The 106,528-nt window shown below is 46.4% G+C and overlaps 2 protein-coding genes and 1 pseudogene across 3 annotated transcripts in view; all 3 read left to right on the top strand.

The window, feature by feature from the left end:
- Positions 1-2,001: 2,001 nt before the first annotated feature.
- On the top strand, positions 2,002-93,431 carry DNAI1 (dynein axonemal intermediate chain 1; the record flags this gene model as incomplete). The annotated part of the gene is made up of 20 exons (XM_081940455.1): positions 2,002-2,031; positions 5,333-5,377; positions 16,319-16,417; positions 18,196-18,276; positions 21,991-22,114; positions 31,758-31,885; positions 34,276-34,392; positions 36,410-36,469; positions 40,354-40,488; positions 52,784-52,868; positions 55,294-55,411; positions 60,314-60,357; positions 67,936-68,186; positions 70,202-70,291; positions 73,050-73,137; positions 75,102-75,181; positions 88,736-88,884; positions 91,149-91,295; positions 92,211-92,335; positions 93,337-93,431. The coding sequence occupies 20 exons, from the start codon at positions 2,002-2,004 to the stop codon at positions 93,429-93,431; spliced, it is 2,091 nt and encodes a 696-aa protein (XP_081796581.1).
- Positions 56,556-59,237, top strand: LOC309385715 (annotated as a pseudogene). The gene is made up of 2 exons: positions 56,556-56,581; positions 58,250-59,237. The product of its transcript is annotated as an uncharacterized misc_RNA (transcript).
- Positions 93,432-103,743: 10,312 nt separating the features above from the next.
- Positions 103,744-106,528, top strand: part of ARID3C (AT-rich interaction domain 3C) — a gene marked incomplete at its 5' end in the record, with an annotated part of 86,927 nt that continues 84,142 nt past the window's right edge. Inside the window, 2 exons of the mRNA XM_081940454.1 lie at positions 103,744-103,749; positions 105,162-105,318. Of these exons, the coding sequence (XP_081796580.1) occupies positions 103,744-103,749; positions 105,162-105,318 (163 nt within the window). The remainder of the gene's footprint in view (positions 103,750-105,161; positions 105,319-106,528) is intronic.

Below are 106,528 nucleotides of genomic sequence, written 5' to 3'. Positions count from 1 at the left end.
TATGTATCTATCATCCATATGTCTGTCTGTCTATTATCTCTATCTATTACCTATCTATCATTATCTACACTACATTGCCAAAAGTATTCGCTCACCCATCCAAATAATCAGAATCAGGTGTTCCAATCACTTCCATGGCCACAGGTGTATAAAATCAAGTCCCTAGGCATGCAGGCTGTTTTTACAAACACTTGTGAAAGAATGGGTGGAACTGTGATAGGATGCCACCTGTGCAACAAATCCAGTCCTAAATATTCCACAGTCCACTGTCAGCTGTATTATAAGATCGTGGAAGTGTTTGGGAACGACAGCAACTCAGCCAAGAAGTGGTAGGCCACGTAAACTGGTCCAACATCAGTGTGTGACCTCACAAATGCGCTTCTGGAAGAATGGTTAAAGATTCTCATCAACACACTCCCGAATCTTGTGAACAGCCTTCCCAGAAGAGTTGAAGCTGTTATAGCTGCCAAGGGTGGACCAACGTCATATTGAACCCTATGGATTAGGAATGGATCTCACTTATAGTAAGTTCATATGCGAGGAAAGGCAGGTGAGCGAATACTTTTGGCAATATAGTGTCTGTCTGTCTATCTATCTATCTATCTATCTATCTATCTATCTATCTATCTATCTATCTATCTATCTATCTATCATATCTATCATTATATCTATCTATCATTATCTATATCTATTGATCTATCTATCATCTATATATCTATCTTCTATCATCTATATCTATCTATTATGTCTATCATTATTTATATCTATATCTATCATTATATCTATCATCTATCTATCTATCTATCTATCTATATCTAATTATATCTATCATATCTATCTATCATATCTGTCTATCTATCTATCATTATATCTATCTATCTATCTATCATCTATCTATCTATCTATCTATCTATCTATCTATCTATCTATCATTATATCTATCTGTCTATCTATCATTATCTATATCTGGCTATCATTATATCTATCATCTATCTATCAATATCTATATCTATCTATATCATAATCATTATCTGGCTATCTATCTTTCTATCTATCTATCCATCCATCCATCCATCCATCCATCTATATCATCATCATTATTATTATTTCTCTATCTCTCTCTTTAGCTATCAATATCTATATCTATCTATATCATAATCATTATCTGGCTATCTATTTTTCTATCTATCCTTATTATCTATCACTACCTACCTCTATCTATCTATCTATCTATCTATCTATCTATCTATCTATCTATCATCTATCTATCTATCTATCTATCTATCTATCTATCTATCTATCTACATATTTAGATAGATGATAGATTAGATAGATAGATAGATAGATAGATAGATAGATAGATAGATAGATAGATAGATAGATGATAGATAGATGATAGATAGATAGATAGATAGATAGATGATAGATAGATAGATAGATAGATAGATAGATAGATAGATGATAGATGATAGATAGATAGATAGATAGATAGATAGATAGATGATAGATAGATAGATAGATAGATAGATAGATAGATGATAGATAGATAGATGATAGATAGATAGATAGATAGATAGATGATAGATAGATAGATAGATAGATAGATAGATGATAGATAGATAGATAGATAGATAGATAGATAGATAGATAGATGATAGATAGATAGATAGATAGATAGATGATGGGCAGGCAGGCAGACAGACAAACAGACAGAACTTAGCAATAGAACTTATGACCCTCTTCACGGTGGTTTACAGCTTTCTCAGCTATTTACAGAGTCAGCATATGACCCCTAAAATCTGGGTCCTCGTTTCACCAACCTCAGAAGGACGGAAGGCTGAGTCGACCTCCAGCTGGTCAGGATCGAGCTCCTGGCAGTCTTAGCCTGCAATATTGCATTCTAACCACTACGCCACCTTGGCTCATTATCACCATTCATTTAGTAACCATTTGAAGTTACAGCTGCATTGAAAAAGTGACGTACGACCATTTTTCGCACTTATGACCATTGCACTGCTCCCCCATGGCCAGGTGATCAAAATTGTGGCCCTTGACTGGTACTTGTGATGGTTGCAGCGTCCTGGGGGGTTTTGTGATTCCATTTTGCGACCTTTTGAGAAGCAAAGTCAACGGGGAAGCCAGATTCACTTAACAACCGGGTTGCTGACTTTTAACTGCAGTGATTCACTTAACAACGATGACAAAAAAGGTTGTAAAACAGGCCCCACACTCACTTAACAACTGTCCCGCTTAGCAATGGAAATTTTGGGCTGAATTTGTGGTCGTAAGTCAAGGACTTCCTGTACTCAAAGACTCCCATCACAATGGACATTTATGAGGTTCGGGAGCAAATGTGAGCATTGCCCATTGTGCTACTTGGGAGAAGAAAACCTTAAGGTTATTTTTGTTATTTTTGTTTGAACATTCATTTAGCTTTTCCTTCTGTAATGTCAAGACTTTTTTTATCTGCTTTGTCCCACCAGAATCTTCTTCTTTTGGCATAAAAAACATCTCTTGTTTTGCCTTTTTTTTTTTCTTGATACGAGGGCAACCCTCCCCAGCCATTCCCGGGGGCCTCGTCACCGCCAAATCCCTCCTTAATGCATTTCCGTCGCAAGAATTATGCGAATGTATTATTAATTCAGAGCCTGTAATTAGCTAACAAGTGGGCAGTATATTTCAGAAACAGGTTTTTATAGATAGATTTTTTCATCTCCCAGGCCCATAAGTAATACTTTTATGTTACAATTCTATGCATATTTTATGGGTAGCTCTGCTCCGTGCCTTAAATGCCGTTAGCGCTTTGGAATAAAAACAGGGTATAAATAGAAATAGATGAAGTTGACAGAGCCAGTCCTATCGCTGACTTGCAGATATTCCAAGAAATACTCCGCAACCTACGTCCAGGAAGTGCTTTAATTCATGCATATAAAAAGTTTGCAACTCTGGAATTGCTCCAATCTGAAATGGTGTAGGCTAGGGTCTCCGCCTTGAGCAGGGGGTTGGACTAGAACAGGGGTGTCAAACTCAAGGCCCAGGGGCCGGATGCGGCCTGCAAGGTGCTTCCATTTAGTCCGCGGGGTCGCCCTGGAAACAGCGAAGGTCCAGCCCGCAGTGCCTCTGCCAGTGAAAACGGAGCACGGGAGGGCCACACGAGCTCTGTTTTCGCTGGCAGAGGATTGCAGCAGGCCGTTGCAAGTGGAAACGGAGCTCGGGAGCCTGTTTTCTCTGGCAGAGCACTCAGGCCACCACAGATGCCCCCGACACAAGAGACGTCGAGCTGGCCACGCCCACCCTGGCCATGTCCTCCACCCCCACCCCAGGGTCAAACACAACCCTGATGCAGCCCTCAATGAAATCCAGTTTGACACCCCTGGACTAGAAGGTCCCTTCCAACTCTATTGTCCTGTCCTGTCCTGTCCTGTCCAATCCTGTCTTTCTGTTCTACTTTCTGTTCTATATTCTACTCTATTCTATTCTGCTCTGCTCTGTATTCTATTTCTCCTCTTCCCCTCCCCTTGTTCTGTTCTACCCTACCCTACTCTACTCTGTTATTCTATCCTTCCTTCTCTTCTCTTCCCGTACCCCGGTTCTATTCTATTCTACTCTACTCTACCCTACCCTACTCTACTCTGTTATTCTATTCTTCCTTCTCTTCTCTTCCCCTACCCTGGTTCTATTCTATTCTATTCTACTCTACTCTACTCTACCCTACCCTACCCTACCCTATTCTACTCTGTTATTCTATTCTTCCTTCTCTTCTCTTCCCCTACCCCGGTTCTGTTCTACTGTACCCTACCCTACTCTACTCTGCTATTCTATTCTTCCTTCTTTTCTCATCCCCTACCCCTACCCTGGTTCTATTCTATTTTACTCTACTCTACTTTACCCTACCCTACCCTACTCTGTTATTCTATTCTTCCTTCTCTTCTCTTCTCTTCCTTCCCCTCCCCTCCCTTCTTACAGTGTTGTCCGATTTGTGCAAAACAGCCAAATACTTCCTCTTTGATAGTTCCTTCCTGCATTTTATGTGGGATGTCTCTTTTGGCCGTACAGATTGGCACTAATGCCAACTAGGCAAGGGACAAAGCTGTAAGATTCTGGGATAACCTCTATGGACGGTCCCTTGGCTGAGCTGGCTGGGGAATTCTGGGAATTGAACTCCACAGGACTTAAAGTGGCCAAGGCCGGGCACCCCAGTAACAGACCCTGGCCATAAGGTTTTGCATTTAAGAGCGCGTTCTGGGTACAGAACTACATCCATGGCCAAGAGGGAATTCCCTACACCGGGGCTAAATACCGAGTGTATCCTTCTATAGCAACTGCTGGGGATTCCGGCCTTCATATTCTAGCAGTTTTACAAACCTTCTGTAACTCTTCTTTGTGAGTTTGTGAGATTTCCCTGGATTAAAATTGGAGGAGGTTCTCTCCTTGATAAAAACGTTAAGAAGGGAATTATGCCGAGTTTGCTTTTTAAATCTCATATTCTGAATTTCTTTCTTCATGTCCTTCTGCCTTTGCGGGTGAAAAGCCAGCTGGGAAGATCACAAATGGGGATCACATGACCCCAGGACACTGCAACCGTCATTAAACCGGTGAGGACCGGTCATAAGTCACTGTTTTTTCCAGCGCCATTGTAACTTTGAGTGGTCCCTAAACCAATGGTTATAAGTGGAGGACTACCTAATTTATTTCTTACTGTGAGCAACGGAAAAGGTGCCTTTTTTTTTAAAGCTGGGAAAATTAGACACACTGCAGATAGTCCTTGACTTAGAACAGTTCTTTTAGTTACCGTTGGATGCAGCACAACGGCACTGAAAAAAGCGACTCATGTCCATTTTTCACACTTACGACAGTTGTAGCATCGCCATGGTGACGTGATCAAAATTCAGATGCTTGCTGATTGACTCACGTTTATGACGGTTGCAGTGTCCCAACCTTCTGACAAGCCAGATTCACTTAACAACCGTGTGACTAACATAAGAATTAAAGTGATTCACTTAAGAACTTTGCCAAGAAAGGTGGTAAAATGGGGCAAAACTCACTTTAAAAATGTGTCGCTTAGCAACGGAAATTTCGGGCTCAGTTGTGGTCATAAATTGAAGACTAGCTGTACCACTTTCCACATATCAGCCCTGCTTATTGCTACCAAAAAAATATTGGAAGGGGTTCAGCTGGTAGTAGATATTACACCACGAAATACCTTAGGAATATTTCTCTAGAATGAATTGTGAGTTTTGGTTGACCTCGCCAGTTTGAGAAGAATGAATTCAATGACGATCATTGATCTCGCGCAAAAAATAATTACCATTTTATTTTGTCTTCTCTCTAGAGTCAACTCGGAATTCGACCTTCGAAAACAAATATAAGGAGAAGGGTAAACGATTTAATTTTTAAGTGCATTTTTCTTTCAAGTCACCGCAACAATTGCAATGGATTTTTTTTTCTCCAAGTGTGTTTGAGGTTTAAATCTCTGAATTAGACCACAAAGAAGAGGGGGAAAAATGGAATTAGTTTGTTTGTGCACTGATCTTTCTCTGTCCTAAGTAAATAAACTCGGGAATAATGCTTGCAGCTTCCAATTGAACAAAAATAATTGGTTAAGCTATAAATATGCATATTCAAAGCTGCCCTTTAAGTACAATCCATTGGACGCATTTCGGAGATTAAGCCTAGACAATATTATTAGTTGTATATTGTTATGTCGGATGAAATCTATTTAATCAGTAATCCAGAAGAGTCCCAAAACTCAAAATGACAATGGCAGTAATAGAGGGATCAAAACACCACTCTGCTCCCTTTGTGTGAACGCGACTACCCTTATCTATTTTCTCCATGCCCCTTAATCATTTTCTAAAACTATCATTTTAATCTAATATGTCAAAAATGTTTCATTACATTACTAAATAAACAGAGCCTTCCAAATGAAGGTGAATATATGTATCCCAGATTGCAAGATCCAATCTGGGTGGGACACCAGGACCAAAGGTTTATTCTTCCAAGCTTTCGGACTCGGGTACGAGGACAAATCATGCATTGCAAAGAGCTTGGAGGTGGGAGATACTTCTTATGTAATCTACTGGATCCCCTGCGTGTTCTGACTTCAGCTTCCTGAGAAAGCATAAATCACAATCTTAGTCCCCCAAACCCTCTTTTATTTAGACGGTTGTGAATTATGGTCATTCACAGCCCGTAGCAATTCACAGTCTGTGAAGATTGCGACAGATGTCTGCTTGAGTTGCCACAGTCTTTCAGGATAAGGCTGATAAGCACCCGCCTTTCTCTCCCTTGAAACGCTGCCAGAGACCTAATCGCTAATTAGTTTTGCAAGACCAAACAGAGCACAGAGTCAAACGGAGCTTCTCAGAGCTTGAACCGACCACATGAACTAATTGCCTCCTGCAAAGGCTTACGTCCGTTTGCTCTCTTTTAATGTCTTATGGGAAGGGCCAATCATCCCCAAGCCTTCCTCCCGAGTCACCCTTTTAAAAAAATTGTTCTTGCCTTCTGGCACCTCTGCGCGTGCGCACACTGGGAACAGGCTGCCCCTGTTTTTCTGCCTCACTGATGTCAGACACCGGAGGCTCCGGAGGCAGCAGGTAGCTACCAGAAGGCCCTGGCCCCCTCTCTGCCTCCGACACAGAGTCCAAGCCTTCCCCAGATTCCAAGCCTGGCCCATGTTCCTCCCCAACCTCCTCACTGTCCGACTCTGCTACCAGCTCTGCAGGCCACTGATGGGCCACAACAATGCATGGATTGCCCCTGTGACTATATCGTGCCAACAGGGAGAAAGCTAACCACCAGATTGCAAGAACACAAGCGAGCAGTTAGATGAGGAGACCTTGCAATGAACAAGGTCACATATTTAATTCCGCAGCAATTAAGATTGTTGGCTGAGCAGGGACAAAAATAGCCAGGGAAATGATTGAAGCCTGGGAAACGGGCTCCTCGTTGGCCAACAGGATTGCTAATTTGCCACCAGTTTGTCAGGTATTTAGGAGTCAAGGGCTTGGCAGCACAAGGAAACAACAGCCAATGACTTAATAGCCAGCCATCAAGACCCCAACTAACAACTAAAAGCCAAACACAACCAGGCACCACACACAAAATAGCCCAATATAATAATAAAATAATAATAATATATTTATTTCTTAGCCGCACCCTCTCCCGAAGGACTCGGGGCGGCGTACAACGAAACATACGAAATAAATATGTAAACAAAACAAACATATAACAAAGACATACACTGAAACATACACAAGGAGGAGGTCGATTGATAAAACAATTAAAATACAGTATTTAAAACCCCTAGAAATTAAATATAATTAAAATACCCAGTTAAAAACCTGTCAGGAGCGATATGGTTAGATCAGAGTTGAGCCAGGCCAGCTGCTTGAAATAGGTGGGTCTTCAGCTTAATACGGAAGGAGCGGAGGTCAGAGGTATTCCTAATATCCGGAGGGAGGTCATTCCACAGGGCTGGGCCCGCCACAGAGAAGGCTCTACTCCTAGGTGCCGCCCCACGACATTGTCTAGCGGACGGCACCTGGAGGAGCCCCTCTCTGTGCGAGCGAATTGGTCGCAGGGATGTATGGGGCAGAATACGATCCCGCAAGTAACTAGGTCCTAAGCCATGGAGCGCTTTAAAGATAGTTATCAAAACCTTGAAACGCACCCGATAGACCACAGGAAGCCAGTGCAGCTCGCGCAGGAACGGTGTCACATGGGAGTACCTAATACTCCCCATAATCACCCGCGCGGCTGCGTTCTGGACCAACTGCAGCCTCCGGGTGCATTTCAAGGGAAGCCCCATGTAGAGAGCGTTACAGTAGTCCAAGCGAGACGTCACCAGCGCATGAGTGACTGTGCGCAAGGCATCCCGGTCCAGTAGGGGGCGCAATTGGCGCACCAGGCGAACCTGGTGGAACGCCCCCCTTGCCACGGCTGTCACATGGTCATCCATGGACAGCCGGGCATCCAGGAGGACGCCCAAATTGCGCGCCCGCTCCACGGGGGCAAGATGAATGCCCCCAATGGCCAATGATGGGATTAATTGGCTGAACCGAGGGGCTGGTACCCACAGCCACTCCGTCTTGGAAGGGTTGAGCTTGAGTCGGTTGTCATCCATCCAGATCCGTACAGCTTCCACACACCGGGACATCACTTCGATGGCCTCGTTGGGGTGGTTCGGGGTGGAAAAGTACAGCTGAGTATCATCAGCGTACAGATGGTATCCCACCCCGAAACCACGAAAGCACACACTTGCTGAGGAAGGGCTCCAGTACGAATCCGAAAGCTGAGAAGACTAAACCTCTGGTCCCGGTGACTAAGCCAGATTGGAAAGGGAGTCTTTGTTCAATTATCCTCCTGTGGCAGAAGGACAAAATATAAACTCTTCCATTGTCACCTCTGGATTTCAGTTTATATAAGCAAAACATATAGAACCATTTTTCTCCCCCCAAATATTTTCCTTTGGTATAACTGCTGGACAGATTGTTGCCCACTTACGACAATTCACTATGATTTGCAGTTACCCAAAATTAACAAATTAATCTCAGAGTGGTAATGGGGGACTTTACACTGAAATCAATTGGGAGACAAACTCTGGACCAACTGGGACTTAGAAGACTTAGATTTATGGTGACTTTGAACTTACATTTATGGTGACTTTGAACGTAAACTAATTGGCATACATTAACATTTCATTGCTTGCAGCTCTCAAAGGGTCACCATCTCCAATATTCACTACATAAATATGACTAAATAAATAAATGAACACAAAATTATGCATATACCCACATACATTCTATGACACAGAGAAACAACACAGTCTACTGAGGATGTATGCCTGTACAGGGCGAGGCTACTGAATGGATGGCTAGTGCAGTGATGGCTAATCTTTTTGTTGTTGCATGCATGCCCACACCCATAATGCAATGCATGCGGGACACCCCCCCATGTGCCCACCCCCCTGGGCATGTTCGTGTGAACCCCCCTGGTGCGCCATTTTGGGCCTAGCAGGCCTCCTTGAAGCCTCCTGAAACCAAAAACAGGGCACAGGGGACATGCTGCCCCGCCCCATGCTCCCCTCACCCCCCCATGCATGTGCACGTATCTCTCACATGCGCTCCGCCCCCTGTGCATGCACGGTAGAGACCCGAAAATCAGCAGGTCGGCAGGAGGCACATGCGCAGTGGAGCTGGGGCAACGGCTCGTGTGCCCACAGAGCGGGCTACTGTGTGCCAACTGTGACACGCGTGCCATAGGTTAGCCATCACGGGTCTAGGGAACAAAGCTGTTCCAGAATCTGGTAGTCCTGCTAGAAATGCTTCGAAACCCCCTCCCAGAAGGCAGCAAAAGAAACAGACCATAAAGTGGGTGTGTGGGGTCTCTAAGAATGCTTTGAATGCTAAGCATGTAGTGCTTATAGGCAGCATCCTGAATAACGGGAAGTGAGCTTTCTATAATCTTCTCCACTGTCCTCACCACTCTCTGTAGGGACTTTCTACCTGAGGGAGATGGAACAGGTTCCTGACAAGCCTAGCTGTTAACTTTGTCGTCCAATGAAATAAATGCCTGGTTCAAGAGCAACAACTGCGAGAGGGATTTAGGAGTCCTATTGGACAACCACTTAAGTATGAGCCAACCGTGTGCTGCAGCTGGCAAAAAGGCCGTCCTGGGCAGCATCAACAAAGAGATAGTATCCAAGATTATGTGAAGTGATAGCACCGCTTTATGATGCCTTGGTAAGACCATATATTGCATCCAGTTTTGGTTGCCATGATATAAAAATGATTTTCTCTGCACTCTGGAAAGAGTGCACATGCCTGTGCCTGCCAGCTGATCTTCCAGCTTCCAGTACGCACATGCCCACTGGCCAGCTGGTCTTTGGATTTCCAGCACTCCAGCATGTGGAGTGCTGGAAGGACCAGCTGGCCGGAAGAGCAGCTGGCCACGGCCCGTATGCCCACAGAAAAGGCTCTGTGTGCCACCTCTGGCACATGTGCCATAGTTTTGCCATCATGGCATTTCAGAGAAATGGTTGTCCAATCTCTCCTTGAGAACTATTTTTCCATCTACCTAGACCATGATCAACTGAAGCGATACGTTCCGTGCACTCTTTACGCTGTCGAATACATTTCTGAGCTTTGTCGCACCAACTTGAACATACGGTTACAAGTCTTCGCCTGGCATCCCCGTAGATTCGTGGTTCGATTTGTGCGGAGCTGGGAGAATGAGTGGGGCAGTCCTTTGATTAATATTCCATCCCTCCCCGTGGAGGGCAGGCGTGGAGACAGCGATCTAATTACTGGAGTGGCTATCCCCCTATGACGGACAGTTTTAAGCAAGGCTCCTGTGAGGAGCAGACTGAAGAGGAAAAAGAGATGTAGTTGAAATTCTGCTCAGGGTAGAACAAAAGGGAACAATCACCTCCCCCCTCCCCCCGCAAGCTCATTTTAATCAATGCCTCCTATCTCTCGGAATAGGGATTTAGATGCATCTGTTGCTCTTCTTATCAGAATGCAGAATATCAGAGTCGGAAGAGACCTCAGAGGTCTTCTAGTCTCATCCCCTGCTCAAACAGGAGACCCTATACCATTTTAGATAAGTGGTTGTCCAATCTCTTCTTAAAAAACTCCAGTGATGGAACACCCATAACTTCTGGTGGCAAGTTGTTCCACTGGTTAATTGTCCTCACTGTCAGGAAATCCCTCCCTAGTTCTGTTGCTTCTCTCCTTGATTAGTTTCCACCCGTTGTTTCGTGTCCTGCCTTCAGGTGCCTTGGAGAATAGCTTGACTCCCTCTTCTTTGTGGCAACCCCTGAGATATTGGAAGACTGCTATAACATCAATCCAAGTCCTTCTTTTCATTAAACGAGACATACCCAGTTCCTGCAACCGTTCTTCATATGAGCAGAAGAAAGGGACCTTGGAGGTCTTCTAGTCCAACCCCCTGCTCAAGCAGGAGACTCTATACCATTTCAGACCAGTGACTGCTCAGTCTTTTCTTAAAAACCTCCAGTGATGGAGCACCCACAATATCTGGTGGCAAGCTGTTCCACTGGTTAATTGTCCTCACTGTCAGGAAATCCCTCCTTAGTTCTATGTTGCTTCTCTCCTTGTTTAGTTTCCACCCGTTGCCTCTTGTCCTGCCTTCAGGTGCTTTGGAGAATAGGTCCACCCCCTCATCGTAGTGGCAGCCTCTCAAATATTGCAACACCGCTATCATTTCCCCCTTAGTCCTTCTTTTCACTAGACCAGCCATGCCCAGTTCCTGCAACCGTTCATCATATGTTTTAGCCTTCAGCCTTCTAATCCTCCTGGTTGCTCTTCTCTGAACTCTTTCTAGAGTCTCCACATCTTTTTTGTATCATGGTGACCAGAACTGGATGCCATATTCTAAATATGGTGTTCAATATAATAGAGGGATGCCAAGAATGGTATTTTCCACGAAGAAGGTCTGTGTTAGGCCCCTGATGGCGAACCTATGGCACGAGTGCCAGAGGTGGCACCCAGAGCCCAGCTGCTCTCCTAATTTCCAGCATGCACATGCGCACTGGCCAGCTAGTTTTCAGAGGCAAGGGAGTGCTAGAAAATGGCCTGAAGAACAGCCCCAAAACAGGTTTTTGGCCCAAGAAACAGCCTGAAAAACAGTCATGCGGACGCCAGTCAGCTGTTCTTCGGGTTTCTGATGCGCGCATATGCACATGCATGCACGCGCATTCTGGTTTGGGCACTCGGTGCCAAAAGGTTCCCCATCGCTGTGTTAGGCTAAGTCCGGGATTAAAATGATTCAGCATTCAGCAGCTCGAGTGATGACAAATATCCAGGAGCTGAAAATGTAATGTAGGCCAGTACTTTTCTTGCAGTTGTGATTGTGCTCAAATCTAGATCTGCGTTGAATGGGCTGTTTGTGATGGCTCGGTTCCTGGGGAAAGAAGCCTTCCCTTTTATAGCTTGAATTTTATCTGCTTTTTCCTTCTTGGCGAGTGTCCCCAGGCGTGAACAAAACATCTTTGAAATGTGGACAAAAATATCTGAATTGATGCAGAGAAGAAGCAAGAAAAACGCAGGACAGGGATGGTATAGCCTGAAGTTTTTCTCAAATGGTACAGATTAGAGTCTCCTTGAGCAGGGGGTTGGACTAGAAGACCTCTAGGGTCCCTTGCAGCTCTAATCTGATTATTGGGATTTGCAGGTGAAGGGATTAAAACATTGCTAACTCTAGAACTGGTTTTCCCAGTTGCAATGGATGGCTGTGAAAGTTGGACCATAAGGAAGGCTGAGCGCCAAAGATTGAGGCCTTTGAACTCCAAAGCAGCTAACTCTCCCTGAGAATCATTCAATTCTCACCATCTGGAAGAGAAAAAAAATGTATGATGGAAAAGGCAACTTTCCTTGGCAAGTTGACATCATAGATGACAGCATTCTAATTTTCAAGACAATAATTTCTCATGCCTCGGTGACGATAAGCTACAAATAGAGCAAGAAATTGCAGCATTGAAGGCTGGAGGTAAATGGGCAAGAACTGCCACTTTGTGACTCCTGGATGCTCTCTGAGCTCGGTTGTTGTCCTGTAGACATTTCATTACCCAACTAGGTAACATCATCAGTGCTGATCTGTAGCACTGATGTTGTTATCTAGTTGTTATGTCTATAAGAAAACAACCAAAGTCAGTGTTCGGACCCAGCCTTAGCAGAAGCAAGAAATAGGCTCCTTGTCACGAAAAACTTCTCTTTATTTACCTCGTGTGAATTAATGGCATTCACTTACCAAAAAGTGGGTGAAAGAAAGGCAACAGTCTTTTAAAGAGTTAAATAAACCTCTGGTCCTTCCGACGTGCCCTAAAAAGTTGGCTTTTCCAGCAAGCCGGCCTGGCCTGTTAATGTTAATGTTAATGTTAATTTATTTTAAATGTACTGTTTCTTTTTTTTAAAAAAAAAAATCGGTTTGGTCTTTTTGGAATTGGGTTTAATCTTTTTTTTAACTTTTTTGATGTGTGTTTTTAATGTTGTACGCCGCCCTGAGTCCTTTGGAGAAGGGCGGCATATAAATCCAAATAAACCTAAACCTAAACCTAATTGCATTAACAGACCTTATCAGTTCCTTGCAATAATTGCCTGGCCGCTAGGTGTGAGCTCCCAGCCGAAAGGCTGCAAATTAAGTCCTGGCAAGCAGTCTTTGTGGCACGGAACGCAATGAGCAAAATCTTCAGAAATATGAACTGTTCTCTCCTACGACAACCACTCCTCATTCCTTCTATTTATTCCCCAGCCAGGGAGGGGCCATTCAGCGTCCACGTATGCTTTGCTTCCCAAGTCGACTCCTTGTCCTCCGTTGTTCACCTCTCCTGACTGCTCTGCGCATAAATGCATCTGGAACAGGTGCCAGCTGTTCTTCCCCCTCACTCAACTCAGCCTCCAAAGCAGCTGCCTCTCCAGTGGCTGGGGAATGTCGGACGGCCCTGGTTCTATCTCTGCGTCAGACGCAGAACATCCACCAGAGCCTTCCCAGACTCCAGAACTGGGCCATGTTCTTCCCCAACCTCCTCATCCTCCGAGTCTGCTGCCGGCTCTGCCTCCAGCTCTGATGGCAGCTGGCGGGCCACAAGACAGAGAGAGCATGGTCATTATTCTCCTCCTCCTCCTCCTCCTCCTCCTCCTCCTCCTCCTCCTCCTCCTCCTCCTCCTCCTCCTCCTCCTCCTCCTCTTCCTCCTCCTCCTCCTCCTCCTCCTCCTCCTCCTCCTCCTCCTCCTCCTCCTCCTCCTCCTCCTCCTCCTCCTCCTCCTCCTCGAAAACGACCAAGTTTGGAGAGCACCAAGGAACCCTCAGTCCTCCTCCTCTTCCTCCTTTTCCTCTTCTCCCCCCTCCTTCCTCTCCTCCTCCTCTTCCTCTCCACAAACCCCACTGCCTTCTAGCACTGATGAGGTTGCCTAGTTGGGTAATGAAATATCTACAAGAAAAACACCAAGCTCGGAGAGCACCAAGGACCCCACAGTCCTCCTCTTCCTCCTCCTCCTCTCCACAAACCCCACTCCCTTGTAATACTGATGATGTTACCTACTTGGATCGTGAAATGTCTACAAGAAAACTACCAAGCTTGGAGAGCACCATGGACCCCTCAATCCTCCTCCTCTTCCTCCTCCTCCTCTTCCTCCTCCTCCACCTCTTCCTCCTCCACTCCACAAACCCCACTCCCTTCTACCACTGATGTTGTTCCCTAGTTAGATATTGAGATGTCTGAAAGAAAACCACCAAGCTCAGAGAGCACCAGGAACTCACATTCCCAACCTTGAGGTTCCAAAAACTCAGTTACTATGTCAGTAATTGCCAGTTTGTCTAGGAAATGCGGATCGTGCCTGAAACACGGAGGAGAAATGATGGCCTGCTATGGGATACCAACCTCACAGGGCAATTGCAGGCGCTGGGTAGTGGGGGGAAATGATATCCCTTGCCTCATGACGTCTGCCGTCATAATTGTACAGCAATGCCCTAATATCACAGGCCATAATTTGCACGTCAATCTTCGGCCAGCTCACAAGTTCCATTTGGCTCACCATTCTTGCAAAAGCTTCCTGTGTCTGTTACAGGGAGGCAGACGCCGATTATCCATCATTGTCTTTCTATCAAGCGATGCCAAACCTCTCATCCTGTCCAACGTTCCCAGCTTCTGCCTTTAAAGACGTTTAAAATATAATCTTGCCAAGAGTGACATTTTGAAATGTATCGTGCAGCCTGCGAGAAGGCCCCGGAATTATTATTAATTTAGGAGGGGAAGAGAAGGCAATCAGAGGAAACTCCAAATGTCATTCTTCAAATCAGGGTGATTTAAACGAAGCGAAGACACGATGGAAATAAATTATCCAAAGGCTCATGTGGATTTGTTGCTTTTTTAGGATTCAGACAGTGAAGACAAGCTCTCTGAGCTTGGTGGTTTTCTTGCAGACGTTTTGTGACCCAGCTAGGTAACCGGTTCAGGAGCGTGGCAGGCCTGGGTCGCTGCTGGTTCCAGTTACCCAGGCCACCAAACCATTACCAGTTCAGCCAAACCGGTAATAATATTAATATTATATCTGTCTATCTATCCATCCATCCATCCATCCATCCATCCATCCATCCATCCATCCATCCATCCATCCATCCATCTATCTATCTATCTATCTATCTATCATCATCTATCTATTATCTATCTATCTATCTATCTATCTATCTATCTATCTATCTATCTATCTATCTATCTATCTATCTATCTATCTATCTCCATTCTCTTTCACTTGGATGTAGTGAATATTGGCAATGCTTTATAACACGTAGCAAAATCATTCTGTGTAATAATATTAATTATCTATCTATCTATCTATCTATCTATCTATCTATCTATCTATCTATCTATCTATCTATCTATCTATCTATCTATCTATCTATCTCCATTCTCTTTCACTTGGATGTAGTGAATATTGGCAATGCTTTATAACACGTAGCAAAATCATTCTGTGTAATAATATTAATAATCTATCTATCTATCTATCTATCTATCTATCTATCTATCTATCTATCATCTATCTATCTATCTATCTATCTATCTCCATTCTCTTTCACTTGGATGTAGTGAATATTGGCAATGCTTTATAACACGTAGCAAAATCATTCTGTGTAATAATATTAATAATCTATCTATCTATCTATCTATCTATCTATCTATCTATCTATCTATCTATCTATCTATCTATCATCTATCTATCTATCTATCTATCTATCTATCTATCTATCTCCATTCTCTTTCACTTGGATGTAGTGAATATTGGCAATGCTTTATAACACGTAGCAAAATCATTCTGTGTAATAATATTAATAATCTATCTATCTATCTATCTATCTATCTATCATCTATCTATCTATCTATCTATCTATCTATCTATCTATCTATCTATCTCCATTCTCTTTCACTTGGATGTAGTGAATATTGGCAATGCTTTATAACACGTAGCAAAATCATTCTGTGTAATAATATTAATAATCTATCTATCTATCTATCTATCTATCTATCTATCTATCTATCTATCTATCTATCTATCTATCTATCTATCTATCTATCTATCTATCATCTAATCAGTCTGATGCTACCTATTGTGGGCCATAAAACATCTGCAACGAGACAGCCAAGTTCGGAGAGCATCACAGACCCCTCAAAAGGCAACAATCCCAAACTATTTCAGTCTGTCAATGTAGAAGCGGATTGGAATGGTTGAAGGGACTTCCTGAAGCCTTGGTAGTCCTCCTTACCCATTACTAACTGGCTGCATGGTTCTTCTTCTAGGATGAAGAGGGGGGCGTGGAAGTGGGTGAGGGGGCCGACGAATGGTCCCAGGCCAAGACATTAATCAAGCCTCCAGACCAGCTGGACCTGACTGATGCTGTAAGTAGCAATAGCCCTTAGACTTATATACCGCTTCACAGTACTTTTACAGCCCTCTCTAAGCAGTTTTACAGAGTTGGCATTTTGCCCCCAATAATCTGGGTCTTCATTTTACCCACCTTGGAAGGATGGAAGGCTGAGTCTACATCCATCCATCCATCCATCCATCCATCCATCCATCCATCCATCCATCCATCCCTCTCCCTCTCTCTCTCTCTATCATCCATCCAATCAATCGTCGTCCATCCATCCAATCTTCCATATATCAATAGTAATAGCGCTTAGACTTATATGCACAGCTTCACAGTGCTTTTACAGCCCTCTCTAAGCGGTTTTACAGAGTCAGCATTCCCCCCCCCCCCAACAGTCTGGGTCCTCATTTTACCCACCTTGGAAGGATGGAAGGCTGAGTCAACCTGGAGCTGGTGGGACTTGAACTGCTGAACTGCAGCTAGTAGTTAGCTGAAGTAGCCTGCAGTACAGCACTCTAAACACTGTGCCACTTCGGCTTAAAGTCAATTTGGGTTAGAGGCTGAAATGGGGAGGAGAAGAGGTTGTGTCTGAAATGGTGTAGGGTTTCCTGCCTTGGATAGGGGGTTGGACTAGAAGACCTCCAAGGTCCCTTCCAACTCAGGCATTCTTTTACTCTGTTAATTGATCAGTGGGACGGCTTGCCTTCGGAAGCTCTGGGGGTTCAACACTGGGGGTTTTCAAGAAGAAATTGGACAGCCATTTGTCTCAAATTATATGGGTTTTCCTGCTTGAACAGGGGGTTGGACTAGAAGACCTCCAAGGTCCCTTTCTTCTGCTCATATGAAGAACGGTTGCAGGAATTTTTCGAATTATTAGGGACATATAGTGGTATCTTGGTGCTCAACTGCTTTGGAACTCATCAAATTCGGTACTCGGTACATTTTGAAATGAAAATTTTCTCCCGGGATTCACTGTTCCATTTGATATTCAACGCAAAACCTGTCGGTGTGAGCTGCCTTGTGACTCACTGTGGTTATTCCTTACGGGGAATAAATGGTTTGTTACTCATCGTATTTGGTACTCATCACGCCTCCCAGAACCAATTAATGATGAGGGCCAAAGTGCCACAGGTGGTCCTTGAGCCCAAAATTTCTGTTGCTAAGCGAGAGGTTTGTCAAGTGAGTTTTGGACCATTTTATGACCTTTCTTGGCCACAATTGTTAAGTAAATCCCTGCAATTGTTAAGTTAGTCACCCGGTTGTTAAGTGAATCTGGCTTCTCCATTGCTGGTCAGAAGGTCGCAAAAGGGGATCAGGTGACCCAGGGACACAGCGACGGTCATAAGTATGAACCAAGTATTTTCAAACATCTGAATTTGGATCACATGGCCACGGGGGAGGCTGCAATGGTCGTAGGTGTGAAAAACAACCCTGAGTCATTTTTTTTCCTGTGCCGTTGTAACTTTGAACGGTCACTAAACGAACGGTTGTAAGTCAAGGACCACCTGTACTGCAAAAGAGGTTGCAAAATCTCGAGCGGTCATGTGTCGATCTGCTTTATGGCCATCATGACGTATGAGCAAAATTGTCAGCTCCGTTATGGTCGTAAGTCGAGGACTCCCTGTATTGATTTACAGGTCAGATTTTCAGCCAATACAGAAACCCGGAGCAGCTTCATTTTGGGGGAAAAGTTCAGCATAAAAAAAAAAAACATCCTACGTATTGGTTAAATGTGTCTGTTTATGCACCGGCCTGTTAATCCCTGTGGGAATGGTGTGCGAGGAATGGCTCTTTTTTCCTCTGCAGGAACTGAAAGAGGAAATAACCCGCATCCTGACAGCCAACAACCCCCATGCTCCGCAGAACATTGTCCGGTACAGTTTTAAAGTAAGTGTTTCTCCCTCCGCTCACCCCCGTTTTGCAACCATTGATCCTGCTAAAGTAGGGCAGGCCTGAACGAAATCAATTTAAAACGGGAATATGTAGAGCCTGCCTTTTCTTTTCAATACAATGGGTTTTAGTTTCTGGGTAAAATCAGAGCCTGGTGTTGTGGCCCACCAGTGGCCAGCAGAGCTGGCAGCAGATTCGGGCAGTGAGGAGATTGGGGAAGAAGATGGGCCAGTCCTGGAGTCTGAGGAAGGCTCGGATGAGGGCTCTGCATCGGAGGCAGAGAGGGGGCCAGGGCCGTCTGACAGTGATCAGCTGCCTTCGGAGTCAGACATCAGTGAGGCAGAAGAACAGCTGGAGCCTGTTCCCAGTGTGCGCATGCGCAGAGTTGCCAGAGGAAGGGAACAGCTAAAGAACAGGGGTCCACTTGGGAGTAAGGCCACAGGTGGAGGATGAATGGCCCCTCCCAGAGGGAATAAAATGGGAGCAAAAGGGGAGGGGAGTTTGCAGGAGACAATTAGTTCGCTTCATTGGTTTGTGACTCTCCGAGGCTCCTTGCCAAGTTTTGCAGATATCAGCCTGACAGCTGTCCAAGCCAGATAAGGTCTGTGACTGTAAATCCTCCCTTGAAAGACTTTACTGGATGTGAAGGAACAGAATTCACAGTCAATTAATAAAAGGGTTTTTTGCTGGGACCAGGAGTTTGCTCCATGCTCTTGGGAAGCCTCGGTTAGGACACCTGGTTTGCAAATCACCCCAATTTCTGGCCACTAACCCTTCTTGCAAAAGGAGGGGTATCCCTGAGGTTATTTGAACAGTCTCCTGTCTTCTCGTTCCCTGGATCTCCTGGGAAGAGAAAACAACAAAAGCAACAGAATTGTTAGTCCTACCTGATAAGGGTGGAATGGGATAACTCACCACTGCTGGGTGGTTGCAACCTGCTCGCCGCTACTACCGGTTTGCCGACCCCCAGGTCTCCGCCACTGGGTTGCCACTGGCAGCTCATCCTGGCTGGATTGTCACCCCCGGCTCACCCCTGCCATATCACCCCAAGTGACTTGCCATGGAATGACTTGCCCTGGGCAGATAAGCAGGGATTAACTCCAGACAAACAATCAAGCAGAAAACAATATCCTAATCAAGGAATCAGCCAGAAGAAATCCACACTCCCACCAATATTGACAGGGTAATATTGTAATGAGAACAAACCTCACTCCCTTCTAGCACTGATGATGGTACCAAGTTGGGTCATGAAATGTCTGCAAGAAAGCCATCAAGCTCACAGAGTATCAAAAACCCCACAGTTATTGTCTTCCTCTTCCTCCTCTTCCTCTTCCTCCTCCTTTTCTCTAATTTATCTCTGACCCTTTCTCATTAGCAATGGGGGAAGAGGCAGAGTGTCAGGGTTCCAGAAAACACCCCCAACAAAATGAAACTCTGAGGTTTGAGTTTCCTTAAAGCTCCACTTTATTAGAGATGTATTGTTGGCACATCTGGGAAAACCCGAATCTGAAAGCTTCCAGGTTTTCCCACCCAGCTGAAAGTTCAAGATCTTGCCCCACACTCACAAGTCCATCGTATGGTCCAATCTCCCACTGCCATGCTGGCAGTTCCACCCATCCAGTTCCGGTCAGGTGCAGAGACAAAGATGACCTTGAGTTTCTAAGAAGAATGTTATTATGGCTACATATCACCAACTTCGTATAATCCCCCCTCCCATTTTTCCACAGTAGAAAGCGTGGCAGGCCTGAAGTCCAAAAGAAAAGATGGCTTGCAGGTCTGACACAGAGTGTGTGTTTGTGTGTGCGAGCCAATGGCAGTGAGCCAGCAGTGGCAGATCAGCGGTGGTGAATTGTCCTAGACCTCCCCCTTTAAAACTCCAAGTAGTAGCATTGTTCCCATTCAATGAGATGCAGGACTCTTTTTTCCATTCATCTGCCCATCGACACTTAATCTAGAATTTGCAGGAATTCTTTGGCTCCCAAAGAAGGAGAACACCAAGAGAGTTGCTGGGACTCTAATAAAGCTTAGAAAAGATTTATTAAGAAATTGCCCCTAAATACTTAACATCATTATGAGGATATGGCCTCCTTTGAATTGGCCAATCTTTCTCCTGGTCCCAGCACTCCTTTTCCAAGCTTAGTCCGGTTGCCCCAGCTCCAGAGCAGACATTAAAAGATGGCCACCACCCTCACCGTCAATCTGGAGAGCTTGTTTCTGACCTGCTATGGAGCTTGCCTGGCTCCTCGCAGTCATCTGAAACACCTCTCCTTCTTCACTGTCCCTTCAGGATGGTTCTGGTCCAAAGAGTTCCCAATGACGGTTTGGCGGCTGGGTTTTGCTATTTTCCCAGCCGTTCTTGCTGTGACACTTCTGGTTTCCTGGAGGATATGGCCTCAATCACTCGGGTGAGCCCTAGCAGAAAGGAAGGTTCATTTTCTGGAATTTTGCTCACAAGGAAACTGGGGGGAAAAGGGGGAAATCTTATGTCCCTTTTCTCTATTTCCCCCACCCTTTGGAATCCTCACCTCGGCTCTGGGATAACTAACAAAAGGGAAATCAGTATTTGTGTTTACATTCATTGGAGAGAAAGGGATTACAAGAGAGTAACCAAGCACGCAATGGAGAATTCACATTGAAAGGAATGTTTTGGCTTCTTGTTCTCAGTGTTCTAACCTAGGCTTGCGGAGAAAGCATAAATCACAATCGTAGTCCCAAAAACCCTCTTTTATTTAGACGGCTGTGAATTATGGTCATTCTCAACCCGTAATGATTCACAAACAGTCTGTGAAGAGTCCAACAAATGTCTGCTCGAGTTGCCACAGTCTTTCAGGGGAATGTTGATAAACACCCCACCTTATCTCCCTTGAAACGCTGCCAGAGGCCTAATTGCCAAATGCAGAGCAAGGCCAAACTTAGCACAGAGTCAAACAGAACTTTTCAAAGCTTGAACCGACCAGATGAACTAATTGCTTCCTGCAAAATCTCACGTCCCGTTTGCTCCTCTTTTGTGTCTTATGGGAGGGGCCAATCATCTCCAAGCCTTACTCCCAAGTTGCCCCTTTTGTCTTAGCTGTTCTGGCCTTCTGGCAGCTCTGCGCATGAGCACACTGGGAACAGGCTCCCCCTGTTCTTCTGCCTCGCTGATGTTAGACTCTGGAGGCCCCAGGGGCAGCACATAACTCCCAGAAGGCCCTGGCCCCCTCACTGCCTCCGACACAGAGCCCTCCTCAGAGCCTCCCCCAGACTCCAGGACTGGCCCAGGTTCCTCCCCAACCTCCTCGCTGTCCGATTCTGCTGCCAGCTCCACAAGCCGCCGGCAGAACACAACACCCGGCGACTTAGGATACAAAAGGAAGGCTTTGGGATCAAACTGATTAGGGTCATGCCAGTTTCATATAGCCCCGGGTGCTAATTGACTAACCAAGATTGCAGAGCTGAGCTAGCTTGCAGGGAAGCACAACCTGCCTGCAGAGAAAAGCAGTTTAGGAAGCTCTCCTCGCTGCAAGGGAGGAAATTCTGGGAAGTGGGGAGGGGAAGGAGAAGAAAATTCAAAAAAATATAAGTAACCGGGCACACGGCAACCCTACAACTGCTGTCTGGAGAGTTCTTTTTGCAAGATTCTTCCTGTATTGGCTCAGCCAAAGCACCGATGTTGAGAAGGTGAAACAAGAGCCGGAGTGAAGCCATTCTTCTCTCTTCCTTTCTCCGAAGGAAAGGGCCTACAAGCAGACCTCTGTGGTGGAGCAGATGGCAGTTCACTTCTCCCTTTGTGGGAACCTGATCTTCAAAGATTCGGACGAGGGCCGCCGTCAGGGCGTAAGAGCCAGCTCCTCCGGTAGGTTTTGTCCGAAGCAAGTTGGGCACAGCAATGCGCCTCCTGCATGTTGGAGAGACCTGGCCTGAGTAGGCAAACCTTTGGAGAGCGGAGGAAAGCAATGGGGATGAGCCACACAGGTGGACCTTAACGTACTTGAGGTCCTTCACGCTCTCTCAGCTGGGCGGTTTTCTTGCAGATAGTTTCATGACCCAACTAGGTAGCATCATGTGCTAGAAGGGAGGGAGGTTTGTGAAAAAGAAGAGGAGGAGGAAGAAGAGGAGCACTGTGGGATCAGATTAACAGATTAACAGAGTTGGAAGGGACCTTGTAGGTCATCTAGTCCACCCCCTTGCCCAAGCAGGAGACCCTACACCATTTCTGACAAATGGCAGTCCAATCTCTTCTTGAAAGCCTCCAGGGATGAAGTTCCCACAACTTCTGAAGATAACCTCTGTTCCATGGGGCTGATTGTTCTCCTTGTCAGAAAGTTTCTCCTTATTTCCCAGTTGAATCTCTCCTTCAGTCCAGTTTCCATCCCTTATTCCTTCTCTGGCCTTCAGGTGCTTTGGAGAATAGCTTGAGCCCCTCCTCTCTGTGGCAGCCCCTCAAATATTGGAACATTGCTATCGTGTCTCCCCTGGTCCTTCTCTTCAGTAGACTAGCCATGCCCAGTTCCTGCAACCGTTCATCATATATTTTGACCTCCAGTCCCTAATCATCTTATTGCTCTTCTCTGTACTCTTTCTAGAGAGTCAACATCCTTTTATAGTGTGGTGACCAAAACTAGATGCAGTACTCTAGGTGTGGTCGTTGGATCCTTGGTTCTCTTTGAGCTTGATTGTTTTGTTACAGACGATTCATTACCCAACTAGGTAACATCATCAGTGCTAGAAGGCAGTGAAGTTTGTGCAAAGGAGGAGGAGGAGGAGGACAATGTGGCTTCCTTGATGCTGAGGGTTGTTTTGTTGTAGATGTCTCATTACCCAACTAGGTAACATCATCAATGCTAAAAGGGAGTGAGGTTTGTGGAGAGGAGGAGGAGGAGGAGGAGGAGGAGGAGGAGGAGGAGGAGGAGGAGGAGGAGGAGGAGGAGGAGGAGATTATTGTGGGGTCCTTAGTGCCCCCTGAACTTGGTTGCTTTCTTTCAGACATTTCCTTACCCAACTAGGGAACATCATCAGTGCTATATTTTTTCTTGGAGTTTAGGAGGACTTTTGATTATGAAAGAGATGTTCAGCTTTAAGGTCGACACTGAAGATGCCACCGCTTTCTTTTCTCATGGTGGACTCAGTCTCCCTGCCAGTTTGGGACCATTGTAGGCAGAGGAGACTCCCAACAGCCAACAGTAGCCAGAATGGACGGCTGGGGAATTCTGGGAGTCGAAGTCCATCCATCTTAAAGTTCCCAAGGGAGGAGAACCAGGGCTCCAGCGGGACGCTCTTCCAAAGTCCTAGAAATTAGACACTAGAAACAGGACGTGTGTTTAACACAAGGGAATTGGCGTAAGGCAGGCTGAACTTCCCGTTCAGCCAAGATGATGACGTGTTTTTCCAGGATATCTCCGGGTCACTCAAAGTCACGACGCGCACCGCAGAGGCAGGATGTGACAACTACGCTCAGATCTAAGAAATCGCTAGCACCGTCAAGGAACACCGCCAAGGGCATCGTTGGCAAAAGGAAAACGTGTACAAAAGAGATTACCCAGCAGGAAACGTGGCGCCAGGCAGAACCAAGGAATGAAAAAGCCCGTGACTAAGGCAGTCTGGGAGAGAATAGCAGAGTGACAGTCGGAAGGGGACCTTTGAGGTCTTCTAGTCCAACCCCTCACTCAGCCAGGGAAGTTATATCATTGCAGACAACTGGTTGCCCAATCTTTTCTTCAACACCTCCAGTGATGGAGCCCTCGCTTCTGGAGGCAAGGCGTTCCACTGGCTAATTAACAGAAAGGCAGAGTTGGAAGGGACTTTGGAGGTCTTCTAGTCCAACCCCCTGATATACCATCCCAGAAAAATGGTTGTCCAGTATTTTCTTGAAAACCTCCAGTATTGGAGAATCCAGTTGTTCCACTGATTGTTCTGTCAGGAAGTTTCTCCTTAATTCCAGGTTGCTTCTCCCCTTGATTAGTTTCCATCCATTGTTTCTTGTCCTGCTTCCAGGTGCTTTGAACAATAGATTGACCCCCATCTTCTCTGTATGGCCCCTCAAATACTGGAAGACAGCTATCCTGGTACTCCCTGGTCTTTCTTTTCATTGAATTAGAGAATAGAGCAGAGCAGAACAGAATAGTTGGAAAGGACCTTGGAGGTCTTCTAGTCCAACCCCCTGCTTAGGCAGGAAACCCTCTACCATTTCAGACAAATGGCTGTCTAACCTCTTCTTAAAAACCTCCAGTGGTTAATTAACAGAATGACAGAATTGGAAGAGACATTGGAGGTCTTCTAGTCCAACCTCCTGCTCAAGCAGGAATTCTGGTGGCAGACAAGTGAAATCAATCAATGTTGGAGGAACACATAAACCTACAACACGTCCAATGAATGGTTTCTTTCAGATCTCTCATTATCTAACTGGGTAACATCTTCAGTGCTTGGAGGGAGAGAGGTTTGGAGGGGGGGGAGGAGGAAGAAGAAGAGAGCTGTGGGGTCCTCGGTGCTCTCTGGACTTGGTTATTTTCTTGCAGGTGTTTCATTACCAAACTAGGTAACTTCATCAGGGCTAGAAATAAGCAATCTAATCAAGGAAGCACCAAGAACACTCCCACCAATGCTGAAAGGACAAATTACTAATATATAAACAGAGAACAAACCCTATTCTCTTCTACTGCTGATGATGTTACTTAGGTGGGTTAGGAAAGGTCTGCAAGAAAACAACCAAGCTCAGAGAGCACCAAGAGCTTCACAGTCTCTCTCCTCCTCCTCCTCCTCCTCCTCCTCCTCCTCCTCCTCCTCCTCCTCCTCCTCCTCCTCCTCCTCCTCCTCCTCCTCCTCCTCCTCCTCCTCCTCCTCCTTCTTCCAGGGCCATCTTAACAGCATTATGGGCCCCGGGCAGTGTACAGGGGCCCCTACAACAACTACTCACAGGAATAAAAATGTACACTGTCGATAAAATTAAACATACGTTTATTTTATTGGCGCTTCCAACAAAATCGGTGTTGAAACATTAAAAACCTGCCGTGCAGCAACAACTAATCAGCATGATAAACATTTGAATCCGCGAGGTTTGAAAAACACAATAATACTCAAGTCAGCCCCACAGTTGCTGTATTCATATGACACAAGGTGCATTGAAGGGTTGACATACGCAGATTAGTATGGGGTCCCTGTGCTTGTGGGGACCATGAGCACATGCCTATGAGGCCCTTACATAAGACAGCCCTTCCTCCTCCTCCTCCTCCTCCTCCTCCTCCTCCTCCTCCTCCTCCTCCTCCTCCTCCTCCTCCTCCTCTTTGGGGATGGGGAGAAGGAGAGGAGGTGGAGGCCAAGGACTGAGTGGTCCTTTTTGCTGTCTGAGCTTGGCTAATGTCAATACCCAAGTAGGCAATGTCCCCAGCACTGATGATGTTACCTAGTTGGGTTGTGAAACCTCTGCAAGAAAAGAACAAAGTCCAGAAAGCATCCTCACAAGCAAATATGTCAACGACGGGAGCCCTCCTTTGGCATTCATATCGGAGGGCTGGGAAATAGCCAATGAAACCCAGGTTTTTTGGGAGGAAAAAAAATCCCAGAGTAAATTGAGGAAACCTGAGACAGAATGAAAGATGGATGATGCTGAAGGAGGAGCAGCCTGGCTTCTCAGAGGGAATGCTTCAAAGGCCCTTGATGGTCCCCAGCAGTCACGAGGGTCGGATGATCTCGCAGGCTTCTTTTGTCAGGTATTTACAAAAGGCGTTTGGATGAACTGTCTCATCGATCACTCGGAGACAGGATTAGCAGGACAAGAAACAATGGATGGAAACTAACCAAGGAGGGAAGCAACCTGGAACTAAGGAGGAATTTCTTAACTGTTAGAACAATCACTTGCCTCCAGAAGTTGTGGGTGCTCCAACACTGGAGGTTTTCAATAAAAGATTTGTCTGGGGTGGTATATCGGGGTTGGACTAGAAGACCTCCAAGGTCCTTTCCAGCCCTAGGATTCTACGATTCTGTCATGAAGGAACTTAGCAGTCCAGCCAGGAATCTTATTTGGAAGGCGGCTTTTGATCTTTATTCATATCAAGGATTTGGAATAAGCGGGACCAGGGCTTGTTTGTTTATCTTGATGGCGCCAATTAAAGAGCTTAGTGCAAATGTGACTCCGTAAGCAAACCTAAAGCAATGCGCCAAGGGCACATAATGCTGACTTCACATACATGTGGCTGCTCGGTCTGGCAAAGGCTGAATTAAGAATGGGATTTTGAGACGGAGGGACTCCTTGTTGAAAACTTTGACTTTGCAGGACACACACACACACACACACACACACACACACACACACACACACACACCAGGCAAAGTTTTGATTGCAGTGTCAGGATTCAGTCATAATGGAGCTGGAAGGGACCTTGGGGGTCTTCTAGACCCACCCCCTGTTCAATGCAGGAGACCCTATACCAGTGATGGCGCTGAGGGCCAAAAAGGGAGTGCGTGCATATGCGCTCATCAGGGATGTGCCCCGGAAGAGAAGCTGCCGAGTGAGCATGCGCACTCTGGGAAAGGAACGTCCGGTTTTCCCAGCACGCGCATGTGCACCAGCCAGCTTGTCCTCCGGTTACTGGCATGCATGCACGGGCAGCGATCAGCCGGCGAACATCCCATGCGCACAATAGAAACTGGAAGACCAGCTCCTCTGGTTTCTGGCACTGCCACAAATAGCAGCTGATCGTCGCATGCACATGCACACCAGAAAGCTGGAAGAGGGCATGGCTCCATGTGCCACTTCGGCCACGTGTGCCAGAGGTTTGCCTATACCCTTTCAGACAAATGGTTGTCCAGCCTCTTCTTAAAAACCCCCACAACTTCTAGTGGCAAGCCGTTCCACTGATTCATTGTTCTCACAGTCAGGAAATTTCTGCTTAGTTCTAGGTTGCTTCTCTCCTTGATTGGTTTCCATCCATTGCTTCATTTTGACAGCATGCCAGACTGGGGCATTCTGGGTGTTGTAGTCAAACGTGGTTGGAAGATGCTGACTTCAATCGAAATCAGAATAGAGCTGGAAGGGACCTTGGAGGTCTTCTAGTCCAACTCCCTGCTGGACCCCCTGCTGGTCCAGATCCTTTGCGAATGTCTCCAGTGGTGGAGCAGTTGATGGAAAAGTTATTCCATTGGTTAATTGTCCTCCCTGTTAGGAAGTTTCTCCTTAATTCCAGGTTGCTTCTCTTCTTGATTAGTTTCCATTCGTTGCGTCTTCTCCTGCCTTCTGGTGCTTTGGAGAATAAGTTGACCCCCTCTTTTTGGGGGCAGCCCCTCAAATATTGGAATACTGCTACAGTATATCACAGAAGTGAGTACACCCTCTCACATTTTGTAAATATTTAAGGATATCTTTCCAGCAGTTTAGACATTAATGGCTGTGTGTTGCCTTATTTTGAGGAGACAGCACATTTACACTGTTATGCAAGGTGTTTACTCACTACTTTACATTGTAGCCGAGTGTCATTTCTTCAGTGTTGTCACACGAAAAGATATCCTTAAATATTTACAAAATGTGAGAGGGTGTACTCACTTCTGTGGTGTATATAAAACACTGGAATACTGATGTGAAAATATCAGAATTGCCATTCTGATATACCAAACCTGCAGACATCCCTACCTTCATGAAAAAGGCTAATTTCCCAGTAGAAACGGCAAAGTCAAAGGGCCACATAGAATGTTCTTGTCGGAATTTATGATGCATCCCTTTTTGTAAGTGTACATTTGTCATTTTCCCTCTAAAAAGTTACTGGAGAACTGGGAAAGGTGTTGAAAAAGATGTGGAAAGTTGGCAGGACAGGTAGTCCTTGACCTACGGCCACAATTGAGCCCCAAATGCAAAATTCTGTTGCAAAGCAAGGCACTTGTTAAGTGAGTTTTGCCTCATTTGACGACCTTCCTTGCCGCAGTCGTTAAGTGAATCTGGCTTCCCCCTTGACTTTGCTTGTCAGAAGGTCGCAAAAAGGATCACGTGACCATGAGACCCTGCAACCATCATAAATGTGAGTCAATTTTGATCATGTGAACATGGGGATTCTGCAACGGTTGTAATTGTGATAAACGGCCGTACGTCACTTTTTTCAATGCTGTTGTAACTTTGAATGGTCACTAACGCTCAATAGTAGTAACTGTGAGAGGGATCTTGGAGTCCTGGTGGACAACCACTTACATTGGGGCAAAAAAGTATTTAGTCAACCACCAATTGTGCAAGTTCTCCCACTTAAAAAGATGAGAGAGGCCTGTAATTGGCATCATAGGTAGACCTCAACTGTGAGAGACAAAATGTAAACAAAAAGACCAAACAATCACATTGGCTGATTTGGAAATAATTTATTTGCAAATTATGGTGGAAAATAAGTATTTGGTCACCTACAAACAAGCAAGATTTCTGGCTCTCACAGACCTGTACCTTCTTCTTTAGGAGGCTCCTCTGTCCTGCACTCATTACCTGTATCAATGGCACCCGTTCGAACTTGTCATCAGTATAAAAGACACCTATCCACAACCTCAAACAGTCACACTCCAAACTCCACTATGGTGAAGACCAAAGAGCTGTCAAAGGACACCAGAAACAAAATTGTAGACCTGCACTAGGCTGGGAAGACTGAATCTGCGATAGGCAAGCAGCTTGGTGTGAACAAATCAATTGTGGGAGCAATAATTAGAAAATGGAAGACATACAAGACCACTGATAATCTCCCTCGATCTGGGGCTCCACCCAAGATCTCACCCCGTGGGCTCAAAATGATCCCAGGAATGGTGAGCAAAAATCCCAGGATCACACGGGGGGACCTAGTGAATGACCTGCAGAGAGCTGGGACCAACGTAACAAAGGCTACCATCAGTAACACACTACGCCGCCAGGGACTCAGATCCTGCAGTGCCAGACGTGTCCCCCTGCTTAAGTCAGTCCATGTCCGGGCCCATCTGAAGTTTGCTAGAGAGCATTTGAATGATCCAGAAGAGGATTGGGAGAATGTCATATGGTCAGATGAAACCAAAATAGAACTGTTTGGTAGAAACACAACTCGTCGTGTTTGGAGGAGAGAGAATGCTGAGTTGCATCCAAAGAACACCATACCTACTGTGAAGCACGGGGGTGGCAACATCATGTTTTGGGGCTGTTTTTCTGCAAAGGGACTAGGACGACTGATCCGTGTACAGGACAGAATGAATGGGGCCATGTATTGTGAGATTTTGAGTGCAAACCTCCTTCCATCAGCAAGGGCATTGAAGATGAAACATGGCTGGGTCTTTTAACATGACAATGATTCCAAACATACTGCCCGGGCAATGAAGGAGTGGCTTCGTAAGAAGGTCCTGGAGTGGCCTAGCCAGTCTCCATATCTCAACCCCATAGAAAACCTTTGGAGGGAGTTGAAAGTCCGTGTTGCCCAGCGACAGCCCCAAAACATCACTGCTTTAGAGGAGATCTGCATGGAGGAATGGGCCAACATACCAGCAACAGTGTGTGCCAACCTTGTGAAGACTTACAGAAAACGTTTGACCTCTGTCATTGCCAACAAAGGATATATAACGAAATATTGAGATGAACTTTTGATACTGACCAAATACTTATTTTCCACCATAATTTGCAAATAAATTATTTCCAAATCAGCCAATGTGATTGTTTGGTCTTTTTTTTTACATTTTGTCTCTCACAGTTGAGGTCTACCTATGATGCCAATTACAGGCCTCTCTCATCTTTTTAAGTGGGAGAACTTGCACAATTGGTGGTTGACTAAATACTTTTTTGCCCCACTGTAAATATGAGCCAGCTGAGGGCAGCAGGTGCCAAAAAAGCCAACACAGTTCTAGGCTGCATCCACAGAGGGATAGAATCAAGATCATGTGAAGGGTTAATACCACCTTATAAGGCCTTGGTAAGGCCACACTTGGAATAGGGGCATCCAGTTTTGGTCGCCACGATGTAGAAAAGATGTGGAGACTCTAGAAAGAGTGCAGAGAAGAGCAACAAAGAGGATTAGGGGACTGGAGGCTAAAACATATGAAGAACAGTTGCAGGAACTGGGTATGTTTAGCTTAAGAGAAAGAAGGACTAGGGGAGACATGATAGCAGTCTTCCAATATCTCAGGGGTTGCCACAAAGAAGAGGGAGTCAAGCTATTCTCCAAGGCACCTGAGGGTAGAACAAGAAGCAATGGGTGGAAACTAATCAAGGAGAGAAGCAACTTAGAACAGAGGAGAAACTTCCTGACAGTTAGAACAATTAATCAGTGGAACAGAAGTTGCCTCCAGAAGTTGTGAATGCCCCAACACTGGAAGTCTTTAAGAAGATGTTGGATAGCCATCTGTCTGGAACGGTATAGGGTTTCCTGCCTAGGCAGGGGGTTGGACTAGAAGGACTCCAAGGTCCCTTCCAACTCTGCTATTATGTATGTGTATATTTGTACTAAATGACTGTTGTAAGTCGAGGACTACCTGTGCTTATTAATTACATTAATTGGCCGCCAATCTTGTATCGAAACAATGCAATAAAGAGGCCTCCCCTGCTGTTTGAAAAGCAAGCAAAGGGGAAATGATTGAAATGCAGCTAAATTATACATGGAATAGAAAAAGTGGTTGGGTGGCCTTCCTCCCTCTTTTAATTGATGGATCATCTGGTGAAGCTACCAAAAAGTTGTACAGATGGCCATAAATATGCATGACTATGAGAGGATTAGATTAATTTATGGACAGCAATGAATCCTGATGGCTACATGTTACTTTCAGAGAGAGTGCTCCTCTCAAACCTTAATCCCAAAGGTGCTTTTTTTCAAGAGGCACCGGGACTTTCTGGTTTTTCTTTTGAAGACGTTTCTCTTCTCATTTGAGAAGCTTTCTCAGCTCTGACTGGATGGTGGGGAAGGGAAGGATTTATACTCCTTGCAGACAGCTGGTCATTTGCATTCTTTTAGAGGGTCATGGAGGCCACTTGGAGATTTGTCTGTGTCCTCAGGGTCCCCTGAGTGGTGCAAATGATTCATGTAGTCCAAATTCTTTTCTCTAGAAATCCATTCCTACTCCCACCCCATTCCAAGGGTCTCCATCCCAAATTGTGTAGCTAAAAGTCTGTAGAGATTCTCAGCCATCCAAGGTCCTGATTGTCCCAAAAGTGCCTTTTCAAGAGGCAACTGGACTTTCTGGTTTTTTTCTTTGAAGACGTTTCTCTTCTCATCCAAAAAGCTTCTTCCGCTCTGCTTGGATGGTGGGGAATGGAAGGATTTATACTCCTTGCAGGCAGTTGGTCCTTAGAGGGTCGTTGAGGCCACTTGGAGGTTTGTTTATCTGTGTCCTCAGGGTCACCTGAGTGGTGTAAATGGGGGTGGATCCTTCATGGCTGCGGGATGTTTTCTCCTCTGTGCCGCCATCCTGCAGCCCAGAAGGCTCCACCCCCATTTGCACTAACATTTCCCCATTGGTGATGAGGCAGTATTCTGCAGGGGCTTCTGAAATAAATGTGTTGTTTTTGTTCCCCTTCTCCGTTTCGTTCTTAGTGGCGGGTCCTGTTTCGTCCCTGGTTGTGGACTTCGATGCCCTCGACGCTGAACTGAAAGAAGCCGAAGCCGAAGGAGGCGAAGAAGAAGAAACGGAAGTGGTAATAGGAGAGAAAGTGGAATCGCCGGTAAGGCTTCAGAGCAATCTTCTATCTGAGGGTGGTCAGATTGGCAGAGTTGGAAGGGAGCTTGGAGGTCATCTAGTCCACTCCCCCAAGCAGGAGACCCTCTACCATTTCTGACAAATGGCAGTCCAATCTCCTCTTGAAAGCCTCCAGGGATGAAGCTCCCAGAACCTCTGAAGGCAACTTCTGTTCCATGGGTTGATTGCTCTCCCTGCCGGAAAATTCCTCCTTATTTCCAGGTTGAATCTCTCTCCCCTTGGTCAGTTTCCATCCATTGTTCCTTCTCTGGCCTTTGGGGGCTTTGGAGAATAGCTTGTCCCCCTCCTCTCTGTGGCAGCCCCTCAAATATTGGAAGATGCTATCGTGTCTCCCCTGGTCCTTCTCTTCCCTAGACTATCCAGGCCCAGTTCTTGCAACCGTCCATTGTATCTTTTAGCCTCCAGTCCCCTCATCATCCTGGTTGCTCTTCTCTGCACTCTTTCTAGAGTCTCAACATCTTTTTTATAGTGACCAAAACTGAATGGAATACTCTAGGTGTGGCCTTACTAAGGCTTTATAGAATGGCATTAGTACCTCCCTTGATCTTGATTGTGTCCCTCTGTTAATGCAGTTTAGGATTGCATTGGTCCTTGACTTATGACTGCAATGGAGCCCAAAAGTTTTGTTTGCTAATTGAGACAATGGTTGAGTTTTGCTCCATTTCACAACTTTCTTGCCAGAATTGTTCAGTGCAGCACTGCACTTCTTACATTAGTCATCTGGTTGTTAAGTGAATCTGACTGTCAGGGTTCCAAATAGCATCCAAAATTAAATCAGATTCCGAGGCAAAGTATTGCTCAAAGTCCCAGTTGATTAAGAGAGCCATGTTGGCACATCTGGGAAAACCCGAATCTGAAAGCTTCCCAGTTTCCCCCACCCAGTTGAAAGTTCAAGATCTTGCCCCCACATCCACAAGTCCATCCCATGGTCCAATCTCCCACTGCTATGTTGGTATCTTCCACCCATCCAGTTCCGGTCAGGTGCAGAGTTGCAAAGACAAAGGATGACCTTGGCTTTCTAGAAAGGATTTTGTTATGGCTGCATCTCATCTAACTCCGTACAATTCCCCCTCCCATTTTCCCACCATAGAAAATGTATAGTAGAATAGAATATTAGTGTGGCAGGCCAAAGATCCCAAAAGGAAACTGGCTGCAGGCCTGACGCTGACTTCACCATTGACCTGGCTGGCCAGAAGGCCGCAAAATGGTTCACGTGACCCCAGGACAGTGGGGTCAGCATAAATAGGAGTCAGTTGCCAAGCATCTGAATTTTGATCACGTGACTGTGGGGAGGCCACAACAGTCAACAATTGTAATGTCTGTAGAGATTCTCTGTCCTCCAGGTCCTGGTTGTCCCAACGGTGCTTTTTCAAGAGGCAACTGGATTCTCTGCTTTTTCTTTGAAGACATTTCGCTTCTCATCCCAGAAGCTTCTTCAGCTCTGACTGGATGGTGGGGAAGGGAAAGAATCATGTTCCTTGCAGACAGCTGGCCATTTGCATCCTTTTTAGAGGGTCCTTGAGGCCACTTGGAGGTTTGTCTGTGTCCTCGGGATCACCTGAGGGGTGCAAATGGTTGTGGAGCCTTCTTGCATACAGGACAAAAACACCCTGCAAAAAGCACAAGTCCACAACACAGTCCTTTCAGCAGCCCCAAGAAGGCTCCACGCAATTTTATTATTATTATTAAATTAGCCCCTATATGAGGGGAGTGGGTAGTTAAGAAGATAGATAGATAGATAGATAGATAGATAGATAGATAGATAGATAGATAGATGGATGGATGGATGGATGGATGGATGGATGGATGGATGGATGGATGGATGGATGGATGGATGGATGGATGGATGGATGGATGTGGGTGGATGATAGATAGATAGATAGATAGATGGATGGATGGATGGATGGATGGATGGATGGATGGATGGATGGATGTGGGTGGATGATAGATAGATAGATAGATAGATAGATAGATAGATAGATAGATAGATGGATGGATGGATGGATGGATGGATGGATGGATGGATGGATGGATGGATGGATGGATGGATAGATAGATAGATGGATAGATAGATAAAGGGATGGAGGGATGAATGGATGAATGGACAGATAGATGGAGGGAGGGAAGGATGGGAGGGAGGGAAGGATGGGTGGAGGGATGGTTGGATGGAGAGATGGAGGGATGGACCGATAAGCCAACCAACCAATTGTCTTCCTAATCCTTTGAGTTTGATGATGGATTGAGTCTTTCCGTCAGAATCAATTATCATTCAATCTTGGGTGAGCAGCCCTTATGAAGATTGGAATCCTTGCTAGTTTTCAGCTCGGTCTCCTTCCTTCCTTCCTCCTCCAACAGGAGATCCTGGTGGAGAAAGAGGAGGAGGCCCCCACACGAGGCATCCAGGAGCGGAAGCTGACCAACCAGTTTAATTTCAGCGAAAGAGCCTCCCAGACCTACAACAACCCTGTCAGGGTAGGAATCCTCCCTTCCCTTTGGATCCCGGGCAAAGCTCCCTTTTCCGGGGCTCTTTCAAGCAGGCTAGAGGTTGTCCTTGACTTACGACCACAGTTGAGCCCCCCCCCCATTTCAGTTGCTAAACGAGATAGTTGTTAAGCGAGTTTCACCCCATTTCATGACCTTTCTCGCTACAGTTGTTAAGTGAATCACAGCAGTGGTTAAATTAGTCCCATGGTTGTAAAGTGAATCGGTCTTCCCCCTTGACTCTGCTTGTCAGAAGGTCGTAAAAAGGGATCACATGACACCCCCCCCCCAGGATGCTGCAACCATCATAGATACAGATCGCCCTGGACTTCACCACAATAATTGGGTTTAAACGTATGTTGTTAAGTGAGACATTCATTGAGACTTGCCCCATGTTATGACTTTTTTTGGCCTTTTGAATCACTGCAGCTGTTAAGTGAGTCACATGGCTGTTAGGTGATGTTCACGGTCCCTCAGACTGTTGGGGGGGGGCAGACCGGCTGGGAGGGCATGGCTAGGTGGTCATGTGACTGGGTTGGCGTGGCCAACGCAGCAATCCATTAAACAACGCACATAAATTAAAGGTTAATTTGTTTTGCTCCTGGGGGTGTTTTCTTTGCTTTTCTTTGCATGTGGCTCTTTTGGCTGCCTTTTTCTTTTTCCTAGATCTTGTGGTCCCACTTCAGGAAACTCAGCTTGGCAGCAATTCTTCCCAGCCCCAAGGAGCTTGAGAAATCTCTTTCTCTCTCTCTCTCTCTCTCTCTCTCTCTCTCTCTATATATATATATATATATATATATATATATATATATATGTATATGTATATGTATATGTATATGTATATGTATATGTATATGTATATGTATATGTATATGTCTCCCTCTCTCTTTCTCTCTCTCTTTCTCTGTCTCTCTCCCTCTTTTTCTGTCTCTCTATCTCTCCCTCTCTCTTTCTCTCCCTTTCCCTCTTTTTCTGTCTCTCTCTCTCTCTCTCTCTGTCTCCCTCTATATCTCTCTGTCTCCCTCTCTCTTTCTCTCTCTGTCTCCCTTTCTTCCTCTCTCTCTGTCTCCCTCTCTCTGTGTCTCTCTCCCTCTTTTTCTGTCTCTCTCTCTCTTTCTCTCTGTCTCTGTCTCTGTGTCTCCCTGTATATCTCTCTGTCTCCCTTTCTCCCTGTCTCTTTCTCTCTCTGTCTCCCTTTCTGTCTCTCTCTCTGTCTCCCTCTTTTTCTGTCTCCCTCTCTCTGTGTGTCTCTCCCTCTTTTTCTGTTTCTCTTTCTCTGTCTCCCTCTCTCTTTTTCTTTCTCTCCCTCTCCCTCATTTTCTGTCTCTCTCTCTTTCTCTCTGTCTCTGTGTCTCCCTCTATATCTCTCTGTCTCCCTCTCTCTTTCTTTCTCTCTGTCTCCCTTTCTCCCTCTCTCTTTATCTGTCTCCCTCTCTCTGTCTCCCTCTCTCTTTCTGTCTCTGTCTCTTTCTCTCTTTCTCTCTGTGTGTGTCTCTCTTGTCTCTCTCCCTGTCTTTCTGTCTCTCTCTGTCTGTCTGTCTGTCTGTCTGTCTGTCTGTCTGTCTCTCTCTCTCTCTCTCTCTCTGTATCTCTCTGTATCTCTCTCTCTTTCTCTGTCTATCTTCTGGAGGTGGGGGAGGTGAAAAATGGGCCTGTTTTTGCCCTCCTGGGGCACCTCCGTGCCTCCAGAAGGATTCTGCAGACAAAATCCAGGGGAAAACGGCCCGTTTTTTGGCCAAAACCAGTCCATTTTCACCATTTTTGGCCTCCTGGACGGGCTGATGTGGGCGGGGCAGCCTTGTGGGCCCGTGAGGGCCAGATTAATGTGCCGCATGTGCCCCCCACACCTGGGCCATAGTTTGAGGACCCATGGTGTAACTCTTGTCCCGCGTGCAGAAAATTTCCCTGTGGCGAGTTGTCATAGACCCACCCTTGGAACTCCCCAAAAAAATAGCTGTGCATTGTTCCAATGCTGGGATGAAATGCTTGACAAACTTCTTTCTTACAGGACAGGGCCTGCCAGATGGAGCCCCCACCCAGAGCCACTTTCTCGGACACCGCTAACCAGGTAACTGCTGCTTTCTTCCTTGTGGGTCTGCCAGGGCATCTGTGCATCCAGTCCAGCCTCTGTCAACAGAGGGATAGGATACAATCCTAGGCTGCATGAACAGAGGGAGAGAATCAAGATCCTGTGAAGTGTTAATACCACTTTATAATGCCTTGGTAAGGCCACACTTGGAATCCGGCATCCAGTTTTGATCGCCACGATGTAGAAAAGATGTGGAGACTCTAGAGAGAGTGCAGAGAAGAGCAACAAAGAGGATGAGGGGTTGTTTTGGTCAGTCGTGTGCGATTCATGTCGACCCCATGGACAACGTTCCTCCAGGCCTTCCTGTCCTTTGCCATCCCCTGGAGTCCATTGAAGCTCACGCCGACTGCTTCGGTGACTCCATCCAGCCACCTCCTTCTTTGCCATCCCCTTCTTCTTCTTCTTTTGCCCTCCATCGTTCCCAGCATGAGGCTCTTCTCCAGGGAGTCCTTCTTCCTTCTCATCAGGTGGCCAAAGTCTTTGAGTTTCCTCTTCAGGATCTGGCCTTCTAAAGAGCAGTCAGGGTTGATCTCCTCTAGGACTGGCTGGTTGGATGGCCTTGCAGTCCAAGGGACTCAATGCAGGAGTCTTCTCCGACCCATTGTGACCCCATGAACAACATTCCTCCAGGCCTTCCTGTCCTTGACCATCCTCTGGAGTCCATTTAAACTCATGCCGGCTGCTTTGGTGATTCCATCCAGCCCCCTCCTTCTCTGCCATCCCCTTCTTCTTATTTTGCCCTCAGCTGTTCCCAGCATTAGGCTCTTCTCCAGGGAGTCCTTCCTTCTCATTAGGTGGCCAGTGAGAATGAATGACTAGGTGATTGGAGGCTAAAACATATGAAGAAAGGCTGCAAGAACTGGGTATGTCTAGTGTCAACTCCTAAAGTTGTCATAGTGAGAGAAGGGTGCATTCCACACATACTTTCAGCTCTGATTACTACTCTGGTTTCTCTTCAGATCGTATAAATCTTTCGCAGCAGGCTTGGGAGGGGTGCACCTCATAGGGGAATGTGATTTATGACACAGACTGAGGGGAGGAAAGGAACAGGGGTAAAGTTCAGCTATAACTCAATCAAAACTTAGATCTGCCTGCGAAAAGATCTTGCCCAAAATAAATGTTCCTAATAAATGACTAATTTTTTTTTGAAGTTTGGTCCGAGGCTCATGAATCAATTAGGGCATTTTTTGGAAACCTGACATCTAGTTTAATGAAAAAAAAGGACCAGGGGAGACATGATAGCAGTCTTCCAATATCTCAGGGGTTGCCACAAAGAAGAGGGAGTCAAACTATTCTCCAAGGCACCTGAGCGTAGAACAAGAAGCAATGGGTGGAAACTAATCAAGGTGAGAAGTAACTTAGAACTGAGGAGAAATTTCCCGACAGTGAGAACAATTAACCAGTGGAACAGCTTGCCACCAGAAGTTGTCGGTGCTCCATCACTGGAGGCTTTCAAGTAGAGATTGGACTGCCATTTGTCTGGAATGGGATAGCAGAGTGGGTATTCCGCAGGTTCTGACCAGCTCTGGAGAACCGGTAGCAGAAAATTTGAGTAGTTCAGACAACCGGTAAATACCACCTCTGCCTGGCCCCACCCTCATCTATTCTCTGCCTCCCGAGTCCCACCTGATGGGGAGGGAATGGGGATTTTACAGTATCCATCTCCTGCCATGCCTACCAGGCCACGCCACGCCCACTGTGCCAGTATTAAAAACAATTGAATCCCACCTCTGGGTATCGGGTCTCCTGCCAGAGCAGGGGTCTGGACTAGAAGACCTTCAAGGTCCCATCCAACAGTTATTCTGTTAGTCAGTGCAACGTCTTGCCTCCAGAAGTTATGGGTGCTCCATCGCTGGAGGTTTTCGAGAAGAGATCAGACAACCCTTTGTGTCTCCTGCATTTGTTCCAAGCAACTGAGGACAATCTTTGAGAAATCTGACTTAGGAATCTTGTTACGTGTGTCTGAATGATTTTAGACTTTGAGGTGCTGGGGGAAAAATAACGTGTTCAAGCTTTTGCAATGTAACACCCATGGAATTGAAGTTCTACTCAAGAAATAGGGGGAGAGGGGGTGAAAGAGGGCACAAGTGAGGTACAGGAAGGTAATTTAAAATAAAATGCAGATAGAAGATTTCACTGGGATTGACAAAGGGGAAGATCCCACAAGACAGAAACCACAAAACAGTAAGGGAGGAAGGAGAACAGGGAAAACCCTGGGGAAAGTTACTCGGATAATAAAAGTAAATACCCTGAAGAAAAGATGCAATCACCACAAAAATAGGAAAAAGACGAAGTTAGGAGAAAAGGGGAGAAGAAGAAAAAGAATTAAAAGTGGAGTTTTTGAGAGCCCAAGAGAAAATGGTTAAAAGAGAAAGAAAGGAGAAGAGAGTTACATTAGTAGACCAAAGAGAAATAATAGTAAGATTGTCATTGTTATATAATGAATAAAGAAATAAAGAAATTATTGTATGTTGTTAATTGTACAAAAATTGAAAGAAATGCTCTTTGTGTTCAAATTGAATTAGAAGATATATGTTGTTTACAGTAAAATACACCAATGGAGAAAATAAGAAAGGGATATTTGGGGTAACTTTGAAGGGGCAATGGAAGATATTGTTTATGTATTAAGAAAAACAAGTGTAAAGATGAAAATAATAGGAGAGAATAATTTGGCTGAAAGTGAAAAGAAAACTTTGATGTAAAATGGACTATGTAAATGAGAAGGTGTGTAAGGGCTCCTCTCCTAACTTAAGAGGATGAAGACTCTTGAAACAGAGTATTTCAAAAGGAACCTTTTATTAAGAAGAATGGAAGCCATTAAATTCAAAGCAACATCTGAATCCCCTTAGGCAATGCAAGTAGAATTAAAGCAATAGAGACCCCTCCCATTTGTTAGAATGCAGATTCTAGCCAATACGCAAGTGTGAAGATGTTTCCTTTATCAACTGCCCGGAGAGCTGAATAAACATACATTCCCATGGCTACCTTCTGTTAGACAGTAAAGTGAAACGTCCCACATGGCCATCATAAACATTCCCCCAAAAGGTGATGGGATCTCAGGCATTTCAGTGCCAGGAAACCAGTTGTAAATATCAATTGTCACAGGCACTGCCAATAAATTGACTCCAAGGGCCCCCTCCTCCCAACTGAAAGGCAGTATCACTTTTAGGAATCTGACAGGGTGTAAAAGAAAAAAATCCGGGCAATGCTTTGTTCCTATAATATATATAATTTGTATTAAAAAAATAAAAAAAATCTTGAATTGGAATTGAAGGTCTGTTTAACGTTATTTTTCCTCTTTTTCTGTGTGCCTGGCAGGATCTTAGCTCTTCCTCCCTGTCCTTAGTTATAGGCACTTGGGGAATTTTCTTATGGAACAGTGAAAGAGCTTTGCTTCCAGATTCTACCTTTCTATCTTCTTTGCTTTTTCCTTCCCTCCTTCCTAAACCCACTTTCTTGTTTGCTGCAGTTCTTTCTTGCTTGGGCCTCTCTCAGCCTGGACGTCTCCCTCTCCTTCATCCTGTTTCGATTCCTGTTTGGGATTCAAATTTTGCAAACCTTTGCGCGCAGGTACTGTTGCACGACGGTAATTGGCACATCTCTAATTTTGGTTGTGTTGCTTTCTATGCTTGCTTGGCATTTTCTAGGAGAATACATGGGGACCGAATTAGTGTTTTTTCAAGCTTGGTAAGAGATGTGGACTTCAACTCCCAGAATTCAGCTATGCTGGCTGGGGAATTCTGGGAGTTGAAGTCCACACCTTTCACAGCTGCCAAGTTTGAAAAACACTGGACTAGCTGAACCAAAAAAAGCATCTTCCGCTTCTGTGAATCTACGACTGATGCTCTCTTTGCCCCTCTTAGTGGACCATCTACGACGTTTATGTGGAAGAACTTCAAAAACTGGAAAAGTCAAAGGAGAAAGAAAAACAGAAAGCTCCCGTGACCAAGAAGGAAGACAAAATGATGGGAAGGAAATTAACCTCTATGGAATCACAGGTGCTGTTGCATCTCTCTGTGTTGTGTTAAGTGTGCTTTAATTCTAGTCTTTCTTCAGGCCATCATCGTATCTCCACCTTTTAATAGAAAAGAATGGAATGGAATGGAATAGAGTAGAATAGAAGATAGGATAGGATAGAATAGGATTAGAAAATATGGAATGGAATGGAACAGAACAGGATTCTTTATTGGCCAAGTGTGATTAGACCAGGGGTGTCCAAACTTGGGAACTTTAAGACTTGTGGACTTCAACTCCCAGAATTCCCCATGGGGAATTCTGGGAGTTGAAGTCCACAAGTCTTAAAGTTCCCAAGTTTGGACACCCCTGGATTAGACACACAAGGAATTTGTCTTTGGTGCATATGTTCTCAGTATACATAAAGAAAAATAAAACAGAATACATTCATCAATATTAGCCAATTAAATAAAATTCTCTTCTGGTCGCTCTAGCTGATATTTTATATAGGTAGTCCTCAACTTACAACCATTCGTTTAGTGACCGTTCAAAGTTCTAATGGCACTGAAAAAGTGACTGATGGCCATTTTTCACACAACCATTGCAGCACCCCCGTGGTCACATGATGTACATTCAGATAGCTTGGCAACTGACTTGTATTTATGACAGTCACAGTGTCCTGGGGTCACGTGATCCCCTTTTGCGACCTCCTGACCAGTAAAGTCAATGGGGAAGGCAGATTCACTTAACAACCATGTTCCTGACTTAACAACTGCAGCGATACCCTTAACAATTGGGGCCAGAAAGGTCATGAAATTGGTCAAAACTCACTTAATGACTCTCTCTCTCAGAAAGTTGGGGCTCAACTCTGGTCGTAAGTTGAGGACTACCTGTACATCAAACTCCAAAAAACCCTCAGAAAGGTTTTATGGGACCAGATGTCAACTGCCTGACTAGTGTATGTGAAATAAGGAAACACTCTGGGAAGCTTCGAATTCTCTAAAGTAAAACTTTATCGGATACAGCATTTTGGTACTGAAGAATCAAAACCAGCTCCGGTTTTCCCACACAAACGCTTGCTTAGTTAAACAATAGCTTCCCTTTCTCACCACATCTGGTTAACCACATTGTCCAATTATAAGACGTCTTCCTGTTATAGGAACAGTCCGTCTCTTTCTCCAGCATCTGCAGCGGTGACCTTGATGGTTTCCAGGCTCTCACGATCTCCACATACACTCTTGACATTCCATTTCCCCCTTCCCTCTGCCAGTTCATTGGCAAGTTAGGTTTGAAAGAAGCAAAGTGGTTCAATCTTAACAGGCTAGTCCAGTGAGGTTTCTGGAAGAAGGATAAGGAGGGAGGAGGAGGAGGAGGAGGAGGAGGAGGAGGAGGAGGAGGGAGACTGTGGGGCCCTTGGTGCTCTCTGAGCTTGGCTGATTTCTTGCAGATGTTTCATGACCCAACTAGGTAACATCATCAGCACTAGAAATGAGTGGGGTTTGCTCTCTGTTTAAATTCAAGTGCCTTGGTCAGGGTTGCTAGTGTTATTGGTTTCTTGATTAGACTATTTTTTACTGCTTCGTTGTTGGTAAGGGAATAGAAATAGAATAGAATAGAAGTTAAGATAATAGAGAATAGAATAGAATAGAAGTTAAGAGAATAGAGAATAGAATAGAAGAGAATAGAGAATGGAATAGAATAGAACAGAAGAATAGAATAGAATACAAGTTAAGAGAAGAGAAGAGAAGAGAGAATAGAGAATAGAATAGAACTGAAGAATAGAATAGAATAGAAGTTAATAATAATAATAAATAATAATAAATATTTATTTCTTAGCCGCACCCTCTCCCGAAGGACTCGGGGCGGCGTACAACAAAACATAGGAAATAAATATATCGACATACATATAACAAAACATATACCAAGACATATATACGACATATACAAGGAGGAGGTGAACTGATAGATAAAAACAAGTAAAAACACAATGTTTAAAAACCCCTAAATAAATTGAATACAATTAAAATCCCCCAAATAAAAAACCCGTCAGGAGCGATATAGTTGGATCAAAGTTGAGCCAGGCCAGCAACTTGAAAAAGGTGGGTCTTGAGCTTTACACGAAAGGAGCGGAGGTCAGAGGTATTCCTAATATCCGGGGGGAGGTCATTCCACAGGGCTGGGCCCGCCACAGAGAAGGCTCTACTCCTAGGCGCCGCCCCTCGACACTGTCTGGTGGACGGCACCTGGAGGAGGCCCTCTCTGTGCGAGCGGATTGGTCGCAGGGATGTATGGGGCAGAATACGATCCCGCAAGTAACTAGGTCCTAAGCCATGGAGCGCTTTAAAGATTGTTATCAAAACCTTGAAACGCACCCGATAGACCACAGGAAGCCAGTGCAGCTCGCGCAGGAATGGTGTCACATGGGAGTACCTAGTACTCCCCATAATTACCCGCGCGGCTGCATTCTGGACCAACTGTAGCCTCCGGGTGCATTTCAAGGGAAGCCCCATGTAGAGAGCGTTACAGTAGTCCAAGCGAGACGTCACCAGCGCATGAGTGACTGTGCGCAAGGCGTCCCGGTCCAGTAGGGGGCGCAATTGGCGCACCAGGCGAACCTGGTGGAACGCCCCCCTTGCCACGGCTGTCACATGGTCATCCATGGACAGCCGGGCATCCAGGAGGACGCCCAAATTGCGCGCCCGCTCCACGGGGGCAAGTTGAATGCCCCCGATGGCCAATGATGGAATTAATTGGCTGAACCGGGGAGCCGGTACCCACAGCCACTCCGTCTTGGAGGGGTTGAGTTTGAGTCGGTTGTCATCCATCCAGATCCGTACGGCTTCCACACACCGGGACATCACTTCGATGGCCTCGTTGGGGTGGTTCGGGGTGGAAAAGTACAGCTGAGTATCATCAGCGTACAGATGGTATCCCACCCCGAAACCACGGATGATCTCACCCAGCGGCTTCATATATGTGTTGAACAGGAGTGGCGAGAGGACCGACCCCTGTGGCACCCCACAAGTAAGGGGGCGTAGGGTCGACCTCTCCTCCCCTGCCAACACACGCTGCGTCCGGCCAGAAAGGTAGGAGCTGAACCACCGCAAAACGGTGCCCCGGACCCCCAACCCCTCCAGCCGGCGCAGCAGGATACCATGGTCGATGGTATCAAAAGCCGCCGAGAGGTCTAATAGGACCAGGATAGAGGAACAACCTCTATCTCTGGCCCTCCAGAGATCATCCACCAACGCGACCAAGGCCGTCTCCGTGCTGTGACCGGGGCGGAAGCCGGACTGGCGCGGGTCTAGATAATCATTTTTCTCCAGATGCCGTGGAAACTGGTAGGCCACCACACTCTCTACAACCTTCGCCAAAAAGGGAAGGTTGGAGACAGGACGATAATTGGCCAGCTCCAAAGGATCCAGGGAAGGCTTCTTGAGCAAGGGTCTCACCACCGCCTCTTTCAAGGCGGCCGGGAGAGACCCCTCGCTCAGCGAGGCGTTCACTAGGCCCAGGAGCCAGTCTCGTGTAACCTCCCAGGATGCCAGTACAAGCCAGGAGGGGCACGGGTCCAATAAACATGTGGTGGGTCGCAGTCGTCCACGCAATCTGTCCAAATCCTCGATGGCAACCAAGTCAAACTCCTCCCAGGTCGATTCCTCAAGACTCGCCACGGACGTCTCCATAGGACCACTAACAGGGACCCAATCCTTCCGAATTTGAGCGATTTTATCCTGCAGGTATTTCCCAAATTCCTCTGCCCTGCCCTGTAGAGGGGCCTCCTGCGGCCTCTGAAACAAGAGGGAGCGGGACACCCGAAACAGGGTGGCAGGGCGGTTCTCTGCGGATGCAATGAGAGTGGCACAATATTGGCGTTTGGCCACTCTCTATGCCACAAGGTACGTCCTTAAATGGGCTCGTGCCTGTGTTCGATCAAGTTCGGAACGAGAGGATCTCCAACGACTCTCTAGACGTCTCTTGCGGCATTTCATCACCCTCAGCTCCTCGGTAAACCAAGGGGCCAGGGTGGATCGTTGCCGCCGGAGAGGCCGCAAAGGCGCCACCCGGTTCAAGGCCCCGGTAGTCGCATTATTCCACGCGACCACCAGGTCCTCTACCCGGGGGCGGGTCAAGGTTACAGGAGGTGGCCCAAGCTCCGTCTGGAACCTATCTGGTTCCATCAGGCGCCTGGGGCGGAACCATCTAGTGCTTTCCGGTTCCGCCTCCCCGCAGCGGGAGGTAGCACCAGGGAAGTCAAGACGAAGGAGTGAGTGATCTGACCATGACAGGGGAGTGATGGTTAAGTCCCCTCCTCCCAGATCACTCAACCACTGGCCAGAGACAAAAACGAGGTCCAGAGTGTGTCCTCCCTCGTGTGTCGGGCCCTGAATCATTTGAGTCAGGTCCATGGCTGTCATGGAAGCCATGAACTCCCGAACCCCCTCTGATGCTTCTCCCATCGATGGCAGGTTAAAATCCCCCATCACTAAAAGTTTGGGGGTCTCAACCGCCACCGATGCGATCAGCTCGAGGAGTTCAGGCAGGGCCGCTGATGTATAGCGAGGAGCCAGGTATACTATCAGCAGGCCCAACTGTCTCCCAGGGCCCCATTTCACAACAAGGGATTCACATCCGGACGTCTGTGGCGCAGTAGACTCCCTCGGCTCTAAGTCCTCCCGAATAATTACTGCCACCCCACTGCCCCTTCCCCGGGCCCGGGGCTGATGAAATGCTCGGTAGCCTGGTGGGCACATTTCCACGAGGGGAAGACCTCCCTCGTGGCCCAACCAGGTCTCCGTTATTCCCGCGAGGTCCGGCTCCCCCTCTAAAATTAGATCGTGAATGAGGGGGGCCTTGTTAACAACGGACCTCGCATTGCATAACAACAGCCTCAGGCCCTGGGTCTGTAACTCTTGACCACCTAGACCGCAGGGATTGGTACAAGCGACCGGGTGTAACCAGCAACCACGGTCTCCCAACCGACTATAAGTTCTTAATCTGTCCTCGTATCTGCCCCTCCCTGCGACCGTTGGAATTAAAGAGCCCTGTATAGGAATGATATCCTCCCCCTCCTCCTCCCTTCCGCTCCTTCTGCTCACGACCACACCTGGAGGCCCAGCTCTCACATCGCTCCTGATCTGACCCACCCGCCCCCGCTCCCCCACCCTGGAGCCCCCTAAAAAGGATAGAAAACATTTCATTAAAAACCCCCTAAGTTTGCGCTTCCTCCACCTCTCTGGGTTCACAAACCCGTCATCAAGGTGGGCCCCGGAGGGGGCAAAGGGCCATGCCTGCGAGAGGGGGGATTCCCGCAGCTGGAGCAAGTCCGACCTCGAATACGTAATGGTAAAAAGCTATGACAAAGTCAGGGTGCTGTTGATGTTAAAATCAATAAGCCAGGATCTAATGGGAGGAAAGAAATGTCCACGATCACAACTAGGTGGGAAGATCTTATGTTGGCCAGGTGATCGGTTGGAAGATGGATGGTAAATAAATAGATGGAGGCCTGGGTGCGGTCCATTATGGGCGGAAGAGGGCAGATAGTTTGTAGTAGCTAGTTAAGAGAAGAGAATAGAGAATAGAATAGAACTGAAGAATAGAATAGAATAGAAGTTAAGAGAATAGAATAGAATAGAGAATAGAATAGAACAGAAGAACAGAATAGAATACAAGTTAAGAGAAGAGAGAGTAGAATAGAAGAAAATAGAACTGAAGAATAGAATAGAATAGAAGTTAAGAGAAGAGAAGAGAAGTTAAGAGAGAATAGAATAGAATAATAACCTTATGGTCACTTTGAATGTACACTAATTGGCATACATTAAAATGAAATTCCATTGCATACAGCTCTGAAAGGTTACCACCTCTAATATACACCACATGAACACAATAAAATAAATAAATAAATACAAAATTATGCACAAACCTATATTCTGTGACAGAGAAACAACACAGACTGCTGTGGATGTATGCATGTAACATGGCGAGAAAGACGAATCTTGCCAGTTTACCAGACGAACAGCCTAGGGAACAAAGCCGTTCCAGAATCCGCTAATCCCACCCAGGACTACCAGATTAACCGTGGTTTGTTGAATAAAAAATCAGCGCGAGAGTTAGCCGAGTTCATGCGGGACACTAAACCAAATGCGAGGAACCCATTACGGCTGCCCTTGATGGAGCCCAGTGGGTGGCAAGGGAGAGACGATCGATTTAAGCCTATTAATTGATTTTTCGGAACGAAAACGGATGGCAAGGAAAAAGGATTGGACGGCTGATTTAATTAGACCGACAATTCAAGGGCTAATGATGGATTAAGCCTCAAGCCCTCGCTCGGCGTGTTTTCTTCACAAGGCTGGGAAGAAAAATATCTCCCTGTATCTGCGTGGAGCCTGAAACTTCACTGCTGAATTATGCACCCCTGTACAGCTAGTCCTCAATTTACAACAGTTCATTTAGTGACTGTTTCACGTTACAACATCATTGAAAAAAGGGACTTACGGCCTTCCCCCCCCCATCTTTAAACATTCGTTAGATTATAGGATAAAATACAAAATAGAAAAATGAAGACATGTAGGGTTAGAGTTAGAAAAAGCTTTGATTTGCTTCTCCCTCTGTTGTAAGATAAAGCGTTAACATCAAACCACAACTTTTTACTTTTCCATAATAGCAATAGCGCTTAGACTTATATAACAGTTCATATTGCTTTTATAGCCCTCTCTAAGCAGTTTACACAGTCAGCCTCTTGCCCCCAACAATTTGGGTCCTATCCACCTCGGAAGGACGGAAGGCTGAGTCAACCTTGAGCCAGTCAGGATTGAACCGCTGACTGTGGGCAGAATCAGCCTGCAATACTGCATTCTAACCACTGTGCTGCAACAGCTCGTGGAAGGAAGGAAGGAAGGAAAGGAAGGAAGGAAGGAAGGAAGGAAGGAAGGAAAGGAAGGAAGGAAGGAAGGAAGGAAGGAAAGGAAGGAAAGGAAGGAAGGAAGGAAGGAAGGAAGGAAGGAAAGGAAGGAAGGAAGGAAGGAAGGAAGGAAGGAAGGAAAGGAAGGAAGGAAGGAAGGAAGGAAGGAAGGAAAGGAAGGAAGGAAGGAAGGAAGGAAGGAAGGAAGGAAGGAAAGGAAGGAAGGAAGGAAGGAAAGGAAGGAAGGAAGGAAGGAAGGAAGGAAGGAAGGAAGGAAGGAAAGGAAGGAAGGAAGGAAGGAAGGAAGGAAGGAAGGAAAGGAAGGAAGGAAGGAAGGAAGGAAGGAAGGAAGGAAAGGAAGGAAGGAAGGAAGGAAGGAAGGAAGGAAGGAAAGGAAGGAAGGAAGGAAGGAAGGAAGGAAGGAAGGAAGGAAGGAAAGGAAGGAAGGAAGGAAGGAAGGAAAGGAAGGAAGGAAGGAAGGAAAGGAAGGAAGGAAGGAAGGAAGGAAGGAAAGGAAGGAAGGAAGGAAGGAAGGAAGGAAAGGAAGGAAGGAAGGAAGGAAGGAAGGAAGGAAAGGAAGGAAGGAAGGAAGGAAGGAAGGAAGGAAGGAAGGAAAGGAAGGAAGGAAGGAAGGAAGGAAGGAAGGAAAGGAAGGAAGGAAGGAAGGAAAGGAAGGAAGGAAGGAAGGAAGGAAAGGAAGGAAGGAAGGAAGGAAGGAAGGAAAGGAAGGAAGGAAGGAAGGAAGGAAGGAAGGAAGGAAGGAAAGGAAGGAAGGAAGGAAGGAAGGAAGGAAGGAAGGAAGGAAAAAATAAATAGCAATACCACTTAGACTTATCTACCGCTTTACAGTGCTTTACAGCCCTCTCTAAGCGGTTTAGAGTGTCAGCCTCTTGTCCTCATTTTACCCACATCAGAAGGATGGAAGGCTGAGTCCACCTTGAGCCTGGTGAGATTCGAACTTCCAAATTGGAGGCCGACAGCAGTCAGCAGAAGTAACCAGCAGTACTGTACTCTAACCTCATAATAACATAAACTAGCCATTGCTATAAAAACGAATCAATCTAATCAGTAAAAGCCAAAATCAAAAGTTCCATTCCCCCCCCCCACCTCGAGCACAAAGTCCAGAAGTGGTTTCCATGCAGCCAAAAAACTACTTATATTCTTTTTTTTCCCATCAAAACGGTCCATTTAGCCATTTCTGCCAACTCCATCCGCTCCTGTAGCCATTCGTCCACGGTGGGAATCGAAATTGTCCTTCCATTTTTGTGCCTACAGTACTTATGACCATGTTTCACACTTAAAACTGTTGCAGCATTCCCCATGGTCACATGATCAAAATTCGGACCTTTGATAGCCGACCCATATTTATGATGGTTGCAGCATCCTGGGGTCGAGCAACCCCCTGTAGTGACCTTCCGACAAGCAAAGGTCAACGGGAAAACCCAGATTCACTTCCCAATCCTGCTCCTCACTGAACCACCCCAGTGATTTCACTTAACAAATGTGGCAAGGAAGGTCGTAAAATGGGACAAAATCCATGTAACCAATGCCTCCCTTAGCTGCAGAAATGTGGGGCTCCATTGAGGTTGTAGGTTGAGGACTGTCTGTTAACGAGCCTCTTTAACAGTCACAAAAGTCCCTACTGGGAAGTGAGTCTTAACTGACGGTGGTAAATCTCATGAGGACTGGGCACTTGGGATGTTATTCCTGGCTCAAAAAAGATGAAACACTGTGCTTGGGAATTTCCGGAAGTCCGGCATTCACACCAATCAGCCATCGACGGGCACATAGAGAGGAACAATGTCTACACACCATTCAAAAGAGACAGTAAAAGACGGAATAACAGATTGACAGTGTTGCATCTCAGAAATATGAGCCTGCGCGAAATAGATCATTAGGAAGAAACAGAAATTGGAACAGGAACAGGAATTAGTCCAATATCTGCAGGATAAAATCGCTCAGATCCGGACAGGCTTGGACTCTGACTGGGTAGATTCGGGCAAGTTGACGGGGATTAATCTTGTGGAGACAATCTGGGATGGGTTTGACCCTGTGACCCCCGAAGGCATGGACAGGATTATGGGGAGACTCAGTGCTGCCACTTGTGTGCTGGACCCGTGTCCCTCTTGGTTAGTTTCGGCTTCCTGGGAGGTGACACGAGGCTGGCCCCAGGCGATTACCAACGCTTCATTGAGAGAAGGGTTCTTTCCCACCGCCTTGACGGAGGCAGTGGTGAGGCCCCTCCTTAAGAAGCCTTCCCTGGACCCAGCCTCTTTAGCCAACTATTGTCCGGTCTCCAACCTCCATTTTGTTGAGTGCGGTAGCATGTCAGCTTCCCCAGTACTTGGACGAAGTTGCCTATCTGGATCCATTTCAGTCAGGTTTCAGGCCCGGGTACAGCACGGAGACGGCATTGGTCACGTTGGTTGATGATCTCTGGGGAACCCGGGACAGGGGTTGTTCCTCTGTCCTGGTCCTATTAGACCTCTTGATGGCTTTCGATACCATTGATCATGTTATCCTACTGCGAAGACTCGGGGGGTTGGGAGTGGGGGTCACCGTTTTGTGGTGGTTCACCTCCTATCTGTCGGATCGGTCGCAGTTTGTGTTGACTGGAGGGCAGAGATCGACCCCCAGGCGCGTCACTTGTGGGGTGCCCCAGGGGTCGGTTCTCTCACCCCTCCTGTTCAACATATACATGAAACCGCTGGGCGAGATCATCCATGGTTTTGGGGTACGGTATCATCAATATGCTGATGATACCCAACTTTTCATCTCTTCCCCAAACCACCCAAACGATGCCCTCGACGTGATGTCCCGATGCCTGGAGGCTGTGCGGATCTGGATGGGCAGGAACAGGCTCAAGCTCAATCCCTCCAAGACTGAGTGGCTGTGGTTTCCGTCATCCCAATTTGTGCATCTTGTTCCATCTTTGACGATAGGGGGAGAAATTTTAGCCCCCTCAGAGAAGGGACGCAATCTGGGAGTCCTCCTGGATATGCGGCTTAGTTTAGAAGAACACCTGACGGCCGTGACCAGGGAGGCCTTTTACCAGGTTCGCCTGGTACGTCAGTTGCGCCCCTTCCTGGATCGGGATACTCTGTGCACAGTCACTCATGCCCTCGTCCTTTCTTGCCTGGACTACTGCAATGCTCTCTACATGGGGCTGCCCTTGAAGAGCACCTGGAGGCTTCAGCTGGTCCAGAATGCAGCTGCGCGGGTTGTCATGGGGGTACCTAGGTGCTCCCATGTGACGCCCCTTTTAGGCGGCCTGCACTGGTTGCCGGTTGTTTTCCGGGTGCGATTCAAGGTACTAATATAACTTTAACTTTAATTTAATTTATAAACCGTGCCCTCTCCCAGAAGGGACTTGGGGCGGTGACCCTTAAAGCGCTCCATGGCTTAGGCCCAGGGTACCTGCGAGACCACCTACTGCCACCAGTAGCCTCCCACCGTCCAGTGCGATCCCACAGAGTTGGCCTCCTCAGGGTGCCGTCGGCCAGACAGTGTCGGCTGGTGACCCCCAGGGGGAGACCCTTCTCTGTGGGAGCGCCTTCCCTCTGGAATGAGCTGCCCCCGGAGCTTCGCATAATCCTTTACCTCCGGTCCTTCTGACACGCCCTAAAAAGTTGGCTTTTCCAGCAAGCCGGCCTGGCCTGAAGAAAATAAATTATTAATTTTAATTGTTAATTTTAATCTAATTTCTAAATCTCATTGTAAATGTTTATTGGGTTTTTTTGGATATTCTATTTAATCTTTCTTTTAACTTTTGTAATATGTGTTTTTATGTTGTATGCCACCCTGAGTCCTTTGGGAGAAGAGCGGCATATAAGTCCAATAAACCTAAACCTAACCTCCCCCCCTCCTCCCCCTCCCCCTCCTCCTCTCTGTAACCTCTGTTCTCTTCTAGCACTGATGATGTTACCTAGTTAGGATAATGAAACATCTGCAAGAAAACAACAAAGGATCCCACCACTGTTATCATCCTCGTGGTCCTCCCCCTCCCTCCTTTTCTTCCAGATGTTGCATTACCAAACGGTACCATCCCTAGCACTGATGATGTTATATAGTTTGGATAATGAAACAATCTGCAAGAGAGCAAGCAAGTTTAGAGAGCACCAAGGAATTCACAGTCCTCCTCTCCCCTCCCCCCTCCTTTCCTTGTAAATGTTTCTTTACCCAAACTAACATCCGTAGCACTGATGAAGTTCCCTAGATGGGTCATGAAATGTCTGCAAGAAAGTTCAGAGAGCCCCAAGGATCCCTCACTAGCAGCTTTATGGGGATAAACCTTTGTCTTTAGGATACTGGAGCATTCGGCCACGCAACCCTTTCCTATTTAAGGAAGGCTCGGAATAAGCCCTGCCATTGCTCCATTGGTTTGGACTAAAGCTGTCAGCCAAATTTCTGGCTGTATCCTATTCATTTTGGGCAAACGGGTGGTTTCCATGCCAACCAACGTTGCAGAGATCCTCCCTGGGGAACGTTATTGGTGTCGGTATTTTATTTCTTAAGTAATTAAAAGTCTGCAAAAGAGGGATTATTTGTGGCAGGCAATCTTCAGCTCCAAGATAAATGTAAGTTCCCCTCTTTCTTTTTCCTTTTTCGAAGGTGAATATCGCAATTGGGGCCAGAATGTTTATTTCCCACGAACAGATACGGGGCCTCGTGTCGAAGGCTTCCGTTGTTGCTGCTGCGTAAAATAATATCACTGAATATTCCCCAGAAAGGGAGAATTGCTAAGCCAGCCCTCCCGGCAAAGAGTTTGCAAGTGAGCAAGCTGGGCTGGGAAAGTCAATTCCCCAAGACTCTTAAAAGGGTGGTTTTCTTGCAGGTGTTTTATGGCCCGACTGATGATGTTCCCTAGTTGGGTCATGAAAGGTCTGCAAGGAAAAACCCCAACTCAGAGAGCACCAAGGACCCCACAGTCGTCATTTTCCTCCTCCTCCTCCTCCTCCTCCTCCTCCTCCTCCTCCTCTTCTCTGCAAGCACTACTCCCTTCTAGCACAGGTGATGTTGCCTAGTTAGGTAATAAAATGTCTGCAAGAAAACCACCAAGCTCAGAGAGTGCCAAGGACCCCACACCCCTCCTCCCTCCTCCTCCTCTTCTCTGCAGACTCTACTGTCTTCGAGCACAGATGATGTTACCCAGTTGGATAATAAAACGTCTGCAAGAAAACAGCCAAGCTCAGAGAGCACCAAGGACCCTACGATGACCCTCCTCCTCCTCCCCCCCAACCCCTCCTCCCTTCCAGCCTTGCAGATGTTACCCTCCCTCCATCCTAGCTGGAGGTTCCACCACTCCAACTACTGGCCAGCACCACGTCTTGCAATAGGAAATCCCAAAGCCGAAGGGTGTGTTGTCCAGTGCACCAAGCAGACGTACTCCCAGGGCCTCCTTCCTTCGCTCGCAAATCTTTCCCCCTTTTTTTCCACAGAGTGACGACATCAACAAGGTGGCCAAGGCGGCCAAGATCGTGGAGCGGATGGTCAACCAGAACACTTTCGATGACATCGCTCAAGGTGAGGACCCGGAAGGCTGGCTGGGACGCTGCCTGAAAGCAGCACGCTTCTCCTACCAGGGGTGCTTTTGTTTCAAGGGGCAACTGGACTTTCTGGTTTTTCCTTGAAGACGTTTCGCTTCTCATCCAAGAAGCTTCTTCAACTCTGACTGGATGGTGGGGAAGGGAAGGATTTACCGTCCTTGCAGATGGCTGGTCATTTGCATCCTTTGAGAGGCCACTTGGAGGTTTAGTGCGGAGCCTTCTTGGAACTGCTGAAAGGACCCTGTTGTAGACTGGAGGTAGATGATGTCATATCACCCCCCCCCCTCTGTTGAAGGGGGGCTGTCCAATTTGGACAGAGACGGTCTCTTCGTCCGCTGTTTCAACCCAGCGGTCCTCTCTGTCTCTCTTAAATGCAGGTGGACTGCTGGATCTACGGTGGGTTTGTTCTCCTATGTTGGGCCACGTGCTTATGAACAAAAGAACCACTTCATAAACTCAGGCGAGCCCCAAGGACACTGACAAAACTCCAAGTGGCCTCAAGGACCCTCTAAAAAGCATGCAAATGACCGGCTGTGTGCAAGGAGAATAAATCCTTCCATTCGCCACCCTCCAGTCAGAGCTGAAGAAGCTTCTCGGATGAGGAACGAAACGTCTTCAAAGAAAGTCCATTCGCCTCGTGAAAAAAGCACCTTTGGGACAGCCCTGACCTGGATGATGGAGGATCTCCATAGGCTGTCGCTTCTTCTCGCTGCCTTCCTTGGCTCCGATGAGCCCTTCCTTCCGTTTCCAGTCCCTGATGTGGGTCATAAGGGTGAATGTCATAAGTAGCTTCTGAGAGGTCCACCGTAGCTATAAAAGGCCATTAAGCTTTTACCTCTATATTCCTTCAAAGTCTTTTCAGTGGAGCACCTAAAAGGCCTGGAGGCAAGTTGTTCCATGGATTAATTAACAGTGTAACAGAAGGGACCTCGGAGGTCTTCCAACCCCACTGCCTAGAACAGTGATGTCGAACCTTTTCGGCACCGAAGGCCCAAACTGGAACATGCAGGCATGTGTGCATGCTGGACAACCGGACACCCCAAGACCACACCGGCCAGCTGGTCTTTGGGTTTCTGGTACACATATGTGCGCCAACCAGCTGATCCTCTTGTGCATGGGGGCACTAGAAACCCAAAGAGCAGCTGGCTGGTACACACATACCTGGGTTTTGGGCGTTTTGGGCCGTTTTCCAGCCTTTTGGGGGGTCATTTCCAGGCCATTTTCCAGCCCTCTGGCACCCATGAATGCCAGCTGGCCAGGGCACATGTGCATGCCAGAAACCAGAAGAGTAACGGGCTGCCACGCACATGCCTGTTTTGGGGGCTGTTTTCTGGCACTCTCGCGCCCACAAAGACCAGCTGGCCGGTGCACATGTGCATGCCAGAAACCAGAAAAGCAGCTGGTTTGCGTGCCCACAGATAGGGCTCCCTGTGCCACTTCTGGCACGCATGCCCTAGGCTTGCCATCACGGCCCTGTACCATTTGAGACCAATAGCTATCCAGTCTCTTCTTAAAGGCCTCCCGTGGTCGCACCCACAACTTCTGGAGGCTAATTGTTCAACTGATGAATAAACGATACAGCAGAAGGGACCTGGGAGATCTTCTAGTCCAACCTCCTGCTCAAGCAGAAAACCCAAGGCAGTACCAGCACTCCTCAACTTTGGACAAACGGAAGGTAGCTGGACTTCAGCTCCTAGAATTCTGGCACTTGACGTCCACCTGTCTTTAGGTCACCAAGGTTGGGAATCACTGCCTGTATCCGCGATGGAAAACCTTTCTCTCCTCCTGTGCCTGTGTGCCCCTTGCGCATGGGAGCCCACACAGTGTGCAATGTGTGTGGGACACCCGTGTGCCCCACCCCTTATGCTTTCGTGTGACCCCCCCTGTGCCCCCACCTCCCATGCCAATGCATGTAACCCCCTCCCCGCCCTCCGTTTTGGGCCTAGCAGGCCTCCCTGAAGCCCCCTGGGACCAAAAATGGGGTGTGGGGGGAAACACCGCACCCCCAAATGCTCCCCCGTGCATGCACACTTGACCCCGCCCTCCCGTGCATGCACGTGTCTCCTGCATGCGCAGCACAGACCCAAAAATCAGCTGGCCGGCGGGAGGTGCGCGTGCATGGAAGTGCGCGTGCAAGCGGTGGAGCTGAGTTGGGGCTCGGTGTGCCGCCAGTGGCCTGCACGCCACGGCTTCCCCATCACGGGCCAGCCTCATTTGTTCATTGAAGTTGCGCAATCGTAATTGGCCCACCTTGGTCCCCTTAAACCAGGGGTGGTTGGGGAATTCTGGGAGTTGAAGTCCACAAGTCTTAAAGTTCCCAAGTTTGGACACCCCTGCCCTAAACTTAGTTTGCGCAACGGTTTGCCAATGCCGGTCTAAAAGCGGCGTTCGTTTTCTGCTAGATTTCAAGTACTTCGAGGACGCCTCCGACGAGTATCGGGACAACATGGGGACGCTGCTCCCCCTCTGGAAGTTCCAGTACGACAAAGCCAAGCGCCTGGCCGTCACCGCCCTCTCCTGGTGAGTCCCTGGCTCTGCAGGGGGAAGGGGGGGGCGCCCTCCGAAGCTTTACGATTGAGACGGGGGAAGGAGAAATAGGAAAACTTTGCTCCTTAACGGTGTATTTGTTATGTGCACTTTTTTCTTTCTTTCTTTCTTTTTCCTTGGGTCAGGTTTGTAGGTTTGGTTTCATTCTGTCTGTCTTTTATCTTTTGCGCGCGGGGGGGGGGAGAAAACAAAGGAGAATATTTATAGCTCGGGGTTGAAATGAAAGGAAGGCTCCTTGGTGCTCTCTGAGCTTGGTTGGCTTCCTTGCAGATGTTTCATAATCCAACTAGGGAACGTCATCAGTGCTAGAAGGGAGGGAGATTTGGGGAGAGGAGGAGGAGGAGGAGGAATAGATGAGGACTGAGGGGTTGGTTTTCATGCAGATGTTTCATGATCCAACTAGGCAACATAATTAATGCTAAGAGGGAGGAAAGTCTGTGGACTGAAGGAGGAGGAGGAGGAAGAGGTGAGGACTGGGGGGTTACTGGTGCTCTCTAAGCGTGGTTGTTTTCCTGCAGATGTTTCGTGACCTAACTAGGCAACATTATCAGTGCTAGAACGGTGGGCGGGGAGGAGGAAGAGATGAGGATGGTGCTGTCTGATCTTGGTGGTTTTCTTGTAGATGTTTCATGACCAAACTAGGTAGCATCATCAGTGCTAAAAGGGAGGAACGTTTGTGGACTGAAGGAGGAGGAGGAGGAGGAGGAGGAGGACTGTGAGATCCTTGGTACTCCCTAAGCTTGGTGGTTTTCTTGCAGACGTTTCATGACCCAACTAGGTAACCTCATCAGTGCTAGAAGGGAGTGTGGTTTGTGGAGAGGAGGAGGGTGGAGATGGGAGAAGGAGGAAGAGGAGGAAGAGCAGGAGGACGAGGAGCAGTAGGAGGAGGAAGAGGAGGAGAACTGTGGGTTGAAATGAAAGGTCCTTGGTGCCCTTGGAGCTCGGTTGTTTTCTTGCAGACGTTTTGCGACCCAACTAGGTCACATCATCAGTGCTTGTCCTGATGATGTGACCTAGTTTGGGTTATGAAACATCTGTTAGGAAACAAATGAGCTCAAAGAGCACCAAATACCCTTCAATTTTTTTTTTAAAAAACTTAAAATAAAGAAAAATGAAAATGAATAAAGAAATTGACCGCAAGAGGTGAGTGGATGCTCTGTGAATCATATGAATAGTATGGGAGATGCGCAGGCCGTATTTTTCATTTTTAATACCGTATTCACAATAATCATATTTTTAATATTAACATAGGATGTACATTGCTTTTACCACAGAAGAGGGCTATGAATTAATAGCCTGGGTTGGAAAATATCTCTCTTAAAAAAAAAAAAAGCATTGCCTTCAAATAGTAAAAGTAACTTAGGATAAAGTTTTCCAAGATACCAGAAAGGCTAACAGATTTTATTCGTTGAGGTTTTCTTATGCTGGACAATCTCAAGCTCACAAAATCTTTCCTTGTGCATTAATTCTTCTTCTTCTAAATCATTAAACATAGTTGGGAAGTTCTGGTGTTCAAGTATAATAATGTACTCTTTTTTTAAAAGTGTTTCAGTACTTTGAAACTGGCACTCCCTCTGGTCTCCATCTCTGCAAAAATGCATTATGTCCCTAACAATCACAATCCCAAAATTGTCAGAGTTTCTTGCAGAAAAATCAAATCCAGAAAGCACGCACAGATAACTGATTCAGCTGGATTCATTAACTTCTTTATATACAGTAGTGGCCAGAATTGTGGAAACCTTTTGAGAAAAGTGTATTTATGAGGTTTGATGGCTAATAACACCACTTTTTTTGAGTTTCAAGGTAATCATATTCCACTGCTGGAATGGCCTGGGAATAGCCCAGACTTCAACCCAATTGAACATCAGTGAGGCTATAACTGCTATTCTAATAGCAAATCCTTCATAAAAGTCATTTCATTATGTTGCAGAAAATGACAGTCTTTAGACTTCTCAGGATACAGGAGGAGTTTATTTGGCAGCCAGGTTCAGAAAGTTAGCAGGTAGCTAGCGTTGGAAATTCTGAACAACCTTCATTATCGAAGCACGCGTTCTTATACATTCTCAAAGACAGCGTAACACAGAAACACTTAACTCATTTCTTATTGGTTATTTTGGGGGGAAAGCCTTATAAGGAGATGGGGGTCTTCCTTCTCCTTTTGTTACAGGTATGGACTACATACCATTAACGAACTTTAATTGAACCTTGTGGTTTTGGACTTTTGACATAGGGACGTTTGCTGAAACATGTTGTGGTTGAAAGCTGATGACATTTCCCTCTCCCTTTAAGCAAGCTTCCAACTGTCCCTTTTATGCCACGTCTTCATTCTTATATTTTAATCCATATTTTATTCTACTTTAATTACATTCTTCATTAAATTATATTTCCACTGATATATGATTTTGTGGTTCTACTCTAAGGTGACCAGATGTTAACATTGGTAAAGCGGGACACCATTGACCCGGGGGGGGGGGGGTGTCTTGATTAAAAATTTGGTCTGCTCTTCTCACTTCATCTCACACCCCCCCCCCCATTTTCTGCATTGCCTTCCCCGGCGTAGCCCCGCGTGTTAAAAACGGCTCCTTCCCCTGAGCCCAGGTGGGCTGTGGGTGTTTGGATGACTTTGGGATTCCTGCAAAGCCCCCGAGAGTCCCGTGGGTGAGGGATAGATGGAGTCCATTGGAGGGGGGCCCTGTGCCACGCCTGGAGGCGATCTCTCTGCCCATCGCCCTCCTCTGCCCCTGTGTCTTCTTACTCCCCGCCCCTGGGCAGCTAAGGGAGGGCTTCTTTCCCCGCCTGGGTCCTTGGGAGCCGGGTGGCCTATCTCGAGGCTGCCAAGGCTGGGGAAGAGCGAGGGCAGAGGCTTCTTCCAGAGCCCTCGCCCACTCCCACCCGTCTGACGGCGGCGCTTCTGCCTTTCCTCCGCAGGCACAAACGATGCCCCCCCCCCCGACCTGGTCTCCTCCTCCTGCTGCTGCTGTGGGCCTTCTCGGTGCTGGCCCCGCTGGCCAGCACCACCTGCGCCCGTCCGTCCCCATGCCGGCGCTTCGGTGGCGCCACCGTCTTCTGCTCGGGCCGAAATGTTTCGGGCGTCCCGGAGGAGCTGCCCCCCCAGCTGCTCTTCGTGGGCGCCTCGGTGAGCTCCCTGCCCTGCCGCACTTTTGTTCCGCGCAGCAACGGCAGCGCCCTGCACCAGCTCTCCTTCCTGGGCTGCCCGCTCTGGACGCTCCCGGGCTGCACCTTGGCAGGGCTGCCGTGACTGCACGAGCTGGTCGTGGCCCTGGCCCAGCTGGCTGGCCTCCCCCGTGGGGCCCTGCTGGGCTTGGGCCGCCTGAACAAGCTGGCCATCTGCTTCAGCTGGCTGGAAGCCCTGGAAGAGGGGCTCTTCGACGGCACCCCGGCGCTCCAGGCGCTGCAGCTGCAGGGCAAACGGCTGGTGGCGCTGCCCCCGGGGCTCTTCCAGCCGCTGCCCGGCCTGCAGTTGCTCTCGCTGGCTCAGAACTGGCTGGCTGAGGTGCCCGCCGAGACCTTCCAGCCGCTGCTGCGCCTGTGCGAGCCCCGCCTGAGCGACAACCGCCTGACGCACCTCCCGCCGCGGCTCTTCCTGGATGGGAACCGGCTGGCCGCGTTGCCCCGGGGGCTCTTCGCGGGGCTGGGCTGGCTGCGGCGGCTGCATCTGCAGCACAATGCCCTGGGCCGCCTGGAGCCCACCGGCCTCTTGGCGGGGCTGCCCAGCCTGGCTTTTCTGCAGCTGCAGGGCAAAAATCGGGACTTTGTTAAAATGCCGCAGGACGTGTGACAAATTGTTAAAAATCGGGACTGTCCCGCCAAAAGCGGGACGTCTGGTCACCTTATTCTACTCCAGAAAAAAGTGTTGTTAGCCAGTTTTAGAAAATACACTTTTCCCAAAAGGTTTCCACAATTTTGGGCACTACTGTACATCATATCAGATGAATAAATGTACCCTACCCATAGTAGATTCTTTCAACGTGGTAGAAGTTACAAGCAGAACACAAACAGGAGAGAACCGTTGGTTTCATCTCAATGTTCAGAGCAGATAGCGTCTCATTTCCAGCACAAAGCTTCATACAGACAAGGCTAGTTTCAGTTTCAATTCTCAGCACAGACTCAGACCTGTTTAAGCTCCCATTGGCTGGCTTAGTTGCTATGCCTATTCATTGGCTGGCCTTGTTCCCAGGTCTCTCCCAGTCGTGAATATTCTAACAAAAATATATCTGTAACACACTAAAATATTGTCCTGTTGGAAGCAACGTCCTCCTGGGCTCAGCTCCAAGTGGGGGGAAAGGCCCTGGGAACACGGAGGCTGCTTGGAAAGATGGTTTAATGGTGGACAGGATCACATGGCTTGGAGCTCCTGAACAGAAAAGGGGGATCAGATGCTTCCAGATGTTGGGTGAAGAAGAATGCTCTCTCTGGCCTTTGATCTTGATCTTGTATTCTGATTGGTTGTCAGACTCCCATGGGGCCATGCAGGGGCAATTCTCTAGGCTGCGTTTCCAAGTTTGGTTGAGCCTGGATTCTTCCCAGGTGCCCTGTGATGAGATGGGTAAAGGGCTAATCCTATCCTGCCTTAACCACATCACCCTAGAGCTGAAGGGGGGAGATCTTTGTTATGTGGAATAGACTGGCCCAGGCTTTTTAATGGCCCATTGACAAAGGGGGGGGGGACTATTAAGAGTGAGCCTGTTTCCTGCCTAAAAACACGTTTCTCCCTTTTCACATCCAGGGGAATGTAATATTCTGCCTTTTTAATATTTCCCAGCATATTTCATTTTTCTAGGGGAGGGGTGGGTGCTAACCTCCTACAGTCCGTAGGCTGGAAGGCTGACAGTTGAGACCTTTTTTGTCTTGCAGGAACCCCAAGTACAGAGACTCCTTTCTCGTTGGACACGGCTCCTGTAAGTTTTCTCATTCCAGAAAAGTCCAGTCTCCATTGATGGAGCACCCACAACCTCTGGTGGCAAGCTGTTAAAGACTGTAACACAAAAAAAGAGTTTTGCAGCACTGCATCCCTTAGGAATCAAGTTTAACTGAACACCCACACAAACAAACATACACAGAGGGTTGCTGAGGTCTTTCCTTCTTCTAGAGCAGTGTTTCTCAAACTTGGCGACTTTAAGTCCTGTGGACTTCAACTCCCAGAATCCCCCAGCCAGCATAGCTGGCTGGGGAATTCTGGAAGTTGAAGTCCACAGGACTTAAAGTTGCCAAGTTTGAGAAACACTGTTCTAGAGTTTTTCTCATTCTCAAGTTACGTCAATCAGAATAGATCCCGAAGGGACCTCGGAGGTCTTCTAGTCCACCCCCTGCTCAACCAGGAGACCCCATACCATTCAAAACAGGTGGCTATCCAATCTCTTCTTAAAAACCTCCAGTGATGAGGTACCCACAACTTCTGGTGGCAAGTTGTTCCACTGGATAATTGTCCTCACTGCTAGGAAGTTTCTCCTTAATTCCAGGTTGCTTCTCTCCTTGATTAGTTTCCATCCGTGGTTTCTTGTCCTGCCTTCTGCTGCTTTGGAAAATAAGTTGACCCCCTCTTCTTTGGGGTAACCCCTCAAAAATACATGAATACTGCCGGTATTCGAGAGGTTTTACAGATATATAACTCAATATTTGAGTTATATCTTATATTTAGCTCAGTATTTGAGATATATATAATGGCTGATTACACAAAGCTTCCTCAGGATGCCTTCATTAGCTAAAAACTCGGTCCCAAATTAGCCTCTGCAAATCAAACTTAACAAATCTGTCAATGCGGCCACTGGTACTAATACATTTTCTAAACCGAAAACCTGAGCCGCGGGTGGCCAGGTGTGCAAAATGGATGGCCCTTATTAGATTACACCTCTCCCCCAACAAAGGTGTGTGTGTGTGGGGGGGAAATGGCCTACGCGAGCCATCAATCCTAGCTGGCCGCTTGATTGTTCCTGAGACATTTCATTTCTCCGATATTGTGCCTAATTTCTTTCAGGACACTTGCATGTCCATTTTGTGTTTAATTGGCCAATGGGGTCCTGCACCCCGTGGCGTATTTAGAAGAAGAATAGAATAATAACAGAGTTGAAAGGGACCTTGTTGGTCATCTAGTCCAACCCCCCCAACCAACCAAGCAGGAGACCCTACAGCATTTCTGACAGAGGGCAGTCCAGTCTCTTCTTGAAAGCCTCCAGGAATGAAGCTCCCACAACGTCTGAAGGCAACTTCTGTTCCCTGGGTTGATTGCTCTCCCTGTCGGAAAATTCCTCCTTATTTCCAGGTTGAATCTCTCCTTGGTCAGTTTCCATCCATTGTTTCTTCTCTGGCCTTTGGGTGTGTTAACAGAATAACAGAATGTTGGAGGGACCTTGGAGGTCTTCTAGTCCAACCCCGTGCTCAGGCAGGAAACCCTATAGCAGCTTTGGAGAAGAGGTTGACCCCTCTTCTGTGTGGCAGCCCCTCAAATATGTGAACACTGTTGTGTGTGGAGGAGGAGGAGGAGGAGGAGGAGAAGAAGAAGAAGAGGAAGAAGAAGACGGGGAGAAGAGGAGGAGGAGGAGGGACATGGGGAGGAGGAGGAGGAGGAGAGGTGCTTGGTGTTCTCTGAGCCAGGTTGGTTTTCATGTTTTTCTTGCAGACGTTTCATGACCCAACTAGGTAACATCATCAGTGCTATAAGGAAGGGAGGTGTGCGGTGTAGAGGAGGAGGATGATAATTTGAGCCTAACCTACCACCATACAATTTTTTTAAAATTGAAACAATTTCTTGCCTGTGCAATAGGCTGAGGATCCATTCGCCCTTTGTTGATGTGTTCTAGGATTGCATTGGCCTTGTAGGCAGCTGCAGCACATGGCTGGCACATATTTAGGTGAAGGTCAACCAAGGTGTTTAGACCCCTCCCATTGTGGCAACTTTTGAGCCTGGTATCCCCTATTGTAGAGAGACGCGGTGGCTCAGTGTCTAAGACGCTTTTGCCAATCTAGCAGTTCGAAAGCAGGTAAAAAATGCAGGTAGAAAAATAGGGAACATCTTTGGTGGGAAGGGAACAGCGCTCTGTGCGCCTTTGGCATTTAGTCATGCCGGCCACAGTACCCCGGAAACATCCTCGGACAGCGCTGGCTCTTCAGCTTTGAAACGGAGATGAGCAGCGCCCCCTAGAGTCGGGAACAACTAGCACATATGTGGAAGGGGAACCTTTACCTTTTTATCACCTATTGTTTACCTGTGGGTTGTCCTGCCTAAGTGCAGGTCCTTACTTTTCTCACCACTGAACTGCATTTTAGCAGAACATAATAACAGAGCTGGAAGGGACCTCGGAGGTCTTCTAGTCCAGCCCCTTGCTCAGGCGGGAGACATTGTACCATTTCAGACAAGGATGGAAACGAACCAAGGAGAGATAGTAAAATACATAAAGATTTTTGATTTAAAATGTACAATTCAATATGAAGGAAGTATAAAGAATGATTGTGGTAGAAACGCACGAAATCCATTTTTAACCAATCGACACGCTTTCTACAAGATGTAATGAAGGATGATTCTTTTTTTGTGTGTTTTTGTTTAATTAAAACAATAAAAAACATTTGGGGGAAAAAAAGAAAAGCACCAAGCTTGGAGAGCACCAAGGACCCCACAGTCTTCCCTCCTTTTCCTATTCTTCCTCTTCCTCCTCCTCCTCCTCTCCACAAACCCCACTCTCTTCTAGCACTGATGATGTTACCTAGTTGGGTCATGAAATGTCTGCAAGAAAACGACCCAGCTGAGAGAGCAGCAAGCACCCTACAGTCCTCCTCCAACCCCCCCCCAAAAAAACTCCCTCCCTCTTAGCACTGATGACATTACCTATTTGGGCCATGAAACGTCTGCAAGGAAACAACCAAACTCAAGAGACCTCCACTGACCCCAGAGTCTAAATTATTTCTGAAGCAATCTATTTCCTTTAAACTTTTTATCATTGAATAAATGACTGGAGAAAATTGAGCTGTTTTTCAGCATTAGAGTAACATAAAAACCTCTGTCAGGAAGTTTGGTCACTCACTGCTATCCATCGGAGTCTCCTGAGATTTTACATATACTGTACATCTGTCGGTTTCTTCGACAAACCATGTCCAGGATCGTTTTCAGCTCATCCAGGCTGCGAAATTGTGTTCCCATATAACCACGTAGAATTTTACCAGCTTGTGCAATCCTATGAGAATTGTGCGTGAATCTAAGCATCGCTGGATCCTACAAATGAGAGGATTTCCTTCAGTCTGAGTGGCAACTGCAAATCACACATTGCTGTTTTACAAGAATTTGGAACCGAAAAACTTATGGAGGAAAAAATGGTAAAAGCTTCCCAATAGGAAATAATATTTGTAGCTCAGGATTGAGCTATGGAGTTCTTGGTGCTCCCTGAGCTTGGTTGCTTCCTTGCAGATATCTCATTATCCAACTAGATCACCTCATCAAGCCAAATCCAAAACACTAGGGAATTCTTGGAAAAATCAGCCATCAATAGGGACCAGTGGTGGGTTTCAAATTTTTTTGGAACCTATTCCGTAGGTGTGGCCTATTTTGTGGGCGTGGCTTAGCAGTCATGTGACCGGGTGGGAGTGACCAACTTGTAAATGTGGTGAAACTCATTTAACAATGCTCTTGCTTAGCAACCAAAATTTTGGGCTCAATTGTGATCATAAGTTCTCTTCCTTTTTCTTTCTTTCTTTTTCTTTCTTCCTTCCTTCTTCCTTTCTTTCTTGTGTCTCTCTCTCCCTCTTTCTTTCCTTCCTTTCTTTCCTTCCTTCCTTTCTTGTGTGTCTCTCTCCCTCTTCCTTTCTTTCTTCCTTCTTCTTTCTTTCTTGTGTCTCTCTCCCCCACTTACTTTCTTTCTTCATTCCTTCTTGTGCCTCTCTTTCCCTCTTTCTTTCTTTCCTTTCTCTTCCTCTGTCTTCCTTCCTTCTTTCTTTCTTTCTTGTCTCTCTCCCCCACTTATTTCCTCCCTCCTCCCTCCCTTCCCTCCATCCTTCTTGTGTCTCTCTCTCCAACGTTCTTTCTTTCTCTTTCCTTCTTTCTCTTTCTTTCTCTTTCTCTTTCTATCTTTGTCTCTCTCTCTCTTTCTCTCTCTCTCCCTTCCTTCCTTTCTCTCTTACTCTTTCTTTCTCACTTCCTCCCCCCCCTCACACACACATACCTTCCAGTTGGTCTTGGTCAAAAGGGCACCTTTTCGGTCCCAGCTGGGCGTCTGGAAGAGAGTGGCCGAAGTGGCTTCTCTCTCCTCCTCCTGCAGCCGAAGGAAAAGCCCCGGGGAGACGGGCTCCACGCGCTGCAGCCCGGCAGAGCAGCGCGTGGAGCCCGTCTCCCCGGGGCTTTTCCTTCGGCTGGTAGGAGGAGGAGAGAGACGGACTCCGCGCGCTGCTCTGCAAGGCTGTCGCAGCTGATCCTCCGCTGACCCCTAAAGAAGAGGATCCAAGCAGGGGTGGTGGTAGCTCCGAGCCTTCTCGCCTTCAGACAGAGCTGATTCTGCACCTTCTACGTTGTCCTGGGCATGCGCCCACCAGCTTGCCTGTCTTGTCTTACACAAGTTGGCCAGCTGAAGCCTCCCGCCTTTCCTGAGCAACTGGCAGCTGCAAGAGGCGCGAAGGGGAGGCAGGTGGGGTTTGCAACCCGAAGGCTGGCATTTCGTCTCTGCAGCGTGAACCAGCTTGGGTGCGACTGGAGAAACTTCCTTAGTGGAGCTCCTGAAAGGGACGCAGGCTGCCACCGCTCCACTGAAGACATTTCTGAGAAGAGAAACTTCTCCGGTCGCGCCCGAGCTGGTGGAGCGCAGGCAAGCGCCGTCCCGTGAAAGGGGCGGGGCAGGAAACTTACTTCCGGGTTCATTGGCCAACCAGATCGCGCGATCCGGTGCGATCCGGCAGAAACCCACCACTGATAGGGACATAGAGAGACGCCACATTTAATGCCTTTCAAAAGTGACAATATAAAACCTAGGAAGGAAACAAAAAGACTAGAACTGTTGGGAAAAACCCAGCCAGATGAGGGGAGTCTCAAGTTAGGTAGGCTTAAGATACAGAAGGATCTTGACAAACTTGAACATTGGGCGCTATCTAATAAAATGAAATTCAATGGTGAAAAGAGTAAGGTTCTACATTTAGGCAACAAAAACGAAATGCACAGGTACAGTATAGGTGGTACCTTACTCAGTAGTAGTAACTGTGAAAGGGATCTTGGAGTCCTAGTGAATAAGCATTTAAATAGGAGCCAGCCGTGTGCAGCAGCTGCCAAAAAAGCCAACACAGTTCTAGGCTGCATCAACAGAGGGATAGAATCAAGATCACGTGAAGTGTTAATACCACTTTATAATGCCTTGGTAAGGCCACACTTGGAATACTGCATTCAGTTCTGGTCGCAAAGATGTGGAGACTCTAGAAAGAGTGCAGAGAAGAGCAACAAAGATGATTAGGGGACTGGAGACTAAACCATATGAAGAACGGTTGCAGGAACTGGGTATGTCTAGTTTAAGGAAAAGAAGGACTAGGGGAGACATGATAGCAGTCTTCCAATATCTCAGGGGTTGCCACAAAGAAGAGGGAGTCAAACTATTCTCCAAGGAACCTGAGGGTAGAAAAAGAAGCAATGGGTGGAAACTAATCAAGGAGAGAAGCAACTTAGAACTGAGGAGAAATTTCCTGACAGTTAGAACAATTAATCAGTGGAACAGCTTGCCTCCAGAGGTTGTGAATGCCCCAACACTGGAAGTCTTTAAGAAGATGTTGGATAGCCATCTGTCTGAAACGGTTTAGGGTCTCCTGCCTAGGCAGGGGGTTGGACTAGAAGGCCTCCAAGGTCCCTTCCAACTCTACTATTGTAATGTAACTTTTTACCACTGGATGGCACTGTTAAATATTTAGTGAGCATCCTGCAAGGGGGGGGGGGGGAATGGTAAAAATCCTTATTAAAAATAGACACGTTCAACAGTTGCTAAACGCTGACAGATTGTCTGTGGTGATGCAAACATTCGTTTCCATCGGTACTTTAGGTTAATTCAGGGGTGTCCAAACTTGGGAACTTTAAGACTTGTGGACTTCAACTCCCAGAATTCTGGGAGTTGAAGTCCACAAGTCTTAAAGTTCCCAAGTTTGGACACCCCTGGGTTAATTGTTACTAGGAAATGTGTGATACGGGAAATTCCCCTAGATAAGAGTCCCAAAATTCTGCTTATCAAGTCTTAAATGTAAGATGTAGATTAGGGATGCCCTTGCTACCCGTATTTAAGGAACCAGTAAAAAAAAGGCAGACATCCCCATTTACCTGCAATAGCTTTACGGGGGATTCGTGTGTCACAAAATTCAAGTCGGTGTTGTGTCCCCAGCTGTGAAGTCAAAATGTGGCCCTGCGCATGAAATGGACCAGGTTTCAGACTCGTGACTGTGGGCACCTGGGTGTTCTCTGAGCTTGCTTGTTTTCTTGCAGACGTTTCATGACCCAACTAGGTAACATCATCAGTGCTTGAAGGGAATAAGGCTTGTGGAATGGAGGAGGAGGAGGAGGATTGTGGGGTCCTTGGTGCTCTCTGAGGTTGGTTATTTTCCTGCAGACGTTTCATGACCCAGCTAGGTAACATCATCAGTGTTAGGTGGGATGGGGGTTTGCAGAGTAGTGGAGCTGTTTAATGTTACTCTCAACAACTGCCAAACAAGCCAAGAGTAAGCAGCCCGACCAAAGAGCAGGGTGGCTGTGGTGGGTAAAAAGAGAAGGAGGAACATGTCTTCCGTCTATCTGTTGCCAGTTAAGAAAGATATTTCATCAATAAATGAAATAAACCTTGGGGTTCCCTGCTGAAGTGACTTCCTCCTCTCTTCCTCCTCCTTTTCCTTCTTCCTCCTCTCTCGCTCCTCTTCTTCTCCCTCCTCCTCCTCTTCTTCTTCTCCCTTCTCCTCCTTCCTCCTCCTCTCTTGCTCTTCCTCCTCTCTCATTCCTCCTCCTTCTCTCCCTTCACCTCCACTTCTTCTCCCTCCTCCTCCTTCCTCCTCTTCCTCCTTCCTCTTCCTCTCTCACTCCTCCTCCTTCTCTCCCTTCACCTCCACTTCTTCTCCCTCCTCCTCCTTCCTCCTCTTCCTCCTTCCTCCTCCTCTCTCTCTCCTCCTCCTTCTCTCCCTTCACCTCCACTTCTTCTCCCTCCTCCTCCTTCCTCCTCTTCCTCCTTCCTCTTCCTCTCTCACTCCTCCTCCTTCTCTCCCTTCACCTCCACTTCTTCTCCCTCCTCCTCCTTCCTCCTCTTCCTCCTTCCTCCTCCTCTCTCACTCCTCCTCCTTCTCTCCCTTCACCTCCACTTCTTCTCCCTCCTCCTCCTTCCTCCTCTTCCTCCTTCCTCTTCCTCTCTCACTCCTCCTCCTTCTCTCCCTTCACCTCCACTTCTTCTCCCTCCTCTTCCTCCTCTTCCTCCTTCCTCCTCCTCTCTCACTCCTCCTCCTTCTCTCCCTTCACCTCCACTTCTTCTCCCTCCTCCTCCTTCCTCCAGATGACTTCATGAAGCAGAGCCGGGGGATGCTGCTGCTTTACTCCCTGAAGAACCCCTCCTTCCCCGAGTACGTCTTTCCCAGCGAGAGCGGCATCATGTGCCTCGACATCCACATGGAGCACCCCTACCTGATTGTGGTGGGCTTCTACGACGGCAACGTGGCCATCTACAACCTGAAGAAGCCCCCGGCCACCCAGCCGGGCTACAAAAGCAGCACCCTGTCTGGGAAGCACACCGACCCCGTCTGGCAGGTGAAGACTGGGGCTCCTCCCTCCTCTGCCTCTCCAACCCAGGTCTTCACGGAGAACTGAGTTGATTGGCAGAATCTCGGGCGTGATAGAAGAGAATCTTGGGGTCTCAGGGTGGAACCTGGAGTCCTTGGCTCTCTCTTGTGTTGCTTTCTCGCCGACGTTTCCTGACCTGTCTAGGGAATGTCATCAGTGCATCTGAAAGGCATTGAGGGTATTAACCGGGTAGCATCCATCAGTGCTGGAAGGGACTGTGATTTGGGAGGAGTGGAAGGAGAAAGAGGAGGTACAGGAGGAGGAAGAAGAGGACAGATAGATGATAGATAGATAGATGATAGATAGATAGATAGATAGATAGATAGATAGATAGATAGATAGATAGATAGATAGATAGATAGATAGATAGATAGATATAGGGATGGATGGATGGATGGATGGATGGATGGACAGATGATAGAGATAGATAGAGATGGATAGATAGATAGATAGATAGATAGATAGATAGATAGATAGATAGATAGATATGGATGGATGGATGGATGGATGGATGATAGATAGTAGAGATAGAAAGATAGATAGATGATAGATAGATAGATGATAGATAGATAGATGATAGATAGATAGATAGATAGATAGATAGATAGATAGATAGATAGATGATAGATAGATAATAGATAGATGGATGGATGGATGGATGGATATTTAGGCAGACAGACAGATAGATATACGTACATACATGCATGCAGATGGATTAGAGAACAAACGAAGGTCTATATGAGATTCTCACGAGCCAAAGAATTGAAAGGGAAACGGGCTGGTCACCTAGCCAGAAGAACGGAGGGCAGGTGGACCAAGGCAGTCCTGGCTGCAGTAATCTTGGCCTTAATAAGACTAGTATCGTGATGGTGAAGCTATGGCACACGTCTCACAAGTGGCACATGGACCCATATCTGCTGTCCCGTGAGCTGTCCACTCCAGTGCGCCTGCCAGCACCGGCCAGCTAATTTCCGGCCTTCCGGAGGACTGGGGGAGGCCGTTTCCATCCTCCCCAAGCTTCGGGAAAGCCTCCGGAGCCTGGACAGGGTGAAAACGGGCTCCCTTGGCCACGTGGAGGAAATCCCAAACTGAGCTTGGAAGCAAGCAGTGCGGCGTGCATTGGGAGGGGGAGCGTAGTGGTGGTTGTGCACTCATGCGCATAATGCTCTTTGCATTATGGGTGCCGGCACACACATGCACTATCGCATACACATGCTCACATTTTTGGCAACACCCCCCCCCCCAAAAAAAAGGTTAGCCATCAAAGGACTAGTGGATCACTGCCCTTGTAAAGATGTTAGGTAGTCCTTGACATTACGACTTAAATTTTCTGTGGCTGTGCAAGACATTGGTTAAGTAAATTTTACCCCATTTCACTGTGACCTTCCTTGCCACGGTCGTTAAATGAGTCACTGCAGCCGTTAAGTTAGTCACATACCGTAATTGTTCTGCAGATCTGGCTTCCCCCTGGGCTTTGCTGGTCACAAGGTCGCAAAAGGGATCACGTGACCCCGGGACATTGCAACCGTCTTAAGTACATGCCAGTTGCCGAGTCTCCTGAGTTTTGATCACGTGGCTGTGGGGAGGCTGCAACAGTCATAAGTGTGAAAAAGGGTCCTTTCTTCAGGGCCGTGCTAACTTTAAATGGTCACGAAAGAAACGGTTTCCCCGTGCTGCTTGTGAAAGTCATACCTGCTTTTATTTTGTTTTTTAAATAGTTTTTATTAAACATTTTCACCTTTAAAAACAGAAAGAAAAACTCAGCAACAAAAGAAAAAACATACATAACAATGTAAAGTAATTATACAGCATTTCTGAAAGGAAGGAAGGAAAGAAAAGAAAGAAAGAAAAAGAAAGAAGAAAGAAAGAAAGAAAGAAAGAAAGAAAGAAAGAAAGAAAGAAAAAGGAAGGAAGAAAGAAAGAGAAAGAAAGAAAGGAATCGTCCCTGCTTTTAAATCTCAGATTTCTCCTTCCTTCCCCAGGTGAAGTGGCAGAAAGACGATATGGACAACAATTTGAATTTCTTCTCGGTGTCTTCGGATGGCCGCATTGTCTCCTGGACTTTGGTCAAGGTAAGGCAGGACTCTTGGATTGGAATTGAGCTGGAAGGGGCCCTGGAGGTCTTCTAGTCCCAATCCTGAAAGGCCCTGGCCTGACTGGGCCTGCTTTCCCCCATTTTCCTCTGAAGCCAACAAAGCCCCCCTCGATCTCCATCGTCTTCCCCAACAGGGCACGATAGTCAGATCCAGTTGCACACTTTCATGTACGTCCTCCCCATTAGCCAACTAGGTAACATCAGCAGTGCTCGAAAAGAATAAGGCTTGTGGAATGGAGTAGAAAGAGGAGGAGGAGGAGGAGGAGGAAGACTGTGAGCAACTTGGTGCTCTCAGAGCTTGGCTGGTTTTTTGCAGACGTTTCATTACCCAATTAGCTAACATCATCAGTGCTTGAAGGGAATAAGCCTTGTGGAATGGAGTAGAAAGAGGAGGAGGAGGAGGAGGAGGTGCTCTCAGAGCCTGGCTGGGTTGTTGCAGATGTTTCATTACCCAACTAGGTAACATCATCCAGTTGCACACTTTCATGTACGTCCTCCTTCCTTTTTCTGCCCTTCTGAGACGCTCTTTGTCCAGGTTCTCCACAAATTCCCCATTGCACAAAACATATTCCGATCCTCGAAGCAGTTTCCCAAAAATTAAAGATATCGGGTCGTTGGTCTCGAAACGAGAGAGCTAAGCTGTGCTTTGTTGGGAGGTTTTTCACAGGGTGTGTGTGTGTGTGTGTGTGTGTGTGTGAACCTGTAAAAGTTTCCCCCCCCTTCCTCCTTTTTAAGACTTTTACAGCCCAACAAAGGGAAAAACAACAATTTGTCATAGGAAAATTCCAATAGGAAACAAAGGCAACAATACAAGCAAAAATTCTTACTTTAAGAGTAAAGGTTTATTGTTTCTAATAATTTGGAACATTAGAAATGAATAGATATAAAAGATATAATAGCAGTCATACACTGCATTGACATATGAATGCAGAGGGCCAATGAGATAGAGCAAGTCCTACAAGCCGATCTCGAACCTTATCTTTTATACTGTTCTTCTAAGCACATGCATGCTTCACAAGTTCACTAACTCTCCCTTTCTGTGAACACCTGTGTAACATTACTTTCAATTCCTCATTTCTTAACAGTTTCATTCTTCCTGTTTTAAACGAATCTATACAGGTGCATATTTTAGAAAAACATAGTTCACAGTTAGTAACGGTTCAGCAGGACTACAAATATTTCTGGTAAATTTTGAAATCATCCTAGCTGAAAACTTTGCTCCATATCTCTTCCTTCTGAGGCCTTTTATTATCCATAGGTCTTATTGAATGTAATAGATCAATGCGCTATATTTCTTGATTCTCACACATTCGTAAGACGAGCCATCCGTGCAGACGTAGCTCAGCCAATCCACAAGTCTAGACCATCGCTCTGGGGTCCTGGATCCCTGATCCGGAAGCCATGCGGAAGAAATGATGCTAAGCCGAAACATCTCGAGAGCGCGTCTCCTTCCATCCTTGGCACTCTCTGGATCGTTCAGTGTTTGAGCAAAGATTTTTTTCTATTTATTCTGTGACTACGAATCCTTCACTCCAGTCATAAGTCTCTGGTAGAATCCAGTTTGGTCTGGTGGTTAGAAATCAAGCCAGATGCTTAGTCCCACTTCAGGGGTGAAAGCTGACTGGGTGACTTTGGGCCAATCACCAGGAGATGGTGAGTTCTAGTTCCGCCTTAGTCATGAAAGCTGACTGGGTGAACCAATCACTAGGAGACTGTGAGTTCTAGTTCCACCTTAGTCATGAAAGCCAGCTGGGGGACTTTGGGCCAATCACTAGGAGATGGAGAGTTCTAGTCCCATCTTAGCCATGACCGCTGACTGGGTGACTTTGGGCTAATCACTAGGAGACTGTGAGTTCTAGTCCTGCCTTAGTCATGAAATCCAGCTGGGGGACTTTGGGCCAATCACTAGGCAACTTTATGACTTGTGGACTCCAGATCCCAGAATTCCCCAGCCACCAGGGAATTCAGTCCTTACCAAGGGATCCTTGGTGATCCTCTGAACTTGATTGTTTTCTTGCAGACTTTTCATGACCCAACTAGGGAACCTCATCAGTGCTAGAAGGGAGTGGGGTTTGCAAAGAGAAGGAGGACTAAGAAGAAGAAGAAGACGACGGCAGGGGGCTCCTTGGTGCTCTTTGAGTTTGGTTGTTTTCTTTGCAGACCTTTCATGACCCAGCTAGGGAACCTCATCAGTGCTAGAAGGGAGAGAGGTTTGCTCTCTGTTTATATATTGATGGTTTTCTCTGTCACAGTTGATGGGAATGTTAAACGAACCCAGAATAAACCTTTACTTCCTTCTAGCAATGATGAGGTTGCCTAGCTGGGTCATGAAAGGTCTGCAAGAAAACAACCAAGCCATCCTCCCCCTCCTCCTCCTCCTCCTCCTCCTCCTCCTCCTCCTCCTCCTCCTCCTCCTCTCCACAGACTTCCCTCCCTTCTGGCACTGATGATGCTACCTAGTTGGCTCATGAAACGTCTACATCTGGGATATTCTGGGACTCGAAATCCACAAATCTTAAAAGTTGTCACTGCTGGACCCCACTGAGCTCGATGGCTGCCTGAACGGACACTAAGTGCAACATCCTCACGAGCACCGTCCTTCCATAAGTTATCAGACACCTTCATGAAGCATCCTGCCCCTTCCGCCTCTTCCTTGCTTTTTAACCTTACTGAATAAAAAAATTAAGTTCTTTTTCTCGTTGACGCCGTGACTCAGACCTTCCTTCCCCCAACAGAATGAGCTGGTCCACACAGACATCATCAAGCTGCTGGTTGAAGGAACGACAGTGGAAGGTCTGGAGGGGCTGCAGCTGCACACGATTGGTACGGCCTCCGGTGGAAGAGACATCTTGGTGGCTCAGGGTTGGACTGGGGGGGGGGGTCCTTGGTGCTCTCTGAGCTGGGCGGTTTTCTTGCAGGCGTTTCGTGACCCAACTTGGTAACATCATCAGTCCTGGAAGGGAGTGGGGCTTGTGGAGGGGAGGAGGAGGAGGAGGACAATGACAGTGGGTTCCTTGGTGCCCTCTGAGCTTGCTTGTTTTCTTGCAGACGTTTCATGACCCAAGTAGGTAACATAATCAGTGCTAGGAGGGAGGGGTTTTGCATAGGGGGGCAGAAGTACTGTGGGGTCCTTGGTACTCTCTGAGCTTAGTAGTTTTCTTGTAGACATTTTATTACCCAAGAAGATAACATCATCAGTGCTATAAGAGAGGAGGGGTTGTGGAGAGGAGGAGGAGGAGGAGTTCCCCCCTTCCTTCTCCTCCTCCTCCTTTCTGCAAATACCACTCTCTTCTAGCACTGTTGATGTTCCCTAGTTGGGTGATGCAACATCTGCAAGAAAACAGTTAAAGCTCAGAGAACACCAAGGACCCCACAGTTATCCTCCTCCTCCTCCTCCTTTTCCCATTCTCTTCGTCCTCCTCTTCCTCCTCCTCCCTTCAAACCCCCCTCCCTTCTAGCACTAATGATGTTACTTAGTTGAGTAATAAAATGTCTGCAAGAAAATAATGAAGCTCAAGAGTGCGCCAGTCTGAATTTCCCTTCATTTTTCTTACGTTATCTGCACAAAGGCAGGAATTCTAGAGAGGCTCCTCAGAGAGTCAACTCCCTTGTCAGCACATGTAGAAAATCCTAGTGAGCAGTGAGGAGAAAACAGAAGCCTCTCCTGGTTGGAAGGCCTTGAGATGAGCCAAAGGACTGAGCCTCCGTGCAGTTCCCTTTCATCAGGTGAAGCAGCCTCTGTAGCTCATGGATGAAGATTCGACAGCTGGTCTCCAGAGGTTATGGGTGCTCCTTCACTGGAGGCTTTTAAGAAGAGGCTAGCTAGACAGCCACTTATCTGAAATATGGTATAGGATCTCCTGCTTGAGCAGGGGGCTGGACTAGAAGACCTCCAAGGTCCCTTCCATATTCTATTCTACTTTATGTTCTATCCTATTCGATTCTATATTCTATTCTACGCTACGCTATGCTATTCATTTTCATCTCTATTCGTTTTCTATTCTATTCTTCCTTCCCTTCCCCTCCCCTCCTCCTCTTCTGTTCTCTCCCCTCCATTCCTTATTCCATTCCATTTCTTTTCTATTATTCCATTCCATTCCATCTTCTCTTCTCTTCTCTTCTCTTCTCTTCTCTTCTCTTCTCTTCTTGTCCCTTCCCTTCCCTTCCCCTTCCTTCCCCTCCCTTCCATTCCATTCTATTCCATTCTATTCTATTATTCCATTCCATTCTATTCTATTCTATTCTGTTCTGTTCTGTTCTGTTCTGTTGTGTTCTGTTCTGTTCTATTCTATTCTATTCCATTTCATCCCATTCCATTCCATTTCATCCCATTCCATTCCGTATTCCATTCCATTCCATTCCATTCTATTCTATTCTATTCTATTCTTCCATTCCATATATTCTCTTCTCTTCCCTTCCCTTCTATTCTATTATTCCATTCCATATGTTCTATTCTGTTCCGTTCCGTTCCATTCTGGCTCAAGGAATGTATGTCCTCCCTTTGTTTTAGGGAGATCCCTGAGCAAATTCCCACGAAAATAAAAAGGTAACTAAAGGCTCAGCCACGTCTCCGTGTGGTTGACCATCTTCTTACCCACATTTCCAGTGTCTGCTAGTTCCCTGGCAGACGTGGTCATCCTACAGTCAGATGTTTCCATCAGTTGGCTCGAAAGAACTCCGTATACGTTTTGTTTAAGCAAAGGCCTCCCGTGGATCCAAGCCCAGCCGAAATAAGCCACCAAATATTTTGCTGCCTTATTTGTATTCTTTCTTGGCTTGCCAAACAGGTTGTGGGACTTCCTTTGATTTTCACAAGAAGATCGATTATCTCTTCCTGGTGGGTACCGAGGAAGGCAAAATCTACAAGGTAAGAGAGGCTTTCACTTAAAACCGGTATCAGATTCCGGTTAATGTCAGGGTTCCAAACATCGTCCAGATTAAATCCGAGTCCAAGGCAAAGTATTGCTCAAAGTTCCAGTTTATGAAGAGAGCCATGTTGGCACATCTGGGAAAACCCGAATCTGAAAGCTTCCCGGTTTTCCCCACCCAGTTGAAAGTTCAACATCCTGACCCCACACCCACCAGTCCATCCCATGGTCCAATCTCCCACTGCCATGCTGGCATCTTCCACCCATCCAGTTCCGGTCAGGTGCAGAGTTTCAAAGACAAAGGATGACCTTGGCTTTCTAGAAAGAATGTCGTTATGGCTACATATCATCTAACTCCGTACGATCCCCCCTCCCATTTTCCCACCATAGAAAACGCTTAGTAGAAGAATAAAAAGTATGGCCGGCCAAGGATCCAAAAGAAAAGAGGGCTGCAGGCCTGACAACCAAGTTGCATTTTCTGGTCATGGAGCATAGGTAGTTTGAGTTTTGAGTTTTATTAAATTTATATACCGCCCCCCTCTCCCCGCAGGCCTCCTTCCCTGTCAAGAAAAATGTCTCAGGTATTTAGGACCCTCACCTAAATAGAGCAGGTGAATACCTCCCAACAGATGGGCAGTGCTAGAAAAATTGTGAATGCATTACCATGGTGGATTTGGGAAGGGGTGGTCTTAAGACTTGGGACTGATTGATGATACCAGAGGAATTTTTGGCATCACTTTGGAAATGTTCTTGGACCACCGTTGCCAACGTAAGCCTTCAGCCAACTTCTTATGGTTCGTGGCAGAGCCAGCCAGGTGTTTAGACTGGATTTGACATTTTTGTCTACCTGTTGAGCCCTTTCCAAGGACCTGGGGGAGGCAGGTGCTGTTATAGGAAGGCCTTCCAGGTATCATCTTAGAATGTAGCCGGTGATGGCGAAACTTTTCAACCTTTTCGTTAATGGTGATGTTGTTATCGTTAAATATTTTGTGGCATCCAGAGTCCTGGGATTGGCGCGAGTTGTGAATTGTTGCCTTCCCTCCCCTCCTCTCTCTTCCCTCCTCCCCCCTTTTTCTTGGCAAGATTTTTGGAAGTAGTTTGCCATTGTTGTCCTCCTGGGCCTCGAAGTGAGTGGCTGTCTCAAAATCACCCAGCTGACCCCCTGCCTCATGCCTAAAACCCACAGTCTCCCAGTTTCTAGGCTGATAGCTATATAGCAATAGGGAGTGGCGCAGTGGCCTAGAGGTGGAGCTCTCGCCTCACAATCAGGAGGCTGTGGGTTCGATCCTAGGTAGAGGCAGATATTTCTCTCCCTGGGCACAATGAGAATATATATCTGCTGAACAAAACTCAGCATTGGCGACAGGGAAGGGCATCCGGCCAGTAAAACACTCAGTTGCCCAGACTCCACCCTGCAAGAAAGTATGGGGTTGTTAAAAGAAGCTGATGATATGAATGTAGCAATAGCATTTAGACTTATATAGCACTTCACAGTGCTGTACAGTCCTCTCTAAGCAGAGTCAGCATATCGCCCCCAATAATCTGGGTCCTCATTTTACGGACCTCTTGAGGGATGGAAGGCTGAATCAACCTGGGGTTGGTGAGAATCAAACTGCCAAACTGCAGGCAGCCGACAGGCAGCGGAAGTAGCCTGCAGTCCTGCCTTCTAACCACTGCACCACCGTACCTCGTGATGCCGTAACCGCTACACTGAACTGGTTGTCTTAAATTTTTTGTGCTATGCTTTTTTTTAAAAAAATCCTATATTACTAGGCCTATTGCATCCAGTTTTGTTGCCACAATGTGAAAAAAGATGTTGAGACTCTGGAATTACTGAATTACTTTATTTATTGTCATTGTACGTATATACACAGTATACACATGCAACGAAATTCACATAACACCCAGAGACCAGTCCCAACGCACATAACAATCCCTAAACACACCCCTACCCACCCCCCAAAAAATTCCCCGCCCCTAACCCACCCAAGCATCCACACAACAGACCACGTAGTGCTGTCCATAGCTCACGGATGGTAGCCCTTTAGTTCATTCTTGAGTGCAATGATAGCTCTGGGCTAAAAGCTATTCAGGAGACGTGTGGTCCGAGTTTTAATTGTTCTGTATCTTCTGCCAGAAGGCAACAGTCTAAAAAGATTGCAAGCAGGATGGGAAGAGTCTCCGAAAATGTTGTGCGACTTCCTCAAACAGCGAGATGCGAAGATGTCATCCAGGGCTGGTAGCTGGAGCCTGGTGATATTCTGGGCAGGTCTCCGGAGTGGGGCGTGGGAGGAGTCACATCTGGGTATTAACACGGCCCATTTGCCCAGAGACTGAGATAAATCTTGAGGCCACACCTCTGGGCAGTTGTAATGATTTTTTGTAGAGCTTTTTTAACCGCTGCAGAGCTGCTCCCGTACCATGCAAGAATGCCGTATGTCAGGACACTCTCAATAGCGCAGCGATAGTAGGACAGAAGTAGATGCTGAGATAGATTTATCTTTCTGAGCCTCTTCTGTGCCTTCTTCACACGCATGTTAGCATTTATGGTCCATGAGAGGTCCTCCGAGATATGTAAATGCCCTGAAATTTAAAACTACCAACCCTCTCCACTTCCTCGCCATTTATGTACAATGGTAAATGTACGTCTCTCTTCCTAAAAGGTGTAAGAAAGAGGAAAGGTGTAAGAAAGAGAAAAGGTATAGAGAAGAGCAATACAGTTGATTAGGAGGCTGGAGACTAAAATATATATACAGAATAGTTGCAGCAATTATGTCTGATTTAATGAAAAGGAGGACCAGGGGGGATATGATGTCAGTGTCCCAATCTTTGAGGGGCTGCCACAGAGAGGAGGGGGTCAAGCTGTTCTCCAAAGCACCTGAAGGCAGGACAAGAAGCAACGGATGGAAACTGATCAGAGAGAGATTCAACCTTGAAATAAGGAGAAATTTCCAGACATTAAAAACAATTGACCAATGGAACCGCTTGCCACCAGAAGTTGTGGGTGCTCCAACAGTGGAGGTTTTTAAGAAGCTACTGGTATTAGATATAAGGTCTCCTGCTCGAGCAGAGGGTTGGACTAGAAGACCTCCAAGGTCCCTTCCAACTCTTCTAGTCCATTCTGTGCTTTTTTTAGGCTTTAGAATGGGGAAAAATCAGTCAAGAAGTCATTTCCATATATGGTTTCTTTAAAAAAGGGGGGAGTTGGAGGTTTTGGCATACAGATAGAATAAAAGATCAATATAAGGAACAAATTTGGTATCGTTATTTAGAATATAAAAGAGAACCTATGGAATGAGGACTCGTAATGAGACCAAAAATGGAGTGGGTGGGGGGGAAACATTGCCAAAATTCAAAGTAGAGCTCTGAAGCTTTTGTGAGGCTCCGGGAAAGATGGAGGATAAAATATTTTAGCAATAAGACTTACAGTGCATGATGTGGGCCTTAGATTCATGCAAGGTAGGGCCAGGATTAACTCATTCAAAACCCTAACAAATAGAGGGAAATAGCAAAAGAGATTGTATATTTTAAAGAAGGTTAAGTAAATTACCAAAATCACACCTAAATTAAGATTACTCAATCATGGAAAATATTCTAATAGAACTAAATGAAGATTGAAAATCTATAGTGATGTCTTTAAAATAAGATTTTAGAATGAGAGAAATATATATATTAAGAAAAGAGGAAAGAAGGAAGAGAAAGAGAAAAAGAGGGAGGAATGGAAGGAGGTAGGAAAGAAAGAAAGAGAAAGGAAGGAAGGAAGGAAGGAAGGAAGGAAGGAAGGAAGGAAGGAAGGAATAATAGAGTTGGAAGGGACCTTGTAGACCATTTGGTCCAATTCCCCATCCAAGCAGGCGACCCTACACCATTTCTGAAAGAAAGGAAAGAAAGAAGGAAGGAAAGAGAAAGAAAGCAAGAAAGCAAATAAAGAAGCCATCTGTCAAATAGGAAAACGCCAGATGCAATTGAAATAAGATTGAAGGAGCCATTCAAATGCTAAAAACTCTATTTCAATAAATATAGGACAAGGCTGTGTGGGCTGCAGAACGTTCTATGTATGGAGGGAAGGTAAATGCACAAAAATGTGCAGACTGTTGCATGAATGGCTTTACATAAACAAAGTTTTGCTTAAGACTTTACAAAGAGGAATAAAGCCACACCTGGAGCTGAATATGGAAAATGGAATAAGCTGGTTTATTATTGAGATAGACTCGAGGCACCTGGTGAAATGGGGAAAGCAGGAGAATTCAAGGTTTTTTCCTTTCTTCATTGATTCCTTCAAGGCCTTTGGTTGCATCAGTCGTAAAGAATATGTGGGGCGCCTTGAAAGGAACATTCCAGAGCATCTGGTTCTCCTCCTGAAGGTAGAACTGGGGTTGGAGAAACGAGGAAAAAGAGAGGTTCAGAATAAGGAAGGGAGCAGAACTAAAAATTCCTTATTTGTCGATCGCTAGTCCTCGGCTTATAACGGTTCATTTAGGGCAGGGGTGTCCAAACTTGGGAACTTTAAGACTTGTGGACTTCAGCTGGCTGGGGAATTCTGGGAGTTGAAGTCCACAAGTCTTAAAGTTGCCAAGTTTGGACACCCCTGATTTAGGGACTGTTCAAAGTTACAACATCACTGAAAAAAGCGACTTTTCACCTTTTTTCACACTTAAAATCCCTAAGTTCACGTGATCAAAATTCAGACACCCGGCAACTGACTCGTATTTATGACAGTCGCAGCATCCTGGGGTCACGCAACCTTCTGACAAGCAAAGTCCACAAGGAAGCCAGATTCGCTTAACGACCATGTGACTAACTTAACAACTGCAGTGAGTCACTTAAGAACTCTGGCAAGAAAGATCGTAAAATGGGGCAAAACTCACTTAACAAATGTCTCACTTAACAACAGAAATTTGGGGCCCAATTGGGGTCTTAAGTTGAGGACTTCCTGTGTTTGGCTGCCCGTTTCACTAGAAGTGATTCCGAGTCACACACAATAATTGTATTTATTCCCCATGAGGTCACACGAACTCACTTCTAGCATTCAGCAACCAGGCCAAATTTACTGCTTGCAGCGGCCCGCGTTATGCCACCATGTTTTAAGACAGTTTTGCCAAAACCCAACATTTATGTCCTTTTGTTGTTGTTAAAACCATGTCTGCAGTGAACCATTGGTTCACTCAACGACCATGGTTTTCACTGAACAACAGCAGACTTGCTTAACCACCACCTCAAAAAAGGTCATAAAATCAGATTGTTCACAGAAGGCCGAAAATCAGCTTGAGCGAGGGGTTGGACTAGAAGACCTCCAAGATCCCTTCCAGCTCGATTCTGATTCTGATTCTGACTGTGAGAGGCAGGCTCCATTACAGTCGTAACTCAAGGACGACCTGCAACCGTAGTTGCCCAACTGTTCCCAAATGAAAATAAGAGTGCCCTCAAAAGCCTTCCAAAAATTCTGCCTGGCAAAGTCTTAATTTTCAAATGCGGCACCATTAGACCATGGCAGATTTCCACCCAAGCAGACGTTGGCTCAGTTAATGTCCATTTTGGAATCCCAGGGGGTCATTATCTAAATCACACCAGGCCTGTCTCCATAACTGAATGGTTTCCGCGTTAAAAAAAAACATGTGCAGTCTTAAACAGATGCTGCTGTGCTGTGCATATGGATTGTGGATCTCCTTGAATTGTGTAACCTTTAATTAATAACCAGAGCCGTAGTATAGCTAGTGTCAGGGTTCCAAAATACACCCAAAAGTAAATCAGAGTCCAAGGCAAAGTATTGCACAAAATTCCAATTTATGAAGAGAGCCATGTTGGCCCATCTGGGAAAGCCCGAATCTGAAAGCTTCCTGGTTTTCCCCACCCAGTTGTAAGTTCAAGATATTGCCCCCACATCCACAAGTCCATCCCATGGTCCAGTCTCCCAGTGCCATGCTGGCAGTTCCACCCATTCGGTCAGGTGCAGAGGTGCAGAGAAGAAAGGATGACCTTGGCTTTCTAGAAAGAATGTTGTTATGGCTACCTATCATCTAACTCCCTACAATCCCCCCTCCCACTTTCCCACCATAGAAAATGCCTAGTAGAATAATAGAAAGTGTGGCAGGCCTGAGATCCACAAGCAAATATGGCTGCAGCCCTGACAGCTAGAATTTTTAGGGCAGGGGTCTCCAACCTTGGCAACTTCAAGACTTGTGGACTTCAACTCCCAGAATTCCTCAGCCAGCAAAGCTTCTGTTAGTTGAAGTCCACAAGTCTTAAAGTTGCCAAGGGTGGAGCACCCTTGTTCTAGGCAACAGAGAGTCCTCGACTTACAACCATTCGCTCAGGGACCTTCCAAAATGGCAGCGGCACTGACGAAGGGACTTACGACGTGTAGCCAAAGGTACGATTACTCCAATGCCCCTCGGTCGCTAGAAGCAACCGGAGGGACCCTATCTTGGCCCTGCTTTGAAAGATGGCGCATCACAACCCATGACAAACCCATTCAAATCAAACTCCAGTTACCAGTCCCACCCGCAGGTCAATACAGACAGCCCTTGAAAAAAGTGACTTTGGACCATTTTTCACACTTAACGACCGTTGCTGCCATCCCTGTGGTCATGTGATCAGAATTCAGTATGCTTGGCAACTGACTCGTATTTATGACAGTTGCAGCGTCCCAGGAGGTCACGCGGTTCCCCTTTTGCGACCTTCTGACAAGCAAAGTCAAGGGGGAGGCCAGATTCACTTAGCGACTGTGGCCGTTATAATTTCAAACCATTATTAAACAAACTGTTGTAAGTCAAGGACTCTATTGCAGCGTTGTCAATGGACGCCTGGAAAGTTTTTACTGTTTATTTCCTCTCCTGAAAGATGAGCCTGGCCTTTGATGAGAGGAAAAAGGGAATGTAGAATAGAATATAAAATATATAGAATAACAGAGTTGGAAGGGACCTTGGAGGTCTTCTAGTCCAACCCCCTGCTTAGGCAGGTAACCCTACACCACTTCAGACAAATGGGTGTCTAATCTCTTCTTTAAAACTTCCAGAGTTGGGGCATTCACAACTTCTGGAGGCAACTTCTGTTCCACTGATTAATTGTTCTAACTGTCAGGAAGTTTCTCCTCAGTTCTAAGTTGCTTCTCTCCTTGATTAGTTTCCACCCATTGCTTCTTGTTCCACCCTCAGGTGCCTTGGAGAATAGCTTGACTCCCTCTTCTTTGTGGCAACCCCTGAGATATTGGAAGGCTGCTATCATGTCTCCCCTGGTCCTTCTTTTCATCAAACTAGACATAGCCAGTTCCTGCAACTGTTCTTCATATGTTTTAGCCTCCAGTCTCCGCCCTCTTAGTAACCTTGGCACAACAATTTAGGAAAGAATCAAAAAGTCGTCCTAATTCGCCCTCAAAAAACAAAACAAAACAAAAACCCATAAAATTTGCTTTGGGCTATTTTTGGTAGAGAAGCAGGAGCCGGGCTGCTTTGCAACACGCTGAGCTGCGATAAATCTTAACAGTGATGAGAGCGATTTGGGAAAAGAGGCTGTTGCATTTTTATGTGGCGATGGTGATGTTTCATGCTTAAGAAGTGAGTCGGCAAAGGGGGAAGGGGGAAACTTCTGAATCACCAGAAGTTGTGAATGCCCCAACCCTGGAAGTCTTTAAGAAGACGTTGGATAGCCATTTGTCTGAAGTGGTTTAGGGCTTCCTGCCTAGGCAGGGGGTTGGGCTAGAAGACCTCCAAGGTCCCTTCCAACTCTGTTATTCTATTCCAAACAGGCGAAGGTCTCAAACCATCCCAAAGGTGCTTTTGTTTCAAGAGGCAACTGGACTTTGGTTTTTTCCTTGAAGACGTTTCACTTCTCATCCAAGAAGCTTCTTCAGCTCTGACTGGATGGTGGGGAATGGAAGGATTTATATTCCTTGCAGACAGCTGGTCATTTGCATCCTTTTACAGGGTCGTTGAGGCCACTTGGAGGTTTATCTGTATCCTCAGGGTCCCCTGAGTGGTGCAAATGGTTCCTGTGGTCCATAATTTTTGGGAAATCCATTGGAAACAGACAAACCTCCAAGTGGCCTCAAGGACTGGATAAAAGGATGCTAATGACCAGGTGTCTGCAAGGAAGATAAATCCTTCCATTCCCCCACCATCCAGTCAGAGCTGAAGAAGGTTGTCCCAAAGGTGCTTTTTCAGGAGGCAACTGGACTTTGTTTTTGCTTGAAGACATTTCATTTCTCATCCAAGAAGCTTCTTTGGTTCTTCAGGGTTGAAGAAGCTTCTTGGATGAGAAGCAAAATGTCTTCAAAGAAAAGCCAGAAAGTCCAGTTGCCTCTTGAAAAAGCACTTTTGGGACAACCCTGACCTGGATGGTTGAGAATCTCTACAGCAGGGGTGTCCAAACTTGGGAACTTTAAGACTTGTGGACTTCAACTCCCAGAATTCCCCAGCCAGCTCTGGGAGTTGAAGTCCACAAGTCTTAAAGTTCCCAAGTTTGGACACCCCTGCTCTACAGGCTTTTAGCAATTTGGGATGAAGACCCTTGGAATGCTGTGGGAGTAGGAATGGATTTCCAGAGAAAAAAATTGCAGACTACAGGGAAATCCTGTAGTTGGAAGCAGACAAACCTCCAAGTGGCCTCAATGACCCTCTCAAAGGATTCAAATGACCAGCTGTCTGCAAGGAATATAAATCCTTCCCTTCCCCACCATCCAGTCAGAGCTGAAGAGGCTTCTCGGATGAGAAGCGAAACGTCTTCAAGGAAAAACAAGGAAGTCCAGTTGCCTCTTGGAAAAAAAGCACCTTTGGGAAAACCCTGACCTGGATGGCGGAGAAGCTCCATAGACATCTCAAGCCATCTTTCAAGATAACATTACAGAAATCCTGCAATGGAATAGGGCTGGAAGGGACCTTGGAGGTCTATTGGTTCAGGCTCTCTGTCCAAGGTGGTAGTCCTCATCCTATCCCTGGACAAATGGCTGTCCAATCTTTTCTTGAAGACTTCCAATGTTGGAGCACCCACAACGTCTGGAGGTAAGCTGTTCCACTGATTAATTGTTCTCAGAGCCAGGGAATTTCTCCTTAGTTCTAGGTTCCTTCCTTCCTTGATTAGTTTCCATCCATTGCTTTTTATCCTGCCTTCAGGTGTTTTGGGGAATAAGTCAACCCACACTTCCATATGACAACCCTCTTGGAGGATGCTAACAGATCTCTCCCCAAGTCTTCTCTTTGTGAGGCTAGATATACAAGGAATAAGGGATGGAAACTGAACCAGGAGAGTTTCAACCTGGAAATAAGGAGGAATTTCCTGACAGGGAGAACAATCATCCCATGGAACAGAAGTTGCCCTTGGAAGTTGTGGGAGCTTCATCACTGGAGGCTTTCAAGAAGAGAAAGGACTGCCATCTGTCAGAAATGGTCTGCTTGGGCATAGGGTTGGACTAGATGACCTACAAGGTCCCTTCCAACTCTGTTAATCTGAATCTATCTAGATGATCAAAAGCCTGGAGACTAAAACATATGAAGAACTGTTGCAGGAACTGGGCATAGCTGGTCTAGGGAAGAGAAGGACCAGGGGAGACAGGATAGCAGTCTTCCAATATTTGAGGGGCTGCCAAAGAGAGGAAGGGGGTCAAGCTATTCTCCAAAGGACCCGAAGGCCAGAGAAGGAACAATGGATGGAAACTGATCAAGAAGAGATTCAACCTAGATATATGGAGGGATATTCTGACAGTAAGAGCAATCAACACATGGAACAGACATTGCCTTTGGAAGTTGTGGGAGCTTCGTCACTTGAGACTTTCAAAGAGAGACTGGACTGCCATTTGTCAGAAATGGTGGAGGGCAGTGATGACCAACCTTTTTCTAAAGGTGTGCCAAAATTGTGTGCACACGTACTATCACATACTCACAAACCTGCACATACGCGCACAAACCCCCTGCGCACCCCACCAGCTTATTTTCAGACTTATGGGGGAGGCCATTTTTCACCCTCCCCAGGCTTCAGGAAAGCCTCCGGAGGGCAGAAAAGGGCCTCCCCCGGAAGGCTGAAAATCAGCTGGCACAAGCACGCGTGCCAGGGCTTAGGACTGCCATGCTGATAAATATAGCTCTGTGTGCCATTGTTCGCCATCACGGGTGTATGGTCTCCTGCTTGGGTGGGGGGTGGGGTGGGGGTGGGTGGACTAGATTCCAACGCTGCTAATCGATCTAATCTGATACACCCAGTTCCTTTCCTGCAACAGTTCATCATATTGTTTAGCTGCCAGAGCTCTTATCACCCTGGTGGCTTTTTCTGGAGTCTCAGAATCTTTTTTGTGTCGCAATAATCCTTGGCAAGATCAGACTCTGCTGGGCTGCCAGCTTAAGCTAGCAAGAAAATTTGCTGACAGCCAGGATCTGCCACCTGAGCATCTGAGCCAACACTGGGTTTTATTTTATTAGCTTGTTTATCCCAAATAGCACTGTGGAGGCAATTCCAAAGGGTTCGGTAGAATAGAGCTGGAAGGGACCTTGGAGGTCTTCTAGTCCAACCCCTTGCTCAAGCAGGAGAACCTGTACCACTTCAGACAAGTGACAGTCCAGTCTGTTCTTAAAAACCTTCAATGAAGAAGCACCAACAACCCTTGAATAGAATAGGAATAGAATAGAATAGGATGGGACGGAGTGGAATGGAATGGAGTAGAATAGAGCAGAGTAGAGTAGAATAGAATAGAATAGGATGGGATGGAGTGGAATGGAATGGAATGGAGTAGAATAGAGCAGAGTAGAATAGAATAGGATGGGATGGAATGGAATGGAGTAGAATAGAGCAGAGTAGAATAGAATAGGATGGGATGGAGTGGAATGGAATGGAATGGAGTAGAATAGAGCAGAGTAGAATAGAATAGAATAGGATGGGATGGAGTGGAATGGAATGGAATGGAGTAGAATAGAGCAGAGTAGAATAGAATAGAATAGAATAGGATGGGATGGAGTGAAATGGAATGGAATGGAGTAGAATGGAGCAGAGTAGAATAGAATAGAATAGGATGGGATGGAGTAGAATGGAATGGAATAGAGTAGAGTAGAGTAGAATAGAATAGGAATGGAATAGAATAGAATAGAATAGGATGGGATGGGATGGGATGGAATAGAGTAGAATAGAATAAAATGGAATGGAATAGAATAGAATAGAATAACAGAGTTGGAAGGGACCTTGGAGGTCTTCTAGTCCAGCCCCCTTCTCAAGCAGGAAGCCCTATACCATTTCAGACAAATGGATATCCCATCTCTTCTTAAAAACCTCCAGTGATGGAGCACCCATAACTTCTGGAGGCAAGATGTTCCACTGGTTAATTGCTCTGACTGCCAGGAAAGTTCCAGGTTGCTTCTCTCCTTGTTTAGTTTCCATCCGTTGCTTCTTGTCCTGCCTTCTGGTGCTTTGGAGAATAGCTTGACTCCTTCCTCTTTGTGGCAGCTCCTCAAATGCTGGAAAACTGCTATTTCCTTCTTTGGTTCCTTGGAGGGCAGGGGAACAAATCTAGTACCTGTCTGGAATAATTTCTCTGAGCCTCTGAGGTTCTTTCCTCTGCAAAATGATTTAATGTTGATGTTACCGAGATTTTAATGAGGAACAATCAGCTTTTTTGCAACCCCTGCTGGAGTTTGTGTATGTGCCATTAGTAAGATTTAGTGCGGCTGCAATGATTTTGCAGCTTGGCCTAATGCTATTTTAGGTAAGGTGCTAGATTAGAACCAAGGTGACTCTGGTTCCAGATGACCTTTAGGCACAGAGGTTCACTGGCTATCTTGGGTTCGAATCACACCCTTTCTTTTCAAAATCCAGCTCTCAACATTACTATTATGGAGACGGAATTTATCCCATATGCTGCCTTGAACTCTTGGAGGAAATCAAATTACCAATAAGAGCCAATTTGGTGCTTTCTGACCTAGAAACCAGGTGATGGTGAGTTCTAGTTCCACCTTAGGCTTGAAAGCCGGCTAGGTGACTTTGGGCCAATCACCAGGAGACGGTGACTTCTAGTTCTGCCTTAGCCAGGAAAGCTAGATGGGTGGCCTTGGGCCAGTCCCTCTCTCTCAGCCCAGTCTACCTTGCAGGCTTGTTGTTGTTGTTCCCCTCACAGGAAAAATAGGTAGATAAGTTTTAGATAAGTTGAGTTGGCCAAAATATGTAAAAGACAGGATAAAAATATAATAGTAGTAGTAGTAATAAGTAATAATAGTAATCATAATAGTAAGAATAGTAAGAATAATAGTAATCATAATAGTAGTAGTAGTAGTACCAAGACACGCCAGAGTCGAAGAAAAAGAACTGGAAAAAATCATGAAATACCGCAACCTGACCATCGAAACTACATGGCTATGGATATGAAGCATGTCACAGTGATTCCCATGGTCATCGGGGCACTTGGCACCGTGTCCAAGGATTTTGCAAGATACATCCACAAATTGCAGCTTCCTACAATAACACCAGCGTAACTGCAAAAAACTGTGCTACTCGGAACATCTTATATTTTAAGAAGATACTCAGTTGATCCCTAGGACGCTGGCAGCAACCTGTATCAACCATTAGCACCAGTCAACGGTATTTGTAATGCATTTTTTAATGTTCAGTTGGCTGAATTTCATGTTTAATGAATAAAGTATATAATAATAATAATAATAATAATAATAATAATAATAATAATAATAATAATAATAATAATAATAATAATAATAATAATAATAATAATAATAATAATAATAATAAAGCAATACCTAAAGCGCATATAGCTGATGCGATGCACAAATAATAATTTTTCCCCAAAATATTTCTTTTTATTTTCCAGTAATAAACATACATAATTTATGGACATTGCACTGACTGGGTCAAATCTTTTTTAAACATTAGCAATTATAATACAAATAGTATGCGAAATTCTTATCTTCCAACTTCAACAATATTTATCTCATTTCATATTCCTTTTACATTTCCCCATTAATTCATTTAAACATAAATAACATTTCTTGGTGCTCTATATTTATTATCCCTTCCTAGGTATTGTTCTCCAATATTATGAAAATCACTCATTATTCCACCATAGCTTCAATGTTCCAAATGTGTGGGATGACTAATAACACCAATTATTAGCAATATTCAGTCCATCACAGGAGTACAATATATTTTAACCCACTATTAATATTAATAATAGTTACATTCCCTAATCTTAGATTACCATCTGCTAATCTGCACTTTTTGGAATTATGATAGTTTCTCATTTTACTAGTATATTTTCTCATTATCCATCATCTCTTAATCTTTCTAGAATTCCATCATTTATTGATTTTTTGGCCAGCCTTTTATCTCTCTCTCTCTCTCTCTCTCTTATCTCTCTTTTTAGGGTTTTTTTTTTTTTTGGTATCTACTAATCTTTCCCTTCTGGGTACCTTTTGTCCCTTTTAGTTGCGTTATTTGAACACCCATCTCCAATACTTCCTTTTGTTTTTTAGCAAGGTTTTTCTCTTTTCTCTTTGAACTGTTGTTCTTCATGCTTCTCTTTTCTATTTTCCCCTCCCCCTGCTTTTAATCACCTTCCTGTGTCTTTGCAGTGCTCCAAGACCTACTCCAGCCAGTTCCTGGACATCTTCCATGCTCACCACATGGCGGTGGACGCCGTCAGCTGGAACCCCTTCCACACCAAGATCTTCATCTCCTGCAGCTCGGACTGGACCGTGAAGATCTGGGACCACACCATCAAGTAGGTGCCCCAGCCGGGCTTCCAGGTGGAGCACACATCTAGGACCAACCACAAATTCATGGTCATAGCTGGAGCTCCTGTGGGCCTCAGTCCTCCCTAAGGGCGTTTCCTCCAGCAGTGGTGGGTGCTTGGGCACTCAAAGCTAGTCAGCGAAAAGTTCAAAGGTGATACAGGTAGCCCTCGACTTATGACCATTTGTTCAGTGACCATTCGAAGTCATAAAGACACGGGAAAAAGGACCCTTTTTTCGCACTTACAACCGTTGTGGCATCTTCATAATCACACGATGAAAATCCAGACACTTGGCAACTGGAGTCTACGGGTCGTCCTCGATTTACAACGGTTCACTTACTGACCGTTCAAACTTACAATAGCACTGAAAAAAGCAGCTTTTTTCCATTTCTCACACTTACGACCGTTGCAGCCTCCCCCAGGGTTCTGTGATTTGCATTTGGAGGGTTGACAACTGATTCACATTTACGACAGTCGCGGTGTCCCCGGGGGAGGGGGAGGGGAGGGGTTTCACGTGATCCTCCTTTTGCGACCTTCCGACAAGCAAACTCAATGGGGAAGCCAGATTCACTTAACGGCCGTGTGACTAATTTAACCCATTGCATTGATTCACTTAACAGATGTGGCAAGAAAAGTCGTAGAATGGGGCAAACTCACTTAACAAATGTTTCACTTTGCAACCTAAACCTTGGGTTCCGTTGTGGTCATAACTCGAGGGCTGCCTGTTTTTCTGATGGTTGCAGCGTCCTGGGATGACGTGATCTCCTTTTGTGACCTTCCCAACTGGCTTCCAACAAGCAAAGTCAAAGGAGAGAGCCAGATCTGCTGAACAGCCACACGATTCGCTTAACGACCAGGGCAAAAATGGTCACAAAATGGAACTTATCAACTGTCTTGCTTAGCCACAGAAAAGTTGGGCTCAATTGTAGTCATGATCTACCTGTGTTCATGGAAATCAAAGATGAAAAGCATCTTTTTGGACAACTATGGAGCTTCTCCATCCTCCAGGTCTTGGTTGTCCCAAAGGTACTTTTGTTTCAAGAAGCAACTGGACTTTCTGGTTTCTCCTTGAAGACGTTTCGTTTCTCTTCCAAGAAGCTTCTTCGGCTCCGGCATAGTTAAATGTCAGTGGAGATTCTCTATCATCCAGGTCATGGTTGTCTCAAAGGTCCCTTCTTCAAGAGGAACCTGGACTTGTTGCCTCTTATTTTTTCTTTGAAGATGTTTCACTTCTCATCCAAGAAGCTCTGAAGAAGCTTCTTGGATGAGAAGCGAAACGTCAAACAAAAACAAAGGATGTCCAGTTGTCTCTTGAAAAAGCACCTTTGGAACTACCTTCTTCGATCTTCCCCTTGGATGAAGAACTGTCCCAGTTGTGCATAAATTGGAGGTGGTCAGAGGTCCTCAGATGACTTGAGAAACCAAAGCCCTCAAAGAATATAACAGAATAACAGAGTTGGGAGGGACCTTGTAGGTCATCTACTCCAACCTCAACCACCCAAGCAGGAGACCCTACACCATTCCTGACAGAGGGCAGCCCAGTCTCTTCTTGAAAGCCTCCAGGGATGAAGCTCCCACAACTTCTGAAGGCAACTTCTCTTCCATGGGCTGATTGTTCTCACTGTCAGAAAATTCCTCCTTATTTCCAGGTTGAATCTCTCCTTCCATTATTCCTTGTCTGGCCTTCAGCTGTTTGGGAGAATAGGTTGACCCCTTCTTCTCTGGGGCAGCCCCTCAAATATTGGAAGACTGCCATCATGTCTCCCCTGGTCCTTCTCTTCACTAGACCAGCTATGCCCAGTTCCTGCAATCGTTCATTGCATGTTTTAGCCTCCAGTCCCCTCATCATCCTGGTTGCTCTTCTCTGCACTTTTTCTAAAGTCTCAACATCTTTTTTACTATAGTGACCAAAACTGGATGCAGTACTCTAGGTGTCTTACTAAGGCTTTATTATGGAGTGATATTAGTACCTCCCTTGATCTTGATTTTTGGAGACCTCTTTTCTTGCTCTCCTTTTAGGAAACTTCTCAGTGTTGCTTCTTGATGGCTTTAGCTTCTGGAAAGCATCTGCTGAGTTGAGCTTTCCTGCTTTTCTTTCTGGCTTCCAGCTTTCTCTCTACAACCAGCTTCCCCTCGTTTTCTGACAGGGCCACCAGTATTCGGACCTCCCCTGGCCCTGCAGAACCTATCCCCTCCCTGGGCAGGAGAAAATCCTGCAGCTCCGCCTGACCTGTCCGATCTTCTGTTTGCAGGACGCCCATGTTTATCTATGACCTGAATTCTGCAGTTGGAGACGTGGCTTGGGCCCCTTATTCCTCCACCGTCTTTGCGGCTGTAACCACCGATGGGAAGGTAAGCTTGGTGGCCGTGGCGTGTGATAAACCCCGGGACTCAAGCAGGTGAAGAAGGCAAGGTACAAGGGAGAGCAAGGATGATCCCAGGGAGCTCTAAGATCATCATATCCCCCAGGGTACGCGCCCAATTCCAGCATTTCCCGTAGCAGAGTGAAGGGCCAAAAGATTAATATTGTTATGTCCTTTGATGGTGGTTAAAAATTATCCATTGTGGTCGGATGTAAGCTGTTTCAACTAAAGCTGCCTTCTGCAATTGACCGATGGGGATTTTGTCAATTCCGATAATGTTCAAATAGGGTTCTATTGTTACGGTTTGTCGTAGAGTCGGAATTTAAATGGAATTTGACATTTTTATCTATCTATCGAGTCCTTTCCAAGGACCTGGGATAGGCAGATGTGAATGTTTGATGGTGTTAAAGGTCTCCAGATGTTAGCATTTCCAAGTAAAGCTGCCTTTTGCAATTGACTGTCAATGCTGAGGGTGTTCCAGTTGTGCTCCAGATGTTTTGGGACTGCACTCAAGGCGCCTATGACTATTGGTGCTCCCTTTGCTTTCCTTTGCCACAATTGTTTTACTTCTGTTTTCAACCCTTTATATTTTGTGATCTTCTCCAGTTCTTTCTCTTCTCTTCTGCCACATCCATTATCCAGGCTTTTTGGCCTTTCTTAGCTACGATTGTTTATTGTTAACATTTTTTTATTGAGTTATAAAGTAAAATACATAGTACAAATAGGAAAGGAGTGGGGAGGGAAAGGGGAAGGCGAAATGAGGAAAGATAAGAAAGAAAGAAAAAGAACCGTTGACTTCCGTCTTTTCCTGTTACAGTAAAATAAGGCATTAAATGTCAAATCACAACTTTTTGCTTTTTTCCTAATAATATGAACCAGCCGTTTCTATGAAGCTCTATCAGTCTAATCGCTAAAACCCAAAATCAGAGTTTCACTCTTCTCCACCTCAAGCATGAAGTTCAGAAGCGGTTTCCATGTGGAAATAAAAGTACTTCTGTCCTTTTCTTTCACCAAAGTGGTCAATTTTGCCATCTCAGGCAGTTCCATCACCTTCTTGCAGCCCTTCTCCGTCCATGGTAGGAATCGAAGCGTCCTTCCATTTCTGTGTATATAATAGTCTTGCCGCTGTTGACAAATATCGTAACAAAGTCCCAATTTTTTCCCCCCTAGCTCTTTTTCCACTAAACCAGGGGTGTCCAAACTTGGGAACTTTAAGACTTGTGGACTTCAACTCCCAGAATTCCCCAGCCAGCATTCTGGGAGTTGAAGTCCACAAGTCTTAAAGTTCCCAAATTTGGACACCCCTGATTTAGAAGAAGAAGAATTAGCACAAGGAAAGATTTTGTGAGCTTGAGATTGTCCAGCATAAGAAAACCTCAACGAATAAAATCTGTTAGCCTTTCTGGTATCTTGGAAAACTTTATTCTAAGTTACTTTTACTATTTGAAGGCAATGCTTTTTTTTTTTTAAGAGAGATATTTTCCAACCCAGGCTATTAATTCATAGCCCTCTTCTGTGGTAAAAGCAATGTACATCCTATGTTAATATTAAAAATATGATTATTGTGAATATGGTATTAAAAATGAGATGGAGACCAGAGGGAGTGCCAGTTTCAAAGTACTGAAACACTTTTTTAAAAAGAGTACATTATTATATTCGAACACCAGAACTTCCCAACTATGTTTAATGATTTAGAACAGGGGTGTCCAAACTTGGGAACTTTAAGACTTGTGGACTTCAACTCCCAGAATTCCCCAGCCGGCTGGCTGGGGAATTCTGGGAGTTGAAGTCCACAAGTCTTAAAGTTCCCAAGTTTGGACACCCCTGCACTAAACCCAAAAGGAAAAGTTCTGCTACCATTTCTATCTCCATTTTCAAAAAGAAAAAAAAATTGTATTAAGAAATGAATCACACTCCAATTTTTTCCCCTTTATTGACAATTATTACGTCCGGGATGTTATGTGGCTGTTGCCCATCTGTCTGATGGAATTCTAAAGCCCCAGAGCAATTTAACTTCTTCGTTGTCTGTGACTTCTTCTACTTTATTGGTCCCACCATTTCTTGATATTCCTTGCAGATCCTCCGATGCTCCGTTGTTGCTACTTTGTCACGGCGTTGCTTGTAGTCAGTCTGGGCGATCGTCTGGCAGCAGCTAACCAAGTGATCCACTGATTGCTATTATGATGATGATTTGTCTCCCGGTCAGCCAGATCTTTAGATCCTTTTTATCTGCCCATCTAGTCCTTCCCAAGGCAGATGTGAATGTTTGATGGTGCAAAAGGTCTTGTCTCAGGATGTAGGCTCTTCTAAGCAAAGCCACCTTTTGCAATTGACCGATGGGGATTCTGTCAATGCCGATGGTTTGTAAGCGTTACCCCTGGTTTTGGAATTGCACCCGAGGTGCCTATCATTGTTGGCTACTCCTTTTGCTTTCTTCTGTCACGGTCATTTCATTTCTGTTTGCAGTTCTTTATATTTTGTTTTCTTACCCAGTTCCTATTATTAGTATCAAATTTATTTGCCGTCCTTTTCGCGGTTCAAGGCAACTCTGTTGGCTGTGAACAAAGGGTGTTATTTTTAAGCCTCGGATTTGGGAAGAATCTGGTAGTGCTAATAAAGGGGAATATCTGTAGCTCAGGGTGTTAGGGTTCTAAATACCATGCAGAAATAAATCATTGTCCAAGGCAAAACATCCTTTAAGGTGCAATTTATTCCGCAGGCATGTTAGTACAGCTATGGAAATTTCAACTCTGGAAGTACATGCTCTGGGTTCACCCAGTTAAAGTTCATGATCTCTCCCCACACCCACAAATCCATCACATGTTCCAATCATCATCTTCCACGCTGGCATGTACACCCATCTTCTTCCGGCCAGGTGTCGAGATGCGAAGACAAAAGATGACCTTGGCTTCTACAAAAGAATGTCAACAATCCATTCTACAATCCTACTCCTTTCTATTCCCCCCTCCCAACTACTACACTATTGAAACAGCATAGAAAATTCTAAGAAAGTGTGGCAGGCCAAAGATCCAAAAAAGAATATAATTACAGGCCTGACAGGCGGCCTCTCCTCAAAAGAAAAACGTTTCCTGCAAAGAGAATAACATAAAAGTTAACATAACAAAATTAACCACCTCTTCTCCACCCAGGGGAACCCCTTGACTTTTCGGGAAACTTCCCATTGAATTGCTTTACTAACTTCTCCACTTTTAGGTTCCCACTGTTTACCCAATTAACTTCAGACCAAGGGTAACCCTTCCAATGCACTAAGTACTGTAAGCAACCCCTATTCAGCCTGAAATCTACAATTTTTTCCACCTCAGATTGTGTTTCCCCTTCCATCACTAAAGGAGGAGATTGAGCTTGGGTGGATGCTCTTCTGTTAGACCCAATTACTGGTTTCAACAAACTACAATGAAATTCTGGGTCAATTTCCCCTAGACTTCTGGGTAGACTGAGTTGAACTGTAACTGAGTTAACTATCTTCACTATTGGGAATGGACCTAGAAATTTTGGACCCAATTCCTTGCTAAGCATTTCTAATCTTATGTATTTGGTAGATACAAAAACATTGTCCCCCACACGGTAGGGGTTTAGGAGTGAGCGACGTTGATCATCTTGCTTCTGGTAGGCTTCTGCTGCAACTGCTAGAGCCTTCTTCGTATTCTCCCATCCTTTCTTTAGCATGTCCATCCATTCACTCAAAGACATGAAAGAAGGAGGTTCTCTAGGCAACTCAGGCATGGCAACAACTCCCATGCCACTGGTAATCTGGAAACCCACTAATCCTCTGCTGCTGTGGACTGCATCGTTGTACGCCACTTCGGCGAAGGGTAGCAAGTCCGACCAGTTGTCTCGCTGATAGTCCACAAAACACCGGATGTATTGTTCCACCACCGCATTGGCTCCCTCTGCTGCGCCGTTCATGCTGGGATGAACCTCTGAGCTCAGTTCTTGTGTGGACCCAATAGATCTCAGGACCTCTCTCCAGAACTTGGCTGTGAACTGGACTCCGCGGTCTGAAATGATCCTCTTGGGTACTCCATGCAGGCGATAAATGTGTTTCACAAACATTTTCGCTAATTCGTTTGCGGATGGCAATCCTGAGCAAGCAATGAAGTGTGCCTGCTTAGAAACCAAATCAATAACCGTCCAAATTACTTTATGCCCACTGCTGTCTGGGAGTTCCATGATGAAGTCCATTGCGACCTCTTCCCAAGGCCGTTTCGGGCTCACTGCTGCAGGTGCTGTAGGTTCTGGGCTCTTGGATTCAATCATCCACGGCTGGCCTTGTTCCTCCTCCGAGGCCTCCCCCTTGGTAGAACTCTTCGTCACCTGAAGTTGGGGGTCCTCTTCCAGAGGTTGGTTGGGCATTTCCCCCTCCGAGGCCTCCCCCTTAGTTGGACTCTTTGTCACCTTCAGTTGGGGATCCTCCTCCGGAGATTGTTTGCCCTTTTCCTCTTCCAAGGCCTCCCTCTTGGTAGGACACTTCGTCACTTTAAGTTGGGGATCCTCTTCCAGAGGTTGTTGGCCCAGATGACTTTTCTGTGCAGGCATCTGGGGCCCTCTCTTAACCACCGTGGCAATTGGTACACACGTTTGTTCTTCGGCAATTCCCTCCTCCGAGGCCTCCCCCTTGGTAGGACTCTTCGCCACCTGAAGTTGGGGATCCTCTTCCAGAGGTCGTTTAGGCTTTTCCCCCTCCGAGGCCTCCCCCTTAGTTGGACTCTTTGTCACCTTAAGTTGGGGATCCTCCTCCGGAGATTGTCTGCCCTTTTCCTCTTCCGTGGCCTCCCCCTTGGTAGGACACTTCCTCACCTTAAGTTGGGGATCCTCTTCCAGAGGTTGTTGGCCCAGATGACTCTTCTGTGGTGGCATCTGGGACCCTCTCTTTACCGCCCTGGTGGTTGGTGCGCACGTTTGTGGCATTGGGGCTGGAGCCAAACACTCTGACGCTCTGTGGCCAAGTTGACAACAATGGTGGCATTTAATTGGCCCCCACGAGGAATGGAACCTAGTTACATCTCTAAACTTAGGAACCGTTTCATCACACTGCCTTGCTCTCCAACTTGCAGCTGCCCCCTTGGTAAACCCTTCTTCCATGGTGGAGATTGCTTCTCTGTAGGAAGGTGGAGTAAGAACCTTTTGGGGCATTGCAGATGCACCTTGTCCCGCTTCCCATCTTGCAGGCCTGGCTTTGGTAATCCCTTCTTCCATGTTGGTGATTGCTACTCTGTAGGAAGGTGGGGTAAGAACCACTTGGGGCCTTACAGGCGCACAATTTCCCGCCATCCATCCCGCAGGCCTCCCTTTGATAATACCTTCTTCCATGGAGATTTCTTCTCTGTAGGAAGGTCTGGTAAGAACCTTTTGGGGCCTTGCAGGGGAGACTGGAACCGGTGGGGAGGTCAATCCCTCGGTTGGCCACTGCCCAGCTTTCTGCCATGGTGCCATCTGCTGAGGGAGGGCAGGTGCCCACTGGCATCCCTCCCATCCATGACCTGGGGTTAAGACCCATCCCGGGGTTGCCTGCTTCACAGGTTGCAGCTCAACCAATGATGGCTGGCTAGGGGGTTTTACGTGCCAAGGACCCTCCTGCTGGCTTGGAGGAGTTATGGGCCAAGTAGGTGCCCTTTGCTGGCTTGGATGAGTTATGGGCCAAGTAGGTGCCCTCTGCTGGCTTGGAGCATTTCCCCATGCTGATGGCAAAGGAGTTTGTAAGTAGCATCTTTTCCATCCAAGTCCTGGGAGGAAAGCCCAATTTACTGCCCAATTTGCTTCATTTACTGGTTGCAGCCCCATTTGTGGTGGCTTGCAAGTGACAGATGCTGGAAAAATTCCTTCTTCCTGCCTCCTTTGAAATTCCCATTTTGAAAGGGAATCTCTCTCCCATCTAGTTGCAGGGTGATATGCCATTTCATTTATTGCCGTCTAGAAGGAGCCCAAACCTCTGTTCTAGGTTTTTTTTTTTCCAAGCCTTGTTTCCAAGCTGGGGGGAAGGAGGGGGAGCATGCACTCACAATTTGCTGAAGAAATATTTCTGCCACCTTCCTTCGTCTTGTCGCGTCTCCTCCTGCATTCCTCCTGATGCAATTAAACTGGAAGCAGCATTCCATTGCCTTTGAAGTTCCGCGTTCAGCTTCTTATCACCAAAAGCTTCTCATTTATTCTTTGCTGATATTTACGCTGTCCCGGTCAGCATTGGGAATGCCGAGACCTCATCACCAGATCTTCCATCACCAGCCCTTCCCCCTTGATAGGGGGAGGGAGCTAGTGAAATATTTTTAAAGTAGAGAGTTGAAATAATGTTAGGGTTCTAAATACCATGCAGAAATAAATCATTGTCCAAGGCAAAACATCCTTTAAGGTGCAATTTATTCCGCAGGCATGTTAGTACGGCTATGGAAATTTCAACTCTGAATTACATCCTGTAAGTTCACCTAGTTGAAAGTTCATGATCTCTCCCCACACCCACAAATCCATCACATGTTCCAATCATCATCTTCCACGCTGGCATGTACACCCATCTTCTTCCGGCCAGGTGTCGAGATGCGGAGACAAAAGATGACCTTGGCTTCTACAAAAGAATGTCAACAATCCATTCTACAATCCTACTCCTTTCTATTCCCCCCTCCCAATTACTACACTATTGAAACAGCATAGAAAATTCTAAGAAAGTGTGGCAGGCCAAAGATCCTAAAAAGAACATAATTACAGGCCTGACACAGGGTTGAACTGTGGGGTCCTTGGTGCTCTCTGGGATTGCTTGTTTTCTTGCAGACATTTCATGACCCAATTAGGTAATATCATCAGTGCTAGAAGGGAGAAGGGAGGAGGAGGAAGAGGAGAACATGCATTGGTGGCCAATTTGCTTCCCCGTCCATTTTATTGGTGGTTGTCACCTTTAAAGCCCTATATGAGTTGTCTTCAGAAGTTGTGATTGCTCCAACACTGGAGGTTTTCAAGAAGGGATTGGACAACCATCTGTCTGGAATGATAAGGGGTTTCCTGCTTGAGCAGAGGGTTAGACTAGCAGACCTCCAAGGTCCCTTCCAACTCTTTCATTCCCAACCAGAGGTTATCCTGTTATCCTATTATTCTCTGATTGTTGCCTAGGTAACAACTCTTCTCTTTGTCGTCCCCTCCCCTCCCAAAGGTTACCCACTGATTCCATTATCTGCTTAAGCAGGGGGTTGGGCTAGAAGACCTTCAAGGTCCCTTCCAACTTTGTTATTCTGTTAATCTGAATGTAAGGGGGATCGGACCTAGTGCTTTTGGAGTTGTACAATGACTCCAGGCTAACTCCTCACTTGACCCCTTCTCCCCGCCAGACTGAGTGCTTCCTAACACCCATTCACGTAGAGGAATCTATGGAGACGGTCAACCACGGCCTTCTTCCCAGTCTAGCTTAGAACCTCTTAGGATTCCGTTGTTTCTCCCATTCAAGTGAAAATCAGGTCTGATCTTGCTCCGCCTCTGAGTCCAGGACAAAGTTGTCTGAAAGAGATAGAACAGGTTCCTGTCAAGGTTCCAAGTAATCCACCCATAGCAAACAAAACTCCGAGGCAAGTAGATTTCTCAAAGAATAGGATTTTTTGGGACATACCATACTGGTGAAAACCCACTCGGAAGGTTCCCACGGTTTTCTCCTAATTAAAAGTAAAAGAAAATCCCTCTTTCCCAAACAATCAGTCACATGGTCCAATCAAGGTGCTGCCAGTTGCTTGGTAACGTCACTCCTCCTCTCTTCAGCCACCTGTGGGGATGTCCTTGGTTCCCAGAAGGAAGAACTATTTTGTTCTGGCTACAAAAAACCCCCAACTATCTCTATTCCACCCCCTCTAACCCTCATCTCCACAATGGCGACACCGAAGCCCCAAAGATGGCCTCATTCAGGCCAGAGGTGACAATTGGACTCTAAAGGGACCACTCGGATGGATGGCTGCCAACAACGGCCTCGAGCAGCAATCTGGAAACTGTGAAAGTGCAAAATATCCTTGATCTTACCTCAGTGGATCTTGCTAGCGTAAACTCTGCCCTTCCTCCCTCCCTCCTCGTCTAATTTGTCTGGAGTTTTGCTCAGCAATCCTGTCTGAGAAGGTGCAGTGCTTGCTTTTCATTCTGGGAAGGGTAAGATGGATTTTAAGCAACGTGGGAAAATTGTCCCTGGATGCCCCAACTTTTCCCCCCCAGGGGTGAATTGGCAATAAATCTTCCTGCGGAAACTTCAGGCTGGAATAAATCTTCACACAAGGAACTGTGGACCAGAGGGCGCAATCAACACAACCTCCACAAAGCTGAAAAGGCAAAGCGGTGGTTCTCTCCCCTCTCCTTGATGGAGGTCTAGAGAAATTTCACCCGCATGTCTGTAATGGCTGAACAGATTAACTGAGTTGGAAGGGACCTTGTGGGTACTCTAATCCAAATCCCCTGCCCAAGAAAGAGACCCTACATCATGGAAGGAAGGAAGGAAGGGAGGAAGGGAGGGAGGGAGGGAGGGAGGAAGGAAGGAAGGAAGGAAGGAAGGAAAGGAAGGAAGGAAGGAAGGAAAAGGAAGAATGAAGAGAATAGATTAACAGAGTTGGAAGGAATCTTGTAGGTCATCATCCAACCCCCTGCCCAAGCAGGAGACCCTATATCATGAAAGAAAGAAAGAAGGAAAGGAAGGAAGGAGGAAAGAAAGAAAGAAAGAAAGAAAGAAAGAAAGAAAGAAAGAAAGAAAGAAAGAAAGAAAGGAACCGAATAACAGAGTTGGAAGGTACTTTAAGGTCATCTACTCCAACCCCCTGCCCAAGCAGGAGACCCTATATCATGAAAGAAAGAAAGAAAGAAGGAAAGGAAGGAAGGAAGGAAGGAAGGAAGGAAGGAAGGAAGGACCGAATAACAGAGTTGGAAGGGACCTTGAAGGTCTAGTCCAACACCCCTGCCCAAGCAAGAGACCCTACATCATTTAAGAAAGAAAAACAGACAGACAGAAAAAAAGAAGGAAGGAAGGAAAGGGAAGAAAAAGAGAACAGAATAACAGAGTTGGAAGGGACCTTGAAGGTCATCTAGTCCAACCCCCTCACCTCCACCCAAGCAAGAGGCCCTACACCATTTCTGACAGCTGGCAGTCCAGTCTCTTTTTGAAAGCCTCCAGTGATGAAGCTCCCACAACTTCCGAAGGCAGCTTCTGTTCCATGGGTTGATTGCTCTCCCTGCCGGAAAGTTCCTCCTTATTTCCAGGTTGAATCTCTCTCCTTGGTCAGCTTCCATCCATTCTTCCTTGCCTGGCCTTCAGGTGCCTTGGAGAATAGCTTGACCCCCTCCTCTCTGGGCCAGCCCCTCAACTATTGGAAGACTGCTCTCCTGTTTCCCCTTCTCTTTGCTAGTCTAGCCAAGCCCAGTTCCTGCAACCCTTCACCGTATGTTTTAGCCTCCAGTCCCCTAATCAAATGGTACCTGGGAACGAGCCTTGGGAGACCGGATGGAGAAATGCTGCTTAGGACAGATGTTCCCAACCTTTCCAGCTTGACGGCCCAGCCTTGTGCAAGGGGTGTAGGTGGCAAGTGAGTGGCAGGCACTCACGCGCACACACAGCTCCATTTCCACACTGGCGCCCTCCCCACATGTGAACGGAGCTTCATGCATGAGTGGACGGCGCTTGTACTCGCATGCGAAGCTCCACTGGCAGGAGGGGAGGGCATTTGTGCTCACACACGAAGGAGGGTGGTTGAGTAGAGGGCAGTTGCCCTCGCACGAATGGAGGTTTGCACACGAGTGTGCACTTGCCTGCCACTCATGCAAGGGGAGTTTCATATGTGTGGACTTGCCCCTTTCTCCCGCGGCCTGGTTTCGAACACATTCAAGAGAGAAGCAACATGGACTTGAGGAGAAACTTCCTAGCAGTGAGGACAACTAACCAGTGGAACAGCTTGCCACCAGAAATCATGGACGCTCCAAGGTCCCTTCCAGCTCTATTCTGATTGATTGATTAATGAAGGAGAGAAGCAACAGAGAACTAAGGAGACATTTCCTGACAGTGCGAACAATCAATCAGTGGAATGATCAGGCACATATCATCATCACATGTGGTTGACTTGTGGGAAAGCAAGAAAAACTTTGGGGGGAAAAACACATAAATGGCTAGAAAAGATGTCTGGAAAGCATGTAGATTTTAAACCTGAACTATTTTTATTAGGGTATAATATCAGGTTAATTTATAAGAAAAGTCTGTATTTAATATTGCACGCCTTAAGAGCTGCGAGAATTGTGTTTGCGTAATGCTGGAAAAATGAAGAAACCCCACGAGATGGAGAAATAATTAAGAAGATATTAGAGTGTGCAGAAATGCACCGACTGACATTAAAAATGAAACGAAAAGAAGAGACAGAATATTATCAAACGTGGAATCTATTTTATCAGTGGTTGGGGAAAAAGGGGCGGAGATTAAGAATGTAATATGTATTGTTAAACAAAATAAACACCCAGAGAACACAATGTGTATTAAGCACTAAGAAATGTAATTAGTAAACAATTAAAGTTAAAAAAAATACAGAATAACAGAGCTGGAAGGGACCTTGGAGGTCTTCTAGTCCAACCCCTGCTCAAGTAGGAAGCCCTTTACAATTTCAGACAAATGTGTTAGATACTTGCTCTAACTACAGTGGTTTCCACCAGGGTCCTCTGTTCCGGCGGGAACAGAGGTTTAATCCTATTGGTCGAAGGGTCTGACAGCTCCCTATAAAAGGGCTGCTGTCAGACTCAACCTTCCCTGGATGGTTCTCACTTCTTGTACTTAATAAAGAGCGGTTGTTACCATTAACAACCACTGTGTGTGCCTATCCATTACCCAATCTCTTCTTGAAAACCTCCAATGATGGAGCACCCAAACTTCTGAAGGCGAGCCGTTCCACTGATCAATTAAGAGAATAACAGAATAACAGAGCTGGAAGGGACCTTGGAGATCTTCTAGTCCAACCTTCTACTCAAGCAGGAAACCCTATATTATTTCAGACAAATGGCTGTCCATTTTCTTCTTGAAATTCTCCAGTGATAGAGCAGCCATAACTTCTGAAGCTAAGCTGGTGCACTTATCAGGTAAGAAAATAACAGAAATGCAAGAGCCGGAAGGGACCTTGGAGGTCTTCTAGTCCAACCCTCTACTCAAGCAGGAAGCCCTCTACCATTTCAGACAAATGGGTGTCCAGTCTCTTCTTAAAAACCTCCAGTGATGAAGCATCCATACCTTCTGGAGGTAAGCCCTTCCCCTGGTTAATTGTCCTCACTGCTAGGAAGTTTCTCCTTAGTTCTAGGTTGCTTCCCTCTCTGTTCACTTTCCATCCATTGTTTCTTGTCTCTCTTTCTGGTGCTTTGGGAAATAATTTCTCTTTGCAATAGTGGCACAAACACCTGTAACTCAGGTGTAGGATGAAGGTAAAGGTTGGTTCTCCAAGCTTGTGGGTTGGTTTCCGAACATCTATTTTATTTGGATGAAGTATGTTCAGGTCCATTTGCTTGCCATTGGTCAATCTCCAAGGCCCTCTAAAGAGATGAGAATGTTGTGGCCTGCCAGTGGCCAGTGGAGCTGGTGGTAGACTCGGACAGTGAGGAGGTTGGGGAGGAAGATGGGCCAGTCCTGGAGTCTGGGGAAGGCTCTGAGGAGGGCTCTGTGTCGGAGGCAGAGAGGGGGCCAGAGCCGTCTGACAGTCATCAGCTGCCTTCGGAGTCAGACATCAGTGAGGCAGACGAACAGCTGGAGCCTGTTCTCAGTGTGCGCATGCGCAGAGTGGCCAGACGAAGGGAACAGCTAAAGAACAGGGGCCGACTTGGGAGTAAGGCCACAGGTGGAGGATGAATGGCCCCTCCCAGAGGAAACAAAAGAGGAGCGAAAGAGGAGTTTGCAGGAGACAATTAGTTCGCTTAATTGGTTCGTGACTCTTCGAGACTCTTTGCCAAGTTTTGCAGAGATCGTCCTGTCAGCTCTCCAAGCCAGATAAGGTCTGTGACTCTAAATCCTCCCTTGAAAGACTTTGCAGGATGTGAATGAGAGGAATTCAGAGTCAATTAATAAAAGGGTTTTTTCTCGGGACCAGGAGTTTGCTTCATGCACTCGGGAAGCCTCGGTCAGAACAGAGAAGAAGCATGGCATGGCCCAGCCACAGACCAGGGCAGGTGATGCTCCTTGGGAGTAAAAGCCTTCTCTGTTTTATGTCCTTCCTCCACTGACCTTTCTTCCTTATATCAATTGGCAGGTCACCAAATTTTTGCTCGGCTTGTTATTGTCTTGGTTCCTGGCTCATCCGTAATAATTCTTGCAGTGATCGGAGATCTGGTGGCCTTCAGAATTGTCCTTTAGAAAGCCGTCTTGGGCTCCTCTATGGCCAGCCCTGTTTGCAAAAGCTTCCTATTCAACACACGTTTCTTCCCCCCCCCCCCACCCCCTACACACAATAGATCATCTGGAATTATGGAACTGAATATTCATCCTTTCTCCATTATGGAAATGACGGTAAATAACCTCGCAGATGTTTAAAGATTTGCTGACCTTGCCTTTTCAGGGCAAGCTGACTAAAATTAATAATTTGCTTTTCTTTAAATATGTAAAGTTGCATTTGGCCCCTAGACAGGATTTTTTTTTGAAATGCAGCATTTCCCCTCCCCAAAGGCAAATGCGCATTTGAAGGGGTGGGGAAGGGGAACTTTTATCACGGACTGGAAACTTTTCAGTCCAGTCTTAGCTACAGTGCCGGAAAGGATTTGCAGCTGCTACGTTTTGAGATGCTTTTCTTCCCCAGCTCTGGAATTTCTCTGCTAGTTTCCTAACCAGGTTTGGCCCTGCTGAAATACACAATTTAAGATCAACCTGGCTCAGCTAAATAATTCTGTCCGGTAATTCAGAGGTATCAGTAATTTAGTGTACAGAATGAAGTTTCTATGAATTTGATCCTCTATGGTTGGTCTCATTGTCCATTAAAAATCAACCTGCCTCCAGATGTTGTGAATGCTCCAACCCTGGAAGTTTTTAAGAAGCGACTGGGCAGCCACTTGCCTGAAATGGTATAAGGTTCTCCTGCTCGAGCAGAGGGTTGGATTAGAAGACCTCCAAGGTCCCTTCCAACTCGGTTATTCAGTTAATAATTTAATTTTCAGATTGGAAAGCAGAGAGATGCTTTAAGGTCTTGAGAATAGAGCGATCCTCTCTGATCCATTTTGATCCCCAAATCTCCTAGAAGACTCTGGCCAAATTTCTTTCTCTTCCTTCTCTCTCTCTCTCTCTCTCTCTCTCTCTCTCTCTCTCTCTCGCTCTCTCTCTCTCTCTCTCTCTCTCTTTCTCTCTTCCCTTTTCCCCCTCCCCCCCTCTCTCTTTTTCTCTTACTCTCTCTCTCTTTCTCTCTTCCCCTCTCTTTTTCTCCCTCCCCCCTCTCACTTTCTCTTTTTCTCCCCCTCTCCCCCTCTCTCCTTTTCCCCCTCCCTCCCTCTGTCTCCCTCTTCCTTTCTCTCTCCCTCTCTCCTTTTCTCTCTCCCTCCCTCTCTCTTTTTCTCTTTCTCTCTCTCTCTCCCCCTCTTTCCCTCTCTGTCCAAGCCTACCTCACAAGGTTGTCATTTTGTCATTGTGGAGGGGGAATGGGAGGAGGGAACATTGCCTTCAGCTCCTAAAAAAAGGTGGGATTTAAATCTACTAAATAAAACTCAGTCAGGATCGAACTGTGGGCAGAGCCAGTCTGCAATATTGCATCCTGATCACAGCGCCACCACCAAGGTAGCAAACTCAATCTCTCCCTCTCTCTCTTCCTCCCTCCCTCTCTCCTTGCCTGCCTCCCTCCTTCCCCCCCTTCTTGCCTCCTTCTCTCTATCTATCTCCCTCTCCCCCTCCCTCCCTCCCTCCCCCTTCTCTCTTGCTCTCTTCTCTCTGCTCTTAAGATCAAAGCCAACCCCTCCACCCTCCAGCAGCTCCAGCAGCAGCTGAGCAAACTCTGGTTCTGTTTCCAACCGGGCTCTGGATACATATTTCATAGGCTGGACTCTCTCGGCTGCGTCTCTCAGTCCCACGCCCGAATGACTTCCAAATGCCACTTGCGTCAGCTCCTCCGGTGCCCTTTTCCATGCCGCTCCGCAAGCTCCCCTTGGATTCTGACTGCAGCGGAAAGCAGGGGGTGACAGAGCTAAGAAAAGCTAGACGTGGGACCCAGGAGCTGCGTTGCCTCTCAGGAAATGCAATCTTGAGTTCCTGCAGTGGGGCGTCTTTGGCTGTTGGCTGTTAAGACCAAAGGTCCCCTGGAGGAGGAGGAGAGGAGGAGGAGGAGGAGGGGGGGGGGGGAGGGGAGGAGGAGGAGAGGAGGTTATCCAATCGTGTCTGACTCTTGGCAAAGCCTTAGTAAGGCCAGACTTGGAATACAGCATCCAGTTTTGCTTTTTTTCCTGCCTTGCTTTTTTAAGGTCCAACTTTCACAATCAGAGCTACCCTGTTCCCCGAGAATAAGCCCTCCCCGGAAAATAAGCCCAATCGGGCTTTGTAGCGCATGCGATAAAAGAAGCCCTCCCCCGAAATTAAGCCCTCCCCGAAAATATTGCAACACAGCAGCAGCCATGAGGTGACCATGCTCACCGCCTCCTGCACCCCCAAAATAATAAGACCTCCCCGAAAATAAGGCCAAGCGCTTATTCCAGGGTCAAAAGAAAATAAGACCCTGTCTTATTTGGGGGGAAATACAGTAGCTTTGGGGAGCATAGTAGAGCAGAGTAACCTGTGGTACATTCAGTTGCCGTGATGCCCTTGTTGTCAGGGTTCCAATAGCATCCAAAAGTAAATCAGAGTCCAAGGCAAAGTATTGCTCAAAGTTCCAATTGATTAAGAGAGCCATGTTGGCACATCTGGGAAAAACCCGAATCTGAAAGCTTCCCAGTTTCCCCCACCCAGTTGAAAGTTCAAGATCTTGCATCCCCACACCCAACAGTCCATTCCATGGTCCAGTCTCCCACTGCCATGTTGGTATCTTCCACCCATCCAGTTCTGGTCAGGTGCAGAGATGCAGAGACAAAAGATGACCTTGGCTTTCTAGAAAGAATGTTGTTATGGCTACCTAATAATCTAACTCCATATTTTCCCACGATAGAAAATGCATAGTAGAATAACAGAAAGTGTGGCAGGCCAAGGATCCAAAAGGAATATGATTGCAGGCCTGACACTTGTTGATAGACAGGATCAAACGTTCTCTCTTTTTCCTCCTTGTCTGGCTCCAGGATTCGAGCCTCGTTAGCTCCGAATAAATGGGGAGATTACTTCCATT

The sequence above is a fragment of the Natrix helvetica genome (assembly GCF_964273705.1).
Source record: "Natrix helvetica genome assembly, chromosome: 2".
NCBI classification, from domain to species: Eukaryota; Metazoa; Chordata; class Lepidosauria; order Squamata; family Natricidae; genus Natrix; species Natrix helvetica.
Note: the sequence above shows the minus strand (reverse complement) of the source record. Positions and strands in the feature narration are given on the sequence as shown.